At 43.1% G+C, this 134601-nt stretch overlaps 1 protein-coding gene across 2 annotated transcripts; it reads right to left on the bottom strand.

Moving 5' to 3' along the window:
- Positions 1-36818: 36818 nt before the first annotated feature.
- On the bottom strand, positions 36819-102126 carry AUG7 (nuclear matrix protein). Of its 2 annotated transcripts, XM_087395519.1 has the most exons (10): positions 101688-102126; positions 101022-101107; positions 58413-58474; positions 56442-56533; positions 55636-55761; positions 44751-44841; positions 44533-44640; positions 37574-37672; positions 37207-37471; positions 36819-37081 (listed from the first exon to the last, which is right to left on the bottom strand). In XM_087395519.1, the coding sequence occupies exons 1-9, from the start codon at positions 101819-101821 to the stop codon at positions 37238-37240; spliced, it is 1032 nt and encodes a 343-aa protein (XP_087251645.1). In that variant the 5' UTR covers positions 101822-102126; the 3' UTR covers positions 36819-37081; positions 37207-37237. The 2 variants fall into 2 exon arrangements, with proteins under 2 accessions (XP_087251645.1, XP_087251644.1); XM_087395518.1 differs by lacking the exon at positions 36819-37081 and having other exon boundaries at positions 37151-37471.
- Between the last annotated feature and the right edge of the window lie 32475 nt (positions 102127-134601).

Here is a 134601-nt window from a genome sequence, read left to right as displayed (position 1 = left end):
AGAAGATACGCCAACAGCACACGACTACGTCTTCTCCAAACGATCGACTCCGCGACGTGCCATAGCGCCCAACAACCTCCGATCACCTTCAACGAAATCGAGATTGAGAGCGCAATCGTGCGTCGCCCCGAGCTCCCTGCTGCAAACTTCATTTTTTGTAAGGCTTCCTTGGAAAAGCCACGTGGCAGATAGGACCCGTGGTTCAGTTTAGCTAACTCCTGCATGGTTTAGTGGTCTTCGGTTAGCAGAGTGCCAGGTGGCAGATAAGACTTAACTCTGGTAAGGTCAAACATAGCTATGGTTAAGTTATGTGGTTAGTTAAAAGTTCCACCTAAGCACACAGCTTCTTGCTAAGCACAGTGTGAGTGCAGCATATGAATGCCTATGCCACATCATCAAGGCCCCCTCTTCTTCATAAAACATTCAAGAAGCCATAACTTGCAATCCAGGAAGAATTTGCACACGCTCCAAAAAGGAAAAGTGATCGTCTTTTCAAGCTCTACGCGCTTGTCAGATCAGAATCATTGTATGCAATTAGACATTGCCAATATTGAAAGAAATCAATTGGTAAGACCTTTGCAACAATTGGAAAAGCAAAGCATGAATGCAAACATCGATGTAAAAAGCAAGCCAAAAGCACAAGTGCATGAGATGACCATAGCAGAAAGCATGGCATCCACACACAAAGCATCAAGGCACATGGAAGAACAAAGCATCATGCATGAAGCTACACCAAGCAAAGAAGCAAATGCCATCGTCATCAAGCACTATTTAGTAAAACATCAGTGAAATGCTACCATTGCGGAAGGATGGGTCACTATCAAAGTGACTGCAGATTGAAGAACAAACCAAAGTGTCACCATTGCAAGAAGCTGGGACACAAGGAAGAAGATTGCAGATTGAAGCACCAACAAGTCAACTACGTGGAGTCATCATCAAGCCATGAGCCAAAAGGTGGCATCAATGGAATGTATTGAGAAACCAAAACCCTTGCCAACCTTGCCTATATGTTTGTAATCAAACCTGACCACCTGAGAGTAGCTATGAAAGCACCCAGGGGAGGTATTGACATGTAAAAGCCACACTTGACCACCTTAAGTAGCAATGCATGCACTAAGGGGAGGTGATGGATTTGTAACTCACATCTGACCACCTTGCAGTAGCCAAACGATCATGGCACCAAGGGGAGGTGTTGAGATATGGTGCCATGAGCACATAGATTAAAGGGCTAAGGTATGGTATAGGAAAGAATTAAAGTAGCCACCCTAGGATGTGGACTACATGATGTGGAGATGTGGATTGGGGATATCCACAAGGAGAGATGTGGATGAGAGGATCCCACATGGTTTGACTATTCTAAAGGCTCTCTCTATATAAGAAGCCTATCATGTATTGTTAAGAACATATATTGCAAGAGATATAGATTTTCAATCTCCCTCTTATGTCTTATTTAGTGTGCTTTGAGCCTCCTTAGTTCTTCTACTAATCTTGAGTGTACTAGGTTTAGCATGATCTTACATTCTTTTGACACTCCTTGATATGTGCATATCGGGGGCACTGTAAAGCTACATGTGCCTCTGTCTCAACTCACTGCAAGTCATAGAGAGTACAAACTCTCGCATGCCTGGGCTGATGGACAGAGGGACCGAGAGAGAGAGAGAGAGAGAGAGAGAGAGAGAGAGAGAGGAAACAAGGAAAGAGGGGGGGAGAGAGAGAGAGAGAGACAGAGACAGAGACAAAGATAGAAATAGAGAGAGACAGAGAGACAGAGATAGAGAGATAGAGAGAGGGGGGAAGGGAGGGAGGGAAGGAGGGAGAGAGAGAGAGAGAGAGAGAGAGAGAGAGAGAGAGAGAGAGAGTGAGTGAGTGAGTGAGTGGGTGGGTGGGGGAGGGTGTTGCACAAGATAGAGAGAGAGAGAGAGAGCAAGAGAGAGAGAGAGAGAGAGAGAGAGAGAGAGAGAGAGAGGGAGAGAGAGAGGGGGGGGAGAGAGAGAGAGAGAGAGAGAGAGAAGAGAGGAAAAATTACAATTGAAAGCGATTTGGGGGTTTGGGAATTGTCCAAACCCCCAAATCACATTTTGTTGTACACACACACAGAGACAGACAGAGAGAGAGACAGAGAGAGAGAGAGAGAGAGTTTTAATTATGTGTGTGTGTGTGTGTGTGTGTGAGAGAGAGAGAGAGAGAGACATAGAGGGGGGGAGAGAGAGAGAGAGAGAGAGAGAGAGCATGTGCATGATGTTGTGCCTACATGTAATATGTGTGTCCACGAAGAGAGAGAGAGCGAGAGAGAGAGAGAGAGAAAGTCAAGTGCATGATTGTCTACATGCATGCATGTACACACACCTGTTATGTGTTTTTTTTATTAAAAAGCATATTGGGATTCTTGTTGGAGAGAGAGAGAGAGTTTTAATTTTGTGTGTGTGTGTGTGTGTGTGTGTGTATGAGAGAGAGAGAGAGAGAGAGAGAGAGAGAGAGAGTTTTAATTCTCTGTGTGTGCATGCATGCATGCATGCCTCTGTGTGTGTGTGTGTGTGTGTGTGTGTGTGTGTGTGTGTGTGTGAGAGAGAGAGAGAGAGAGAGAGCATGTGCATGATGTTGTGCATGCATGTACATGGAGCTAGTATATGTGTGTACATACACACACACACACACACGCACAGACATAGAGTGCAAGTGCATGATTGTCTGCATGCATCAATGATGGTGTGCATGCATGCATGTATGATCGTGTGGATGCATGTACACACACCTATTATGTGTATTTTTTATTAAAAAACATATTTGGATTCTTTTATGAACTTAAAAAGTTCATCAAAGAAGAGAAGTCTGCAAGAAGAAACTTCACAATATGAAGGAGAGAATAGTGTGAGCAAGAAAGGAGAGAATAGTGAGAGCGAAAGCCCGTAGATCTTTTACTTTTTGAGTTTCTTGAGAAATGCAACTCCCAAGAGGATTTCCATCTCTTTTATGAGATTTGGAACAAAGACAGAGATTATGATGGCTTGTTGGAAATTCATAAACACTTTCTAGAAAAACAGCTGGCAAAGTTTCAAAAGATCACAAGCGAGGGGAAAACAATTATATCATATAAATCCTATGTGCATGTTAAGGACCTTATTCTGGACAACAAACTTAGGATCTCTGTAAATAGAAGGTTTGATATTCTTCCCCAATGCTATAAAGCAATTTGCAAAATTCATCCTAGAAGATGTAGACTTTTGGAGGAGTTCCTCGATTTTGTTGTGTTTCTTAATCTTTGCTATGAACCTGATGAGGAGAGTCTAGACAATCCTAAACCTGATGAGGAATTGTGTATTGAACAAAAAGAGATCAACATCGAAGAGGCTCATGAATTAAAAGAGAAATATATAAACCGGACATGGATGATGACACCTTCATTAAGGCTCAAACAGAACTGAATATTCAAATAAAGGTCAAAGAGCTGAAGAAATCAACAAATGTCTTAGAAAGGAGCATCGATCTTTGGACCAATAAACTTTTGGAGGAGGAGAATATGAAGGTATGCTAGCACTTTTACTTTTGTGTTTGTCTTAGATCCTTTTAACTATGACCATGGACATACTTCTGATTACTTATTGTTTGATATTGTAGTCATCCATTGAAGATGACAACTTTCTTAGAAGGTCCATGGGGAGCAGAGAAAGAGGCCTAGGACAATTGTCTTCTCTTGCCCACTATATGAAGAAGTTGTCGTCTTCAAAAATCTTGATTTATCATAGATAGTTGAGCAAAGATGGAGAAGCCTGTGTGTACTACTTTAGATTTTTGTCAAAGTTTCTTGGTGGGTACCAGGTCAATTGGTGAAAGGATAAAGTCATTCTCATTGGAAAGCTATTTGCCTTAGACATTTTTGGGTATTGTCCAGGCCAACAGTGCTCAAGGCTTGGGTATTTTCTCTCACACCGCTTATTCTTTAGCACATGGAGTAAGAAGTCCTTGACTTTTAGACAATTATGGAAAGAAAAATCTTTTTTTGTTCAAAGAGCCACTTGTAGGTGCTGATACTAAACAAATAGAAGGAGTGCATGTTGATGTCAAAGAAGTAGAAAAGTAAATCGAATTATATTGTATTTTCAAATGTTACAAAGGAGATGAGTCAACACAGACTTTGTAGAAAATTTCATGGAAAATATTACACAATCTCAATTTGGATGCCCTCTCAATTTCACTTGATTGCAATTCACATTGTTCATGTTCTCTATAAAGTTTCAAACTCTCTCAATCCACTTTTGCTCCTAAAAAATCTTTGACTGCCTCCACTCTGCATGTTTCTATGTAGCTCTTGAGTTGTCTAGGATTTGCCTTCTTCTTCTCTTTTGTGCCATATTGAATGCCAATTTAACATGTGATAATGCAACTTTTTTCTTGATTTGCAACCTTTTAAGTATACCTCCAAAGAACCACTCTTGGGGGGGTCACTCATCATATGTAACCCTACCACATGAGTTCAACAAAAGGACATTTTTAATATCTAAATTTTACAAAAGTTAATTTACATAAGGGAGTATTTAAAACAAATTTGGAAAAATTTTATAGATTTGTATAGAAAAAGGGTACATTTTATTAATGAAAAGTTTATAGATTAGGGATTTTAGAAATAGGCCTTAAACGGACGTGATATAGAGGGTTTATACATAGTGACCCCCCCAAGGAACCACTAAAATACTTCCTTGAGACTTTTGCCCTGTGTGCTCCCCCAAAATGTTATGTACGTCAAAAAATGCATTTCTTGTGGTGTAATGAGACTTTTCCATTCCTTGTGTTGACCATATTGCAAGGCATCCACACTTTTTAATGAAATATGAAAGGTGGTTATAGAGAATATGCTGCAATCATAGAGAAGATTTACTTTTTTTATGTGGAAAGAAAGAAATTGCTATGTCTTACAAATCAAATTAGCTTAGCTGACCATGTAGTGTGTTATGTGGCAACTTGTCCAAGCTTGCTTCATTGATTTTCCAAAGGTTTTAAGCTCCACTTCCAATGCACGGTGATCGCGCATTTCTTTTTGTCACAAAGCGTGAAAAGCTTATCCAAAGATTTTCACACTTCTTTGACATTTCTAGAAAGACCATCTGCCTCATCATCTTTGACTATGTTATGCACATGCCACTAGAGGCCGTATATCACCCTTGAAACATACCGTGATCATCTACCAAGCTTCCCTTCTCTTTGTGGTTCTGATAAAAACCTTCTTGCTTTGACTCCACCAATCGATCGCTTAATTCGAACATATTTTCCATTGGATGACTTCTTGAGATCTGTTATGATGTGAACAAGATATCTTCTCCATGAAGATCCATCTCTGATAGTACTTTTTCTAATGCAACAATTGCTTTTTTTCTATGCTTTTCTGGTCATAACTCTCAAGCAAACCCAATGTACAAGAAAGACAACTTTTTGATGATTCTACATGTGCATTGCACAAATGAATATCAAGGATCGCTTTGAAATTTGGATCTATCTTATCCCTATTCAACAATATTCTCCACCATTTAGAATCCATCACATGGGATGGCTCCTTGTAGTAAAGGCATGGGGATTTTGAATTACCTCATTTGCTTATGTTGAACATGCACTTGAAGGTTTTTAGGTCCCTAGCCATATGCCAATCAACTTGAAAGTCTCCCTTGCCTTCGACATAAAGTTGGCATCCTTAAACCTGGTTTTTAATAATAATTGTAGGTATTTCTGTATGATGAACACCCAAAATAGAGTTTGGTGGTCCTCTATCTTTACTTGCGATTAAAAAAACAACCTCTATTTAAGTTCACATCAACTTATTATAATCAAGATTAAAGCTCAACATAAATAAAAAATCGTGCTTACCTCAAATGCACCTAACCACCATATGTGCTTCTCTAATTGTACACTGAAACTCTTTGGGTCTACTTTTATTATTGATGTATCACTTAGTGCCCTATTCATAAGTTTGATAGTCACCCTTTCAATCTTCCTCTCCTTAACAATTTCACATTCATCAAGCTTAAGAACAAATATGAGCCGTCCCTGACACTCTTCAAATGAGATCCCATAGAATTCAACCATTCGTCTTTGTAATTGCTCAAGATCAACAAAAATGTTATTCCATGGATTATACATAGTGGTACTGTGACATGAAGTTGGGGGTAATAAACTTCACACACCTCTTCACTTCCTACTGCTTCTGAATTGAGTGACAAAGATATTTATCATTGAAAAAGGGACATTAAAAAGAAGCTTTTATGCCAAGATACCACACCATACTTTCCTCCCTTAGATGAGAATGAAGATGGTAACATCCCAAGTGATGTTGTATTCAAGCATAGGGAGAAGGAAAGGATTAGTAGAGGCCATAACTTGAGCAAGCTGGTCTGCACCAAAGAGAAGAGCGATACATTGTTGAAAGAAGATCTTACGGCTCAATATGAAATGAAGTGATATATATCGAGGAGTTTGAAGGGGCTGATTGGGTCGGATGGGTAGGTTCCAAGGAAACATTACACCTCCTTCATAGATACCTTTACAGTTAGCTCAAAACACTCTAGAAATTGTTATTAAACACAGAGGCCTATAACTTTCAATAGAGACAAGACATCAAAGATTCAAACACATATAGAGATGTGCCTTGAGATGGGCTTCGCGCTGATATATGTTTCATAAGAAACAAAGAAGCAGCCAGAAAGTTATGGGCAGTTTACTCGACGGGAGTAGAAAATGTCATGAAAATAGACTATCAGACATAGAGACTCATAACTTTTTACAGTAGCATCTGATTCAAGGTCTAATCACATAGAAACATGCATTAAAGCATTAAAGAGACTTTAGCATTGATATAAGTTTCATCAGAAACAAAGAAGCAGCCAGAAAGTTATGGGTGGTTTACTCGACAGGAGTAAAAACTATCATGAAAATAGATTGTCAGACACAAGGACTCGTAACTATTTACAATTGTATCAAATTCAAGGTATAAAAACATAGAAACATGCAGCTTGTAGAGAGCTTCATGCTGATATAAGTTTCATGAAAATCGAACTACCGAGTAGAAAGTTATGAGCAAAATACTAATAAGGGGTCAAACTGTTATAAAAACTGCCCTCCACCCATGCTAATTTCTCCTGAGCAAGATGCTCCCTTAAGACTCCACCTTCATCAACGATCCACCACTCATAGATTTTGCATAGAAGATATAGAGTAACTTCCTTAGTGGCTTGAGAAATGGATGGACCATGTGTGTGCAATGAGCGGCTGAATAAAAAGAACTTTTAAGGCTTTGAAAGAAAGAAAAGGGAAGAGAGACTCAAGAGAGGGAATACGAAGTGATCTTCATTGTCAATAGAGAGGCTCCACTCCAATGCAACTCAAAATACTATAAACACAAGGGAGAAGAAGAGGTTTCATATGTACAAGAGGGAGCGGAAGCTCCAAGACTACTCATAGAGAAAGAATGAACTAGAGAAAGATGGACTCAAGAGTCTACATAAGAGAATATCTACAAGAGGGAGAGAAGGCTCATGGAACAGGCTTGAGGAGACTAGAGCTATAGCAACATGAGGCCTAATGGTGGGAAGAGATATTGAACAAGGGAGAGGAGGGCTCATTTTATAGAGATTTGGTCACCCTCCTTCACCCATTTATAATTGCTGCCTGTAGGTTTCTTTTGCCATTAATCACATAAGCCCATATGTCACCATCCATGTCCTTTTTGGCTACTCTTGCCATGTGTCCCATCAAAAAATGCTCAAGACTCTTAAAATATTGAGAAAGTCAAGAGTCTCCCCACATGGAGCCCATAGGGACCCTCTCTTTTCCATATGTCCACATCCTCCTTATTCCACATAGGAATTCTAGAAGGATTCCTCTTAACTCCACACTCCACATGCCTTCCACACGCTTGGCATGTGGCCTCTCTTATATTATTGGAACACATGGACATGAGCCCACCTCTTTATATGACTCACTCTTCCTATTTTTCAAAAACCCCATAATATCCCATACACAAATAACTCTCACCCCATACCAAGGTATTTATAATTCATACCTATGGTATTTACCAATGATCCATTCCATTCATCCTCTCAATCCCATACAATATCTTAGAAAATAGAAATAAGTGAGAGCTGCTGCGCTATCACTTGATACTCAAACTTATCAAACATAGAAGAAAACAATACCAATGCCAAATACAAAATACCAATTTTTGGCATCACATCTTTCCCCCCCCACTAGATCCTCTCTAGTGACAGAGAGGGTCTGCTAGCCCTCAAGGTGATCGATCATAGAAGAATTTAAGGCGATACTCATTGGTGCATCCAGGTCAGGGTAAAAAATAAGGAGGGAACAAGATTATGACAGTGTAGGTCAATGGGTGAATCTTTCCCCATATAGAGTTATAAATATTAGCCCGGCCACCACTTTGAGGGCGAATTTATCAAATTTGAGGCTCTAAAAATTACCCACCTTTATTTTTGGGCTAACTTATCAAATTTAAAGCTCTAAATATTAGCCCAACTAACTTGGGAAAGCCTCTAAATTAGCCCTTGGGCTAAAATTCGCCCCTAATTTTTTCCCTAGGATCGGGTATCACCATGCCATCAACATTCTCAAGCTGATAGGTTCCATTGGTGACATTCATATACATCCTTATGGAGGCGTGGCCAAAAGAAACCACTCTACTTCTGTTGCGAAGATAACCCTCGAGGAAACATGCCTTCTTTCACATATTGCTGAACATCTTGCAGTTTTGGTCATCTAGTGTCTACCAAAGAAACCACTCCTCGGTCTTGTACTACAATGGCTTGAGTAGCAAATTCATCTGCCCTTTGATTTTATTTTCTCTTTATATGAACAAACTTGCAAAAAACAAACTAACTATATAGTGCCATAGCCTTTTGATTAAGCTCCTTCAAATGAGGACTTCTTGTCTTGTAATGCCCTTGCATTTGCTTTATAATAAGCAAAGAATCTCCTCTTACTTCCAATTCTTTAACTTCACTTTGAAGACACCCCTCCAAACCAAGAATCAAAGCATTATACTTAGCTGCATTGTTAGTTGTGATACCTGGAAGCTTTTGTCCTCTTGCCCACACCTCTTGACGTTTAGAATTCATCAAGACTATCCCCCGACTCCTTGTTGGCATGAAGGACTAAAAGCCCCATCAAAATACAAGACAAAAGCTATTGATGGTCTCTCCCTTTCATCATTAATGTCCTCCTTATATTTCTTTTCTTCTCTTAGATCCTGCCATCCTATGAGCAAATCTGCCATAGTGGACCTAGTGGTATTTTCAGGACAAAAGAGAAAGAGAACTCTTGAAGCTCTGAGAACTATTTTGCAAATCTCCCCCCAGGATTAGGCTTGCAAACTAGATATGCTAATATAGACTAAGAGATAAGGAATAAAAATGGTCGAGGTAATAAATAAGAGAAAAATTTTCTCACTCAAAACACCAACGAGAGAGCTTGCTGCACCATTTCTTCATACCTTGTTTCCACCTCTCTAAGCTGTCAGTTGGCATAATAGATGGGTTGCATTCTTCCTGCCTCTCCTTTTTGTAGCAATATAGCACCAACTGAATGCAAAGATACACTTGGATTTACATAAAATTCTTGAGACCACCAATCAGGGGGCCTCAATATTGGGCCCTTACTCATGGCCTCCTTAAGTTGATGAAAATATTCTTGTTGCCCCACACCCCATTGGAAAGAAACTCCTTTTCTTGTCAACAAGTTCATGGGATGCACTATCTCTATGAAATCATCACAAAAGCATTGATAATACTTGCTCTTTCCTAGAATTCCACGAACACCAGTGACACTCTCAGGACTTGTTTGGCAATGCCATGATTGCTTGAACCTTGTTAGGATCCATTTGCAGGCCTTTTTTAGACACAATATGCCCCAACAAGACTACTTTTGTTTGAGCCAAATGACACTTGCTAGGATTTAAACACCCTTTTGCTTCATCAATCCTAGCTAAGGCCATCTTTAACTTCTCCATGTGATCTATGCACCGAGAATAAATGCAAAAATCATCCAAAAACACCCTTATGAACTTTCCCAAGTAAGGCTCAAGGACTTGACTCATGAACCTTTGAAATGTAGCTGGTGCATTGGTCAACCTAAAACGCATGACTCTATAAGCAAAAACTCCCCAAGGTGTGACTAATGATGTCTTCTTTTGATCTTCCTCCTGAATGCGAATTTGAAAGTACCCAAAATACTCATCACATATAGAATACCTCTCATGCCCTGCAACTTGGTCTAGTATTTCATCTTGGAATGGTAAAGGAAAATGATCCCTCTTAGTGCATGCATTCAAAGGATGAAAGTCCACACAAACCCGCCACTTATTTCCTTTCTTTGGTGTGACAACCACAGGAAATATCCATTCTGAATCATCAATAGGAAAGATAAATCCTGCCTCAAGTAGTTGTGTTACCTCTTTCTTTAGTGGCTCAGCTTGGATCACCCCCAATCGCCTTAAGCGTTCCACAACTGGCTTGCTTTTTGGCTTCAAATCAATCTTGTGCTCTAGAAGAGAGACTGATCAAACCTGTGAATAGGTTGTTGCAAAGAGACATGGAAAATCATCTAACATATCCAAGTACTGGAGCTTCTCACTACCGGATAGAGAATCACCAAGAAGCTCTTCATTGCATTTGCATCATTTAGTGTGCTCCACATCCTCCACATGAAGTGTCTCTACGGGATCTTCTTGTACCACCACCTTGTTCCCTCCTAACTCATCCCGATTAGCACCAAGACAAAGACAAAAGGCCACTCCTTCCATCTCACACTCTAAGCTAGGCTCCTCGGAGCTACACCCTGTCTCTTCTTCTTCATCGGTTAAGTAAGAGCTCAAACTCTCTGATGTTGAAGACTCCTCCTTGACAACTTCCTCTTTGTGACTTCTGATGTTGTAGTGCACCTTCTTACCATTTCCCTACAAAATCAATTCTCCAGTATCCCACTTTTGAACAGCCTTCACCTTGCATAGCCAAGGCCTTCCCAAAATCAATGAATAGGCATGTGCAAAGTAGTCAGCACAGAAATTCCACATGCATCTACTTCTAGATTCTCCACAACTCCCAAGGTCTTAACCCTAGTTTTGTCAGCCAATTTGATGCGATAAGGAGCGGTAGTACTAGAGTATTCTAAATCAGCATCTATCATGGTCTTCTCACTCATGACATTAATTGATGCACCTCCATCAATGTACACATTAGAAATCACTTGACCATCAATGATCACATCAACCATAGGTACATCATCACCAACATCTATATCTACCTTTTTAACAACAGGAATGGCACTTTTCTTCTTTTTCTTCTTTGACACTCTTGTGCTTGCTAGCTTTCCACATTCCTTCCATAGTTTTGGAGACAAAGCAAGTAATTGACCCAAGGTGATATGAGCTTCCTTTTCTTTAAGGTCGGACAACAAGTCACAGCTTCCAATGCCTTTTCCTAAAGGAAAGTTTGACTGGCTAATTCTCCTTCTAGATGCCTTCTTTTTCTTACTACGGTCTTCCTCTTCCTGATGTTCCTCATCTACTTCTTCCTTGCTTTCTTCTTCTTCTTTTGCTTTACCATGCCCCTGTTTAGCCATCATTACCTCTCTTTCCTCATCCCCTGAAGAAGCTTCTAACAAGGATACTTGTTTTTCTCGGGGCGATAGTGACCTTTTTCATTACATTCATATCAAGTGACCCCACTCTTATCTCGAGGCCTATCTTCACTCTTTGGTGCTCTAGGTTATCGTGCATTAACCAAATGCAATTTCAAATCAACAAACTCTACCATCAATTTGAGATATTATGATCTAACTCAGAGGACTTTGGTACCTGAGGAGTGCCCATTACCTCCACCTTAGAAGTTGAAGCTGTTGCAGACACAAAAGAGGATTCGATCTTTAGAGAAGATTCTTTCTTGGTTGCAATGCGAAGTGCCTCCATGTATGTTATTGGATCTTTACTCATTACTTTTGGGCGAAGACGAGGCTCCAAAGCCATAACAAATTTGCTCATCTTTAAGTGCTCCATCCGTAAGAGACTTTGAGGGACCGATGATGCAGATGCCATAGCTTGCAAAATTGCCCTTTCATACTTTGTCCATAAAGTTTCATATCGGATTACCAATGTAGAGACCATGTCACCCTCTCCTTGATAGAACTGGTCCAATTGCAACATCAAAGCATTTGGTGACTCCACTGCCCCAAATCTCTGCTTCATTTCAACCCCACCACTTGGTCCCAGTCCTCCTTGGTAGAGTTCGGCAAGGCCTCATGCTAACTCAATGCTACACCTTCAAGAAAATCAAGCAAAATCTCTGCCCAAATCCTTCATGGACCATCCAAAAAGTAGGGATCCTCGAACAAAATCCCAAAGATTAGACTCGGGGTCTTCCCCTTGGGTCCCTCGAAACACTAGAATTTTCACCATGATGAAACACAAAAAGAAAACACCAAGATCCAACTAAGATCCAAAACAAGATCCCACAGAGCCTTAGTATACCAAGACCAACTTATTATGCATAACCACTTGTTGAAAACCCTCCACAATGTGATCCTCAAAAAAATCTTCAAAAATAGGTAACCAACTAGCACCATGAAAACATTGTGTATACATGCATTCAAGAATCACCCTTCTCACGATTGGAGAGCGATTGGAAGTGCACATAATAGCTTCAAGATATTGTATTCTTCATCATTTGCATAGCAAAAGAAGTTGAAAGCATTGAGAATCACCACTCCACTGTTATAGTAGAAAACTACCCAAAGACTCAACTCTTCTTCACACCAAGCTGCTAGTGCATGAAATAATCCCCAATCTATCATTGTGCCTACTGCTGGTGTTGTCAATTCACCAACATATTTAAGATTGCAAACATAAAGGATATGATCATAATGACCATGCAAATAGCTTGAGCATCACCTTCACAATCTTCAAGTTCTCTTAAACGGGCTGCAATCTCTTCTAACGGAGTTCTTCCAGGCATCTTCTTTATCACATCAAAAAACACATGCCTATACTAGGCATAACATGAATCAAGTACACTCGAGACCATTTAGTAAGGTGGGATGAATCCAATACCAAACTTACCCGGCGACTCCACCAAAAAGATGACATGAAGTTGGGGGTAATAAACTTCATGCACCTCTTCACTTCCTACTGCTTTTGAACTTAGTGACAAAGATATTTATCATTGAGAAAGGGACATTCAAAAGAAGATTTTATGCCAAGATACCACACCATACTTTCCTCCCTTAGATGAGAATGAAGATGGTAACATCACAAGTGATGTTATACTCAAGCATAGGGAGAAGGAAAGGATCAGTAGAGGCCATAATCTCAGCAAGCCGGTCTGTGCCAAAGAGAAGAGTGATACGTTGTTGAAAGAAGATCTTATAGCTTAACATGACCTGAACTAATATATATCAAGGAGTTTAAAGGGGCTGATTGGGTCAGATGAATAGGTTCTAAGGAAACATTGCACCTCCTTCATAGATACCTTTACAACTAGCTCAAAACACTCTACAAATTGTTATAAGACACAAACGCCTATAACTTTCAATAGAGACATAATATCAAATATTCAAACACATATAAAGATGTGCCTTGAGATGGCTTCACGTTGATATACATTTCATAAGAAACAAAGAAGCGGCTAGAAAGTTATGGGCTGTTTACTCGATGGGGGTAAAAACTATCATGAAGATAGACTATCAGACATAGAGACTCATGACTTTTTACAATAGTATTTGATTCAAGGTCTAATCACATACAAACATATCTTGAAGAAAGCTTCGCGTTGATATAAGTTTCATCAGAAACAAAGAAGCAGCTAGAAAGTTATGGGCGGTTTACTCGACGGGGGTAAAAACTATCATGAAAACAGACTATCAGACACAGAGACTCGTAAATTTTTACAATGGTATTGAATTTAAGGTTTATTTATATAAAAACATGCGTCTTGGAGAGAGCTTCGTGATGATATAAGTTTCATCAAAATTGGACTATTGAGTAGAAAGTTATGAGCAAAACACTATTAGAGGGTCAAACTGTTATAAAAACTGACCTCCACCCATGCTAATTTTGCCTGAGCAAGATGCTCTGTCAAGACTCCACCTTTATCAACGATCCACCACTCATAGATTTTGCGTAGAAGAGAGTAAGTAACTTCCTTGTGGCTTGAGAAATGGATGGATGATGTGTGTGCAATGAGCGGCCGAATAGATTGAACTTTTAAGGCTTTGAAAGAAAGAAAAGGGAAGAGAGACTCAAGAGAGGGAATACGAAGTGATCTTCATTGTCAATAGAGTGGCTCCACTCCAATGCAACTCTAAATAATACAAATATAAGGGATAAGAAGAGGTTTCATACATACAAGAGGGAGTGGAAGCTCCAAGACTACTCATAGAGAGAGAATGAACTAGAGAGAGATGGACTCAAGAGTCTACATAAGAGAATATCTACAAGAGGGAGAGAAGGCTCATGGAAGAGGCTTGAGGAGACTAGAGCTATAGAACCATCAGCCCTAATGGTGGAATAGATATTGAACAAGGAGAGGAGGGCTCCTTTTATAGAGATTTTGTCACCCTCCTTCACCCATTTACAATTACTGCCTGTAGATTCCTTTCCCCATCAAACACATAAGCCCGTATGTCACCATCCATGTCCTTTTTGGCTACTCTTGCCATGTGTCCCATCGAAAGATGCTCAAGACTCTCAAAATATTGAGAAAGTCAAGAGTCTCCCCACATGGAGCCCATAGGGACCCTCTCTTTTCTATATGTCCACATCCTCCTTATTCCACATAGGAATTCTAGAAGGATTCCTCTTGACTCCACACTCCTCCACATGCCTTCCACATGCTTGGCATGTGGCCTCTCTTATATTATTGGAACACATGGACATGAGCCCACCTCTTTATATGACTCACTCTTCCTATTTTTTAAAAAACTCATAATATATCATACACAAATAACTCTCACCCCATACTAAGGTATTTATAATTCATACCTATGGTATTTACAATGATCCATTCCACTCATCCTCTCAATCCCATACAATATCTTAGAAAATAGAAATAAGTGAGAGCCGCTGGGCTATCACTTGATACTCAAACTCTTATCAAACATAGAAGAAAACAATACCAATGCCAAATACAAAATATCAATTTTTGGCATCACAGCACCCTTACTACCTTCAAAAGCATCCTTAACATGCAACCAATTTCCAATAAATTCATTTACCTATGTTGATTAAGCAAGGCTCTCAAATTCCACACTTCTACGGGATTTGGAAGGACACGTTTGATCCTCTAATCCTTAAAAGTTGATGGTACTACCTTGAAAATGGAAGAATAACCATTCCTAATGACTCCAGTGACACTCTCATCAAGTGCCTCCTGAATTAACTTTACATCAACTTTTTTGCTTTCAACGAATTGTTGCACCACATTGTGTTTAATTGTTTTGAACTTTTTTTCCTCAATCATCTCTTTCACAATACTACTTGAAAATAGACCTTTCATGTGTCTCACAAGAAGAGCATTTGGATCAGCATTCTCTTTCTAGGGCTCCAAAATTTTCCTACAAGCACCATGCAAAAATGAGAGCTTTGCTAAATGAAGACTTAACATAGTCACATTCCTATGACTAAAAAAATCTTACCTTGCTAAAAGAAGAATTAACATAGACACGTCCCTTTGCCTTTAAAAATCTTACCTTGCTTTTTGGACTTGCCTTTTGCACCCGCCATTTCCTGGTTTCAATTCCCCAAGGTTGTGAAGTTTTCTTTTGATAAGCCTATCTCCCATTGAGGCTACTTTTGACCTTGCCTTACGTAATTTCCCTTTTATCTTCGAATGTTCTTTGATTTCATTTTGCAAATTGCTCTTTCAATCTACAACTTTCAGCTATATGTTGCATTTTTGTGTTCACCTCTTGCTCGTATAAATACTTATACATGTGTGCACCTTGAGACTGAGTTGTGATATATCCATGCATACCTTTTGTCTTGTCACCCACAAACTTTAGCAATGTTGTTGGATTTGAGAATGGCAAAGTAGAGTTTTAAAGTATACAATTTGGATAAATCTTCCCATCACACCATAAGTCGATATGTTGTAAACCTTCCTTTCTCATGTTTTCTCTTTGCACAACACCTATGTATTGTCGCTTTGGTAGAGGCGCATATTCTTCCACTAAATCAATATGAAGATGGTGCTTCCGTCTCTTGTTAGCTTGTTCCAAAGTGTTGTTGCTTTGTGCTTCCATTCTGAGAGTATAGTTTCTCCATCTCTTTGCAATTTCATTATGTTTTCTTAAATTAAGGAGTTGATGATGGTGGTAATCTTGAGAAAATTTGAAAAACAATGCTATGGCAAGAATAGTTATGGTTTTCTAATAGAGAAGCTAAATGAATCACAAAGGTGGCTACAAAATGATCGAGAGAAAAGACGTGGCTTGTAGGATCATTGAATGCAAAAGTTGGTGGGATATAAGCATGGAATATAGAGGAGTATCTTTATTCTTCTATCCTCTGACATGTTTACAGCACTTTTGAATCTTTTATTGAGTATTTTATTATTTCCTCATATTTGAGACGCACATAAAATGAAGAAATTGTGAATTTCCCTCAAGGCCCCAAAATGAGCTCCTTTTTTTCCTAATGTAGTGCATGATGAGATCCAGGCAATGGGTGCGGGTAGTGCTGAGGTATCTGAATAGAATTAAGTTGGGAACGAGCTGATTGCTACAAAAACTTGGTGGAATTTTCTTTGAAACAACTTTTCTACTCTATGCTTATCTTCAACCATTAACATCATGACATGTGGATATCAATGCTCCTAGTAAGAACTCTCCTAAGAAGATGATTATAATGACCCAAGGTGGTTGCAATGCCTATGTTTTGATATCAACAATGATGTTGACATCATCACTCTCTATTTTCCCTTTGAAGCATGGTGTAATGCCAACCTAGAGTGGCCATCCTTGAGTCTAGTATGTGGGTAGAGGTGGGATTTTGCCATCATTGGATGCTATGGTGGCATTTTTATGAATTTGGATATAGCATGCTCAAACTGGATTTTGATCATGTGTAAATGGTTTCATGTGAAGCTCTGTGTCATCTTCTTGAGAATGTGCCATTACAAGTGTGTATGATTTCATGTTCAATGTATGTCATCTTCTTGAGCATGTGTAGATGGTTCATGTGACATCCCTGCATAAACTCTCGTCCAATCTTGTCTTCACATTAATACACCTAAGTTATAGTTCCATGAGGTTAATAGGTGTCTTGCTCATGGAGGAATCCAATAGTTTCTAGTAGTTGAGAATTTTTGGTGTCATCCTTGTGAATTAGGCTAGCGCATGCTTGAACTAAAGTTTGAGTATGTGCAAGTTAGATGGTTTTACCTACCAAGTCTCCATTGTCTTCTCATGCAAATCTTATGAGGTCTCTAATAGCAACACTATTTGGTTCAGTAGAAGTTGTATTTGAAAGCTTCTCTGGAATGCTTGTTGTGGGCTCTTTGGAATATTTGTTGTTTGACTCTCAATTGTTGGTCCCTACAAGTTTATATCATTCCAAATAGGTCCAATGGAATTCAATGACTGAGCTGACCTACAGATAATCTCATGCTATTCAAAATACCTCCAGCATTACAATGCTTCCATGACCTTGAAAAGGCTCCTGGAATCATTAACAAAGATCCCAATGTTTTTATCCTGCCTTCACATGAACCCTCATTAACAAAGCATCATCAACAATTGTGACCACATTTGAAGCCTCTTTGCCCGATTTCAATTGCACAAGCTTGTATCAATGAATCGTACATCACTACAAACAATCCATCTATGGGGGTTAAAGGTCACTGTGCCTTTACCCTGGTTATGTACAATACTCAAACACATATATAAATGAATGAAAAAGAAGATTAGGGTGTTCTGCACCCACCAAAACTTGTGTGGCTCTCTGTTTCTCACTCTCCCTCTTCTATTCTTGCTTTTGTTGAGAGCAGTCTCAACTGGTATCAGAGCCCACGTGATCTAGTTGAGCGTGCATGAATGCCTGGAAGCTCAGCAACTCTATGGGAGGAAGGAGAAGCTCCATGGGAAGCTTTGTGGGTGACTTTACTTGCATCCGAGTGTGCAGAGACCTTGGAGGAACCTTTGGAAAAGTCACTTTGGTTCTGCGAAGTGGTTTTGAGATCCTGTTAAGTGTTTTCAAAGAAAAAGTCGTTTTTCAAGCTTTTCCCTGTTTCGTTCGATGACAGAGACTCCGTATTGACTTGTAGAGGCAACTATTGCTTGGTTTTGTGTCCATTTCACTTCAGGAGCTTGGAAACACCTTCATTATTGAATTTGGGATCATTTCATTGGATTTCTGACTCACTGTGTCAGTTCTTACGTTTTTCTACCCGGGTGTTGGAACTCAAGTTTGGAGTAACCATTTGCAGATTTGTCAATTCCGGTGGACTCAGGAGGTCCTAAAACTTCTATGTTGCTCATCATTTACACTCCCGTGGAGTTTACAAATAGTTCTGTATCTAAAAACATTTTTCAGTCCGTGTGTTGGACCCAATGATTGAGACCACGGTTTCCAAAACTGTCTGTCCCATTGCCTTCGAGATGCCTAAAAATCCCTACCTGTCAGTTCTTGCATGATTTGGTGGAGTATTTTCAGAGTTATAGATCTTTGTGTATTGGATTTCGTGCTTGAAACTACACCATAATTAAGGTGTTTTGTAGGGTAAAATGTTTAGGCAAGCAGCCACAGTTTAGGTGAGCGAACCCAGGCAAGCAAGTACTGTTTAGGCAAGCGATCACACTCTATGCAAACGCAGGCAGTGAAAGGCCTCTCCCCACCATGGGGGCCTTACTCTCCATGCAACAAGCTATAGAATCTCCACCTCCTACCATGTCTGTGTGCTCCTTTCTCTCCTAGGTGGGCTTGAATGAGCTATGGAGTTTGTGAACCCTATGTCACACAATCAATAAGCTTTTGGAACATGTCTTTCGGATAGGACATAGTTGCATCACTATGTTGCCTCCACCCAAGTGATGATCCTCGCCTCTAAATATACTCTTGATCCACCAAGCTACATGAAATCCAGTAAGAAGGGAGCATAGAGGAAGGAAACTACCTTCGGGTAGAGAGGTCCCCAGTGATGAGCTCTTCCATAAAAGAGCTCCCATGAAGCCCATCATCATCACTGGCTACAGCAACCCTGATTCCTTAGAATCCAGCCTCCGTCCTCTACTGTTTCTAGCACTCCATCAAAGCTCCTCACACAGGAGCGCACGGCTGGGAGGCAACGCCATCTATTGTATCAGTTTTATAGTAATCAAATTTTTAATTCTCCATACTATCTACTTTTCTCTCTTGCATACGAGATCCTGTTATCTGTTGAGCACAGACATATTATTTTCTTACAAATTTGGCTACAGAGAAGCCTGGTAAAGACAACAACAAGAAGTACAGGAGCACATTAGGTGCTTGGAACAATAGCTGAAGGGAGGCAAAGAGTCAATAGAGGTGCTTTAGTCCATGGTAGCGACTCTTGGCATTTAGAAGACTAAAAAGGATAGCCTTTTCAAATGTTTTGCAATCTACAAAATGTATCAATCATTGAAAAAGATGGAATCATAGACTAGATATGAAATGATAGTGAGTAGACCAAAGTAGTGTTAAAGGGGCTATAGGAAATATTAAAATCCAAAAAAAAAACCCAATATTTAGATACAACAAAGAGAAACTCTAAGCAAGATGAAACAAATTCATATTAAAGGTATACATACTAGGAATTAGATCTACAATACCATGCCGCTGTGCATGAGCTTGTTAATGCTATTGGTATTTTGGAGAGGCAAGTTGCCCTTAGTTCTAAGCTAGAGGTAGGCAGTATAGTTAGAGATTCTCAAAGGAATTAAAATATTTTAGAAAAATCTAGAGGAGTCTAATGGAGCCATTCAAAAAAGCAAGTAGAGAATGGAGATGTTGAAGGAAAATATCTACACCTTGGATGATTTTTCCAAGCTAATTTTTTTAAGATGCTAAACTTTTATATTAGCGTCGAAAGTTTGTATGCCCTAATAAAAATAGATATTTGAAAGATTCACCAGGATTTGAAACTTTTATAAAAAAAATTTAAAAGTTTTGTCAGGATTTGTCTTTTACTTCAAATTTCAAAAGAAAATATATAAAATTATACTACATCCTATAGATATTGTGAAACTAAAAAAATGAGCGTGACAAACTTTCACCAAGATTTTATATTAATATATAAGTATAGCTTTGATAAAAACATCCATGATTTACACCCTCAAGTTGAGGAATAAAATGATCAAAACATAGCTTTCCAATCATGGAAATGCTGGTAGTGATCTTCATAGCAACATACATAAGATCTAAAAGTTTTTGTCTTCCAATGCGATAGGGTGAAAACTACATGATGTCATGAGCACCTTATAAATATATTCCCAAGCCAATGGCCCCACTATTTTTACCTTATGCACTTGTATTGATTTGATGCATTCATAAAGGTAACATTAGTACCAGATGCTAAACCAATACGGCAGCTAAGGTATAGAATGAGTACTAATTATGCCAAGCAAGTGAAAGCTAAGTTGGATCAACTCCTTAGTGCTAAATTTATGTTTTCCATTGATCGTCATGTCTAGCTATTTCCTATTATGGTTGTGCATATGAAAAATGGCAAACTCTGATTCTATGTGGACTATAGGAAGTTGAATGCCCATACAGTTCATGATCTGTTTCGTATACCCTTTGCGGATGGTTTTTTGGATCAAGTTGAAGGACATGAAATGTAATCATATACAGATGGTTATAGTTGGTATAACCAATTTACAGCAGACAGTGACTCTAGAAGATCAATCAAAAACTACCTTTCTTACAGAATGGGGTGCCTATGTGACCAAAGTAATGCCTTTTGGATTAAGAAATTCCCCATCGACTCTTCAAAATTTTATGGCTGAAACTTTTTGAGATTACCTCACTGAGCTCGTTGCTATTTATTTAGATAATTTTTGTGTGTAGTCCTGAGATATTGAACATCTAGGATACCCAGAGAAGGTCTTTCTGAGATGTAGACAAGCTGGCAATTCTCAGATAACCCAATTGGGATGTTGTCTTCCATGTTCATGTCGATGCTTTTGGTTATGCTTTAGGTATTATTCTGGCTCAATCAGATGGTCGATTGGACTATCCAGTCTATTATGCTAGCAGATTACTGACACCTACCAAGTCACATTATAGCACCATAGAGCGAGAAGATATTTAGTGTTCAAAAACTAAGGCACTATTTACTCAGTCATCACTTTGTGCTTTATGTGGATCGTCAAGCATTACTTTACCTTATCAACAATAAGACTATCATGATTCAAGGATTGCTTGTTTGTTGGATGCTTTTGCTATAACAATTCAACTTTAAAATTGTTCACAAGCCAGAGCCATGTAGGGGCTGACTGTTTGTCTAGGTTACCCCTAGCACCCGAGGAAACACAAGGAGTTGATATGGAATTACCAAATGCTGAATTGCTTGCAATTGATTATTGTGAGCATGAATATGTTGATTTGGTGGTTTACTTATCTAAACACATTTCTTGAAATTATGCCTCAAGATAAACGTAGACAACTAGCTTTAAAGGCTTGGAAATACAATTTGATTGGCAAATAACTATATCTTCAATGTGCATATGGAGTTCTGTGATGTTCGGTTTTACCACATGATCAACCTATTGTGTTGTAGGAGGCTAATTCTAGTCCATCAAGAGGAGATTTCCAAGGGGAGTTGACTACCAAAAAAGTGTAACGAGCAAGTTTATGGTGGGAAACTTTATTTAAAGATAGTCAGACCAAGTGTATGCAATGTCATGTTTGTCAATGAACTGGGTGGCTATTGGCTAATCAATCTATGCCCTTTTAGCCTACAAGGTCGTGGGAAGATTTTTAGTGCTAGGATTTGGATTCTGTTGGTCATTTTTAGAATAAATACATCATGGTTACCACTGATTATGCTACTAAGTGGGCAGAAGCTAAGGCACTCTAAGACAACTTGGCTGAGAGTATAGCTAAGTTAATATTTAAAAATATTATATGCAGGTATAGATGCCTTTGCAACTTGTCAATGATCAAGGGACACATTTCCTCAATGATGTGATGCAATTACTTAAAATTGAATTCAAAATTATGCATATAGTCTCCACTACTCACTATGCTTTAGACTATTTTAGCAATTTCGAGACAATTCCAAGTCCTAATGTTATAGAAAATTCACTATTACTTTCATGCCATGCTTGAACTTGAGTTCAAGCTTTGCCTATAGTTTTCAAGTGTTCCATGCTCAAACTTAAGTTCAAGCACTAGCATATACTTTTCAAGTATTCCATGCTCAAACTTAAGTTCAAGCACTAGCGTATACATTTCAAAAAAGAGGATAAAGAGAGAGGGAGAGAGATGATCAAATTCATCCCAAAATCAAAGAATTGTCCCACAATTACTAAAACAATCTTGAGCCTCATGGTAATGGTGAAGCCGAGTCAACTAATAAGACTTGAAACACATCCTCACTAAGATAGTATAGTCCACTAAGGGTGAATGGGATACAAAGCTACACTCTACTTTATGGGCTTCCTGCACTACTTACAAGGTGACTCCCAATCTTACACCCTTTTGTATGGCCTTCGGATTAGAAGCATTTTTTCCCTTAGAGTTACAATTTTGATTCTTTGGATTGCTACCGAGCATCACCTAGGTGAGACCAAGGCAATCAAGGGGTGATTGCATCAGCTAAGCCACTTAGATGAGTTACACCTCTGAGCTGCTTGGTGACATATGGTAATACGGTGCAGACGAAAGGCTTGGCATGATTGACATATTGTTCCTAAGAATTTGAAGAATGACATGCTTCTGTTACTCTATACCACTAAGTTGGTCCCTATCAAAACCAATTTTAAGTTGAGGTGGAATGGACCCTACCAACTAGTGGAAGTATTTGACAATGGGATAGTAGAGCTCGCAGATTTGGAAGGTAAAGTGTTCTCCGAGTTGTACAATGGAAGCAAAGTAAAGACATACTAAACTTAGAAAGAAAAGTAAGATATTTAGACAAACAAAACTCGAAAATAGATAACTCGATTGGAAATGACTTGGTAAATTTCTCAGAAGACCACATGCTAGCTGGTTGTTTGATCATGGTGGTGCAAATGCATTGTGTTTTACCATGTGGCAGGATTAAAATTGAAAGCTTATTAATGCAAAGTCATCATGCTAAAGCAAGGGAGGCTCATAAACCACTGATTGGATAGGAGCCATAGTTGTAGATTTGCATCAACTACATTTGGTGAAGAACTCTATTGTTCAATCTCATTTGCAACTTTAGTATACCGTGTCATCATCATCTTCATTGTCTTCAACAACTCTATCTTTGCCCATCGCTCTCCACTTTCCATCGTCTTTTCTGAGTCCTCTATCTTTCATGCACCAATCTACTCTTGTCACCTAGCCTTTTCATCAGCCATCTTTCTTCTCTACCACTGCCATCTACGTCATCTTTGTCATCATGGAGGGAACAAGGTGCTCAACCCAACAAAAGAAAAAAAGGATCTCTAGTGTATCACGCCCACATCCAATTGAATACTTCTCTAGAAATGTCCTTACAAGAATCCTAGAAGCCAATCATCTTCTAAAGCTTGCGTAGCTACTGTGGAAGGAGGCATATGATGAGTAGCTTGTGCAAGAGATCCTTGACTCCTACGATGAGGATGATCACAGCCTCATCATCAATGAGACCCACGTCAAAATTACCTCCGACATGTTGAAGAGGGCCTTTCAATTGAAGTAACTCACCACTTCTGCAAAGTTAGTAGATGCCAAGAAGTGTGATTCTTACTTTGAAGATGGAAGCTACTCCTCTTCACAGGGGCACTTGATTAACAAGACCATCGATGAGAGTCTACAGACCACCTATAGGTTCCTACCCAAGTTCATCGGATTAAAGAACAGTGCTGAGGGAACAACAGTAAGGGGGTCACCTCCGAGGGACAACATCAGGAATACCCAGAGGGGAAAAAAGACAAGGGCACCTCCGAGGACCAAGAAATGATTATATATTTATGTGAAATGAGAGTATAGTCACTCCTACAAATACAACTTATTAACATTCAGATTTTGGATCTAATGGTTATTTGATTGTGCATAAGAACATGTTAGAAGAGAAATTTCAATGAAGTGAATTCTAGTGTAATCAAATTAAATATTTTGAGGTGATAAAGGAGATGAATCCAACTTTTCTAGGCAATATGTAACACTTACCAATTTCAACATGTGCTCATAAACATATATCGTATTTTTCTATGAATTTTTGAGTTTAATGCCATGTATTCTGATAAACTATGTTTATACATTTTTCTTTTACTAGACCAAAATGATGAATCTTGAAAAAAATTGGGACTTAGGATATTCCCACTTTCCTAATACGATCTTAGATGCAAAATAAGTATGTAATTGTTGCAAAGGACTATGCTACCAAGTGGGCAAAGTCCAAAGCACAAAGGGACAACTCAACTGAGAGCACCACCAATCTCATCTACAATAATTTCATCTAAAAATTGATCCCTCCCTCATTGTTTCCCTCTAGGAGGATTATCATGGGTCCAAAAGATAATTTGGATTTAGTGATAATCTAGACTTGGTTTATTTAATTGTATCAACATAGAGTTGCCTCAAGTAGATGTGAGGCTTTTTTTTCCCCAAAGTTCATTTATGTGAACACCATCAGTTCACTAGGTGACTCTCAGGAGTGCTTCCTCGAGGCCTCAAAAAGTCCTTATGAAATCAAGAACCACTCTAGAAAGGGCAAGAGCTTGTGGTAGATCTCTTTCTTGAGAGAAATGGACTATGAGATGTTGTTGAAGGTACCAGGGTGTGAGAGAGAGAGTAACAGAGAGTTTAAGGAGGATGGAGGCAGAGATCCATGGTTTAGAGAGAGAGAGTACATGAGATAGAAGCAATGGCAAGTCAATCTTTATTCATGATATGAGCCTCTTATATAGGCAAGAAATTACAAAGCACCAAACTCCTCAAATCTCTCAATCAATACCTACATTCTCTCAATCACTCACCACGCTCCTTGATTTACTCAAATCACACCTACTAGAATCCTTACCCACTCCAGCACACCTACTCTCACACACTCCTAGCATAGGACTCCTAGCCCTTAGGCACACACCCATACATCAATTTGACTCTACATACCCCCCCACAAATGACCTCATCCCTCGGAGATAGTATATGGGATGCTCCAAGTCATTGCCCCAACCAATACTCACTCCTAGGACTCTTGGTTTCTTATGTATCTTGGGGTTTTCTTGGTAAATTGACTATGGTATAGACCTAGGACCTAGACATCTTAAAAACACTCAAAACCCAATACAATCATTTTAGGAGGACTTCTATGGCAGAGTACCATTATTTGACACACACAAAATATTCCTAATTTGAATATATGGGAAAAACTCCCCCCTTGATGGAAGTCCTTTTGCGTCTTCATTTCCATGCCACCATGGTGTCAGTTCCATATATGTAAAATGAAATATTCGATGATGATGATGTCGATCGTGCCCATGTCAATGTAGACTCTTTGCCATTGTTGCCATAAAGTCCATGTTTGGTACCATAGTGCTTCGTTCCACAATGTATCACCATTTTCAAGAGCGGAGAATCTGTGATTCTAGCCATGTAGAGCTCAAGAAATTGAGCAACTTTGCTTTCTGTACCTCATTCAATTTCTTAATAGATAAAGAGTTTTGAGGCTTGGAAAGTTTGATGATGTGACAGTTATGTTTCTATGTAGAACCTATGCTTAAGAGGCACTGTGCTTAGCAAGAGATATATGTGTTCACATGTAGTAGAATAGCTATGCTTGTAGAGACTTGTGTGCCACGTGGCTACTACTGATGTGATAGATGTGTTCCTATGCAAAGGAAATTGTGCTTCACTGGAGCTTATTGTGTGCTAGGTGTCAGCAATTTGGAGGGTCTATAAACCTTATGATAAAACAAGGGAAAAAAAACTAATTAAAACTAGACGACGATGATAGTGACGACGGAATGTGAAGATCTGCAGTGGCAAGACAAAGCCCACAAAAGCTATCACGACAGAGTAGATTCAACATAGAGAGGATTTACTTCTAGCAGCAACCAAAGAGGCAACTTCAGCAACACGATCAATGATCCTTCTCTGTAGCCTTCAACAAGAGTCGGCAGCAATGACGTTCTGAAGTAGTGCACATACGATGACCTTCTTAGTTGTTCTTCAGCATTGGATCATTTAATAGTCAGCAGCTTTGTGGACCTTGAACAGCCCCATAGCAGCAAGCCTCAAAAGGCAACGTTGATTGTAGGAAATGATCCTTGAATCAAGCTCTTGAAGGCGATAGCGAGTAGATATTTACATAGCAAGAGCAGTAAATCAGAAGCAGAGAGTTGTCATGGAGTAGAGGTAGCATGGATGCAAGCTGAGAGTGTGGAGAGGTAGAAGAGGAGCAGGAAAGAACACAAATCTGATACCGCATAAAGGTACCAGGGTGAGAGAGAGAGTAACGGAGAGTTCAAGGAGGATGGAGGCGGAGATCCATGGTTTAGGGAGGGAGAGAGAGTACACGAGATAGAAGCAATGGCAAGTCTATCTTTATTCATGATATGAGCCTCTTATATAGGCAAGAAATTACAAAGCACCAAACTCCTCAAATCTCTCAATCAATCCCTACATTCTCTTAATCACTCACCACACTCCTTGATTTACTCAAATCACACCTACTAGAATCCTTACCCACTCTAGCACACCTACTCTCACACACTCCTAGCATAGGACTCCTCTTTCCCTCTCTTCTCCTCCTCTCTTTCATTCTCTCTTTTCCTCTCTTTCCTTCTCTCTTTTCCTCCTCTCTTTCCTTCTCTCCTTGCCTCTCTTTTCCTCTCTTTCATTCTCTCCTTTCCTCTTCTTTTCCCTCTTTTTTCATTCTTTCTTTTCCTCTCTTTTTCTCTCTTTTCTTCTCTCTTCCCCTCGTCTCTTTCCTTCTCACTTTTCCTCCTCTCTTTTCTCTCTTTTCCTCACTTTCATTCTCTCCTTTCCTCTTCTTTTCCTCTCTCTCTTTTCCTCTCTTACATCCTCTCTTCCTCTCTTTTCCCCTCTCTTTTCCTCTCTTTCACTCCTCTCTTTTCCTTCTCTTTCCTTCTCTCTTTTCTTCCTCTGTTTCATCCTCTTCTCTCTTTTCCACTCTTTTCCTCTCTCTTTTCCTTTCTCTTTTCCTCTCTTTTCCTTTTACTCTTTCATCCTCTCTTCCTCTCTTTCATCCTCCTCTCTTTTTCTCTCTTTTCCTCTCTTTCCTTCTTTCTTTTCCTCTCTTTCCTTCTTTCTTTTCCTCTCTTTCCTTCTCTCCTTTCCTCTTTTCCTCTCTTTTCTTCTCTTTTCTTCTCTTTTCCTCTTTTCCTCTCTTTTCTTCTCTCTTTTCCTTCTCTCCTTTCCTCTCTTTCCTTTAAGCCTTCAATTTCACTTTTCCTCTTCTTTTCCCCTCTCTTCTTTTCTCTCTTTTCCTCTCTTTCATCCTCTCTTTTCCCCTCTCTTTTCCTCTCTTTCATTCTCTCTTTTCGCCTCTCTTTTTCCTCTTTGTCATCTCTCTTCTTCTTCTTATCCTCCACTTCATTTTTTTTTTGCTCCTTAGCCATATTTGGTTCTTTTTTTTCAAATAGATTCTAAATGGAACGCTCTCACCCACAAGCATCTTCCCAAAACCCCAACCCAATTCCCCACATTGGAGTGATTCAAGACATCCAAACTCTGCTACCACATGTAGCAGATAAGATTGCACACAATTCAGACTGGGTGAAGTATAACATCAGAGTGTGTGCACTTGGGTGGGGTCCTAGACTAATCGCACATGGAGTAGTGAAGACTAAGAAAGGCACAAAACAACCTACTACGGGATCTCTGTAGGCTTTGGAGAGACCACTACGACCGACTATATAGCAAGGATGACACTATAAATGACATAATGGATTGTGTAGAGGTCTTCATGGATTGCAAATACGTAATTCATGAAGAGTATCATTATATATTAGAAGAAGTGGAAGATGAGGTCCGAGTGACCCATCTAGCAATGAGGAGGAGGAAAGTACCTCGAATAGTAATGCAGAGTAGTAAACCTCCTCCTCTATTTTGGCATTTTTGGAGAATGCCTCTTTTGGAGACAGATTTTGCTTAACAATACTATTTTCGCGATATTTTTTGTATATGAGAAATCTTGTTTAACAATACTATTTTTTGTGATATTTTCTATATATGAAAACTCTCTTGGATTCCACTTGTCTTAAGTAAATAATTGTCCTTTCATAATTCCCTTTTCATAATTGTCCTAAGTAAATAATTGTTTTTTCATAGTTTTATTAAATTGAATTTGAGTTTGAAGTAATAAATTATCTTTTAAGTAAATTGTCTTTTCGCTTCTTACCCGCTCTTGTGTTTGTTTTTGTCTTTGTGTTTGTGTCTACATTTTTCCAATCCCCCCAAATTAGACAAGGCATCATGTGGCATGTTCAGAGAGTACAAAACCCCCGTAGGAGGAGACGTCATGATCTGCACTCCCCATAGGACTTTGATTCGCTTCAGCCAACTCCTCAGGGTCCTACCCCTACAACTACCCCTGGGACGAGTCCTCTCAGGCCTAGCACTGTGACTACCCTTCGGGGAACTCCTTTCCTCTAGTAGCCCATGGCTTTCTAAGGAATCCTGACAAGTTTGACGCATCCATGAGCGATGCAGATGCAACGAGATACTTCTCTCTGCTATCCTAGAGGACCTCATCTATTCCCTCTCCTACACCCATCAAGGGTAGATCAGGGCCATCGATGGCTAGACCTACTCGATAGTGGTTCCATGTAGCCCCTTTAATCGAGGGGTCATCACATGGGCGTACCCATCGTAAGTCCAGGAAGAGTAGGAAGGGTTGAGGCTAATGTGGTGACTCGAGGAATGTAGATGAGTCAGCACGCTCACATCCTTACAGGTCTCCACTTGGTCATGAGACCCAATACCAGTCAGGTCCCTTGCTCTCTCCACTCATAGGCAGAGGCACTCCAGAGCCCACTTCCTCTGTTACTCCTTGCTTCGTAAGCGCTCGTAGTACCACCCCTTGCTCTAGCTCTGCTACTGCCACTCCCAGTCCCCTGTCCCCGCCCTCGCCTGAGGACCTGTACTATGACCTCACTAGGGGTAAAGAGATCATAGAAAATAAAAAGGGCAAAGAAGTGCTAGCCACCATGAGGCAATTGCTGAGCCACCATTTCAAGAGAGGCATAACAATTGACTAGCGGCACCAGGATGACGAAAATAAGAAGGCAGTCATCGAGGAATTGAAAAGACAATACCCTAACCCCTCTAATTGGGAGTTCGATGACAATTACATGCGAGAGCATATGTGTGCTATTTTGAAGCATCGCAGGTCAATCTTGCGAGATGCCATCGCGGCAAAGAAGCCTAAACCCAACTGGGCAGATAAAGCTGACTGGAAGTTTTTTTGAAGGAGTATAGAGACAACCCCAAAAAGTTTGACAATCAAAGGATGGTTGCAAGGAGACAGCTAGACACTCTAGGTGCTTCGCACCTTAGCAGTGGTGGAACGGGTGCGTTCGAGGCATGGGTGGTAAGTCTACTTCTCATTTAATTTGTTGTTCTATTTGTTTTATTACATATTTCATGCACGTTATCTAACTCTCATAATTTGGGTCCAACAGCAATCTGCGATTGGTCTCCTTCCCACAAACGAAGAGACGAGATGCACATTCCGCATAAGCGAGGCTGTGGTTTATTGAGATGGAGGCGTAGGGAGTGGTAGTAGTCGATTGGGCTGCGGTGGTTGCTCGCTCGGTATAAGTCTACTCCAACTTGTATTCTGAAGAAAATGCTTCCAACAACATCTCTCTTGGAGAAAAGGACATTGAGACTGACATATTAATACACACTTAGTAAGTGCAAAGCAAGTCATAGATTTCGAGACACAAGTGACCTATGTGGCCTCATCTGAAAACAAGAAGCCGTTGAGTCTTTTCAAAGACATTTATAGTGAGGAGTTAAACTTTCATTCACTTTATCTTGGGTCTCCAAGGACAGTGGCCAATACAAAACTAACATATCTGGACATAGTCAAATGGGAAATAATGCATAAATCATTGAAATTTGCACATAATATTACAATTTTATTTTTCAAATCCATTATAATACATCAAGTAATGCAATCTATTTAAGTTCGTTTTAAGAAAAAATATGTTACAAATCAAACAACTGTACACAAAAGATGTGAAAACAAATACAAACATTGAGCAAATATTGAGATCTAGAATTTTGTATAGGGATTTTGAAAGCCTTTGAACATTGCCAGATTACAAGGAGAAGCTTCACAAGGAGGCCTTTCCTATGATGCACCAACTCGGGCCACCTACATTCTTCATTACTTTTTCATGTGTGGAACACTTGTGGGATCCGTTAGTGAATTCTTTGAAACAACTTATAATCCAAACACAAACACACAAACAAATGAAGGCATAAGACAATTAATAAGAGGAAACCCTACATTGTGTGCAAGGTATTACATCCACAAATTACGAAACATGTTATCCCTACTCTTGAAAAACAAAACAATAATTGGGAATGTCGTGGATTATATTTTTGTCACAGAGTTCTAAAATAGAGGAAGCCAACTTAAACATGGAATTTTGTGGATACAAAACGCACCAATATATAATGCCAACAACAAACCAAATAATCACATTCATAGATCAACATATAACTTGTGCAAAAATTTATTAAATGATAACATGAAAGAAATACAAACACATAAGCATATGAAAACATGCACAAAAAAACAAAACAAAGTTGGTTGATTCCATTACCCTAAACCAGCACTGCAGCAAACAATGATACTTACTCCTTCAGAAGGTGGTGAAAGATCTATGTATCAACAACTATACAAAATAATCCATCAAGCACTTCACAACTTACACTGTGGCTCAGACATAACCTATGTGGAATGGCTACATCAAATACGTAAGGACATGCAATCATATATACTTTCGATACAATCAAACATTACAAAACCAACTTTATTCCTCAACGTGACCCTAAGGATAGTTACACACACTCGTTTTCTAGGTTAATTATCTTCCTTTGGCAATCCAACATGGACATTCAATTTATTATAGACCCATATGCTGCAACATCGTATTGTATATCATATATTACAAAGATGGATAACATGCTAACAAAAAAATGGCAAGAAACAATGAAATCATGCATACAAGATAATAACCCAACGTAGGAAAGATAATGAAAAATTGGTAATGCATTCTTACATGCTCAATAAATGAGTGCACAACTAGCTTTATTTACCACTCTATCCTTACCATTGCAAAAAATACCAATGAGAAGCAAAAATAGCATTTATTTTAAAATGTATAGACAAACTACTTACACTAGACAATAACTCTACCAATATTTCATGTCACACTATAATTGACAAATACGTTAATAGACAAGGGATGGAAAGTATACATGCACTAAACTCATTCATAAAGTGCACTCATACAACCGCTCAAATAGATTACATAAACACCATGTGCTTCCGTTCAGTACCCAAATACCACACATTGCTTCACCCCTACTACACAAATTCACAAATTAATAATCACAACAAGGAAGTTCTTTATTTATCCATGGGAAGAAAGCACATATTGAAGGCAAGAGATCATTTTTCTGAGACAATATACAACTAGGGCAAGCTTATAGATGAACACTTATGGCCAGCATAGAACAATAGAAATAAAGGAAGGAATGCTTGTAGAATTGTGTTTTGAAAACATAAACCAACAAGATGGCCTTGTCAAAAGAGCAGATGGAATTTTCATGACAACATCAAATCACATGGGCAAAGAAATTGTTTGGATGTTATTCCCTATGACAAATACCAGAATGCAAACTAGAAATAATAACAACAATGCTTTTAAACCTCATATAGACAAAGATTGGACACCAATCTCTTTAGAATTACAAAATACATCCAAATAGGGCCATCAAAAACAAACATTCTAACACAGGAACAATTCCCATCCAACCAGCAGTACTAAGAACCATCCATAGAGCGCAAGGACTAACATTAGAAAAACTTGCCTTCTCTCTAGAAGGAATATGTGTACACAGCCTAGCATATACGGCCTTGTCATGTGTCAAAAATATAGATAACTCATACTTGCTGGAACCCCTTCAAAAATTTCCATGTAGATAAAGATGTAAGAAACGAGATGGCATGACTCAATGAAAAAGCACCATGGCAAACATTAGCACAAATAAATTTCAAAAATAAGGATACACACACATTACTTATCAAGTCTCACTAAACACAAGATCCCTCCCTAAATATATATTTGACATTAAACACACTTCCCATCTAATGGAATCAGATATTATATGCTTGCAAGAAACAAGAACCAAAAGTCCAAATTAATACACACCATAAAAGTTTAACAAAATAGACAACTACTCTCATTCAGGAACATGCACCCTTGTCACAAGAACATTAACTATACACAATATCAATAATACACTCACCAAGGGATTCAAATCACAAGCATAGGCATAATTACAAAACAACGAATGTACATAGTTTTCAACATATACCGACCACCATCATTAAGATATAATATGTTCATAGCATACCTTCAAAACATAATCACACAAAAGAATGCAACCAAGTCCTCACTCTTATTGCTAGGTGACTTCAACATACATGTGTAAAAATACACCACAATCAACCAATCCTCAAATTATGATGAATTTTTTCAATCTAAAACTACAATTAAACCTCCAACAACTACATATGGCTCTCAACTAGAGCACATATGGACAAACATTTCGAGCACTATCACCCAAGCTGGGGTGTCCTTTGCTTATTGGACTGATCATTCAATTACTTTACATTTACACTTAATAAGGCACATATAACAAATAAAATAACAAACATCAAAACACTTAATAAGCCACATATAACAAAACACCAAACCTAAAAACATTACAAGAAAATCCCGTAAGGCGAGGCCTTTTCGGGATCCCCACCTTGTTTCCTTGAGCATCATCTTGACTTGTTTGCGAATCTCTTTTATTTGCTCCAGTGATCATCGGCGTTGTGCAGCCTTCGGATATTTAGATAATAGTTGATTGATTTTTTCTCATATTCAGACATCCATTACAATTGTTGAAGCAACTGTGTGATGTGGATAACTCCATGCTAGAGGCTTACCCGTGTATCGGCAAGAGTGTCTACCTATGAGAACACTGTGTGAGAGTTGCTACTGAGGGGCTTACACTAAACCAAGTCATGTGAGAACATGTGTATGCCAAAGATCAAGCCTGAAAGACAAATATGACAACTGTGTGTCGAGAGTCGCGCCAAGAGGCTGTACAAGGTTGATGTATGTGTGCAGGAACCAATGCTAAAAGGTAGTCAATAATGTGTGACTTTACATGGGTGGCATATGCGCGTGTAACAAGAATACAAAAATCCTAAATCCAAGAGGAATATGTCTACCAAGTGTCACACTAAAGTACTGAACTGCCGAATGCCAAGAGACTGAGCGGGTGTCAGATGTATGAATGTGTATACCGATGATAGAATTGAATGGACTCACACCGATGGGAACTAATAGGGTCATATGGCAATGGCTTACTTGGCTTGGTGGAGTTAAATCTCCTCTAAGGATGTGTTAGTCTATAGCGAGACTACAAGGCGGAGCATCAGATGTAGCAAAATGAGTTTTATTTTATTCATTATATGTGCTAGGTGTACTGCAATGGATCACGAGGTGGTTTCGATGATTTCTGACCTGTGCATAAATCAAACTAAAGATCTGAGGTGCTCATCATGTGAGCACAATCTTCCAATCATTTTTTCTTTTTATAGCTCCTACCTGGATCAAAAGTTATGGCTCTCGGAAGAATGTCCAAACTTTGATCACGAGAGGGCAAAATGATGATGTGGCATGTGGTGATATGGTAGTGGGTGGTCACATGCTATTACAAAAAATGTGCCAATGTGGCGCTATGCGCTTAGATGGCACTATTGACTGGGCATGCTGACCGTATTGCTGACATGATACTATGTATTCACAAGCAAATGCTAGGTGTGCCTATGGAGTGGCAAGTGTGCCTGCTGGCTGGCACTCTGCCACGTGACATGCTGATGTGTCAGTGCTAATGTGGCATTGATTATGTGGAGGTTATCATGTGTCATGCCCACGTGGCACAAGGGATGATGTGGAACCTATCTAGCCATGCTCACATGGCACTGTGGATGAGGCTACCAAGCCTTAGCTTAACTTGGGGATGTGGTAGATGGAACGTGACACAGAGAATAAGGGGCTCCAAAATCTCCTTAGATTTTGACAGGATTCCATCGACTTGATTTTCGTGCCGGAGTCACGCGTATGGGATAGGCGCCGTTGGTACTGGTTGCTTGTGGTGCGTGTGCTAGCCAAGATACTGTGTGGTCATTGCAGCATGCTAGTAGGTATGTTAGAGAACGTCGTGGAGGCGATCGTTGGAGCCTTGTTGAGCTTGCATGTGCGTGGTCTTCTGCAGGTGCAAGAGTTTGTAGAAGTCGAAGTTATGCCGCTCCGTGATCCCATGAAGTCGTGTCGATGAAGGAGGCGCTACTGGAGCATCTCATTGCTACGTTTGCGCTAAGTGTCGATGGCGTTTGGAGGGAGCACTATTGTGGTTGCAAAGTTGTGGAAGTCGCGTGTGTGTGCTAAGATCATTACAAACGTTGGTTGAGCATGGGCCATGTGGGCTGCTTCGTTGCATGGAGAGCCTTTGTTACTCCGTTGCATGGAGTCGTTGAAGATGTGGATGATGGAGAGCCTTTTGTTTGCTTAGGTGCTGCTTGTAGATAGTCGTCGTCGTGTGTAGTTGCCTATTGCCTTGAGGGAGCCGCTATTGGCTAGGAGCTTCGTTGTTTGAGCTTGTGTTCCATTTCTGGAGCATAGGAGCTCGTAGGGTTTAAGGTCGCAGGGCTTTGGAGCCGTGAGGTTGATGCAAAGTGAGCTGAGACGAAGTGGCTTTAGGAGTAGGCACTGATGTAGGAGCCGCTTGTGAGCGGAGAGCTTTGAATCGCGCCGGAGCCTGCTGTAGATGTAGAGCCACTATGAGCTTATCAAGCAGTGCGTGTTGGCTGACTGCCTTTGTTACAAAGCTGTTGGTCGTCAATCTCGCTAGAGCCGGTTGCCTTAGTTGCTTAAATAGCTTGATGTAAAGGTGCGACTGATTGTTTGTCTCTTGAAGATAATCGTGGATGTCGGAGCTGCTTTTGCCTTGCTGTAGACCGAAGATAGTCTCCATGTGTTGGAGCTTATTGTAGAAGTCATGAAGCCCTTTATGAACTATTAGTTCTCTCGGCGCCTAAAGAGAAGAAATTCTCACATACACTCGAAAGACAAGGGGAGTTGCCCTCGCATGGAGATCTATGTCTCTCAATACAACCGTTTCTCTCTCACACAATAGTCATTACTACACTTGAAGAATTGTCTCTTAAAACCTAAAATGGACCTCTCAAGACGAGTCAAGAGACTAAATCTCAAGCTCCAGGAAGCGGATTCCTGAGCTTTTTGAACCAACACGAAGATGAGAAGGGACTGAGCTAGAGCACAAATGAAGATGCTTTATGAAGAGGGGACATGTTGCCTTAACGGAGCAAGGACTTGCGCTCTCACAAAAGAAACAACCTCATAAATCTCTCTTTCAAAGATGGAGGATGCCTCGCACAAGGAGGGCTTATTGCCTTAACAAGATGCAAGGGCTTATAAGCACCATAGGCTCTGATACCATGATAAAGTGGGAAGTGCACACGATATAGCTATCTAAACACTATGATGTATTGAAGATAAACATGAATATATACATGAGAATCCCTTAGGGTTAGGATTAGGGCTAGGATTAGGGTTAGGGTTAAGGTTAGGGTTAGGGTTTGCCCTTAATGCACTTAAGGTATGTTGCAATTTACACTATCTTCAACAAGCCTCTCATGGTATCTGAGCCCTTAGATTGAGTGCTTGATCCAAGGGTGAGGACTATGCACCTCACGTGTGCCCTTGGATGGGAGTGTGATCAATGGGTGGAGAAAAGGCACTTCATAATTGCCATTACTTTCTCCAATAAATCATAAGCCATGTCAATATGGACCATTAGATCAAGGATTAATGCATCTGAACTGACCAAATATATATGATCATCTTTAATACTTGTAAAATCTTCCATTAATTGCACCTTACCACAGCTTTTTAAGTTGAGGATTAGAGGATTTACCATTTCCTTAATTAAACCCTTGCGAGGCCCTTTTTGAGTCTAAAGTTTCCTTAATGTATGGAAGAACCTATTGCTCAACGTAACTGCTTAACATGTGGCAAAACAATATGAAGACGGGTAGTTGAGCATGTGCAGGTATGGCACAAGTGTCTACAACATAGACTAAAAATCAAAATGAAAATCCAATACACTTGTACTATCACTAGAACACGCTTAGATTACAAAAAATCATAGTTGCGGACTTAGAACATGACCTCTCTCTCTCTCTCTCTCTCTCTCACCTTGGCTTGAGGCCACACTCACTAAGAGACAGCAAGACAAAACTCCTTCTAGCCATGACTAATCCTTACAAGACATAATAGTGCACGGAAAAGCCTTAGGTACTCAATTCGCAAGATCAAGCCTGGAACTAGAATATGGAATAAGCCCATTCCAACTCAAAATCTACATGTAAGTACCTAGACTTTGACTCAGACTGAGGAGGTCGAGCTGTACCGCCTTCTTAAACTGAACCTAGGAATCCACTAACCCATCCAGCCTTGATTTTAGCTGGTACCCACCTTATTTTCCTCTCACCCCAAAGATTTTGATGGCCAGCATTGTAACGGGAGACATCCCAAAGCATTCCATAGCATGTTTTATTTCCTCCTACCACATACCAAATTCCACTATAAGCATTTAGAATGCAATATGCACATGGCCAACAAATAGAAATGCATGACATCTTATCATCCTTGATATATTTGTATACTGTGCTTGGGCAAAAACACTACCTATTAAGGGATTGGCTTTGTGAACAAGCATTTATAACTTCCTCAAATGATCATCAGTCGACAGTCCACTTAGCTCCCGTGTTCGTGAGGCGGAAATGATATTGAGATCGTGGTTTAGAAGAACTAAGGCATCCTCACACTCTGAAATAAGCTTAGAGACAGAATTGGTATCACCAGGTGCTGAAAGGGCATCATCAGTAGTCAGATCTGATCCACCTGCAACAGCTGCATAGGCATCCCTCAGGTTTCTAAGACTCCGGAGCAACTGCAAACCAAGATCCTTTGTTAGACCAAAAGAAGTAAGATTTTACACAAAACAACACAAAAACCACAAATATTAATTCAAATCATCAATGCACCAGCAGACCTTTAGTAGAAGCTTATATGACTCAAGTAGACGATTTGCTGCTGGTCCCAACCCATGTAGCTGTGGCAGCTCCATCATATGAGTCCAAGGGCAGATCTCCTAACATTTCATCCAAGAAGTTGTGTTTAGACATTCAATAACAACAACATGCCCAAGCAGAAATTTTATTGATTATCTACAACTTGAGGCCCACAGAATTTTCTTGCCAAATTTCAAACGTATTGCCATTTTACAACTACAGTTGTAAAAAGACTCTTTCATACCTTTAGCATGCTCTCACTGTAAAAACCTCCAGAGACGTTTATAAAAGGGGAAGGTAGTTTGGAAATTGCAGTGCAAAAGATAGAAATAAGCTCTAGGCCTTTGTACAATCAGACCGACAACAATTGCCTACCATAAGATGCTCGTATGGCAAGTAGGCATACAACAATACCATTAGATCCTCATGCTTGTATTCATTCTATAGAAATTTGTGTCCCATACAAGGTTGATATAATGGAAGCTCTTTGTGAAGTAAATATTTTCAGCTGCTCTAAAACCTAAGAATAAGGCCATCTTTTCTCAGCCAGATATTAGGTATTTGAAGACGGACCTCTAGGTTAGATTAATCACCTCATTCAAGAGATCTTAGTTTGGAGCAAGTAAAATATCACCCTAAGACATGCCACATGGCACTACCATGTCAATCAACTTCCGACTGTATACATGCCACTATTGCAATACATATTGGATCTTCTAGTGCTTTCATGCATGCAAGGAGCATGCTATGCTAGGCTCCACAAAGCACATTGTTGGATGGAAAATGCACAACGACAGCATTGTTTTTAAGGATGGAGAGCCTTGATGCCAAGTGTAAGCACAGATGACTTACATGTAAGACAGCTTGGACCTGTGCAAACAAGCTTCAGACAAACAAGAAAATATATACTCACACCTCTATGATGCAGGGGAGCAACTACATATGCAGGACGTCCTTGCCTGGAAAATACAAGTCATGAATCCGTATGCAAAACACTCGAAGGACTAGTCTATGGCGTCGCACAGGCATCGTGATTTCATAGCTAAGGCCAGGAGGTACTTCATGAAAATTAATCATAGCACAGCCATTAGACATGGGCATAATGAGTCTCTGTCTATGTCTGGTGACTCTGATACATAGAGGGCAGCACTATGAGAAATGGAAGCAAGGTGCACAATGGTGGAGGAGAAACAATTCGTTGAACTGCTGCATTGAGAATAAGAGGCTGAAATAAAGGGACTAAGGGTATAAAACCCTAAAACCTAGGGTGTAACTCTACCTTGGGTTAAGACCGTTACAAACAAGTAACTCAACCACTAATTGTGGTGAAGGACAAAAACATTCATGAGGAAAAAAGTGCCCCTAACATTAGTACTTACCTAACAGTGATCACTACCTAAATATTTCCAACCTTGCACTGATAATGTAGGATGTACAAGGTGATCTCAATCACCCGATGGGAAGTTTAAAGCTTTGTGGAAACCCTCAAACTTTGCTCCAGTTAGTGCCTTGGTGAAAAGATTGGCCACATTCTTATGCACAGGGCAAAAAATCAGGCTGATCTTGTGAGAATGGGAGAGAGAGCAACAGCAAAAAATCAGGCTGATCTTGTGAGAATGGGAGAGAGAGCAACAGTGAGAGCAAGAAGCAGGAGAGAGTGAGAGCTGAAAGCTTAGTTGCAAATAGATGAGTGTGTTACAACTGAACTGAGTGATGGGTTGTCTAAGTGACAAAATGTGAGAATGGAAGAGAGAGCAACAGTGAGAGCAAGAAGCAGGAGAGAGTAAGAGCTGAAAGCTTAGTTGCAAATAGATGAGTGTGTTACAACTGAACTGAGTGATGGGTTTTGTCTAAGTGACAAAACCGTATCACTTCACTAACCATAGTTAGTGAACTAACTATAGTTAGGGGGAAAAACCTCTAAGTGAGGGAAAAGTGCCCCTAGCCTACTTATTACATTACATTGGTCACGACTCACTGCTAAATTATAGCAATAATTCTAACACCCCCCTGCAGTGCCAATGTCATGTACAAGGAAAATATCAATCACCAAAAGGAGATAAGTTCAGGGCACTGCGAAATGCCTCAAACTTTTCACGTGGAAGTGCTTTGGTGAAAATGTCTGCAACATTGTCATGTGTTGACACATAGATCATGCTGATCTCTCCTGCATGCAACTTCTCTCTGACGTAGTGATAGTGAACCTCAATGTGCTTCGTGCGAGCATGAAACACAGGATTCTTTGCCACTGCAATAGCAACTCTGACTATCAGTGAGAATTGGAGAAGGACCCTCCAATGAAAGATGAAGATCAGCAAATAAACGACGCAGCCAAACACATTCAACTGTCGCTGTAAAAGCTGCCCTGTACTCAGCTTCACATGAAGAGGTAGCCACTGTAGATTGTTTCTTGCTCAACCAAGAAATACAAGCTTTCCCCAGAAAGAAACAACTGCCACTTGTGGACTGCCTAGTGTCATAATCTCCAGCCCATAGACATGCATCTCCAAGTCACTCCCCCTGGGAAACATCAAGCCAAACAACTTGGTACCTTGCAAATAACGGAAGATGCGTTTTACAGCCTGCCAATGCATAGTCTTTGGGCTGTGCATATATCTGCTTACCTAAGAAACTGCAAACTGAATATCAGGTCGTGTATTGCAGAGATAAATAAGGCATCCAACAGCCTGACTGTAGGGTGTGACATCAAATGATTCACCTGCTTCATGCATTGTAAGCTTCAGCCCCGGCTCCATGGGAGTAGCTATGGGCTTACAATCGTGCATGTTGAATCTGTCCAAGAGTTTTTGCACATACTTGGATTGAGACATACCGATGCCACTTTGCTCTTGAGTGAACTGGATCCCCAAATAAAAGTGTAGCAGCCCCAAATCTAACATGTCAAAAGTGGTCTGCAATTCAGCTTTAAAATCTGCAATATTATCTTCATTTGACCCTGTGAGCAGTAAGTCATCTACATAAAGAATGATGACTAAAATATCCCCCCCATCCTTCTTGATGTAGAGGGTACTTTTAGTTGGACTGTTGTGCAGCCCCTTGCTGGTCAGAAAGGCATGAATCTTTGCATACCATGCACGTGGGGCCTGTTTCAGCCCATACAAAGCTTTATTTAGCTTGCATACCTGAAGTGCATTTCCTGAAATTTCAAAGCCTAGAGGTTGTTTGACACAAACCTCTTCCAACAAGTCTCCATTAAGGAAGGCTGTTTTTATGTCCAACTGATGAACATTCCACTGAAAATTTGCAGCCATTGCTATGACTGACCGGATGGTTGTCATTCTGGATGTAGGAGCAAAAGTCTCCTCGTAGTCTATGCCCTTTTTCTAAACATACCCTTTTGCGACCAGCCTTGCCTTGTACCTGTCAATAATGCCATCAGGCTTTCTTTTAACTTTGAAAACCCACCATGTACCTATGGCATGTTTACCTAGTGGCAAATCGACAACTTCCCATGTCTGATTTTTCTGAATGGACTGCAACTCATCGTGCATGGCATTCATCCAATGCACATTATTCTGTGCCTCTTCAAATGTCTCAGGTTCCTCCTCATCAAGAAGAGTACCTGCATAAGCTGATTCAACTGAAAGAGCACCTCCCCCATGTCTTACTGCACTCCGAGTTCTGCCAGGTAATGGAGCATCAATTTTACTCTCCCTGAGAGTCTGTAACAGCCAATTCGGGACTGTTTTTACTTCATGTATATCCGCAATTTCTTGCTGAACAACCTCTTCCACGGCTTGTGGAGGTGGTATGACATCCTGTGGCTGAATCGGAGCATCTGGAGGTATTTGAAAATTCTGATTTTGATCAGATATATCAGCAGGGGAACCCAAGGCAATGGGTAGTAACCCCTCAAAGACATCACCGGAAGAAGAAGGCATATCAAACTCAGCTTGAGTGTGAGCTGAATTCTCTAAAAATATTACATCTCTACTGACAATGATCTTGCGTGTGACAGGATTGTAGAGACGGTAGCCCTTGCTCTCTACACTTTACCCAACAAAAATGCATTTGATTGCCTTATCAAACAACTTATGCCGAAACTCAACAGACACATGAGCATAAGCAAGGCATCCAAAGACACGGAAATGATCCACAGAAGGCTTTCTTCCTTGCCAAACTTCATAGGGAGTCTTGGTCTTCAAAGCTTTTGTGGGTGCCCGATTCAAAACATAATTGGCACACATGAGACCTTCAAGCCAAATTTTGTGAGGCAATTTTTTGCTTTTCAGCATACATCTATCCATCTCCATAAGAGTACGATTTTTTCTCTCAGCTTTCCCATTTTGTTGAGGAGTTAGCCTCACTGTAAGCTGATGTACAATGCCCTTGTCTTTCAAAAAAGCATCAAAATCTGCAGACAAGTACTCCCCTCCTCTATCTGTGCGTAATGTCTGTATCTTGAGTCCAGATTCATTCTAAACCATGGCTGCAAAGTGTTTGAAGACCATAAACACTTCTGATTTGCGTTTCAGCCCATAAACCCAAGTGTAGTTGGAGTAGTCATCTATAAAAGTGACAAAGTAAAGATGACCACCCAATGATAGAGTCCTCATGGGACCACAGACATCACTATGGATAAGCTGTAATTTTCGAACAGCTTTAACTGATCCATCCTTCTTAAAAGGAGATCTATGCATTTTACCAAGAATGCAACCTTCACAGGCATGTGGAGGAGGTGTTTCAAGAGGAGGCAATGCATCAACCATGGCATGTTTTTGAAGCGTCATCAAGCTGCCATAATGCATATGGCCATATCTCGCGTGCCATGACTCCGCATTCTGCATAGCCGCAGTAGGAGTGGAAACTGCAAGAGCATGTGCTGGTCTTTTCTCATACATGTTAAGCTGAAAAAGACCACGCAACAGAGTGCCAGACAATCTCAAGGCATAGAGTCATGCTCTCTATCATGGACTGCACACTTGTCATCTTCAAAAATGACCTGAAATCCAGCTCTGTTAAGAGCGGACACTGAAAGTAGATTTTCTGTGATACCAGGCACATACAAGACATCAGAAATTCTGAATGTTGAGCCATCAATGGCTGTAAGTTCAACTTCTCCTGTACCACGAACTGAATAGGAGGAGTTGTTGGCACATGTGACCTTTTATCACCCTCATGGCAGGCATCATAGAGAAAGGACACGCCCAATGTGGCCAAAAGGCAAAGAGAATCTTAACGACCAGTCTCCGCTTATCAAACTAGTGGTTGACATGTAATTTGGCATGTGGACAACATCCAATAAGATCCTTAGACCCAACATTCTCAGTCCTCTCCCTCCCCCGCACATCAAACAAGTCTTGAGGCAAGCCACAATAACTCAACAAAGAGTAGACATAGCACATATCATTGCATTCTTTCCCTTGACATCCAAGCAAGCTTTACAGCTAGCCCATACTGACAAGAATGACTACCACATGTGGGCCATTCACTTGCTTGAAGAGACCTATTTAAGCTTAGACAATCTATCTACAGGATGCTAGCACATCCTCACCCCGGTCTCCGTAGGCACCGGGTCGAGTCTAGCTTGTCAGAAATATTGTACCTATCCTATGTTATACAGCATTACACAGAGGATATATGTGTACTGTGTTGCTTTCAGTCTTGACCATATCGTGTTGACAAGTTGTTCTCTATTAAATGTTACTAACCTTCTTTTTTTCATTCTTCCACAAAGCGCAAGACCTTTACACACACGATATATGTTTTCTTTGTGTCGCTTTGACCACGTTGTGTGTTTTTTGTGTGAAAGACTAGCTTGTTCTTTGATACATGTTACTGACCTTCTTCTTTATTTTCTTCACCCCCAAAGCACTTCTAGTAGCAGGTGGCCACATAAGCAGCAATGCGTTAAGCAAGGATGCCCACCTGTCTAATAGATTATAGTATTTGTCTGTACACAATGGCATGAAAATCCAAATTGCTAGCTACATAGGAACATCAAACAATGGAGAACATGGTAATTCCACAAGAAGTGTCAATCCCATGCTGATTTATGGAAGGCAGCAATACCTTTAGGAAGACATCTACCTTTTCAAAAGGCACTTAACATGCAAAGGAGGACCAGTGCTCATAACCTTGACATGGAAGCAAGCAAAAAATGGAAGGAAAATTCAAGGGAAGATAACATCTGAGACAAGCAATATAGACAATGAACAACATACACCTCTGGTGTGTTGTTCAATCAGATTGTTGGGGAAAAGCACACATACAAGCTTTAACACCCAAATCACTGAAGTCTTTTTGAGCAACCATGCTAGAATGTGGGTACGTACATATATGAGGTCCTAAAATACGAGATAAAGATCTGCAACATGGCACACAAACTGGCCAGCCTTTGGCCTGCACACACCAATCTAAACTTTTGTTGCTAGCAACCCATAGAGCTGCACCTTGCAACACCCCCATCTTATAGATCCACTAGGGTATCCAATGGGCGTTAATAAAATTATATTCAATTCTGTCTCTCTCTATTTTGTGCCATACATTGTCAAGCATGCATTTATTATCTCATGCATATAAACGTTTACTTTTTGCTAGCTTACTGCAGATGGATTCAGATGTACTGAAGACACCATTTAAGAGAAGGCTACAAACCTTTGCCTGCGTTCTCTTCATAAAAGATATCTACAGGTTTTTAAGGCAATTATTACACTCAGAAACAAAAGATAATGTAGCGGATTTGCTTGGACAAGGAATTGAGGCTGCTGAAGGCGACCACTAAAGAAAGAAAAACTCGTAAATTGGATTAAGTATTGACAAAGTGAAATTCACACTTGCTGAAAAATCTATGAACGTGACATTTAGATCTCCCCTTATAATACCAACTGGATATACAAAGCCTTGGCGGAGGTTTTTTTCTACCACAAACCCTTATCAAAATACTGCCAGATTGAAAGAACTACTTCCCTCACATTACCTTTGTATAGATAGTGTCGAAAGCTTTCACAGTTTCTAAGAAAGTTTCCAAATGCGCTTGCAACTGGGCTTCAGCCACTGTATGATCCTCATTAGGATTGTAGCTTTGCTGTCAGAAGCCCAATCAAATTCATATAGTCTGAGCCAAGCAAGACCAGGCATTGCTTCAAAGAAGAATGACTCTCAGAATCACTCATAATTCAGGGGTCAGTATACAACCTTTGAAGCTAGCTCATTTACAAATTGCTGTAAGCTTGCAAGTTGCTTCATATTTTCAGAGAGCTTGTTTTCCAAATCACCCAGACCTGGCCTACAGAGACAATTTATTCCCGATGTTTTAGATACATCCAATCAGTAAGAGATGGAGAGAAAACCCATCTTAGATTAGAAAACCAAAGAAACAAAGCCAAAATAAAGTCTAAAAATTAAAAACCAAATATTCACCTTAAAAAATGCATGACAAATGATACAGGCATATGTACGAACTTCTGTGTGGGGGAAATATATACATACCCAAGAATGAACCATTCTCAGCCACTCAATTACTCTGCCCACCCACACACTGATGCAAGCATACATACATGTGTATATGTGTGTAATAGACACAAAGCGGGAAAACACTGTTTAACCAATTATGCCTATCAAAAAATGTCTGGAACAATCAATTAGCATTCCTAGTTTTACCTGTCTCACTAGCTTTGAACGTTTCACACACAACCGTACACAAAAAAACAAAGGCGGTGCAAGTGTAGAAGACAGATGTAACTTTGCCAACAAAGCCATCTGGCTTGGCAGCATGCAGATTACTATTACAACTTGAAATTTGAGTGTCACTACCTGCCTCGATTCCACCTCCCCCTTCTTAGCATTCCTGCACTTGAGGACATGCTATTTTGCTTCTTCACCAGTGACTGCATTGGAAACATCTGACACTATTTTGCAGCCACAAAATCCTTATATTATTGTATGCCAAATGCTTTTGCTATAAACTCCTCCTAAATCAAATGATGGCCATTCCTACACAAGCTCATTTTGTAATTGCTGAAATGCTGGAGAAGAAGCACATTGAAGCACAATGATGCAGATATCGACTCTCGAGCACAAATGTGAATGGGTGTTGGGTGTAAGTAAGAGAGGTTACTTTGAGTGAGGCTGGGATATAAATATCATTTTAGGCTTGAGAACAATGGATTCTCAAATCACTACAAGTGGTCACTATACATTTACAGCTGATCAAGAAGGGTAGCTTGTTCAATAAAGTTTTGGCAAGGTGGAGTTTGACAAAATGTTAGAACAACAGAAAATCTGCTAAGTTGGATACTATTCATTGTGTATCATATTTGCAGGCTTTGGCAGGTAACACGTTCCGTGTGGGAATATGATTTTGGTTTCTCTAGGAGATAGGTCACATGCAGGTAGTGGTTGCTAGGCAGACGGCACACCTTTGGTACAACCTCGTTGCTGAGTAGGCAGGGGTCGGGAATCCATGCTTGGAATGGGAAGTATCCCTGGAACTTCGAGAGGGATGGTATAGGTGTGACTGCCATAATGTTTGTTGTGTTGTGATGCCAGTTCTCCTTGTTAGAATTATTATTATATTCTAGCAGTGACCAATGTAATGTAATAAGTAGGTTAGGGGCACTTTTCCCTCCTTAGAGGTTTTTCCCCCTAACCCAATTAGTTCACTTACTATGGTTAGTGAAGGATAAAGTTTTGTCACTTAGACAAAACCTTTCCCTTTTGTTGTATTCACTCACTTCATCTATTCCAATCTGACGTTCAGCTCTCTTGCTCTCTCACTCTCTCTTTGTCTAACATTTGGTATCAGAGCCTGCTCCTAGCTTCCGGCCTAGCTCCTGGCTCCCACCTCCCAGCCCATTACACCCAGCCCGAGCTGCACTTCACTCACCTTAATTATCTCCGTACAATCTGTACAGACGATTCCATACAGCCATAGTTGACTGTTCCGTACAGTGGAATCCGTCGTACATCCAGCGCCAATCTGCTCATCCGTACATTCTTCGTGCAGCCTGTCTGTACAAGTGCTGTCGTCTGTACACTGCAGTACAGCGCCATACATCCGTACAGCAGTCTCCATCCATACACTGCAATCTCCATCCGAACGTGCGTTGTCTTTTGAACAGTGCTGCTAGGTACCGGTACCTGTGCCGTACCTTCGTCGTACAATAGCCGTACCGTACCGGTAGTACCAGCTCAATGCCGTACGTATCTACAACAACTTCAGCACCATACAAATCTGCAGTCCGTACAGCTATTCGCTGTCCATACCTGTTTCGTACATGTGATGCCGTACAACGTACGGTCATCCCTACAGGCTCGAGGTGCACGTGCCCGTACAGCCGTACCAGATCGTACAGCCATGCATTGCGTCAGCAACCGTACAACTGTACGTTGTTGTCCGTACAATCCCAACTCATTTGGTGGATTCTATTGGTAGCACGAACTCCTCTGACGTACAGGTGCAGGTCCAATTAGCAGGTGTTTTTCTTTGCATTGAGCCATTGTTTGGCTGTGTATTCAAGGAGTTCTGTGGGCAATTGTGACCATATTTGGAGAAATTTGGGCCTTTTTGGTAAAGTTTGGGGCTTTTTGTGAATTTGCCCCAATTTTAGCTCAATATCTCCCAAAAATTTGGGGCTTTTGGTTTTGCACTACAATTTACTGCATAATCGGGGCTTTCAATTAATTTGCCCTCTTTTGGATGCAATTTCCCTCAAGAAATTGGGGCTTTTGCAAGTGGGTTGCAATTTTGCAGTGAAAAAGCAATTTGGGAGTTTGCAGGCAATTTTCGACTCATTTTGAGTAGCATTGCAGACATTGGCAAGTTTTATAGGTATTTTTGAGTGACATTGGAGAGCATTTGCAAGATAATTGAAGTTCATTCTGAGCCTTTGACAGGCTGTGACAGTATTTGTCACTGTGGGCAAATTTTTCTTTGCAGATTTTACTTGTGCATTTTAGATCCCAGGAAGGGATTTCACTTAGTCAGTCTGCTGTATTTTTTTGATATTATCTAGTATAAATGGCTCAGAACAACTCCAATGAGGTGTTCGGGGTTCTCACACAGGAGGATAAGTTGGATGGCACCAACTACTCCTTGTGGAGTTTTATGGTTCGCAACATCTTGGTTGGCAGACATCTTTGGGATTATGTCAATGGAGATGAAGCAAGACCACATACAACGACTACACCTGTCACTCCTACAGCTCGAAGCAGGGATAGAGGTACAAATGCAGCACAGGTGGTTGGAGCAGCCGCTCCAGGAGCTCCCACAGCAGAGCAGAAAAGATGGGACTCTAGAAAGAAAGAAAGAAAGAAAGTCGATTAACGTCCACTGGAGACCAAAAGGTCTATGGGACAGCAAGAAACCCTCTAGTACATCTGCTTTAGGAGGGCACATGGCAGCTCCCAAGGAGTGCAAAAAGCAACCCCAATTATTTAGAGTACCTACATGATATTCTGGAGAGTAAACAGCCATACATCAATTTAAGACTGAGAGTCTTTTGGTTTTGATTTAAAATTTCTGATTAGTGCTACCCCTTCACGGTAAACTGCCCATTTTCCATCCTTTTTGGCAGCCCTGACTTTAGCTAATTCAGTTGCCTTAATCTTGAGTTGATTTTGTGTAAGCTCCTCTGCTATCCATACTTTGGTGCCCTTCAGCTTGTAAGATTGTCGAAGAAGCTTGATCCGCATATCTTATGACTTCAGTGTAAGGATTGCATGACCTCTATAGTGCAAAATAGAAGCTGGCCTGGAGTCGTCATCAACCTGCTCATCATCATTCACCCATTCGATGTTGGGAAAACTTGATTTGATCTTTGTCAATATTTCACTATATGTATCCTCCTCTTTGTACCAATCTTTTGGGAGCCCCCTATTCTAATCTTCAGCGCATTATCACATCTAGCTTCGTGTTCTTTAATCTCTACTTGGATATTAGACTTACTTGCTTTGTTGTCAACTTCCACAAACACTTCCTTCCTCGCAGTTTGTACTTCAGTGTGAACAAGATCTTTGACTGTAGAGACTAGCTACAGGGTAGGGGGGGAATCCTTACAAGATTTTACAGCCTCATCAATTACTGCCTGCTTAACAGGCCCTTCCAAGATGTGAAGTCGGGCCTTTACTTCTGAGAGCTCCAATCGTAGCTCTCTCACTGCCTGCTGCAGATAAAAAATATGATCATGTTGCCCGAGGATGGGCTGTTTTGAGCCTTCTTGTTGGTGATTCCGTGCATATGGAGAGGGTGTCATGGCTGCAACTGTAGAGTACCGAGTCTTGATGGATGTTGAAGGAGTTGAGGGGGTTGAGGGGGACTTGGAGGAGAGGGTAGGCCAATCCATAGTTGGTTGTATGATGAACCCCCCGGGTTGGGTTGGGGGTTTAGCCCAACTCGAGGTTAGAGAGTGTGAAGAGGAGGAAGGTAAGTTGGGCCATGCTTTGCTAGCCATATCTCCTATTACCCCCTGGCTGAGCTAACCCCCTAGTTGGGCTGGGGGTTCAGCCCGGGAAGGAGAGACTACGGGAAGGAGGGAGGGGGGCGGAGAGGCCGCGAGAGGGGGGCGAAGAGGCTACCGGGGGGCGGGCAGAGAGGCTACCGGAGGGGGAGCAGAGAGGAGAAAGAGGGGCTACGGGAGAAGGGGCGGAGAGGCTACAGGACGGGGGGTGAAGAGGCTACGGGAGGGGCAGAGAGGCTACAGGAGGGGCGGTGAGAGATGCACAAGCTCTTTCAATAATTTCTCTTTCTATCAAGAGGTTCATTATACCTCATATTCGGTCATGCAAGACATCTATGGCAGCTTGGGAGATACTAGAGAGTATGTTTGCAGCAAGAAATGATGCCAGGGTTTCCTTTCTGAAGCGAGAACTTTCCCATACACATATGAAGGAGGGAGATTCCATGAATTCTCACCTCACAAAGCTTCAAGACCTTAGGGAACAATTGCTGAATATTGATGAATTCAGAGATATCACCACCACTCTGAATGCTGAGTCCTATCTTGGTTTCCACACCTCGCTGAATTTGTCATTGAGGGGGGGCAACAATCCTCTCTCCTTTCATGAGTTGGTAGGACTTCTCTTGCAGGAGGAACAAACTCGCAAAAATATAGCAAGCCGGGCTGGCGAGCATGCTATGCTCTCCAAGTTCAAGCCCAAGGGTAAAGGGCAGCAAAAGCCACATGCCAATCAGCCCACACATCAGCATAAAGCTGATTCTGGACAACCTTCTTATAAGGCAAAGGGTGATACAAATAAGCAGAAAAAGAAGGGCATCTGTCATTATTGCAAAAAGCCAGGTCACTATCTGGGAGAGTGCAAGAAGCGCATAGCCAAAGAGAAGAAAAGGGATTCCGGTATGGCTGTGTCAGATGCATCAGTTCCACATTCTCATGATGGAGGAGATGTTGCAGCCAACTTGGTTAAAGAGCACTATGCCTTTCTGTCTTGCACTTCAGATTTTTCAGTGGGTAGTTCTGATATTACAGCCACTAAAGATGATCACCCATATGCTTTCTTGACTTGCAGTTATGATCCTTTAAAAGATGAATGCTCCTTTAGTGTTGATGAGACACTTCATACTTGGTATTTTGACAGTGGTGCTTCAAAGCACATCACTTCCAAGAAGAGTCTGTTTGTAACTCTGCATTCTTTACACACCAAGAAGAAGGTAACTTACGCGAATAATTCTTCTTATTCAGTGTGTGGAGTGGGGGACATTATTCTCACATCCACTACTGGCACAGATTTCAGAATTTCAAATGTACTCTATGTGCCACGGATAAAGAATTTGCTTTCAATGTCCTCACTCAATAGAGGAGGATTTCAGGTTGTTTTTTATGATGACAAGTGTGCACTCAGAGACAAAGAAAATGACTATGCTTTGATGTTGTCTGGCACTTTGTATCGGGGTCTTTTTCAGCTTGATCTATATGAAAAAAGATCCCATCTTGCATTATCAGTTAGCACTCCCACTGCTGCGATGCAGAATGCGAAGTTATGGCATGCTAGGTATGGGCACATGAACTATGGCAGCTTAATAACACTTCAGAGGCATGATATGGTTGATGCATTGCCTCCCTTGGAGTTGCCGCCTCCTCATGCATGTGAAGGCTGCATTCTTGGAAAAATGCATAGACTTCCATTCAAAAAGGATGGTGCAATGAAAGCTACACGGAAATTACAGTTTATTCACAGTGATGTCTGTAGTCCCATGAGGACACCTGCTTTTGGGGGTTATCTCTATTTTGTTACATTCATAGATGACTTTACCAACTACACTTGGGTCTATGGTCTCAAGGCAAAACCAGAAGTGTTTATGCATTTCAAACACTTTGTGGCTATGGTTGAGAATGAGATAGGACTCAAGGTGCAGACACTTCGAACAGATCGAGGGGGGGAGTATATGTCTCATGAATTTGAGACATTTTTGAAAGAAAAAGGCATCATGCATCAGCTTACACTGAGGCTTACACCTCAACAGAATGGCAAAGCTGAGCCGAAGAATCACACCACCATGGAAATGGATAGATGCATGCTCACAAGTAAGAAGTTGCCTCATAGGTTTTGGTTGGAAGGCCTCATGTGTGCCAACTATATTTTAAATCGGACTCCTACAAAGGCTTTGAAGACAATCACTCCCTATGAAGCATGGCATGGGAGAAAGCCTTCCATGGACCATTTCAGAGTTTTTGGTTGTGTTGCATATGCCCACGTGCCTGTGGAGTTCAAACAAAAGTTGTCAGATAAGGCACTCAAATGCATTTTTGTGGGATATAGTTCACAAAGCAAAGGCTATCGTCTCGACAATCCTGCTACACGCAAGATTTTTGTTAGTAGAGATGTTATATTCTCTTAAAATTTTGTACATACACATGCTGAATTTCAGATTCCAACCTCTTCATATGATGTGTTTAAGGGGATGTTTCCTATAGCATTTGGTTCCCCCGCTGAAACTCAGAATTTACAGCAACCTCCGCCAAATCCACATGTACAGATTCAGCCCCCATCTGAATTAGTACAACCTCAGGGTGTGGATGAAGTTGTCAGGCAAGAAATTCAAGAGATACACGCAACCAAAACAGTCCCGCATTGGTTGCTTCAGATTCTTAGGAAGAGTAAGCTTGAGGCTCCATTGCCTGGCAGAACTCATAGTGCAGTAAGGCACATGGGGGGGGCTCTTTCAATTGAATCAGCTTATGCACGTACTCTTCTTGATGAGGAGGAGCCTGAGACATTTGAAGAAGCAAAGGATAATGTGCAATGGATGAATGCCATGCACGATGAATTGCAGTCCATTCATAAAAATCAGACTTGGGATGTCGTGGATTTGCCACCAGGTAAGAATGCCATAGGTACACGTTGGGTTTTCAAAGTCAAAAGAAAGCCAGATGGGTCCATTGATCGGTACAAGGCAAGGCTGGTTGCAAAAGGATATGCTCAAAAAAAGGGCATAGATTATGAGGAGACTTTTGCTCCTACATCCAGAATGACCACCATCAGGACAGTTATAGCAATGGCTGCAAATTTTGAATGGAATGTTCATCAGTTGGACATTAAAACAGCTTTCCTTAATGGAGACTTGTTGGAAGAGGTTTATGTCAAACAACCTCTGGGCTTTGAAATTTCAAAAAATGCACATCAAGTATGCAAGCTGAATAAAGCTTTGTATGGGCTGAAACAAGCCCCACGTGCATGGTATGCCAAAATTGATGCCTTTCTAACCAACAAGGGGCTGCACAATAGTCCAACTGAGAGCACCCTCTACATCAAGAAGGATGGGGGGGATATTTTGGTCATCATTCTTTATGTAGATGACATGCTGCTCACCGGATCAAATGAGGAAGTAATTGCAGATTTCAAAGTCCAATTGAAAGCTACATTTGATATGTCAAACTTGGGCTTGTTACATTTCTTTTCCAGTTTATTCAAGAGAAACATGGCATTGTTATGTCTCAGTCCAAGTATGTTCAAAAGCTCTTGGATAGATTCAACATGCATTATTGCAAGCCTATGTCCACTCCCATGGAGCCGGGGCTGAAGCTTACAATGCATGATGCAGGTGATTTATTTGATGTCACACTCTATAGCCAGGCTGTTGGATGCCTCATTTATCTCTGCAATACACGACCTGATATTCAGTTTTCAGTTTCTCAGGTGAGCAGGTATATGCACAGCCCAAGGATTATGCATTGGCAAGCTGTAAAACGCATCTTCCGTTACTTGCAAGGTACAAGGTCTTTTGGCTTGATGTTTCCCAGGGGGGTGACTTGCAGATGCATGCTTATAGTGACTCAGATTGGGCTGGAGACTATGATACTAGGCAGTCCACCAGTGGGAATTGTTTCTTTCTAGGACATGCTTGCATTTCTTGGTTGAGCAAGAAACAATCTACAGTGGCTACCTCCTCATGTGAAGCTGAGTACAGGGCAGCTTTCACAGGGACAGTTGAATGTGTTTGGCTCCGTCGTTTGTTTCTTTCTAGGACATGCTTGCATTTCTTGGTTGAGCAAGAAACAATCTACAGTGGCTACCTCCTCATGTGAAGCTGAGTACAGGGCAGCTTTCACAGGGACAGTTGAATGTGTTTGGCTCCGTCGTTTGTTTGCTGATCTTCATCTTTCATTGGAGGGTCCTTCTCTAATTCTCACTGATAGTCAGAGTGCTATAGCAGTGGCAAAGAATCATGTGTTTCATGCTCGCACAAAGCACATTGAGGTTCACTATCACTATGTCAGAGAGAAGTTCCAAGCACGAGAGATCAGTATGATCTATGTGTCAACACATGACAAGTTGCAGACATCTTCACCAAAGCACTTCCACGTGAAAAGTTCGAGGCATTTCGAAGTGCCCTGAACTTATCTCCTTTTGGTGATTGATATTTCCTTGTACATGACATTGGCACTGCAAGGGGGTGTTAGAATTATTATTATATTCTAGCAGTGACCAATGTAATGTAATAAGTAGGCTAGGGGCACTTTTCTCTCCTTAGAGGTTTTTCCCCCTAACCACAGTTAGTTCACTAACTATGGTTAGTGAAGGATAAGGTTTTGTCACTTAGACAAAACCTTTCCCTCTTGTTGTATTCAGTCACTTCATCTATTGCAATCTGACGTTCAGCTCTCTTACTCTCTCACTCTCTCTTTGTCTAACACTCCTATGGGGAAACAAGTTGAAGTATCAGGATATGTGCTGCCCATAGGGTGAGAGACTATAGGTAGTGGCAATCCTGGACAGTGGAGAAAGCTTATGTATGCTTTCTTTCTCTACTTTGAGCAAATGGATGGCTAATTGGGCACTAGTGACAGCTGTGGGGAACTGAGTGGCTGAGTGGGCTGCTAGTAACAGTTCTAGGCTGAGAATAGAGATGGATACTTATTGCCAGGTTTAGTGGAAGCAAAGAACAATAGAGGTATGTGGATGCCTAATGGGAAATGTAAGAAAGAATGCATCCCTTATGTAACCTGGAATTCAGGGCCTCTCACTTAATTAAAGAAATAACTAAAGGGGCGCCAAGGTTTGGGGCCAATCTGTGTCTTGCACTCTAGCTCCCCATCTACTAGTTGTACTTTTGCTGAATTGTTAATATAACAAGGTTGGCTGGTTATTTGTTAGTTCTACTACCCTTTAATTTATTGAAGGCCGGTTTCATGGTTTCGTCGCCAAGACATCACCAACTTCCTCAAGGGGGTGAGTTCGTGGTTGCTTTGGTGAGGAGACATCACCATCTTCTTTAAGGAGGTGAGTTTGTGGTTGTCTCTGGTGTGAGTATTGATTGCTGTCAGCTGTTGTATCATGTGATTTGGTCGACTCCTGCTCCTCTCTAATCTGTCGTAATAGAGTCTCCCTCTGTCGGCGCATCTCAAGAAGATAAAGCCCAATGCAGACCTGGTCATGAAAGTGGATCAATCACGAGAGTGGGCTAAAACCGCTCCCCTCCTGGTAGAGGCAGTGGTATCATCCCTGGATGTCATACTAGGCTGGGGAGACACAAAGAAAATGATCCTCTGCCTCAATCACTCCCAACGTGCATAACATACAAATCCGTTGCTGTGTGGGTATACATGTTGCTCTCCTTGCCTCACTCCTCAACTGATGAGCTAAAACCCGCATCTGTCCAATGGCGATCTTCAGTGCATGTGAGACTTCTCTGTCCTCAAGATATCGGGTACTCTCAAGAAGCGGTCGCGATAAAACTGGGTTTTGGTGGGAAGCTCTTGATCCCTCCCTAGTCCGAGATGTATGGAGATGGAGGAGATTTAACCGTATGATACGATTAATCTCATCTCGTGGGATCAACTCAAGAGATGCGCCCATGCTGTACTGAAGTGGGGAGAGCTTGTCCATCAGAATGCCGTGCCTGGCAAACCATATGGTACACGTGCATACCATTTGTCTGCTCCGCTCTCTGCGTGTCGTTTGGATGACTCTAGTGCCAACCTTGGTAGTCTCCATTGAGGTAAATCCCAAACCCTATGGATGAATGTCACTGCTTGGACGATGGCATCAACCTGGAGAGGTGTCATGGCGAACTCCGCCTGTACTATCTCATGTGGGACCGAGGACTTACTCCAAATCATCCAGACCTCATTGTCACTTGTAGCCGCTCAAATCTCCTCCACTCTGTCTTCGGGAGATTGCTCCCCTAGAAGGGCGCTGCATACATGGCCGTCGGCCGCACTAACGTGTCAAAAAGCGTCGGTGGATCTTGAAAGTGTGCCTAGAAGCACTGTCTCTCTAGCCGGTCCAAAGCACTCTGTTCCCGAGTGAGTCGTGCCTGGGCTGTGTGGGTCATCACGAAAATGGGTCTTGTGAAGACTGCTCCCAAGTATGTGTAGGACTGCAATATCTCGACAGGTTCACCACCGTAGGTGAAGCTGAGTCGACCGAGTACAGCGCGCGAGGTTTTTTTTTTTTTTAAGAAGGCCAAGGAGGCATTCACAAAGACAGTAGTACACAGACAATGCAACAACATACAGAAATATCACTTTTCAAAGCACCACTCACTCACCAAACTCCCCAACTACTTCAAGGTGCTTTTAAACATGAACAAAAGGGAGCAAGCATTCAAAAGGAGCATTACACTGGAAAACTGGACTGAATCTGAACATCCGCTGGGAATAATCTGCACTCATCTGAAAATATCTGAGCCTGTCTCTCTGCCAATGCATCCAGAAGTAGAATATCTTTTGCTACCTGGTCATCGACACTGCCAAGCACAATAATTTAGGTGCTTGCTCAATGTAGTATCCAAAATGAAATGCAGAAAATCGAGCAGCTGAATGTAAACATGCAATATAACTATTAAGTGAAAGTGGACTCAAGTAGGTATGTGACAGTGAAATGACATGCAGGAATATGAAAACAATTACAAGGTTTTCCTATGCAGGGGTAAATAAGCTTTTCTTAAGTCATTACTCTTATGTGGGGTATGTAAGCTTTTCTGAAGTCATTACTCTTATGTGGAATATCATAACCTTCAGTGTTGGTCCAACAAGGCTCCAGAGCATCTTAGTCTCATCTTTTCCTCAGCCTTAGGTTTGATGCGCTGAAACACTATATACTTACTGTGATGTGTAGGCAGATGGTCATATATCATAGTCTGATTCCTATATGCTTCCAGGCAGTAAAGGCAAGTAGAGCTCTATGACCATGTTCCCCATTCCGCATTCATTTTTCATATAACATTGATGCACATACTAAATTTATATCTTTACAACAAACCCTACACAAATTACAATCCATGTTAACACACTGCACACAAAATCTTAGGAGCGAGAAATTGCTGGTATTGAGTTAATAAAATAAACTGTCTTTATACTGTCTACATGTAACACATAAACCACAGATGAGAAACTACAAGAAGGAAGAATATGATCTCATCCTCACCTCCATTCAGGGTTGTCTGCAAAACAGCTTGCTTCTACTAGATCCACAACAAGACGAAGCATTTCAGCACGGCTTTCATAACTGCCTCTTCCCTGAAAGAGAGAATTTTCTTAACACTAATTTGAACTAAATGGCAAGGCAAAGCAATGGCACATTTCATTACAAATAGATTTTGTAGATTATAACAACTTCTTACTGTTGTTTCAGAGTCACAATACGTTTTCTTGCAAAGGAATCACACAGTAAGTTACAAGCAAATTTAAGAGTTACAACACACCATTAAAGCTATTTATTATAAGGAAAACGCGTGCTGTAGGTGGTAATTTTTAAGATGTTTGACCTAGCTTGTCTGTACTCCTCCAAAGCCACTCCCTTGCTCATGAGGAAGTACTGGAGGTTCCATAAAGTCTATGAGGATATCTTCTCCTAACAAACTTTCCCTTTCAAATAGTCTTTTTCTTAACCAACTAACATGAAACATTAGACCCATTCTACATCCTTCTGGTAGTAAGCGAGCTCAAGCAACAAGCATCAAGATCTTAGCGGACTACTGTCCCACATGTCAACTATAACCCACCGCCTGCAGAGGACTAGTCCTCTGCAACAATATGCTGACCGTTCAATTGCACACGGTCATCAATTTACAGATATGCTTCCGCTTCAAGACCACTATCAAGGACATTGTCAATGGCTCGTTTGCCTTAGCTAGTGTCACTCTCCTGAAGGTCTTCAAACTGAAGCATCCAGCTATAGGTGTCAGCTGATCTAGGTGGTAAGAAAAGGGTACCTCTATTGTCCTTTCTGAGTTCCCAATCCGGGAAGGCAAGAACTAATGTTTTGCTGTTTTGAAGCTTTTCTACCAATCTCGGGACTGTTTTGGAGCTTCTGGAAACTTCTCCTTGCTGTTTTGAATCTGTCTCAGGCATCATTGGAGGAACCTACTCCAATTCTCTTTAAGCTAGTGCTATTGTAATGGCACGGAATCCTATGTTTCATGCTCATATGAAACACATTAAATTTCATTATCATTATGTCAGGGAGCGGCTACATGCACAGGACATCAGCTTGGTCTTCTGCACTACACAACAGAATGTGGCAGATCTCTTCACTAAAGCATTACCTCATCCAAAGTTTGAGGCTTTTTGCAAAGCTTTGAGCTTATATCCGTTTGGTGATTGATGTTTGCCTTGTACATTGTGACATTGTCATATTTATATTTCCTAAGGCAGTGGCCAATGTTATGTAACAAGGGGCTAGGTTCACTTTTTTCATTTATTAAGGTTTTTTACCCCTAACCGCAATTAGAGGTTGAGTTTGTGGGTGAGTTAGTCACCACACATCTTTCAACCTGGTTAGGGTCATTCTAGGGTTTCATCTCTATGACTACCCTAGCTTTGTCAGCTTGCTTCAGCTCCATTCTCTTGCGTTCTCTCGGTTCCATTTCCAACAATGACAGCTCTTAATTAATTTTTTCCTTCTGATTGAAGCCTTCATTGGCCCTTTTTCCTACATTTGCTGATGCATCTTCATCGATTTTTTTAATACTGGTTCTCTGCTGACATTTTTGCATTTGTGCCATATGTGGACCTTGACCGTGTAGAAAATTGCATAAGGCACATTCCTGCCTATACTTCGAGACTTACTCAAGGGTGGTGTTGTACTAGCTCTTTTGAACTTATTTGTGACGAGTACAAAGCAATTCATACAATCACAAAGCAAGTCCTTTGGTGCTACTGCATAACCATTTCTAGAAAACTTTCTGCATAACCATTAGCCTTTATGTATAAATCACAAATATTAATATGTCTTCCAAATAATGCCAAACAACCAACTTTAAAAACCATGCTAATCTTTTATTCATATGGGACCAACACTAGTTCATGTACAAATTCATATTTGTGTGAGTTTCTACATACATGTGTGTTCTTGCAGGAAATCCAATAAAGCTCAACAAAGGAAAAGCAAACTTACTTGGATAGCCTCTATATCGATTGTAGGAGTCAAGCCTAAAAATTTTGCAATTTCTGCTAAATCTGTCATTGAAGCAAGATTGAATACAACAAGAGATAACATAAACAAGTTAACACAATCTTGCTAATGCCAATGACGTCTATTCAATTTCAAATGACACGAAGTAAAAATAGCAAGCTGGACCACATACATACACATACCAAGATTGACTTCTTGTGGCATAACCTTTCAAAACAAGGTTCAGCACTTGGAGCATGTAATACGATAGTGCTTAATTGTGCATGTTGTTACACAAGAGTCCCCAAAAATGTTTCTAGAAACATGTCTGGTGGTTTCAAATAGAAACGTTTCAAAAATCTCAGACTTGCATTCTAGAGATTTTATGATCCATATCTCATCAATGATGTACTCTCTCTCTCTCTCTCTCTCTCTCTCTCTACATCTCACGGCAGAACTTATTAAGTGGACCAACGAACACACGCAAAGGCACATACTAATGGCATTGAACCAAGCATTGGTATATGGCTTCCCGATAGAATGGCAAGAGAACTGGATCAAACCAATTTACAAGGGGGGTGACCGCGATCAATTATCAAACTATAGAACCATTATGGTATGTTCCACTCTAGCCAAGCTATATAGTACAATAGTAGAGGCAAAGTTGAGTATTTGGGCAGAAAAGGAAAAGAAGAGGGCAGTGGGACAAGCGGGTTTCAGGCCCAAACACTCTACGGTGGATCACCTAGTCACCCTCCGAGTTTTGATGCAGGAAAGCCGCCTCAAGGGGATACCACTCTTTTGTTGTTTTATTGACTTTAAAAAGGCATTTGATACACTGCCCAGAGACGTGCTATGGGAGAGAATGCAATGCATAGAAGTGCCCGAGGAGATAAGGTTCACTGTCTTTAGACTTTATGAGAAAGTAAAAGCCAGCTGAAATGTAAGGATGGGATGTCACAAGAATTCTACAGTAATATGGGGGTCAAACAAGGATGCCCGCTCTCACCCACCTTGTTTGGTTTGTGCATTGATAGACTTGAGGAATTGGTGCACAAAGAAGCATGTAAAAGAGAATTGTCCAGTCTTAACCTAGCAGGTTTTGGGATTTGGTTGCTTCTTTATGCAGATGATGTGGTTGTTTTCACTGATAGTGAGAGCAAGAAGCAACAAATGATGGATATACTCGGCATATTCTGTTCGGAAAGTGGGCTGGCTGTTAATGTTACCAAAACTAAACTCATGACAGTCAAAACTATACAGCCAAGCAACCCCCCCTCAATCTCATACATGGGTCAACCAGTTGATACAGTGCACTCATTCAAATACCTAGGCATTCAAATTCCAGCCAATAATAAATGGAGCAGCTGTGTGCAACGGAGACTTGATGCAGGATGGGGAAAGTATTACCAATTTGAAAATGACTGCAGTAATAGCAATACAAGAAGATGGCATGTACGAAACATGATTTTTGGAGCATATGTGATACAGACAGTGCTCTAAGGAGTAGAGGTGTGGGGTGGGAGTGTAAACTACTCGGTGCTTTCTATCAATTCAGACAACGGATTTTGCAGAGGCATTTGAATGAGATGATTGCGAGTTGCCAAACACATATACTTGAACTTAAGAGTTTGCAATTAAGCTGGAATTAAGACTTATACAGCTTAAACACAAAGTGACATCATTGGAAAAATGCAATATGATTGAGGGGCCAAGACGGCCCCCCCCCCTTATTCAGGCTCACTTTATTCTTGAAAATGGAGATACAAGACCAAGGTGCAATGCACCTTCCAAACTGATGAACTCAGTGAAAACCTAGGACCTAGATACAAGACTCAAGAGCATATGTACAAGGTAGACAACAAAAAGGAGGACTCCAAGCTCAGGTTTCAACTCTTGGCTTGCCCAATCCACAAGGAAGAAGCCTGCAACAATCACCACTTACATCCAACATTAGAGACAAGCACTAGTTTCTAGAAAGATAGTAGAAACAACATGAAATAGTGCTGTAAATGAGATAAACTTGACAATACAGGCTCCCTTCGTGACTTGACCCTTTTGTAGATGAAGTCCTTGATGCCTCTGAAGCTACCTTGGGTGAGGAGAGTGTGGAAATGGGGCTGGAATGAGAACAGCTTAGAAAAACAACCCGTAGGCTAGAGAGAGAAAGCTTTTTATGGAGTGATAGCTGTAGAGAGAGAGTGCCAATGCTGATCCCAAGGGAGGAGATGTAAGAGAGGAGCTGCTGCTGTTCCAGAGGTGCACAGAAAGGCAGATTTCTGCAAGGAAAATGGGCTGGAACAGTAGAGAGAGAAATTCTGTAGTAGAGAGAGAAAGACTGCAGCAGGAGAGAGAAAGGGGCTGTGGCTGCTCCAGGCTAGGTGAAGGAGGATGCTGCTGCTGTTCCAGAAGAGCTGAGAGGGGGCAGATTTCTGGAGAGGAGGGGCTGGAACTGTAGAGAGAGAATGTGCTGTTGTAGAGAGAGAAAGTGCTGCTGAGGTGAGAGAATGGCCTGAGGAGAAGCTGGCCTCCTCAGGCTGCACCCAAGGAGCTGGAGAGGTTCTGCTGCATCATCCAAAAGGAGGGAGAAGAAAAGTGACGAAATTTTCATGTGTGGAATGAAGGGGAGAGGCCTTCTTTTATAGGCTCAGCCCCCCCCCCTAGGCCTAGAGTGGAAGGTGGACACTTGTCCCAGATTTTTGGTGGGCTGCAGTCCCAAAGAGGACAGCCCACAACCTGCCCCAAATCTACAAGATTTAGGGCCAAACACTTGGCCTGCATGCCCTGCCACTTGCCATGCATGCTGCCACATGTGTGGGACAGGTGGACTGACCTGCCAGCTCAGATTCCATGTGGCAGTCTGCCACGTGTCAGCTGCCACATCACTCCCAAAAACCCTAAAATTTCAAAGTTGTCAGAATTTAATTCTGATCGCACCCACGGGTTCCTAACAGCTTAGACTATCTATTGACGTACTCTAAGGTCATAACTGAGCCGTACTGAGCTCATTTGTTTGTCGTCTTATCTTGTATCTCCATTACTCTTGGCATGCTGCCAAGCCCACACCCAAAGCTCAGGGAACATTCTCTTGAATGGTTCCTAGGTCGGTATGCAATCTGTGCATTTGATTGGTGCCATGTTTGGGTACTCAGGTGGGGTGTGGTTTCTAGATGTCCCTCTCAAAGAGAGGCCATCACTCTTGTGGGTCACTAATGCCCATAACCCCAAGCAAGGGGGTCCACCCTCAAATGCTAGACCTAGTCCCCATTGTCCGTAACTAAACAGTAGGAAAACATTTCATTTCTTAATAAGCATACTATTGAAAAACGAAAAGAAATAGTACCAAGCAAGTGGATACATGTTGAAGCAGGATGACAGGGAGTATATCATCCTCGAAATGGAATGATTTGGAAAAAATGCAGAAATCTTTTATTAGGAGACACCTTGGCATCAAGGCTACTACACCCTACTCTCTGCTACTTCTAGAGACAGGATGCTTACCCATAGAGTTACATGCTTTAAAGAAGGTACTCAAATACATTACAAAGGTCAAAGGCATGGATGCTGAAAGGCTGCCAAAGAGGGCATGGGGAGAAAGTCAAAAGCCCCAAAAGACAAACAAGAGCAAGATTTTGGCATCTGGATGGGCACTAGATCTGAGAAATTGGTTCAGGAAGTACTTGAACTACTCACCAGAGGAGGTAGATGAAGATGCTTTTCATCGTGACCTGCTGAATGCACTACACAGGAAATGGCAAACAGCTAAAAATAGAGATAAGTTCGAGTACTACTGCACATTTACCAACCCCCAATATTGGCCCACTTATACGGCAGAGGAGTCAGCCACGCATAAGTACATTTGCACACCTATGGCAATGCATAAGCGGAGGGCTTTGGCTTCACTTCGCACCCGATCACACTAGCTGCAAATTGAAATAGGAGGATGGAAAGACATGCCAAGAGAGAGCAGAATATGCCAATTATGTGACCAAGGTATGCCAGAAACAGAAGAACACATGGTAATGATATGCCCTTACTATGCACACATTAGGAAAAAGTTCAGCTCTCTTCTTGAGGGACATAACAGACTGGCTGATTTGCTACATAAGGCGTCACCCTCAGCTTTAGGAACATTTGTATCTAAGCTTTTCAAGCACAGAAACTCACCTAGACATAAAGGTAGTTTCTCTTATTACCCTCCCCTTTGAGGGAGGAGTCTTTATGTATGTAAGGTTTTGTATTGTTTCAGGTCCCATAGGCCGATTTTTTTTTTTTTCCATGAAAACGACTTCTATTAAGTAAGAACAAAAACCCGCGAGAGCAAGCTCAAAGCGGAATACATCATGAAATCATGAGGATAAATTAAAAAAACCCCTCAGAGTGAGGTGGAAAGAAGCCAAGGCTGAGGCTGAAAGTGCCATCTCAACCCTGTAGTAGATTCAGAGAAGAAAGGAGAATCCTTCCATTCCCTGAAGAAAGAAGCCCTCCTAGCTGAGGCTGCACGGGAGTCCCCCTGCATACCCGTCCATACGGCCATCAGAGTGTGTACGATGTCTGTCCAGATACTAGCCAATGTGTGCGAGGGATGAACCTGAGTACCCTCCATAGCCTCTGTGCATCTGGCTCTCCAGATATGCCAGGCTGCTATGCTCGCTAGAATCTCCCAAGAAGTATCCACAGAGGCATGTACAACTGTAAAAGGACGGTGTGGTACCACATCCAATGAACAGAACTCAACCCGATGACGTCGAACCGAAATGGCCCGAGAGGAGTCAACTCCCTCATAGAAAACCTGAGGTCCTGTAAGAGAAAGCCAAGCCACCGAGCCCCAAGTCATAAAAAATGGGGAATGGGCAAAGTGACTGAAGATCCTGGCTATCCCCGTCCAAATCAATCTCGCCTGTCTGCAATCCCATAAGCAATGCTGAATAGACTCTGAAGCAGAAAGGCAACGAGGGCAAGTAGGGTCGGCTCCGAATCTGGACCTCCAAAGGTTCACTGCAATCCCTCCATGGATAGAAAGCCAAAAGAAGATAGTGATCTTTCTATTCCTGTGGGATTTCCAGAGCCTCCTCCAGAAGTACCTCTGCTAATCCGCAGTATACCAAAAGTCTCCCAATGAGGAACTCTGGAGGGTCTCCAACCTCTACTACTGAGCTGAAATCTCCTGGCATTACTGACCGTGTAACGAAAGAAGGGGATGCTCTTCTCTCGATGCCCCGCGTCAATCCACTCCCACTCTCCGGGGTCCCACTGTAAATACCTAATGGGAACTCCTCCATAGAGCCAGAGCCTCCAAGACCCGGTGGAGAGTAGCTGGGGGTCAGGGTCTAAGAACCACTCTGAATCTGATCCCTGCATCAAAAGACCTACAACCCTGATAAGCTGAAAAGCAGACTCAAGCAAGATGTCCTCTGTGGACCTCTGTACCAGAGGGCTTCTTGGGCCTTTTCTTCTTCCTGGGGCAATCCCTGGCAAAGTGTCCCGAGGTCCTCCAAATCCTGCACTGGTCCTGCCTGCCTGAAATCTCCACTCTTTGGCGAAAAAAGGAACCATCCGGGCGCTGGATCATAACGTGATCCGTCTTGAGGTTAGAATCCTTGCAAAGGACCCTAACTCTAGGAACCCCATCAGCCTTGGTTGCCTCTGCTGCAGTCAATGGCAACCCAGGGAGGGGTGGGATCTCAGCAACTGCACCAAAATGCTCCCCAATAACAGAAAGAAGTCGATGGTAAACCTAGGGAAGCCCGGGGAACCTGATGAAGAGCGAGAAGATTTTCTTATCCACCTCTACTGGGTCGAAACCAATGTGAAAGGCTTCAAAGAAGATCTTCATGTGTCCCAGGTGTAAAGACTCAGCCTTAAGCACAGTGCTCGCAGCCTCTGGAGTGCCAAAAACAACCTGGAAAAAACCTCGTCCCAGAAGACGGACATCTAACAATCGAGGAGTGAGGTCTGGGGGGAGAGCCGCAAGCATCCAGTCTCTAGCTTGGGATCTGGAGGGGTGAGACCCGAAGATGCGTGCTAGCAACGTGGTAGAGCATTCAATCTCTACATCCTTCTTGAGCTGCTGCAACTCGTCTTTAGAGAAAGTGATAGTTTTCACGGCCGGTGGAGGTGGAGTAGGATTGGCTGACGGGGTATCCATCGCCAATCGGGGTGAGGAGGCCGACTCTAACAAATTAAAGGCTCCTTCCGTTCCAGAAAAGCTGCGGGAGAAAAGGGGGCAGAAGGAAGGGAAAGGAGGCAAGGAGGAAGCAGGGGGGAAGGGGAGGGAAGGAGGAGAGGGGTTGAAAGGGGAAAGGAGCAAGCTGAGAGGGAGGGAGGGGGCGCTGGAGGGGAGGGCTGAGAGGGAGTGGAGAAGAAGGAGAAGGAGAGGGAGAGGGAGAGGAAGGAGAGAAGGGAAGGGGAGGAGAAGGGGGGGGGGGGGAGGGGAGCAGGCTGAGAGGTAGGGGGAGGGCTGAGAGGAAGAGAGGGGGCGGGAGAGCAGGCAGGGAGGGGGCGGAACAGCAGGGAGGGGGCGGAACAGCAGGGGGGAGGCGAAGGGCAAGCAGGGGGAGGGGGCGGAACAGGGGGAGGGGGCGGAAAGGCAGGGGGAGGGGGCGGAACAGCAGGGGGGGAGGGGGCGGAAGCAGGGAGAGGGGGCGGAACAGCAGGGGGGAGGGGGCGGAAGCAGGGGGAGGGGGCGGAAAGGCAGGGGGAGGGGACGAGGGACAGGCAGGGGGAGGGGGCGGAGCAGCAGGAAGGGGGAGGGGGCGGAGCAGCAGGGAGGGGGCGAGGGACAGGCTGAGGGGAGAGAGGGAGGGACGGGCTGAGGGAGGGGGAGCAGCAGGGGAACGGGGAGGAGCAGCAGCTCATTCAAAGTGTTTGAATTGAGGCCTCCATGTTTCTCTCGGTCAAGACCTACTTGACAAAAACGCCTCATAAAAATCTAGGGCTGAGGCTGAAATTGCCACCTCAAACTTGTAGTGACCTCCGAGAAGAAGGGACAACCTATGAAACGGGCTGTAACATGGAACGGACCTAGGCCGATTTTTGGTCTTCACAGGACAATAATATATTCTTCTTCTTCTTTTTTTCTTCTCTCTCTCTAAGAAATGAAGAGCAATGGCAAACAACAGATAATCCAAGAAGTTTTACAGCAATGTAGTATTGCAGCTCCTGCACCACAGCTTGTGACTAAGGTACAAGAAATTGTCACTACTCGGCTCAAATCTATGGGACAAGAAATTACAGCAACAATGCATAACAAGATTGGCAAATGTGATGTCTATGGAGAAATACAAGAGCAGGGAATCATAGCAAGAAACAAGATCTTACGCATTGGGGGATTACAAGACAGTTGCACTAATTGTTTTGATGAGGAAGGTGGATACATTGAGGAAGAGAAGTCTACCCAACTCAAGAAGGCAATACCACAATCGAATGGGATGAGAAGGAAATAGGCCTTATAACCCCAAAAAGGGAATCAAGTACAAGTCTACTTCAAAGAAAATATTTCAACAACCAAGATTCTCAAACAAGCAAACAAGCTGAAGGGCACTCGAGTTTGGATATCTAAAGAGCTCACTCTGACTCAGCTCAAACAAAGAGCAAACGAACTTACCAAAGTGAAGGAAGCACGCAAAGAGGGCAAATGGGCAGTTTATCGAGATGAGCAGGCACTCATTCGAGACTTCAAACCTACTCTCAGTCTTAAACTGATGTTATTCACACCGATTTCAGGGTAGTATTTGGAATGTAATAGTTATGCTATATTAATTTCGAGCTGAGATGTGCACTGCTCGAATCTCTGGTCTAACCAGATGTTGCAAGTCATTTTGACATTTTACACTTTGTCCCATAGGCTCGTGAGGCTCCCGAGGACTCTCTCTCTCTCTCTCTCTCTCTCTCTCTCTCTGCATTCTGCATTGGTGTAAATGCTCGTTTAGTAGCTCCACCCTCACAACTCACTTGTGTCGGGATTTTCACAGTCTCATAGACCCATCGGTCTTCCACGCCTTTCTATTCCGTACACTGCTGATGTCAGCACCATGCAGATCCATCCTAGCTCCGGGTACCTTCCATGTTCTTTGATGTGAGGTGCTGCCCATGTGGCAGCCCCCTCTCTTCTTTTCCTCTTGGGCACATCCTGCCCTAGGTCTCCCTCCCCCATGCTCTCCTCATTTGGGGGCTTACAGATGGGGAGGTGACCATTCCAACACCCCCTCTCACCGACACATCTCGGCCCAATGCCAACACGTCGATGAAGATGCTCCAGTAAGTCCTTGGTCGTAGTCCTCTGAAACTTTTCGGTGTCAAAATCTTTTCTTGGCTTTTCATCCAGTGGCTCCTACTCCACCAGGTCCGGTTCCGCTTCTGCACACCATCCTGGTACACAGGTCCATCTCTGGTAGCACCTCTTGGCACCACCTCCTTCAGTCACGTTCCTGCCTTCGAACTCGAGCAATCCAGCCATCACGATCTTCCAGTCGTCCCCCTCATAATGAGTGAACAACCTGGAGTCTTCCGGGCACCATGCTCTGAGGGTCTGTTTCAACCCGTCCTTCTTTTGGCAAGGTTTGCAACAAAAGTACATCTCCAGATAACCTGGACCGCGAACTTTAAACGCACCTGAGTCACCCTCCTTCTCGCAAGGGCACAATCCTCCAGTCGTGGAAGTCGATTCCCAAGAGCTTCTGAATAAGATCATCCTTCAGCAAGGTCCCTGCCTTCAGGCTCCCACACCTGTGAGCCTCCTCCTTGGGCTCTGATACCATGTTACAAAATACCCAACAGAGGGTACACACAGCGGAAGACTTATAGTAATGCCCAGGAGCTCACACCGTGTGCGTGTGGGGTGTGGAATCACAAACTTCTTTACTTATGTGCTCAATAGATGTGCAAACTCATCAATAGACAATGAACCAGCCAGATATAGAAGACACCAAAACTCATATATTTCCGTCCAAAACTATGGACACAATACAAAAGAGATAGATCCAGAGTCCCACCAATGGTGTGGTCCTCTGATCCTACCACAAGGTCCTTCTCCTATCAGCTGGCTATCTCTAGACTCGAGCCCTCGTGCTCCACCTCGAGCGTAAGTATACTTTCCGTCCAAAGATCTCAGCACCTTGCTGCCCTAGTAGACAGCCTAGGCTCAGCCCCAAGTGAGCTCAGTATGCAGCAACTCTGGCCCTGCTTTGCCTCCTGGATGTAGGCCCAAAGATCAGGCTTCTGCTGCTCCTGCTGCTCCTCTGTTTGCTGACTTGCTGGATGCTGAAATGAGGCCAAGAGCCTCTCCTTATATAGGCCCTAAGGCCTGCTGAGAAAACCGACCAGCCAGCCTCATACTGGCCGACCAGTCTGCTGCTGGTCCAGCCCTTTAAGGGCTCACAAAACTAGGCCTTTATGGCCCACACTTTTAGGGCTTTTGGCACTCCAATCTAGGCAAGGGCCCAGACTATATATAAGGCATGCCACTGCCCACTGGCATTTGCTGCTCCACCAGGCCCCATACAGCCCCGTACACCTGCGCTCCTGACCTGCCATGTCAGCGCCTTTCTGTCCTGCTGGTTCTGCCCTCTGCCAGGCTCTTCTCCAGCGCCGTACAATTCCGTACACTGCTGATGTCAGTGCCATGCAGATCCATCCTAGCTCCGGGTACCTTCCATGTTCTTTGATGTGAGGTGCTGCCCATGTGGCAGCCCCCTCTCTTCTTTTCCTCTTGGGCACATCCTGCCCTAGTCTCCCTCCCCCACGCTCTCCTCATTTGGGGGCTTACAGATGGGGAGGTGACCATTCCAACAGCGACACGTCACAGACTTCTATACATTTGAGTCAGCCCCAAGACACAGTGGAGTAGTGGAGGAGGAGGAGCTAGCCGATATGACAGCAGTCTGGATGAGCAGCCGGCAATGTACTACCGAGAGAGGGGCGCAGAGGCCACATGTGCAACAAAGAGCCCCCAGAATACACTCTATTGAGGTCTGACCTATCACAGCTTTCCTCAAGGGAGACCAACAGAGACAAGGGGTCACCCTAGACATAGCCCAGAGAGTCCAAAGAAAGAGGAGACCGCGTCCCCCAACACAGCGCGAGACAACTCAACAAATGCAGATACGAGACATCTTCACAGCCCACCAGAGAGCCATCACTGTACCATGCTTCGGTTTTGTCCCAGCGCTTGGATAGATTGATTCATTGATATGGCCCACTCTGCAGTTGTAGTTGACTTTTTTTTCTATGATTATAATTCTGTTAGCATAGATTAGTACTCAGCAAGGGTCCTAGCATACCCTTTGCTTCAGCCCACTAAGGCTTGTATGAGTTCACTTTTCTATGTACTTTGTCCCATAGGCCCGTGAGACCTCCTGTGGACGTTAATCTCTCTCTCTCTCTCTCTCTCTCTCTCTCTCTCTCTCTATCTCATCGACTCCGCATTGTTGAGGGAGTACCCAAGGAGAGGCAGATTTGTACCTTGTGTGAATCTACACGAGATCAAGTCAGAGGAGCATTTCATCTTCGAGTGCCCAATGTACTATGAAATACCAGGCCGCTACTATTGTCTCTTTAGAGATAGCTTCGAACTATTGTCTCTTTACAAAATATTACAAGACCTCCCACTTCCTTTCCTATCCAAATCAGAGATGCTTAGATGCCTTCATCCATGAGACAGTTAGGCATCGAGGGAGCCTACTCAAACTACAAAGACGAGGACAAGGGACGCGAGCAAACCCACCTTAGAGCATGATCATAGAGTTCTTCCAACCAAATCGCACAAATCATTGTTCAACGGGTAGTCGGCTAGGTAGAGATCCGACACGACACACCTGACAAAGGGAGGAAGCACAGATCATGCTTGGAGATATCCCTTCCATGTTTAGGCCTGTGACGCAACCTATAGGAGCTACCATGGCCCTTGTCAAATGCAGAGCTGTAGCCACGAGGCCACACCGGACCACACACACAGATAGCTGCCAGCGCTCTATCTCTGAACTTATACCACCACAGCCCCGCCAACCATTGGGTCCTTCATGACCTCCCTCGCATTGTGAAAATCGGGCCAAAAGAAAAGAACCCCCAAGTATGTAGAGGATGCAACAATCTCTACCAGTAATCCATCCAGTGTGAAGTGCTCTCTGTGCGTGGCTTCCTGTGATGTATTGAAGATCATGACCTTGGTTTTAGGAAGGTTGACCTTCAAGTCGTGTCCTGCAGAGTGTATCCAAGTGGTGCTGGGGGCCCTTTGATGAGGACGAGAGTAAGACCAATTCATGTATGTATAGGAGGATCTGGATCAAGGATCTGGTGAGGGAGCAACCGGCCTTCCCTAGGGTCCTAATGGAATTTATCAGAACCCTTCTTGAGACTCGCATAAAGTGCCATTACTGCTCAGATGATCTCTTGATCATGCCCCAGCTCCTGGAAACATTTGACGAGGTGAGCTCTCAGCACTGTGTCAAAAGCTTTGTAGAAATCCACGAAACAGCAATAAACCCTCTGTCTCCATGCTCTCGCCTCCTCAGTGACACCTTTGAGTGTGAGTATGTGATCTAGGGTCCCATGATCCAGTCCAGAAGCATGCATGCCCCTTGGCTCTTGAGTCCCTGAAGCTCTGTAAACCCGCTAACCTCTGTGTCGAGCACTGATAGATCTTGGACTTGACATGCCTGTCCCTCTGCTTTTGAGTCCCTGAAGCTCTGTAAATCGGCCAACCTCTGTGTCGAGCACTGATGCATAGATCTTGGACTTGACATGTCCAATCATAATGGTCCTGTAGTTTTTTGGGCTCATGGGTTCCCTGTCTTGTGAATGGGAGTGATAGTGTTAAGGGTCCAAGTGTGAGGGAAACTGGTGCAAACTGGATGCGAGTTGGCGAGGTGTCAATCCTGAGAAGTGACCATGACTGTGTGTGTTGCTATGGTGGCGTAAAACCTGTGATGGAGCGCTGGCGATTGTCGGCATGTGTGGTTTACTGTGGTCTCCTGGCTATGGCCCTGTGGCGAACAATCGCCATTGTCACTCGTGTGGGTTTTGTCTCTGGTCTGGTAAGCACGGAGAGAAGGTCCCCTAATATGATCTGTGTCTCAGTTCGCTGGTGAGTCTGTCGTATCTTTGGCTCAGGTCCTCGTGTCCGCCATCTTCATAAGTCTTGTTGGTTGGGGCTATCTTGTTGGAAAAACTCAGTGATCATGCTTTGAGAGGAGTCTGGATGTATGCCTTGATCTTGCCTACGTGCTCGGAGCAACGACTCCCTATGTTGAACAACCTCATGATTGAAGGCTGCCAAGTATCTCTGCTCTACGTAGGACTAGGGACTGGATAGGGGTTCGAAAGCATCCCTGAAGAGGCAATGATAGCGACCTTTGATCTCATAGTACATGGGGCATCGGAAAGCGAAATGCTCCTTTGACTCAATCTCCTGATGATCATATAGGGTGCCAATGTGACCCTCTCTGGTTATACGTTCTGCTCGACCACTGAGAGAGAGAGAGAGAGAGAGAGAGAGAGAGAGAGAGAGTATATTAAACGTCCACGGGAGACCAAAAAGTGTATGGGACAATAGAAAAACCATCTAATAGGAGCGCACATGGCAACTCCCAAGGAGTGCATAAAGCAACTACCAAGAAGGGGACATACATACATACAACATAGATAATTACATACATATACATATAGATAGATAGATAGATAGATAGATAGATAGAGAGAGAGAGAGAGAGAGAGAGAGAGATTAACTCCTGTTGGGCTGAGACAAAGTACAATCAGAGTGTGGGTTGAGGCAAAGGGTTCGCTAAGGCCGTTGCTGAGTGTTATGCTAATAATCTAAACAACTCACACTCAAAACTAGTGCTCAAATACATGTCTAGGTGACATGGATGATGGGGGCTCTCTAGTGGGATGCGAAGATGTTTGTATTTGTGTCTATCGAGTCGTCTCTTGCTGTGGCGGGGGGCATGATCTTTGTGATCTGTATATCCTATTGGACATATGAAGAGTTGATACCTTGGCTTGGATGGTCTACTTTGAGGAGGGTTGAAATGGGCTGAACCTGCATTCTACATGCTGTGGTCACCCTCTACATCGTGAGAGAAAGAAAGAAAGAAAATTAAGTCTTCGGAAGACTAATGGGTCTATGAGACTATATGAAACCTGATACAACAAGCTGAAAGGGTGGAGCTACTGAAATGATCATCATCACCCATGCTAGATGCTAAATGTTACGTAGTCATAAAAAGCATCAATACTACACTGTCCTAACATCAGCATCATCTATATCATCATCATCATCATCATCATCATGTCAAATCAAATCCAATGTCAACGAAAGGTCCCTAGGAAGTTTGTGGACCCGTAACTTTGGTATAAGAGCCATTAAGTATGCCCAAATATATGATGATACGACGGGGAAATTCAGAGTTAGAACTTCAAAGCAAACAGGTTTTCTTCCAAAGTTCAATAAACTTCCCAATTTGAAAAGGAAGGGGCACTTTAAGAAGGAGGTTCCTCAGGTACCACCTAAGAAACCTCAAACACAAAATTATCCTCTCTTGAAGAAAGAGGATTATGAAAGGGCCAGGCAAGAAAATCTTTGCTTCAAATGTTTGGGCAAAGACCATGCTACTTGGAACTGCCCTAAAAATAAACCAGCGGGAGCTAAAGCCCCAAATAGACCTCCACAAAAACAAGTGCATGCGGTGCAAGTGTTGCTGCTTAATGGTCTGAAAAGTACACTGAGGTAGAGGTCTGTCATGAGGATAGCACCCACATGTGATGTCTATCATCGACAATGTGACAGCCCACCTTTGGTCCTCATGCTTTAACGAGGATGCATGGAAAAATTAAGGGGCAAAGAGTAAGAGTGATGGTCGATGATAGTGCAACAGAACTACTCATTAGTTAAGAAATTAAAATTGCATGAGAGTCCTAATGTCCATAAATATGTAGTCTTTTTGGCAAAGGACAGTGATAAAAAAGTTTGGGACACCATGATACATGGTGTAGAGGTGGATATTCAAGGTTATCAGAATGCCTTGGATTTCCAAATCATGCATCTCGACCGAACAGACGTAGTACTTGGTTGAGAATGACTGTATAGTCTTGGGCATAGCTTACAATGGAGTTATCTTAATAACTCCATTATGTTTCGAAAAGAGGGTAGAGTCTTCCAGATTCAAGGAGAGCATGATGTGCCTAACTCTCCTCTTATTTGTTCGATGGAATTGGAACAACTACCACACCAAGAAGAATGCGAGATATATCTCTGTGAACTTACTTTTATTGGTGATTTTACGTCTTTTGCATCGGAAAGAAGTAATGTAGTTTTTGATAATGTTAAAAAGCATAAATCTTATTTCAATGATTTAATGTTTGAATTTAAAGATGTTTTTCCATATGATTTACCTAATGGTTTACCCCCTGAGAGAGAAGTAGATCATAAAATAGATTTAATTCCTAGATCTACCCTTGTTTGTAAACCCCCATATAGGCTAAGTCAAACGGACGAACGTGAGGTTGAAAGACAACTAACGGAATATCTTAGGAAGGGCCAAATCCAACCAAGTAGCTCACCTTGGTCTCCACCAATTTTACTCGTAAAGAAAAAGAATGGTACTATGTGTTTATGCATAGATTACCGAGCACTAAATAAAATCACCATAAAAAATAAGTATCCTATGCCTCGCATTGATTAGCTCTATGATCAATTACAAGGGGCAGAATACTTTACTAAAATTGATTTAAGATCAGGATATCACCAAGTATGAATTAGGGAAGAGAATGTCCCTAAGACATCATTTCGTACTAGGTATGGGCATTATCAATTTAAAGTAATGCCATTTAGATTAACAAATGCTCCAGCAACTTTCATGACACTTATGAATAGTGTCTTAAGGCCATATCTAGGGAAATTTGTAGTAGTACTTTTAGATGATATCCTTATTTATAGTAAAACCAGAAAAAAGCATTTGGAACATTTGCGAAAAGTGTTCCAACTGCTTAGAGATAATTCACTCTTTGCTAAAGAATCCAAATGTGAATTCTTTGCAAAAGAAGTGAAATACTTGGGACATATAATATCCCAAGAAGGGATTCATATGGACCATGACAAAGTAAGGGCCATATTGGAATGGCCACATCCTACAAATCTAGAAGAATTACATATATTCTTAGGTTTGTCAGGATTCTATAGGACATTCATACAGGATTACACTAGGATTGCTGTTCCGATGACGGACCAACTTAAGGGGAAGGGATATCCCAAGAAGGGATTCATATGGACCATGACAAAGTAAGGGCCATATTGGAATGGCCACATCCTACAAATCTAGAAGAATTACATATATTCTTAGGTTTGTCAGGATTCTATAGGACATTCATACAGGATTACACTAGGATTGCTGTTCCGATGACGGACCAACTTAAGGGGAAGGGAAGCACCTTCATATGGGATGAACCTCAAAAGAGAAGTTTTGAAAAATTAAAGGTAGCTATAGCGGCAGATCCTGTCTTAAAAGTAGTGGATCCCAATGAACCATTCGTGGTTGAGACAGATGCCAATGATTTTGCTGTTGGGGCGGTACTTATACAAAAAGTTCGACCAGTGGCTTTTGAAAGCAAAAAGCAAAATTTGAAATTATCTTTGATCAGGAGAGCATTAAGTGAATTTGTAATCAGCCAGAGCTTGAAGGTGGTTGGGTTTATGTAACATTTTGATATACAATTGACATATAGGAAAGGGAAGCCGAATGCCAATTGTTAATATAGCAGACTCTCTTAGCCGAATGCCAATTGTTAATGAATTGAGTTTTACTCAATTTCAGAATAATTTCCTAGAGTCCTTAAAGGGGAAATGTGAGTTTGATCCTCACGTCTCTGAAATATGGAAAGCAATTAGAAATAGGGATCCAACTAATCGAGAGGCTTTCACTGAGGAGTCGCATGGAAATGGCGACACACCACAAGTTGGTGATTAAAGACTTAAGTGAAAAAATTATACTATTGAGGATGGCTACCTGCTCTACAAGGGTAGAGTATGAGTCCAAATTCTTTTTGAATGTCATGATAGTCCGAGTCCTAGACACCCGAGAATTCAGAAGACATATGTGCTTCTGAAATACAATTCTTTTGGCCTGGTAAGGACGTCCAAGATTATGTATTGAAGTGCCAAAAATGCCACATCAATAAGGCTGAACGCCTTAAGGAAGGAGATCTCCTACACCCATTGGAGATTCATCTCGCAAATGGGAAAGCATCTCCATGGATTTCATTGTGGGATTACCTAGGACACAAAGGGGGCACAACTCAATGTGGGTAATTGTGCATCAGTTGACCAAGATGGCTCATTTTATTCCTATCAGTGAAGATGTTAAAACTCCATAATTAGCTAGGCTATTTGTGGAGCATATCTATAGACTGTCTGTAATGAAGGGGAGAAAGAGGCCAAGTTAGAGGCCCTTTAGGTGGAAAATATGGAGGGACTATATAAGTCTCCATCCACCCACTACTATGTACTTTTTGATGTGACATCTAATCCTATCTACTCTCCCTTCCTCCTTCTTGCCTACACTCACTCACTCTCTCTCCCTCTTCCCTACTCCCTCTCAATCTGTCCCTCTCTTCCTACCTCATTCTCTCTCTCCTACCCTTCGTCTCCCTCTTCCCCTCTCTCCTCCTCCTTCTGCTCCTCTATCCCCCTTTCTCCAAATCTGTCCCTACCCCCGTCTCTACATTGGTATCAGATGGCACCTTCGCTTCCCCTTCATCCTTCATTCCAAATCCCAATACTATGCCACCACCAACCGATAACACTCAGACAGGGCTGTAACAACGACCGACTTATGTGCAATAAAAGACTTGTGTGCTAAACTAGCAAACGAGTATCGCACACGCCAGTCGCACAACCTATAGCCTAGAGTAAGAACTTCAGAATTGAGCGCACAAGGTGTGGTTGTGTAATGCTAGGCATGCAATTGACAAATCACGCCAGCAAGTTTCGACACCAACATCACCAAGGGCTTCAGAATCATCAAGCTGTGGCAGGAGATAGCATTTGCCAAGCCACTCTACAACTAGGTCTCCCGAAAACATCAAAATACACGCTTTCGTGAGCTCAAAAAGGGCTTCTTGTTCCCAAGATAGTACGCGACTGCTCGACACATCAATCGTGAGCAGCCCGTCTGTTCAAGAGCTTCTCTGCAAGGGTGTACCCAACGGTCTCGATCTGCAGCCCATCCTTGCTCAGGCCCTCAACCCGTCAGCCGTAACTTGCCACGCATGAGTTTACCCAACGGTCTCGATCTGCAGCCCATCCGTCACTCAGGCCCTCAACCTGTCAGCCGCCATAGCCTGCCATCCCTTCCCGTCGCCGTGCTTGCAACCCGTTGCCATCCTGGCGCCCACGCCGCGCCCATTGACGCCGCCCTTTCGTCGACGCTGTGCCGCTGGAGACCTTAGCAATTGCTAATGTTCAGCTAGTTGGGGTTTAGGTTGGGCTAGGTTAGTTACTTGTTAGGTTAGTTTAGGTTTGGTTAGGTCTAGCTAGTTAGTGGGTTGAGTTACTTTGTTTAGGTTTCGTTAGTTTGGTCTGGTTAGGTTGGGTCAAACTAACTAGGATTGAGTACCTCATGGATTGGTTAGGTTAGACTAACCAACAGTCCTAACTGCCTTAGGAGTCTTAGGTTATTGCTGTACTAACTGTCCTAGGTGACTTAGGGACCCCCCTCCCCCTTCAAAAAAAAAAAAAAAAACAGTTCACTTTCAGCCTCTTTTTAGGGGCCTTTCAGAGCCCATTTGGAGCCATTTTGGCTTCGTTTTGAAGCTTCTTCGACAACCTTTCTTATGAGCCTCTCCATCGACATTTTCGTGTTTTCCACACACTACCTCAGGGGTTCATTACAGTAGGGTTTTCTCCTTGCCTACATTCGAGCTCTCTCTCCAGGGCTAGTCACCATGGCACCGAAGCGTGTTCCTCGTGATATATCGCATGACTCTGATGAGGCTGCTCAATATGAGCAAGTGCCTACCACAATGGTTGCATCCACTGGTGGTGCAGAGGTTCCTTCCACTCAGCCTCTCTCTCCTGCATCCCAGGAAGTGCAGACAGCGCAAACGTAGTTTCAGGATGCCCTTTCCTCTATGCTCCAGGGTGTTTTCCACCAGATAGGACGAGAGTTCCGCCAGCAGCTTACCATAGCCATGATGCAGGATACGGCTCTTGTCCACATTGGTCAGCAGATCACATCTGCCATTGTTCTGCAGGATAAGGGTAAGCAGCCCGCACCCTAGCACAGGGACCATTTAGACAGTCAAGATGTTTTGTCTGCCCCACGCAGGGGTTTTATGGCAGATGCCCGTCGTGCCTATGAGCATCAGTCTTCTGGACCATTGCATGTACCCTAGCTTGGGGATTATCTAGACATAGATGATGCATTTTTTGTGTCACAGAGCACCTTCTTACAAAATGTCAGGCCCTCTTTTGGCTCTCAGCTTTCTGCATCTATGCAGGTTGAGCCGTCTCTTTTGGGCCGACCCATTGGTGTGTATCCGGCTAGTGCTCCTTTCACTGCACCAAAGAGTATGCCTGGAGTTGGCTTGGGTTTATATGGCAGCCCACAGCCCCAGGAGAGAGGTCAATCTTCTTCTCAACCCTTTGATATGCCATCATTCCGGAGAGATGCATTTGGCACAAAGACCCAACCCGGAGTTCATGCACCTATCGCTCCGCCAGCGAGCACATGTAGCCAGACGCAACAAGTGCATCAGATGGCAGCAGCTTCTACGCAGCAAAGGGTTGGTGGTGGGCAGCAAGCCACTTTTGATGACATGTTGGTAGATTCTTTGCATTCATACAGGGCCCAACCTGAGGCCATCAAACTTGAGATGCCCTTCTCCAATTATGTGAACCTCAAGTGTGATGATGCCCGCACTTCTGGAGGCTACACACACAATAATTATGCAGCTAAGGATATGAAGGACAAACTCACAATGCATAAGTTTAAAGGGGACACTCGCACTCCCAATGAGTTGGAGGAGTGGCTCACGAAGCTGGAAGGCTATCTCCGCTTCTACCCCAAGACTGAGGAGAAGCGCATCATTTTTGCAGATATGCATAGGCAAGACTATGCCCACACATGGTGGCGATACATGAGGGATTCGCCTCAGAAACCAACCACTTGGAGGGGTTTCAAAGAATTGATGGTCACTACATTTGTATCTCCACTTGTATTGGATCAATAATTGGCTTAATTTTATGCCTTGACACAGACCGGTACGGTCCAAGAGTACTTGCAACGTTTTTGGAGGCTTTCCCTGTTTGTGCAAGACGTATCTGAAAAAGGAAAGCTGCTGCGTTTCATCCATGGGTTAAGTTCTTCTCTCGCTGCAGATGTGAAGGCACATAACCCTCAAACAATTGAGAGGGCAGCTCAGCTTGCAGAAGTATTCAAGCGTAAATATGCTGGCAAGCACAGAAATGCCATGGGCAGCTCGCATGCTATGGGGTATGACACTGAGTCGAAGCCTAAGTTTGCTGAGTGGACTGACAAGAAATCTGCAGCAACACCATTTCCTCACTTTCCTACTGTCTCGAGTAGTAAGATGCCATATGCCAGGCCTTACAGGTATCCTGATGCCAAGCCGGGAGGCAAGCCTACTGCTGGAAATGAGCAGACTGAGATAAAACAGCATACACGGGCAATAATGGACAGTAGAAAGAAAGCCAACTTATGTTTTAAATGTGGCAAGAAATGGACTCCTGAGCACAGGAATGTGTGCAAGATGCGCAACAGTGGTACTGCCAAGCTCAGCATGATCATTGACCTCTCAAATGACGAGGATTAGTTTGATGCCCCAGGTTCTTTGGATACGTCTCAGGATGAGATGGCAAATACACATGATGCAGATGAGACTCCTGACACTAGAGCCACGAAGGGCACTGACTTTCCTTTTGATCTTGGTGGTGCTACTGCGCATGACACTCATGCTTCGCATTCGTATGAGCTTCTGCCCACTGGTGGCATGAGAGGCCGTAGGCCAACACTCTTTTCTGTGGAGCATCACGATGTGATACGTTTTTATGCACGTGAAGATGCAGGTGGTAATGCTCTTGTGAATGAGGATGAGGTTTATTGGGATGCCGAGCCAACACTTTATACTATTTCCATGCATGCCCTGATGGGTGCCAAAAGTGCTGATACTATCAGATTAACAGGGATGATTAATGGCAAGATTGTGCATGTATTGGTGGACAGCGGTAGCACCCACAGTTTTGTTAATTGCAAGACCTTACAGAGGGTTGGACTGATTGCTATTGAGATAGACCATGGGCTGAGAGTAGAAGTGGCTAATGGACAGCATATGATCAGTAGATCTTGTTGCCAAGATGCAAGGATTAAGTTCTCTGATGACTATACATTTGCAGGTGACCTCTTGTCACTTGACATGGGCCCAATAGATGTTGTCTTGGGCTGTGATTGGTTGCAATCACTGGGCAAAATCAGCATGGATTTCAATGCCTTAACACTCAGCTTTGTCCACAGGGATGGATCAGTTACATTGCATGGTATTGCAGCTCCTAAATTGCAGGTCATTTCAGCAAGGCAGTTGGCCAGAGAGCTCAAGAGAGCCAACGCCATATATGCATTAAATGTGTCAGTAACTAAAGAGGGTGGCACTCCCCGTGTTGATGATTGTGATATGCATAGATTGCTCTTAGAGTTTGCAGATGTGTTTGCTGGTTTGCCATCACAGTTGCCTCCGAGAAGAGATGTAGATCATGCCATAGTCTTGGAACCTAGCAGTAAGCCAATCAATAAGGCCCCATACCGACTCTCTAAGGTAGAACGGGAGGAAGTGGCGACTCAAGTGAGGGACTTACTTCAGAAGAGTTTCATCACTCATAGCACTTCTCCTTTTGCATCCCCTATGCTCCTAGTAAAGAAGAAGGATGGTTCTTACCGTATGTGCATTGACTACACAGACTTGAATAAAATCACCATCAAGAACAGGTTTCCAATCCCCAGGATAGATGACCTGTTGGATGAACTCAAGGGTGCTCAGTTTTTCACTAAGATTGATATGAGGTCCGGCTATCATCAGATTAGAATGAAAGCTGGGGATGAGCACAAGACAGCCTTTCGCACAGAGAGGGGACTGTATGAGTTCAAGGTGATGCCTTTTGGATTGACCAACGCACCAGCTACCTTCCACGCACTCATGAACAAGATTTTACAGCCTCTCCTTTTCAAATATGTATATACCTAGATGAATCCAGGAACATTCCCAAACTCATCCTTTTAAAAACACAACATAGTGCAGTTTCAATCTCATGATAGTCACTCACAAGGTTGAAAACCATAAACTCCATCATGCATAGCAGAGACTAGCTACTATGACATCCCCACTGACGTCATCAGCGCCCAACAGTGGGTGTAGACCATAGTATAAAAATATGCTCTCACACATACAAATCCACACACCCACACATACTTGAGCATCCATTTATACAAAGTCTTCGTACTGAGTTTCTGTCGGCACTCCAGAGGTGAAGGGCTGACTCAGCCATGATGAAGGCTAGCACTAAAGGAGAAGGCTAATCAAAAGGTAGTCCAAAATCTCTTCATTCAAGCTACAACTGCTTGTGAAGTCTAAACATTTTCATTTAAGTCTCTCCCCAACGAGCATCTAAATCTAAATGTAGCTGATAGGGCAACGCACCATTTAAGATAGAAAGAATTATCACAATACCAGCAGGCCGCAACTTGGACGAAAACTTCACAAGGTGAAATTTGCATGTCCGCTAATACGGCAGAAGCATATACCTAGATGAATCCAGGAACATTCCCAAACTCATCCTCTAAAAACACAACATAGTGCAGTTTCAATCTCATGATAGTCACTCACAAGGTTGAAAACCATAAACTCCATCATGCATAGCAGGGACTAGCTACTATGGCATCCCCACTGACATCATCAGCGCCCAACAGTGGGTGTAGACCATAGTATAAAAATATGCTCTCACACATACAAATCCACACACCCACACATACTCATTTTCAAATATGTGCTGGTATTTTTTTCTGACATCCTCATTTACAGCAAGGATAAGCACGAGCACACCAGACATGTCAAGCAAGTGCTGGAAATTTTGAGGTTGCATCAGCTTTATGCTAAAGCCAGCAAATTCACTTTTATGGCACAAGAGGTTGAGTATCTTGGTCACATTGTGAGCTGTAAGGGACTGAAGGGGGAAGAAGAGCAAGAGTGAGAGAGTGAGAGAGAGAGAAGACTCCAGGTGTGTGGGTGTGAAGTGATGAGCTACACCACAAACTCATTAGTTTTATTAGGATTAGGTTTTTCCCTATGACTGTCTGAAGACAGTCATAGGTGTCCTATCTTTAATAAAGGGGTGGCAATGTGCCTTTACCCCAACAACCTCCCACCTAAAGGCCAATGTGCCTAAAGGGGAGAAAAGAATAAAAATTACAGCAATATACAGTTACTGTATACAAGACCATAAAATAAGAATGGTCTTATCCTAATCCCATGATGTGGCGGCAATGTGCAAACCGCTCTGTAGGCAAGCTCTTAGTGAGCAAATCTGCAGGATTATCATCAGTGTGCACTTTCACAAGCTCGAGTCGCTTGTCTTCCAGTACCTCCCTAATGAAATGATATTTCACATCTATGTGCTTGGTCTTCTGATGAAAGACCGGATTCTTTGCCAACATGATAGCACTCTGACTATCACAATGCAAAACTGGCATATCTCCTGTAATGCCCAAGTCTCCCACTAGCCGAGTAAGCCATATTGCTTCCTTGCAAGCCTCAGTGGCTGCAACATATTCAGCTTCAGTAGTTGACAGTGCAACGCATTTCTGCAATCGAGACACCCATGATATAGCACCTCCTGCAAATGTGAAAATATAACCGGTAGTAGACTTTCGGTTATCTGCATTCCCTGCATAGTCTGAATCTGTAAAACCATGCACCAATGCATCCTACCTACCATAGCATATGCACAAGTCTTTGGTACCCTTGAGATACCTCAAGACACCTTTCACTGCTTCCCAGTGCCGCTTGCCTGGATTTGCCATATACCTGCTGATGACTCCCACCGCAAAAGCAATATCCGGACGAGTGGCAACCATGGCATACATCAAAGAACCAACTGCAGATGCATACGGAACCTTGGCCATTTCAGCCTTATCATCATCTGACCTCGGGCTGTCCTTACTGCTGAGTTTTAAATGTGGAGGCAACGGGGTACTAATAGACTTCCCCCCCTCCATTTTAAAGCGCTGCAGTACTTTGTCAATGTACTCTTTCTCTGACAGAAACAAAAGTCCCTTGGACCTGTCACGAGTAATCTGCATGCCAAGAATATGATTTGCATCACCCAAGTCTTTCATGTCAAAAGACTTATGTAGTTGTTTCTTCAAAGCACTAATCTCATGCTGAGATTCACTGGCAATAAGCATGTCATCCACATATAGAATGAGTAGCATCAAACTGCCATCCTTTGCCCGTTTGGTGTACAAGCAATGATCGGTCTCACACCTATGATACCCTTGGGACTGCATGAAGGCATCAAACTTCTTGTACCATTCTCTTGGCGCCTGCTTGAGTCCATACAAGCTCCTCTTGAGCTTACACACAAGCTGCTCTTTCCCTTTAACAGCATATCCCTCTGGCTGACTCATATAGATCTCATCATGGAGATCTCTGTGAAGAAAGGCTGTCTTCACATCCATCTGACATAAATCCATGTCGTCATGAGCAACAAGAGCTAACACTGCTCTCAAAGTAGTCATCTTGACTACAGGGGAAAAGATCTCATCAAAGTCAATGCCCTTCTCCTGCTTAAATCCCTTGGCAACCAATCTGGCCTTATACCTAGGTAAAGCATTTGAATCCACTTTGACTTTGTAAACCCACTTGCATGGCAAAACCTTTCTGCCTGCAGGTAGCTGCACCAAGTCCCATGTATCATTCTGAAGTAGGGAGTCCATTTCTGACTGCATGGCTTTCTCCCACTTCTTTTTCTCCGTTCTTCCCATAGCTTCCTTGAAGCTGGAAAGCTCACCACAATCTGTCAGCATGATAAAATCAGCCACATTATTGGCTCCTGGAACAAACCTGGCAGGAGGCCGTTGTGCACGGGTGCTCCTCCTAACAAAATGTTCCGGATTAGGCTGCTGTCCAGCCTGTTCTTCATGCATGACAGGTGGCTGTACCACTATATCTGGCTGTTCTACAGCCCCATCTGCTGGCACATCCAGTGGTGCATCATTGGCAAAATTATCTGGCTGATTTTCAGCCTGTATACCCTCTTGAACAGGGTGATCTGCAGCAGCCTGCTGCTGCATATAAATGGGCATTCTTTGCTGTCCAACGTCATCATAAATAACCCTCCTGTATTCCACAGGTTGGACGGGTTCCTTGTGTACACTATCCTCTTTAAAGATGACATCATTGCTGCGTATAATCTTCCGTTTAACGGGATCCCATAACCTGTACCCCATTTCACCTTCGTCACCATAACCCATAAAGATGCATCTGATAGACTTTGGATCCAGTTTGGTGCGCAGTTCTTTGCGTATATGAGCAAAGCACTCGCAGCCAAATACACGTAAGTGCTTATATGAAGGTGGCTTGCCAGACCACACCTCCTCTGGCACTTTCAACTCCAAAGCCTTGTTTGGCGACCTGTTAATAATGTGAACTGCTGTTTGCACGGCTTCTGCCCAAAAGCCATGGGGTAATGCAGCATAAGACAACATACATCGAACCTTCTCCTGAATAGTTCGATTCATACGCTCACTTGCACCCTTTTGAGATGCATTATGAGGGGCTGTGAGTTCCTGTTTGATGCCCTTAGCTTGGCAAAACTGCACAAAAGCATGTGACACATACTCACCCCCATTATCGGATCTTAGGCATTTCAGCCTACGACCTGTCCGATTCTCAACCTGAGCGACAAACTTCTTGAAAACATCTAAAGCATCGCCCTTATGCTTCAAGAAATAGACCCACACTTTGCGTGTGGCATCATCAATGAAAGTAATAAAATATTTTGCACCCCCTAGTGATAACTGTGGCATCTCACACAAATCAGTGTGCACTAGATCAAGTGGTGCTCTATTCTGGGGAGTTCTCCTCTTATGAGGAGTCACAGAATGCTTGCCAAATATACAATGATCACAAGTAGGCAAATCTGAAAAAGAAAGAGGCGGCAGATAACCCAAACGTGACAGTTCTTGCATTCCTTTAACAGACATTTGTCCCAACCGGCTATGCCACAATGAAACCTTTGGCAGCTCGGTTATGGCAACAACATGATTACCCACACTGGAAACATAAAGAGGGTACAAGGTATCACTCTTAAAACCCTCAGCCACTACAGTCTGGCCATCAGTAATCACCCATTTGGAATCCCCAAATGTGGTGTGGTAACCACTGTCATCCAATAAGCCAGTGCTAATCAGATTTTTCTTGATTTGCGGCACATGGCGGACACCATCAAGCATGAATATGCGTCCATCAGGAAATACTATCTGTATACTGCCAATCCCTGCAATCTGACATGCATAGTTGTTCCCAAGATGAACAACTCCATGAGTACCTGTGTAGGAAGTAAACCACTCCCTATGAGGAGTAACATGAAAAGAGGCACCTGAATCCAAGAGCCAAGTGTGCATGTCGTGACCATCAATAACCAAGGCATGTGCTATTACAGCAGCAGAAGAGCATAAAACATCATGTATGTCACTGTCACTGTCCTCTGCTGCAACATTCACTGCATCCAAATCATCTGCCTTGGCCTTGCCTTTGCCTTTGCTTGCATTTCCTGCATCCTTTGTTTCAGCCTTCTTGGCTTTCTGATCCCGTATGAACTTGAAGCACTTAGACTTCACATGTCCCTTCTTGCCACAACAAAAGCATTCAATATCCTTTTTACCACGGGACTGACTTCGGGATTTGGACTTACTAGCAGATCTCCCCTTCTGCTGAGTCCTGCCTCTATCCTGTACCTGCAAAGCATTTGAAGACTTGCTGCCCGCATTATTCTTCCTGCTCATCTCCTCCATAAGGAGACAGCTCTCTACATCAGCATATATAAGAGTGACATTTGAATTAGACAGGGTGGTCTTGAAAGTGTCCCAACTCTCAGGGAGGGTACACAACAGGAAAGTAGCCTTAAACTCCTCATCAAGATTCAACCCCTGTGCAATCAGCTGTGTAAAGATGGCATTGAACTCACTCAAGTGTGAGGTCATAGTTGTACCTTCCTTCATGCGAAGATCAACCAGCTTCTTCAGCCAATAAACCTTACTGGCTGAGCTCTTTTGGGCATACAATTCTTCTAGTCTTTGCCATAGACCATAAGAGGTCTTTTCAGCCTGAACATTGAACACAAGAGTGTCTGAAATAGTGAGCATGATAGCTGCCCTTGCGGACAAATCAAGCTCTTCCCAGTCATCAGCTGCCATGTCAGAGGGCTTAACACCCTTCACCCTTATGGGCTTAGCAATCTTCTTTAACAGAAGTACATTCAAGCACTGTTCTGCCCATAATGCATAGTTGTGTGCTCCTTCCAGTTTCTTTATGTTCAGAATTGAAGAATCACTTCCCCCTGATGCCATATCAGATAAGGAAAGTACCTGACTCCCTGGAAGTAAAAAAAAACTGAATAAAAATTCTGATTTCTCAGAAAAAACCTGCTCTATTCAAGAGCCAGAAGCACTCTCAATGGTGCTGTTTTTACTGTCAGGAAAATCTGCAGCAAAACAGTAAATGACCCTGCAAATACTGTACCTTCTGACACACTGTACCGTGCTCAAAGAGGCATAAAAACAGTAATTTCAGACTGCTGCAGTTGCTCAACAAGTGCTTAACAGTGCATCATCATCTGACAAAGCACAAACACTGCTGTAAACCCTGATGTACTGACTGTACTGATCACTTCTCCCACCTCAGATGAGGTATTGCACTGAGTTAATATGCATAAACCACTTGGCAAACACCCAAAAAAAAATGACACTTCAGCCTGTCACACAGCCTGCAACAGAAAATGGGATAAATCCCAAGCAATCACCCTTATACCAAGGGGAGAAAATGCATCTGAAGATCTCTGTCGGTAACCCAAGTGCTATCAAACAAAGTCTGGGCAAAAGCCCCTTGATCTGACACCTGAATCAAGTGGAGAACACCTCAACACTGAGGTAGCATGCAATATGAAAATCTCTCTGACAAAATCATCCACCAGTGTAATGCATATACTGCCCTGTGTAGAAATGACATACACAGATCCCAACGTACAAACACTCAATGAGGGACCTTTTGAGCACTGTCAACGATGGACAGTTAGGGACCGAGTAAACTCGATGCGCCCTGGCCAAGCGTGGCTCAACTGAGGTTCTCTGAGTGTTGCACAAGAAATGTGACCTGCAAGAAAATGTCACCTCGACACTGCGGAAATCAAGACAAATGTGTGCTCTCTGGCACCACACTGCCTCAAGGCATACAATGCATCACCTTCCGGACAAAAGCCCTATAATCTGCTCACCTGTGAACTGAGATTCAAACCCAGTAAAAGCATATGTCCTCTTGCAAAATCAAGGCATTACCTTCCCAGAACAAAATAGCTGTGCAATCAACCACACACTGTGGTTCTCTTCACCTCAAGCACGAGATGAATGAAAGTACTTGCTGTACTGTCAAGATAACACAGTTTTGTGAACTGAAAAATGACCCTGAATCAAGAGGAATGAAGAGCAGAATGCGCTTTCACCTCTCTTTCTTCCCCAAACAAAGAAAATGTACCTCCCTGCTGCAAAAAAAAATAGGAAGCAGCTCCCTGTACCTGCGCTGTGGAGATCCGTACAGATGTACGGCTCCTGTACGGAATCCCGGAAGAAGAAAAAACAGAAAATGTCGAAAGGTGTGGCGGCGGCGTCCGTACAGTTGTACGGCAGTCCGTACGGTGTGGTCTGTGCGACGCCTCGAAACAACTAGCAGCAGCTGCTATGCAGCTGCTGGCTGCTGGCGTAATGCGGCGGTGCTGTGCTGCAGCTAGCAGCTGCTATGCAAAAAGGCCCGCACCCGCCCGCGCCCGCTAGATGACCGCGCCCGCGCCCGCTCGATGACCGCGCCCGCACCCGCTCTGCTCCCGTGTGCTCGCCACAGCCCGCGACCGCGCCCACGACAATCCCGTGCCCACGCGCCCTGATCAGATCCGTACGAAGTCCGTCCGTACGGCTGTACGGACGTCGTACGTCTGTACGGACGTCGTACGTCCGTACGGCACTGTGTTACTGCGTTGTACGGAGGGGGATGGGTAGGCTGGTCAGGGGTAGAAGGCTCTGATACCAGTTGTAAGGGACTGAAGGGGGAAGAAGAGCAAGAGTGAGAGAGTGAGAGAGAGAGAAGACTCCAGGTGTGTGGGTGTAAAGTGATGAGCCACACCACAAACTCATTAGTTTTATTAGGATTAGGTTTTTCCCTATGACTGTCTGAAGACAGTCATAGGTGTCCTATCTTTAATAAAGGGGTGGCAATGTGCCTTTACCCCAACAGTGAGCAAGGATGGCATTCGAGTGGATCCTGCAAAGGTGAAATGCATTGTGGATTGGCTGCAGCCATGCAACCCTACTCAGTTGAGGAGATTTCTGGGTCTTGCTTCCTTCTACAGGCACTTTATTCGCAAGTTTGCCAAGCGAGCAACCCCTCTGACAGACCTTTTGAAGAAGGATGCTTTTATGTGGTCTACAAATGCACAGCGCAGCTTTGAAGACCTGAAATTCACCCTCACTCATGCTCCTGTGTTGGTATGCCCTGATTTTTAATGTACTTTCATTGTGGAGGCAGATGCCAGTGGCAAAGGATTAGGGGCTGTGCTAAGACAGGAACACGGGGTAATTACTTTTGAAAGCAGGAAATTGGATGCCAAGGAACTAGATTATCATGTGTATGATCAGGAAATGTTGGCTATCCTCCATGTTTTCGAAAAATGGCACCACTACCTGTACGGTAGCAAAATCAAGGTTAAGACAGATCATAGGACACTCAGGTAGTTCCTTACGCAGCCCAACTTGTCAATGAAGCAGAAGAGGTGGCTGGCTAAGGTTCAGTCTTATGATTTTGACATCGAGTACAGGAAGGGAAAACAAAACGTGGTTGCAGATGCCTTATCCCGTATGTGGGCTTGCAGTTTGTCTGCCATTTCTACCATCTACCAGGAGTGGATTCATGGTATTCAGGAAGAATGCATGCAGGATTCTAAGGCAGCTTCCATATTTGTGGAGTTATAGAGGCCATCGAGCCAGGGGCATGCTGAATTTAAGCTGCATAATGGGCTGTTGTGGTGCAAGGACAGAATTTATTTGGTGCCAGATTCAAAGTACCGATTGCTGGTCTTACAGGAAATGCACTCATCTCCTATGGCAGGACATGCGGGTATTACTAAGACATATGAAAAGGTTAAACAGAGCTTTATCTGGGATGGCTTGTGGCGGGATGTAGTTAAATTTGTCAGTGAATGTTTGCCCTGCCAGCAAAATAAAGTGGACAGCCGATTACCCGTGGGTAGAGCTCTTGCAGCCATTACCTATTCCAGAGGGCAAATGGACTCACATTGCTATGGATTTCATCACAGGATTGCCTTCCATAGAGCGCGGATGGGATAGCATTTTTGTGGTGGTTGACAGAATCACAAAGCAGGCCCATTTCATACCCACTAAGACCCGTTATTCAGCATCACAGGTTGCTTGGCAATTCATCGAGCATGTTTTTAAGCATCATGGTTTCCCTCGGGAGATTGTCAACGACAGAGATGCAAATTTTATGGGTCACTTTTGCCAGGAATTATTTACAGCGGTGGGTACTTCTCTTACACCTAGCACTGCTTAGCACCCTGAGACAGATGGACAGTCAAAAAGGGTGAACAAATGGCTGAGGAGTATTTGAGGCATTTCTGTCATGACACACTTGGGATAAGTGGTAGGCACTTGCTGAATTTTGTTACAACATCTCTATTAGCATGAGCCCGTTCGACGCTATGTATGGATGCACAGTGGGTATGCCATCTTTAGTTGCAGACATGGCTGTGAAAAATCAGCAAGCAAGAAATGACTTGGAGAGTATGGATGCCCTTCTGCAATTGGTTAAAAAGAATATGCAGGATGCCCAAGCCAAGCAAAAGAAGTATGCAGATGAACACAGGAGGTATCTGTCTTTTAAAGAAGGGGATTATGTGCACTTACGCCTCCATAAGAACCGTTATCCCTCGCTGAAGGGTAACACCAACGCGAAGCTTGCTCACAGGTATTACGGTCCCTACAGGATCATCCGCAAAGTCGGCGAGGTGGCATATGAGTTGGAGCTACCCATGACCTCCAGGATTCATAATGTTTTCCATGTGTCCTTGCTGAAGCCACATGTCGGACAGCATGTCCAAGTCCTTCCTGAGCTACCACCTATGGATGAGGAGGGCCACATACTCTATGTTCCGGAGCGCATCATGGGTTTCAAGGATCACGTACTCCGAAACAAAGTCTACACCAAGTATCTTATCAAGTGGCAGGAACTCCTTGAGGATGAGAACTCATGGCAACTAGAGAGCATTGTCCAGGACAATCCCTATCTCCTACCAGGCTGATTATTATTTGCTGTTTGCTGCACCGATTTAACAGCCCACATATGAAATTTTGAGGGCAAAATTCTATGGGAAGGGATGGCTGTAATGAAGGGGAAAAAGAGACAGGTGGAAAATATGGAGGGACTACATAAGTCTCCATCCACCCACTACTATGTACTTTTTGATGTGACATCTAATCCTATCTACTCTCCCTTCCTCCTTCCTGCCTACGCTCACTCACTCTCTCTCCCTCTTCCCTGCTCCCTCTCAATCTCTCCCTCTCTTCCTACCTCATTCTCTCTCTCCTACCCTTCCGCTCCCTCTTCCCCTCTCTCTCTCCCCCTTCTGCTCCTCTACCCTTTCTCCAAATCTGTCCCTACCCCCTTCTCTACACTGTCAGTGTTGGAGAATAGGAGGGAATGAATCACTCAAACCTCCACCCAAGATCTCTCCCACTCTTCTCTACACTCAACTCAGATAACTGATCACAGATGCAATAAACACTCACTCAGAGATAACTTAAACGGAGAGAGAGAAAGAGTATATTCATCCACCGGAAGGTGGGCAGAAACTGAAACAAAACTCAGGGAAGTGCTGAGGAAAACTGATGGAACTCTCTCTGTCAAACTGAACCGAGTGCACAGCACAGCCTAGGAAGGAGGCTTTCTGTCCTGCACTGGATGCTGGAATGACTGAAGGAGTGGGCCTTTTATAGGCACTTCCCAGGCCCTTTAGGTTGGCCGACCAGCAGGGTCGGTACCCTGTCTGGTGGCCGACCAGATTGCCCTGGAAATCCGACCAAGGTTGGCCCTGGTCGGTGGCCCTGGTTGGGCCGACTGGGCCTGCCACAGGCCCCTATAAAAGGGTGCCTTGTGCAGCCAGTCCATGGGGCTGTAGACGCCTCCAAGGGAGGCACAAGGCCCCCCCTATTTCTCTGCTGTTGCAGGCAGCAACCAGCCCGTGTGCTGGTTGCCTATGATGTCAGCCTGGGTCTCTCTCTTTCCCAGCCCTCCTACCTCTCACTGCCCCTTGTCCCTCAAATCGGGGGCTCACAGGTGGGTACAGTGAGTTTCTAACACCCCCCCTCAATGTCACAACTGTGGGCCAATCCCCATCCGTTTGATGAGGTGCTCCATCTGTTCTCGAGGGAGTGCCTTCGTGAAGAGGTCGGACAAATTATCGGCGGTCGGGCAGTAGATAAGCTCGATCAAGTCGTCGATGATGAGCTCACGAACAAAGTGGTAATGAACTTCGATGTGCTTGGTCCGCGCATGGTACACTGGATTCTTGGCAATGGCTATGCAACTCTGATTGTCGCACATCAGCACTGTTGCGTCCTCCTGACACACGTCCATGTCCTCCAGAATCCACCTCAACCACAGTGTCTCACAAGCTGCTGTACACGCGGCTCTGTACTCTGCCTCTGTAGATGAAAGGGCCACTATGGGTTGCTTCTTACTCAGCCAACAGATGGCACCAGATGCAAGTAAGAAACAATACCATGTTGTCGATCTTCTGGTGTCAGCATCACCCACCCAATCAATGCCACAGAACCCGCCTAGTTCGATGCCTTTGGTGTGGGTGATCCCATAGGTGCAAGTACCCTTTAGATACCTCAGCACTCGTAAACCTGCATCCCAATGACTCTTCCTGGGAAAAGCAGAGAACTGGCATAATAGCCCAACTGCATAACAAATATCAGGTCGAGTATTGGTAAGGTAAAGCAAACTTCCTACCAATCGTCGGTACAATGGAGTATCAACCGGGTGAGAGACACTTAGCTTGAGCCCGACCTCCATGGGAGTTAATGTTGTCCTGCAATCCTCCATCTGAAATCTCTTCAGAAGTTCTCTACAATATTTCTCCTGTGAAATGAAGATCCTGTGTTTGGCCTGCTTTACTTCAATCCCAAGGAAGTAATGTAATAACCCAAGGTCAGTCATCTCAAACTCAGACATGAGTAGCTCCTTGACCTGTGAAATCTTCTTGACATGATCACCTGTCAAGATAAGATCATCAACATAGAGGATGAGTACCAGTCGCAATCCCTTCTCAATGAACAAGTAAAGGTTTGCCTCAGAAGGACTCCGACGTAGCCCTATCTTTTGAAAGAATACATCAATCCTTTGGTACCAAGCTCCGGGGGCCTGTTTCAGCCCATATAACGCCTTCTTCAACTTGCAGACCTTTAATGGGGACCCTGGATCTTGAAAGCCCGATGGCTGCTCCACGTATACCTCCTCCTCCAGGGTTCCATTAAGGAATGCGGACTTCACATCCAGTTGAAAAATAGGCCACTGGAATTGGGCAGCAAGAGCAATCACTGTCCGGATAGTAACCATGCGGGCTGTGGGAGCAAAAGTTTCATCAAAATCCAAGCCTTCAGTTTAAGCAAAAACCTTTGACTACTAACCTTGCTTTATACTTATCCAAGCTGCCATCTGATTTGTATTTAAGTTTGTATACCCACTTAGTGCCGATGACTTTCCGTCGCGGGGGTCTGGCCACTAAGTCCCAGGTATTGTTCTTCAGGAAAGCATCCATCTCTGCCTTCATGGCAGCCTGCCATTCTGGATTGTCCTTCGCCTCCTCGAAGGTCCTTGGCTCGTCGAGCTGAGCCACCAACGCAAAATTCATGGATGGGGTCTTTTGAAGACGTTGAGACCGCCGCAATCTGGAACTACTACTCTCAGGTAATTCGGTGACCCGAGACTCTTCCAATGTCCGTAGGTACCATTGGGGTAACTTTTTCTGCTTCTCTGTGGGAGGAGGAACTAGAACTTCTTCCGGAACATCCTGCTCTTCCTGAGTATCTTGTGGAACATCAACTTCTGATTTGGCCACCTCTTGGATGGTCAACCTGGGGCGGGGTGGGTTCGGGGGTTGAACAATCTCATCCTCCTCAATTTGCGGCTCCTCCTAGGGTTTAGGTGCCTTTTCCTCGAAGACAACATCCCGACTGATAAGGATTTGCTTCTTTACTGGGTCGAAGAGTCGATAGGCCTTGGATTCTTCGCTATACCCAACAAAGGTACATTTTTTGCTCCGGGAATTAAGCTGTCTTCCTTGTGCACATGCACCCATGCGTTAGAACCAAAAATGCGAAGATGAGTAATAGAGGGCTTCTTACCATAAAATGCCTCATGTGGAGTCTTGTCCTTGACGGCCTTCGTCTTGGTCCTGTTGAGAATGTGTACGGCTGTATTGATAGCTTCACTCCAATAGGCTTTAGAAAGGTTCCTCCCTCGGAGCATAGCAAGCCCTGTCTCTGTGGTGGTTCTATGCTTCCTCTCGGCTACCCCGTTTTGCTGAGAAGTATGTGCGGTGGTGAGTTGTCGCTTGATCCCATGCTTGCGACAAAATGTGTTGAACTCATTTGAGGTGAATTCTCCCCCCCTGTCTGTGCGGAATGTCTTGACATCCTCCCCTGTCTCCTTTTCAACTCTGGCCTTCCAATCCTTGAACTTCTCGAAAGCCTGAGACTTTTTAGCCAAACAATATACCCAGGTCATTCTACTGAAATCATCCACAAAGAGAAGTGAGTACCTGGATCCTGCCCACGATGCTGTAGACATTGGACCACAAATGTCGGCGTGAACCAACTCAAGTGGTTTGCTGGCCCGAAACGAGGCCTCTTGTGGGAACTTATCCCTGTGCTGCTTGCCTTCTAGACAAGCCCTACAAACATCATCCTTGCCTGTAATTGGTGGAAGTCCATCCACCATCTTCGACTTTGACATTTCAGCCAAGATTCCATAGCTAACATGACCGAAGCGCTCATGCCAAAGTTTGGACTTTCCGTTGTCTTCATGAACCAACATTGCACTGAGATGGTACAATCCATTCTCTTCAACGCCTTGAGTCACCATCTATCCATTTGCTTTGGATGTCACGGTGACCTTGCCATCTTGAAAGAGAACTGCCATGTTGTTTTTGTCCATCTGACTTACAGACAGTAAATTCTTGCAAAGGTTGGGTACATAAAGTACTCCAGAGATATCCTTCTCCTCACCCGCCGTTGTAATGAAAGGAATGCTACCGATACCCTTCACAGGACACGTCCGGCTATCCCCGACAAAAACTTTCGAATCCGGGTGTATACTTTACATGGTTTTGAACCAAGTCCTTCTGTTGGACATGTGCTAGGAAGCACCGCTGTCAACATACCAACCCTCTTTACCTTCACTGACTGCATATGCTGAACAATGTTCACTGATTAAAAATAACTGTCCAATCGTCACATTGGCAAAATCATTCTTAGGCTCTTCTTTGTTCTTGGCTTCTCTCTTCCGCTTCTGATATGCTTTCTTCTTTCGGCATTCTTTGGCGGAGTGGCCAAGCTTTTCACAATAATAGCACTTCATTTTCTTCTTACGGTCAGCGTCCTCTCACTTCTTGGAATCCTTTGGCTTGCCTTTTCCAAGCTTGTCTTTGGCCACTTATGCCTTCTCGTCAGTTTGCGTAAAGAGTTTCTCTTGAGTCTCCACCTGAAGCAGGAGTGGGCCAAGCTCCTCAAAGGTGATTGGCTTAGTCCGTTGACCCGCAGTGACCGTAGTCACAAAACTTTTGAAACTCCGTGGCAACTTGTGGAGTGTGAGCAACGCCAATTGACTCGTGTCCACCTTCTGACCAACCGCTGCGAGCTGGTCCCGCACGACTTTCACCTTTGTCAGATGATCATGCACACTATCACCCTCATTCATATCAAGATTATAAAGCTGATGCTGAAGAGTAATGATACGGGCCGTAGTATCGGTTTCATACAGCTCCTTCAGTATGGCCCACGCCTCTGAAGACGTCTCTGCCAACTGGATATGAGGAATCACAGCATCTGCTGTCGTGCCAATAAGAATTGCTAAGGCTTGAGCATCCCTCTCCTCCCATGCATAGAGTTCATCCGCATCTACTTCAACTAGAACTTCACCTCTTTTGTCCACAATGTCCTCTGGCTTCTCCTCGGTCCCAATCACAATCTTCCACACCTTCCGTGCCAACAGATGGCTTCGGATCTTGACTTTCCAAATTGGATAGTTCGTGCCATCAAGCTTTCCAGCTTCACCAAAATTGGGAATAAATGAAGAAGGAAGATGACTGGAGAAGGAGGAAGGACAAGCAATGGGTGTAGAGGCTTCTGAACGCTGATCCATCTTGATGAATAGCAAACTGAAAAAAAACTGAAGCAAAAAAGATGTACTGACCTCCCGTGCTAGGCTGAGCTGAAAACAGAACGCCTTACTACCAAGGGACTCCTTCCTTCAGAGAGTGCTTTGATCAAGAAGAGTTGAGAGCCTATGGCTCTGATACCATGTTGGAGAATAGGAGGGAATGAATCACTCAAACCTCCACCCAAGATCTCTCCCACTCTTCTCTACACTCAACTCAGATAACTGATCACAGATGCAATAAACACTCACTCAAAGATAACTTAAACGGAGAGAGAGAAAGAGTATATTCATCCACCGGAAGGTGGGCAGAAACTGGCTCCAAGGGAGCAACACAAAACTCAGGGAAGTGCTGAGGAAAACTGATGGAACTCTCTCTGTCAAACTGAACCAAGCTCTGAGTGCACAGCACAGCCTAGGAAGGAGGCTTTCTGTCCTGCACTGGATGCTGGAATGACTGAAGGAGTGGGCCTTTTATAGGCACTGCCCAGGCCCTTTAGGTTGGCCGAACAGCAGGGTTGGTACCCTGTCTGGTGGCCGACCAGATTGCCCTGGAAATCCGACCAGGGTTGGCCCTGGTTGGGCCAACTGGGCCTGCCACAGGCCCCTATAAAAGGGTGCCTTGTGCAGCCAGTCCATGAGGCTGTAGACGCCTCCAAGGGAGGCACAAGGCCCCCCCTATTTCTCTGCTGTTGCAGGCAGCAACCAGCCCGTGTGCTGGTTGCCTATGATGTCAGCCTGGGTCTCTCTCTTCCCCAGCCCTCCTACCTCTCACTGCCCCTTGTCCCCTCAAATCGGGGGCTCACAGGTGGGTACAGTGAGTTTCTAACAGTCAGGGCTACCAGCCGGTATTGTTAGTGACCGGGATAGCAAATTTAACAACCATTTTTGGAGGGCTATGTTTAAGAGGTTAGAAAGTTCAGTGAATACGAGCACCGTGGATCATCCACAGAGTGATGGTCAAACTGAAATGATCAATCAGATCATTGAGGATATGCTTCGAGCATATGTAAGTAAACGGAAAACTAATTGAGAACAGTACCTGCCCAATTAGAATTTGCATATAACAGTGCCAAACACTCAGCTACGGGTTTTAGTCCATTCATGATGAGGTATGGATTTCAACCAAGAGCCCCAATGACAGTGGGACTCGAAAAAGAGAAGGTTCAAGTGGCCAAAGACTTTCTTGAAGATATGAATCAAACGCTTAAGTTAGCTAAAGATAGCATAAGAATAGCTCAGGATAGAGCACGAAGTTATGCAAACCCCCAACATAGAAAGTTGGAGTTTGAAGTAAATGAGAAAGTCTACCTTAAGGTACCTGAATCTTCAGAATCTCTAAAGACAGGTAAATGTCCGAAGTTGTCTCCTAGGTATTGTGGACCATTCACAATACTTAAGAGGATTGGAGAACTTGCTTACAAATTAGCCTTACCTGAGGGATGTAGAGTACATCCAGTTTTTCATGTTAGTAGGCTAAAAAGAAAGTTAGGAGATGATGATAATCTCGTTGGAAATGAAGTCCTAGTTGAACTCATTGAACCTGCATCTTTACCACATGAACCAAAAAGAATTTTAGATAGACAAGAAAAAAGAACGCGACACACTATATGGCAAGAATGTCTGGTTAAGTGGAAAGATAGATTTGAAGAGAGTTCAAAATGGAAATAGATAAGCAGTCTCCAGAGGAGGTTTCCCAATTTTGTTTTCGAGGACGTAATCCATTCTTAAGAGGAAGGGACTGTTACGTCAGCTATAATCCCGGAATCGTCTGGTGTGATTATGGTGAGGAGGGAAACCAAGAGGGGTGGATGTAAATAAGTGTGGCTAGGCATAAGTGGAGCCTAGCATTAGAGAGGGATGCCAAGAAGAGGTAAAGACTAAGGTCCCCTAGAAGGACACTTGGCATCTAGAAGTCCACATGGGATGCAGTGGGCTACGAGGGAGGATTCTAGAGGGAGCTAAGAAAAAAGGAAGTTTTGGGTATAGATCACCTCACGACTAAGGACGGGCTCTAGAGAGAATCCGTGGTTGGGAGGACTAGTAGAGAGGAAGCCCTCGAAGTTTGTGGACTTGTAACACCAACATAGGCCCTATATTCATCCATGGCTTTGGCATTAAGGGCAATCAAAGATGCTGGTATGCATGTACATGGTTTAAGAGTTTGGGACTCCACATGGATAGATTATCCCCCTTCAGTAGAGTATTAACGCCCCCTCTGTCCCGCTCAAATATCACAACATAAACCAAGTTATCCGAGAGGATCTCTTACAGCTACACACATTCAAGACATTATATATACCTAGAGAATCCAGGAACATTCCCAAACTCATCCTCTAAAAACACAACATAGTGTAGTTTCAATCTCACAATAGTCACTCATAAGATTGAAAACCATAAAACTCCATCACGCATAGCATGGCTAGCTACTATGACATCCCCACTGACGTCATCAGTACAGTATTGAAGCCCCCTCCGTCCCGCTCATAGATCACGACATAAACCAAGTTATCCGAGAGGATCTCTTAAAGCTATACACATTCAAGACATTATATATACCTAGATGAATCCACGAACATTCCCAAACTCATCCTCTAAAAACACAACATAGTGCAGTTTCAATCTCACAATAGTCACTCATAAGATTGAAAACCACAAACTCCATCACACATAGCAGGGCTAGCTACTATGACATCCCCACTGACGTCATCAGCGCCCCAACAGTGGGTGTATACCATAGTATAAAAATATGCTCTCACACATACAATCCACACACCCACACATACTTGAGCATCCATTTATACAAAGTTTTTATACTGAGTTTCTGTCGGCACTCTGGAGGTGAAGGACAAACTCAGCCATGACGAAGGCTAGCACTAAAGGAGAAGGCTAATCAAAATGTACTCCAAAATTTCTTCATTCGAGCTACAACTGCTTGTGAAGTCTAAATGATTTCATTTTAGTCTCTCCCAAAGGAGCATCTAAATCTAGCTGATAGGGCAACGCACCATTTAAGATAGAAAGAATTTTCGCTATGCTAGCAGGCCGCAACTTGGACGAAAACTTCACAAGGTGAAATTTGCATGTCTGCTAATACGGCAGAAGCATATACCTAGATGAATCCAGGAACATTCCCAAACTCATCCTCTAAAAACACAACATAGTGCAGTTTCAATCTCATGATAGTCACTCATAAGATTGAAAACCATAAACTCCATCACGCTTAGCAGGGACTGCTACTATGACATCACCACTGACGTCATCAGCGCCTAACAATGGGTGTAGACCATAATATAAAAATATGCTCTCACACATACAAATCCACACACCCACACATACTTGAGCATCCATTTATACAAAGTCTTCATACTGAGTTTTTGTCGGCACTCCGGAGGTGAAGGGCAAACTCAGCCATGACGAAGGCTAGCAATTCAAGACATTGTTGGCACCCAACGGACCTAGTTAGCACAAAGCTTTGCCTCTACAAGGACACTACTTGCGGATTGCAATGGACGGGCTTCATTGACCCACCAGGATATATACGGATCCAAAGCCCCTGCGCTTGAGGACAGGTAGTTATGTGTCTCATCACACCGACTTTGCATTGACAGTGGATGAACTGAGGGCATACCCAGAAAGGGTCGCATCTGTACTTTATGTGATTGACAGGAGATCGAGTCGAAGAAGCACTTCGCTTTCATATGCCCTGTATACTATGAAATCCGAGGTCACCATCACTGTCTCTTCCAGAATGGTTTGAGACCCCTATCAATTTATTGTCCTATCCAAATCAGAGATGCCTAGCAACTTTTATTCATGACGCCATCCACCATAGGGACATTTACTCATGACATAGGCGAGATCAAGGTGTACACCCAAACTTCACTCAGAGCATGATCACTAAGTTTTTCAAGTCCAACAACACGGACCAACAGGCCCCAAGGAGACGGCGGATTTGAGGACCAAAGCTAGAGACACAGCAAACTCGCCAGCGGGTTGAGGCACAGATCAGACTTAGGGATCTTCCCTCCATGCTCACCAAACTAGAGGCATGGCCAACAGGGGTGACCGTAGCACTTGTATGGCGCAGGGCCATAGCTAGGAGACCACAATGGACCACACATGCCGACCGTCGCCAGCGCTCTATCATAGGCTTTATGCCACCGTAGCCTCATACACTGCCAGGCTTGATCTTATGCTTGACCCCTCCACCAGCTTCCTCCCTTTTTGTACTCTTTGTCAAAATCATAGCTTGGACAAACTCCAACCCCTTTTCTCCTTTGGACACAAAGTAGTCTGAGACAAAAAGCAGTTAAGGGTATGGTGACCGGTTTTTACCCTGAAGTGGCTGCCATAGATATATAGCATTTATTATTGCTAACGCCTCCTTGTCGTCATTAGTGGCAAATGTTAACTTCTTAATATCCAATTTCTTGCTCTCATAAGCAGTGACTCCATGCTCTTTCTAATGTACAACATCAATGCCCCTTCATTAGCATAAGCCTCAATGATAAAACGTTTAGAAAAAACTGGATATTGCAAAATATGAGTGGACATCAATACCATCTTTAGGTCCTCAAAAGCAAGTTGTGCTGCAGTAGACCATGTATAGGAATTCTTCCTCCATAAATCTGTCGAAACTGAAGCTGTTCTAGCCTAATGCTTTATAAACCTTCTGAAGAAACCAATCAACCCCAAAAAAAAACCTCAGTTGGATAGTGCTTGTAGGATGAGGCCACTCCATCATTGCCCTCACCTTGGCTGGTTGGCTGGATCCACACTTATGCACTAATGATGTACCCCATATAGTCCACTTTATCAACACAATTGGATGCTTTAGCAAAGACCATGCGAGCTCTAAAGGTTTCCAACACATGCCTAGGATGCACCAAGCTCCTTTTTTCGTCTTGCTGGATCAATCACCAAAGAAAACCCAGGTGATGGAAACATACAATGCAGTAAAATCTGATTCATAAGAAACTGAAAGGTAGTTGGTGCATTAGTAAAGCCCAAAGGGCATCAACAAATATTCATGAAGACACCTTTCAGCCCTAAATGCTGTCTTGTGTTGATCACAATGATTCGATGATCACCAACCTAACATCTACCTTTGAAAAATACCTTGCTCCCTTTAACTCACTTAAACAATCATCCAACCTTGGAATTGGGAACCGGTTCTTAACGGTAATCTTATTAGCATCCCTATAATCAGTGCACAATTTAAAAGATCCACCGTCTTTTTGACAAGTAAAATGAGAGAAGCAAAAGGCGATTGATTATGCCTTATGAATGCTTGTCCAATAATCCTTGTATTGACCTTGTCAGTTGTTTTCGCTACCTTCGATATTTCTATATGGGCCATTATTCACTGGCTTTGATCAGAATTGAATGATCCACTTCCCTTCTTGATGGAAGTTCATTAGACAAGTCTGCAAACACATCTGCAGATTCAGAAAGGAGAGAATGCATGTCGACATCATCCACATGAATAGGGTTCTTCTTGTCTAAAGAGCTCTTGTGTCCACATTAAAAAATATACAACCCTACATCGTTCTTTAACTCCCTTGAGAACATTTTGGAACCACTGTAGGAACCTTGACTCCATCGAATTGAACTCGCTTGCCCTTATGGCAGACTTCATGTATATTGTTCAAAGTTTCACCAAGTGAGATGAGCCACTTATAACCCAAATAATATCAATTGGCACCATATCCTATACATACAGCTCATCATCAAAATTGTACGCATCAAAAAGCTGGACCTTGGCCAATTGACAGCATTTAGAGCTGGTGGTGAATTCCCCATTGCCAACCTCAATCTTGAGCCTATGCTCCATCTCCGTAGTGGGAAATCTCACACAAGGTGTGATCTCGTGGTTATCCATTGTGTTCAGCAGCTTGGGCTTAGCCTCGCAAGCAAAGGCCCATTCAGAGTTACTGTAACACTTCTAGAGCTCCCCTTGCCCATTGGTAAGCCTTTTTCCCCTGTATTCCTTCAAACTCACTTTCAACCTCATTTCCCCTTGTTTCCCCTGCAAGTTCGCTAGTCTCTTCGTCTCATCTCTAAGCTTCCCTATAACTCCCTTTGGCTTCTTCAAGCTTCCCTCAAACGTCGTAAGCCTTCTTAAGTATCCCCCTTGTTTCCAGCCCTTTTCCCCGCGTCCTTCTTCAAAGGAGAAGCTACTTGGCAATACCTCCCTACATAGAGCCACCTACCTTGAAAGCATCATTTCTGAGTTTGCAAGCACTATCTTCCATGAAAATTATGCCAATAACAAGGATTGAAAAACTATCTGCTCTAGAAGACTCGCATTAGCACCTAAACTACCACACTAAGTCCTTATCTGCAAATTTCAAACTTGGCAGAAAAGACTTGCAAAAATGATGCAACGTTTTGTGTCAAAAGTAAATGGGATAAATCGTCATAATCAATGCTAGCCAGGAAGCTTCTTCCTCCCTATCACCGTATCCAAAAGCTTCTTCGTCCCTCAAAATGGTCAGTCCCATGGCATGTCCCACATAAAACACATCTACTGATACAAACCATTCACATAAATGTTCATGAGACTACAAATTGACCATCTTTTTAAAAGAGGAAAGAAAGAGCAAATAAAAACGCACAAACCCTAGGCAAACTCCTGTTCAGTAATAGATTTAAAGCTGGCAAACAAACAACAGTGTATTGAAGCTGATTCACCCTAAAATAGCAAACCAAAACCTGTGTGGACCTCTTAATTGAACCTTCCCTGTAAACTTTCAAACAAAAATACACAGAAGACAATAGCGAAAACAAAGCTATTTCTCCTTGAAAAAAAGATGAGAGGAAAAGTACATTGGATCCGGGAAGCCTCTTCATCTCTATCAATGCCATCGCCATTCAAACTCTGCTGTGCAAAAGGTGACTTCTCTCCGAGGAGCCTGCAACAAAAAGTTAGGATCGAGTGAGGGTGGAGTGTATCATCACTGAAAATAGACACTTTAAGGTTCATTTTGCACAAGTTCATATTATGAAGGACTGCATCTATACAGAAAAAGACCATCTGAGAAATGTTAGTCCAGCTAGTAGCCAGTAAATGTTCGATTTGGTGTCCCTCATGTAAAAAATAGTGTCGCACATTCCAAGGACACAAGCATTTAATTTCGTCGGTGTTTGACTAAATGGAACTACATAAACTCTGTAGTTCACCTTTCATGTATCAATCTCATTCCAGCCCACTTGCTCGCTCGATCCCTTCAATGCACAACCCCTGTGATGAAAATCTGGTACTGTCTCTAGATAGATGGGGGGAAGAGCAAGTTCGTCGCACGTAAGTGAACGTACGAACTTGAACTGCCTATAAATAGCGAATTGGACAGTTCTGAGGACGACAAACGTAAGACTGGATCACTCGGCAAGGCATCAAGTTAAGCAGGTTCTAAATCTTGGCTTGGAAGGACAGAACGAGGAATGGATCGTTGATGCAGTAAACGCATTTCCAGAAAAGGTGTAGAAAAGGACCTGAAAAACAGCCATTCGAGAAGGGCGTAGCGCTCGAGACCAGCGTAGAGAAGAGACTGAGCAGGCACATTGGCTCTTGGATAGTTAAGAGCAACCAATTTCTGCTGAATTTCTTCCATTTGCTTGGTTGCCATGAAGTGCAAGCCTTATGGAAGCAGATCTCTCTTTCAATTAGCCCTCTCTCTCAAAGTTAGCAATGAACTTCAAACATTTCTCTCGTTTTAACTTGGTAATGCAAGCATCCCCTTCCTCCAGAATAGTGGAGGATGTATTAGCCGGAGTATTTATAGCGTCAAGGCCAGAGTCCACTTCCCGGAGTATTTATAGCCTCAACCCTGCGTGTTGCGAATAGGCGGTTTGGGCGTTCACCCACCTGAGCTGGCTTCGCGTGCCCGATTCCCAACAAACCCCTACTCCGTGACCATCCTAGGCCACAAGAACACAGCCAATAGCGAGGCGAGTGCCTTTAATATGTTGGCGGACCAGCGGCGGCGACCGCTCAAGCGGTTTGGGCATTCACCCCACCTGAGCTATGTGGCTACCCGCGTCAGATTCCCTCAGGCAGACCCCTGCTGCCTGTGTAGCATAGGCCACAAGCGGTCGGATAAAGCGGCCAGTAAAGAGGCAAGGTGCCTTTAAAAATGTAAGCATGCACCTCCAATAGGGAGGCAAGTACCACCTTAGGGGCTTATGTCATAAAGGGGAAAAGGGGGGGAATAAGGATGGCTATTTTGGATGTTTTTCACATGGAAAGACATATTTTGGATGCTTTTCCCTTGGTGAGGGAAAATGAGACATGCGATATAGGAAATGTCACATCCTTGGTTCTCAAGAGTGTGAGAAATAGCACCTTGAGGTCTAGAGCATGGAGTGCTATTTCCCATGGTCCCACCCTATTTCCCAACGTATTTCCCCTCTATCACGTCCTGCCAAGGGTAGTCAATCTTTTTTGGAGTGTTTATGCAAATGAAGAATCTTGAGATTGTTGCCCATGGTTGACTGCTTCCAAGCTAGAGCAGCCACTTGCTACACAACACGTCATTTTTTTCTTTCATAGTGGATAGCCCTAGGCCGCCATTCACCTTTGGGGCTATCATTAGCTCCCACTTCATTGAGTGCCACCTCTCTTCCCAAATGAAATTCGCAATTAATCTGTGAATTGTCCTTAAATTTGCTTTGGAAAAGGGAATAACCGAAAGAACATAGACTAAGGAGGACTCAAGCATATGCTTAGCAATAGTGATCCAGGCAGCAAGAGAAAGGGTTTTCCCCGCCCACCTATCAAACTTATCTTTTATTCTCCACATTGCCTAGTCAAATTTGTCTTTCAGGGAGACACCTATCCTGATCAGGCACCCAAGGTATCGTAGAACTTGCCCTTTCGGGATCCACTTAAACTCAAAGTTAGCTATCCATGGGGGTTCCTCATCCCAACTAAGCCAGAGAGCTGTCATCTTGTCCTTGTTGACTTTGGAGTCAGATAGTGTGGCAAACTCGTCCATAATTGCCAAAAATCTGTTAATGTTCTCCTCTGTTTTTGCCAGAAAAGTGGTATTGTCATCAGCAAAAAATTGTGAGCAGAACATCGTCCCACTAGGCATCTTTAAGCCCTTTAGGCTTCCATTATTGAGTTGTCTGTTGATTTGCACTAGAATAGGCTCAGTGACTATGGCAAACAGCAATGGGGCTAGTGGGTAGCCTTGCCTTATCGACCTTTTCAATTCAAATTGCTAATAGTGGTAGCCATTTATTAACACCGTTGCCCATGCATTTGTAAACAACATGTTTACTAGCCTGCAAAATCCATTGCCAAACCCCAATGTACCTAAGTAGCTCAAGACAAAGTCCCAGCTTACACAGTCATAGGCCTTCTCAAGGTCTAAGTTTAGCATGACTATTTTTTCATTGCTTGCCAAGGCATAGCCCACTACTAGCATCACGTTCAGCACTGCTTCGTGGATGTTTCTGCCAGTGAGAAACCCAAATTGAAGCGAGTGTATTAGCCCTGAAAGTAGGAATTTGATTCTATTAGCCAAAAGTTTGGCTATCACTTTATAGACCGTATTGAGCATAAACAATGGCCTCCATTGTCCAGGAAGTAGCCTGTTGTGAGACTTCAGGATCAGCTTTATGACACCCATGTTTAGTTCTCTGGGCATCACGCCCTTGATCCTGCACCAATTTGTGAGCTTAACCATCTCTGTTTTGCATGTGTCCCAGTATACTTGGAAGAACTTTGTGGGAATCCCATCGGGGCTAGGGGCTTCCTCCTTGGCCATTTGCATGATCATGAATTTAATCTCTCCTTTAGAGAATGGTCTCTATAACATAGCAACTTCAAAATCTTGCAACTTGTGAGGCATATCAGCCAAGAAGGCCCTTGTTCTACTTTCGAAGTCAATTGGCTTGTTGGGACTTGAGCCTAAGACCTTTGCCAAGTGATTAGCAAACACTCTTGCAATATCCTCTTCTTTGGTGACCACCTTGCCTTCCTCGTCGGCAATCATGGTTATAGCTTCTCTCTGTCGCTTTTCCTTTACTGCTTTGAAGAAGAAAGTTGATGGCCTATCTCCCTCCTCAAGCCATCTAAGTCTAGACTGTATTCGAGCAGCTTCGAGTCTTCAGTGTTCTTGCTCTATTAGGAACAAGTCCGTTGAGTTGAGCATGGAAAAAGAATGAGGATCCTTAGGACTTTCCTGGAGTGCCTATAGCAAAGCCTCCCTTGCCTTGCTGGCATTGTGCTCTAAATGTCTTTGGATATTTGCTCTATTCCTGCCAGCTTCCTTTGCAATCAATACAATAGCTCTGATACATCTATTCCACACTTGAATAGGATGTGTAGATGATCCAACAGCTTCTGTCCAAGCCAAACGTACCTGCTCATCGAAGTGCTTATGTCCCATAGCCAAGTTCCACTTGAAGGGCACCGGGCCCTTAGACAAAGCTTTTGCATGTAGCAGATCAAAAGACACCAAGATTGGGATGTGAACGAGTCCGTGAGAACCTGGCCATGAACTCTAGGTTTTATCCACACCAAGCACCCTGCTGTGAAAAGTAGATCCTATTGAGATGAGCTACCCTCCATGTGCTTCTACCTGCTTGCTTGTTGCTCCACGTAGTTGAAGCTTTAGCACCTTCGTGAGATTGGTCTCGGGCACTGAAGACTGAGTTCCAATCCCCGAGCAGCAAAGACCGTTTCCCCTCTACCAAAGTTCTTAGCCTTCCCCATAAGGCTGCTCTCTCAGTATAGAGCAGTTTGGGGCATAGATTGAAATGGCCTTCTAGGAAAGATAGCTCCACCGCTATATATTCCCCCCCTGGAGCATTTTTGACAGTCACCACCAAGAGTTTTTCACTGATAATGAGGGCAGTCCCCCCCTTCCTACCTGGGGGTAGTTGCCAATGCACCTGTAACTTCAAATGCAGATTTCGTCAAGATTTATATCTCTTGTCTTGAGTTCCTGTAGAGCCAACACTTTCGGCTTATGAGTGTTGAGTATCCTCCTCACCACTTGTTGTTTCCAGAGAGCACATTGACCTCTTATGTTCCATGAGATGCAGGCTAGATGTGGCCTTCTGGCCTATGCTTCATCCCGCGTCATAATCTTCATCATGGTCCATTTCTTCCGCCAGTGGAGCATAGATATTGATAAAGGCTCCACCTCTCCATGCTCGACTCTTATCTGAGGGATTCGACTCTTTTGGGTTTGGAATCACCTTGGGGACCTTCATGCATGGCTTTCCGCTTGAGCTTCCTTTTCTGTGCCACCTCTGTGAACTTTCTGTGAGTCTCAGCCTTGCCTTCAAGGTTCGCTTCAAGAGCTTTGTCTTGTTGAGGTGTTTCACCCTAGGACTTCTCTACCATTTGAGCACTTGGCACCCACGTGAGTGCATGCAGCACTTGTGCTTGCCCCGTGTCCTCAACCATAGGGCCTTCCACTGTCTCTTCTTCCTTCTCCTTCGGTGGAGGTGCGGGTTCGTTCTTCTCATGGCCACCATGTTCTGGGCATTCTCACGCTCCACCCATTAGGGAGTTCAAGCTCCAGGGCGTCAGGTATTTTCCTTCTCATGTCCCACAAGGTTCGCTTCAAGAGCTTTGTCTTGTTGAGGTGTTTCACCCTAGGACTTCTCCACCATTTGAGCACTTGGCACCCACGTGAGTGCATGCAGCACTTGTGCTTGCCCCGTGTCCTCAACCATAGGGCCTTCCACTGTCTCTTCTTCCTTCTCCTTCGGTGGAGGTGCGGGTTCGTTCTTCTCATGGCCACCACGTTCTGGGCATTCTCATGCTCCACCCATTAGGGAGTTCAAGCTCCAGGGCGTCAGGTATTTTCCTTCTCATGTCCCACAAGAGGCAAGCTTTGGGAGAAGCTCATTTAGGTTACACAGGAGGCACGTAGAGTACCTTGCCGAGGGAAGACACCACTGAAATGAGCTGAGGGATTAGGAGTTTGTTGAGTCTGGGGAAGTGAACCCACATCGGGAATTTGTGCTGCAAGACCTCTTTAGGGGTAAATGATGCACTCTAGGGGATGGCGTATACCAGGTTACCTCTATAACCAACTGAGCTTGAAATGAGCCATTCTCGCTCACTTGCAGACTGCACTGTGGCTTGAAAGAAGCCTCTTCTAACGTACCTGAAGTCAGCCAAAGAGGCATTACCTTGATACAAAAAACTGAACCACCTTGGGAACTCGTCCTCTGAGGGGTTGCGTCCAAGAAAGAGCAGGAAGACACCGCAATCGAGGAGTTTGCTATATTCACAGCATAGACTATCGGGCTGGATATCAACTTGAATGTGCACCACTTTACGCGAGGGTCCTTCACCATTCTGAAATCCTTCTCACTTTCTAATGTTGATTTGTTGTAGGTCCTGTTCAAGACATGCGAGCTCAACCGCATCAAGATCTGTGGAGCCTGACTTGATAGTGTCAGCAAACGTGCATGTCTCTTCACTAACACCGTCATTTCCTTCACCTACTTTTTGGAGCTTTTTGGCAGAGACATTGACTGGGGACTAGGATCTCTAAGTCTCGGGGGGACTCCTCTTGTCAGGCATGGTTAAGCAAATGGCAGAGCTCGCTAGAGCTCCTCAGTTCCTCACTGACATTTTCAACACATTGGATAGTGCCTTTTATATGTTTGTGAATTGGGTTCCCATCTTTGGGAATTTGGCCCCTTGCCCTACCCCCCAAGCTATATTTAAAATATTATCCCCCCTCACACACACATGGCCAGTTATGAAGCACATAGGGTAACCTTTTAGCACTAATCCATGGCAAAAATGGCCTTCATGAACACGAAATCCAAATTTGAAGCTATCGTGGTCATTAGGTAGCAACAAGGAGCTAATTTTCATTTTTAAACGTTCAAAAAAATTTATGGAACATAGAAAACTTTGAGAGCTACTGCTTAGGTCAGTACTAAGGCAGTGTTCGTCCAAAAAAATGGTGAAAGGAGAGCTTGACACATCATGTTTTCTATGAGGGATACTGAGGGCCTTATGTCATGGAAAGGAAATACGGTAAGAAATAGCTATTTTTGTTATGCTATGCAAATGTTAGAGTTTGCAATTAAGATTCGCCAATCCGAACTGCTTGCCAGGCTAGTGCAAATATGGAAAGACAAATTGAAGGCTGTTAGTGGGGGGACTAAGGTCTCTTCATGGTGATGCATCCCTTGGCAGATCAATCTGGTTGACTGACTAGCCATTAGTCACAAGCCCAGCCCTCCTCAAGAGTTTCCCACGGCTTGTTGCTAGAATGTTCAGGAAAGGCATTCAGACCTTTATCCAAATCTGGGATCCTAGAGGGATGAAGTGGTTAGATACCGAGATCATTACACAGAGATACAGGCTAACGGTGAGAGAAGGTGAGGTATCACACTGCAACTGAGCAGGATCAAAGGAGATTGGCCCACTAGTCAAGCCTTTTAAGAGGAAGTGGGGTTCAGAGGGTTTGAATGGAGCCAAGGGAAACCATTCTCTAGAGTATGCTTAAGTGATTTTAAGGACAGTTCCTCTCTTGAGGCCCCTCTGTCTGCCAATAGACAGTGGAGGTTCCATGCCCCAAGTGACAAACTACCGATATGGGTTGCATCGCTTAATAGGGTGTGGAAGGCCATGCCATCATATAAAATGAATTTCCTGCTGTGGCGGGTATTGGTAGGCAAAATGCCAGTGAGGTCAAGAATTGCCAAATGGAACCCAAATGTAAGTCCTACTTGTCTGTTCTGCAAGGAGGCCAAGAAGACTCACATGCATCTATTTTGGGACTACTTCTTTGGCAGGGATGTATGGAAACAGATCAGACTCAGCCTGATAAGAGCTCACGTTCCCTTCAAACTGAACTAGAAAATGGCACTGCTAGGAGAGATGTAGGATGACTGACCCCATGTATGAGGTCTAGCAGGTGATAGAGGACATGTGATAACGTGGAGGTAGAGAAACAATCTTGCCTTCCACAGACCACACTTGGGGAGACTAGTGACTACAGCCATTATAGAGGACACGAGAAAAGCAATGCAGTTTTTTGGGAAAAAGAATGATGCTTGTAATCTTGTAGGAAAGATTTGGAACTGAGGGTTCCTACCTCCTCTTCTGGAGGACGCTTCGAGGTACTTCTTTTTCTACCCTTTTCCTACCTTTTTACTTTAATACAACGACTCTTACCACCCAAAAAAAATAAACGTGTTGAAAATGTCCCATCTATTAGCACAGTAGTTTTGCAATCCACTCGAATGGCCCATTTGATGTCTCGACTTAACGGATTTCCAATCTTCTCTCACATGTTAGATGCTTATTGGATGCATTGTTTTTTTTTTGTTTTAAAGAATTATTTGGTTTTTTCCCTTGAGAACTTGAAGATAGTGACCCCTTTTTATTTTTCCTGAGATTTGAGAAAGTAAATGTTTTTTAAGATTTAGCATAAATACATGTACAAAAGATAAAGAAGATACCCCAAGGTGTTCCTACAAGGACATGGTAGGTCATGTTAATTTTAGCATGGTTGAGTGTATAGAGGAAGAAAAATGGACTTTGGAATGTAATTTAAGGTGGCATTGTAGGTGCAGATTGAGGTTATAAAGAGGAATTTGGAACATAACCTAAGGAGGCATTGTAGGTTGGGTAAAGTTCAATGGGTTCTTACTATAGAGGGATTGACTATGGATATGTAAATCACTTTAATGACAATCCACATCTTAGTCTACATGGCCGATGATAGTTGTGAGCTAGAGTATCCTCCATGGCTTACGATAAATAAGGGACATTGCATTCTAGCCCTTACAAAAGAAGGGACATTGCATTCTAGCCCTTATAAAGAAGGGACATTATATTCTAGCCCTAGTAGTTATGAGCATAAATTGTTTTTATTCATTCTACATTCAGCTCATATGTGCTTCATATTTTTTCTTTAAGCCCTACAAGCAGTCCTCTAACCATGCTAAGCATTCATCATAATAACTCTGGTATACTTCCATTGCATCAACTTGAGTGGATTTTCATTTTGTCTTGATGAGAAGATTGCCTTGCTTGATGGAGCTGCTCCATCTCTTTAGGCTCAGTTTAGGCCAGGCAATGCAAGAATAGAGACTCCAAAATGAGAGCTCACCAAAATCAAGAGAACTTCCTAATATTCTATCTAAACTTAGATCTCTTAAGTGACACAAATTTGTACTTCTTTTCTCTTTTCAAACTCATCTTTGCGTTTGAGCATCTAACTCTTCTTCACTCATCACTATTCCCTACACCCATGACCTTTGCCATCATGATATCATAGGCATGAGAATTGACATGTCTCAAGATTATGAAATAGAAGTTTAAAGTAAATGGCACTCTCTAAAAGGAATTCTCAATAATAGACTACAATGTTTACAAAAGGCCTCAATTCTTCTAATTAAGGAATTTACAGTAGGATTGCCAATGGAATTCACATCAAGATGGTGAATCAATGAATTCAGACTATCTCCTTAATAGAATCTACACACCAAGCACATTCACAAAATATTGGAAAAGTTTCTCATCTAATCCATTTTTGAGTATTGACTACACTTATGAATAGGATCAAAAAACCATTTCAATGTAAGTGGGGAACCTTGCCTAAATAGGTTTGACTACCTCTATAGTTTGCCTAGCCCTAGTACTCTTCAAATCTCCCTAGCACCTTGAATCTCTTGCAAATTAAATAGTTGATGTTCATAATTGACTCGACTCAACAATTAGAGCATGAAAAATCCATAGGACATGCATTTGAGGACTTACTTGTAGTTACAAACCACACTAATTGTGCTTGTCTCAATGTCTTCTCTCAAAATCATATCATGCACGCCACACACATTCAAAGAAAGAGAATCACAAAGCAAAATAGAGAGGACAATTTGTTCACAACACAACATAAACAATAGAAACATTGCAAATGGAAAATTTAAAAGAAAATTCAACTTACCATTGTATTATATAGAAAAAGTGAGAAAGTATTTGGATGTGTTTATTATGTCCATGTGCCTAGTGAGGTAAGGAACTCATAAGGAAGGAATTGGAACCAAGAGCAATGAAGTATTTGTTCCTTAGATATCCCACAAAAAGAAAAGGGTATAAGTGCTATATCCTAGCACAAGGCGAGTGTATTAGAGCAACAATGTCAAGTTTAGTGAGTATGAGTCATGGTGTTAGCCCAAAGCAATTGTGGTTGAAGATGCATACATGCCAAAGATGACAAGGCTGAATTACCTTCAAGTAAGGTTATGTCAAACCCATCTCAGCATGAGGAAATTATGGATAGTGTTAACCGTTGGAGTGGACGGTTCAAGGTGAATAAGCATGTGGATAAAGGGAAGAAAAAGATGATTGCATAGAGGAATAAAGTGGAGATGAAGAAATTGACTTACATCATGTTACATCTCAGGATACTATGCATGCAACAAAATATGTGCCACCATATTGCAAGATGTGTCAATGTTTAGAAAGATGGTTGGCAACTTGTTATATTTGATGATTACAAGGCATGACTTGAATTCTGTAGTTGGAGTTGTGAGTCAATTTGTGCACCGTCCTTCATAACTCATCTAGATGCTATGAGGAGAATACTAAGGCATGTGAAAGCCACACTCAACTTTGGGATGTTTTATGCCAAAGGTGGAGAGATATGCTTGCATGGTTACAGTGATGCCGATTGGGCAGGCATCATCACTGATAGGAGATCTACCAGTGGGTATGTTGTTTCACTTGGTAGTGGTATGGTGAGTTGGAGTAGTAAAAGGAAACCTACCATGGCTTTATCAAGTATAGAAGCTGAATATCCTAGAGCAGCCATTGCAGCTTGTGAGGAGACATGGCTGAGATTATTTCTTGATGATTTGGGAGTATGCATCGGTAGTAGTGTTGTGATCTTTTGTGACAATGTGAATAGCATCATGCTAGCAAATAATCTAATACACCATGCAAGAAACTAAGCATATAGAGGCCCACTATCACTTCATATGGAGAGAAAATGATAAGTGGTGAAATAGATTTGGTCTATGTGAAGACCAAAGAGCAAGTGGTAGATATTTTTACCCAAGCATTAGCTAAAGATAAGTTTGAGTATTCCAGATAAGCTTTAGGCTTGTATGATGTGCAAGCTCATTTGGAGTTTGAGGGTGAGATTGTTGATGTATAGGCATGTACATGTATAGAGTTTGAGTTGAGTTGTATAGTGGACCATGGTATGGTTTGGTGGTCCTAATGGATTTAAGTAATCTAGCTACATAGAAGTGTGTGTAAGTATATTTGAGTGAGAGAAGAATGTAATGGTAAAGGGGCATCTCGTAATTAGAAGCAATTTTCATGAGCACCTTTGGCATAAAGGTATTATGTGTTGACCACTGTGATAGTTGAAAGGCACATGATGTCCTAGGCATCCTCAATCTATTAGGATAATGTGCATAAAAAACCCATGTCCTTCTTTGTTATCATCTGATTCTTTTACTTTTACATCCAAATGATCATTTGCACAATCATTGTGTTACAACATCTTTTATATGATGAGACTTTCCTAGAGACTCCTCAAGAACATCTAGTGTCAGTGTTAGCTGTTCCATATCTTTTTGTACTTCAAAATAGGAGTTATTCTCTTGCTCTATACTAATCTAAAGTTTAGAGCTAGTTTGAGGTTCCTTTCATGGCCTACTTGAAGCACTAGTGGATACCTTGAAATACAGAAGCCTCTTTTGAAGCACCTCTTAAATTTTAATAGAGAAGTCACTACTATTAGGCCATGCATCAGGGGCCATTTCAAACTTATTCTTAATTGCCTAGTATTCATGAGGTAAGGCCAACGATTCATGAGGTATGCTGCACTAAAAAATGTCACCCATAACAAGATGAGGTTGACAAGCTAGTTCTAGGATCCTATGTGGTCTCTGTAACATCAACCATAATTCTGGAACCATGTGTTGTGATTGTGGTTAGCCGGGAAACCAGACGGTTTGACGGTGCTTGCATACTAGAGGCCTAGAGGGTTTGGGTCTAGGGGTCACGCCTAAGCCTAGACATTAGTTAAGAGGTGCAAAGGGGAGCCCATGAGAGGGCTAGAAGGGTAAGGTCCCTTGTGGAACACATGGCACCAAGGGAGGAGGCCACTTTGCAAGCATTGGGCTAGGGGGAGGTTTCCAAGAGAGATCTCATGGTGATGAAAAAATAAACAAGACTTATGGGGTGGGGATCATTGGAAAACCGTGGCTAGGAGGAATTAGGAGAGAAGGCCTCTATGGAATGAGCAGGTGTATCATTGGTATCAGAGCCTAAATCAATGATGAATAGAAGGAACTTCAAGGAAGGATTCAAAAAACTGAAGCTGCGAATCGTTGGAGAAAAAAAAAAGCTTGAGCACTGCCCGAAATCACCAGTAGAGTGCCGTTTTAACACAGCCGACTGCTGCTGGGAGTTAGAGTGCCTTGCCTTCAATGAGTCAGCGACTCCAAAGTCTCCAATCTTTATGTCTGACGATTCGCGAGCTGCTACAAATTGACGATGGCAGGTGGCAATAGGACATTAATCCGAGCTTGCATCATTTCTTGCACAACGGGAGCGTGTAGGAGCCGTGCGGGCGTCAACTCTATTGTAGAGTCATGCGGGTGTCAGTGCTGCTGCAGTGGCACAGCGGCCAACCTACAGTCAGAGGTGATGCTAAAGGGGCGGCGTAGGGGCTTACGGAATGATGAATCGCATTGAATTTCTTTATGGTGAATCACATGAATTCCTTCATGGTTGAGACAACTTCTTGGAAGGAGGATTCGACGACTTCATCCGTTCGTCGACCTGCAGGCTGCACAGACAGACAAAGCTTAAGGCTTTGTAAAAGCCAAGATTTCCAAGACCTTAGTAAAATCCACTTCATCAATACTTTTTCTACCCCTCTTCTTCCAGAGGTTTTAAAACTCTTTTTACCCCTTGTTCTTTCCAATCTTCCTAACCTCGCCATTTTCAAAGAAGAAGTATGCATTTTTTAAAGTGACAACTCCAGAAAGAGACGAAATGATTAGGGAGGCCAAGGTAAGGGCTAGAAAAGGAAAAGCAATAGTTGGAGAGAAAACACATGAGGAGGTACAAATTAAAACTCAAGAGGATAACGTGGAAATGGAGGACATAGACTACGGTAATTATGGAATTTCGTATACAGAATTCACTAAACTTGAAACTCGAATGCAAAATATAGAAACACAGCTAGGAATTATCAGTGATACATTGAAAACCCTAGCTGAAGCCATAGCTAAGATAGCCGATTCTCAATTGGTAACTATTACTAAAAAATCACCGATTCCTCCTAGTCAAGTTGAGAGATCCACCTCTTGACTTAGAGAAATCTCTAATATCCTTAAGGAATTGAAACCGCCATTTTTCAATGGGGAAGAAAAGGAGCGTAATAAAGATGTGATTAATACATTCTTGCAAAAGTGGCAAGACTTCCATCGACTCAGGAATACTCCTCCTAAAAATCAAGTTGTGGAAGCACGTCTTTCCCTTGGAAATAAAGCCTAGAAATGGTGGATGAGCCTCAACGAAAATGATAGAATTCCTACGTATTGGACTGAGTTTGAACAAGCCTTCCTAAAAGAGTTTTTACTGGAAAATGAATTAGAAAGAGCGTGGGAGGCTTGGGACAATTGCACTATGCGTAAAAACACTCTAGTCTAAGTACATAGCAAACTATAGGGAGGCAGTCCTTAAGTTGAAGGGAATTGATGAATTCCAAAAGATAAGGGGTTTCGTGAGAGGTCTCAAAGACACTTATAAGGTTAAGGTCAAAAGAAATTCTCCTAAAACCTTTGAGGAAGCCATTAAGTATGCCCAAATATATGATGATACGACGAGGAAACTCAAAGTTGGAACTTCAGAGCAAATAGGTTTTGTTCCAAAGTTCAACAAATTTCCCAATTTGAAAAGGAAGGGGAACTTTAAGGAGGTTCCTCAGGCACCACCTAAGAAACCTCAAACACAAAATTATCCTCTCTTGAAGAAAGAGGATTATGAAAGGGCTAGGCAAGAAAATCTTTGCTTCAAATGTTTGGGCAAAGACCATGCTGCTTGGAACTCCCTTAAAAATAAACCAGCAGGAGCTAAAGCCCCAAATAGACCTCCACAAAAACAAGTACATGTAGTGAAGTGTTGCCGCTTAATGGTACTAAAAAGTACATTGAGGTAGAGGTCTATCATGAGGATAGCACACATGTGCTGTCTATCATCGGCAATGTGGTAGCCCACCTTTGGTCCTCATGATTTAATGAGGATGCATGGAAAAATTAAAGGGCAAAGAGAGTGATGGTTGAGGATTATGCAACACATAATTTTTTGAACTACTCGTCACTTAAAAAATTAAAATTTCCTGAGAGTCCCAGTAACCATAAATATGTGGTCTTTTTGGCAAAGAGCAGTGATGAAAAAGTTTTGGGACACCATGATACATGGTGTAGAGGTGGATATTCAAGACTATCAAGATGTCTTGCATTTCCAAATCATGCATCTCGATTGAACAGATGTAGTGCTTGGTCGAGAATGGCTGTATAGCCTTGGGCATAGCTTACAGTGAAGTTATCTTAATAACTCCATTATGTTTGAAAAAGAGGGTAGAGTCTTTTAGATTCAAGGAGAACATGATGTGCCTAACTCTCCTCTTATTTGTTCGATGGGATTGGAATGACTACTACACCAAGAAGAATGTGAGGTATATCTCTGTGCACTTGAGGGTAGAGTCTTTTAGATTTAAGGAGAACATGATGTGCCTAACTCTCCTCTTATTTGTTCGATGGGATTGGAACGACTACTACACCAAGAAGAATGTAAGGTATATCTCTGTGCACTTACTTTTATTGGTGATTTTTATGTCTTCTGCCTCAAGAATGATTTCCTAGAGTCCTTAAAGGGAAAATGTGAGTTTGACCCTCACTTATATGAAATATGGAAAGCAATTAGAAATAGGGATCCAACTAATCGAGAGGCTTTCATTGAGGAGTTGCATGGAAATGGTGACACACCACAGGTTGGTGATAAAGGACTCAAGTGGAAAAAATATACTATTGAAGATGGCTACCTACTCTACAAGGGTAGAGTATGTGTCCCAGATAATAATGATATTAGGCGCCAAATGAATGTCATGATAGTCCGAGTGCTAGACACCTGGGAATTCAGAAGACATGTGCTTTTGAAAAGACAATTCTTTTGACATGGAATAGGTAAGGACATCCAAGACTATGTATTGAAGTGCCAAAAATGCTAGTTCAATGAGGCTGAATACCTTAAGGTGGGAGGTCTCCTACACCCATTGGAGATTCCATCTGACACATGGGAAAGCATCTCCATGGATTTCATTGTGGGATTACCTAGGACATAGAGGGGGCACAACTCTGTGTGGGTAATTATGGATTGGTTGACCAAGATGGCTGATTTTATTCCTGTTAATGAAGATGTTAAAACTCCAGATTAGCCAGGCTATTTGGCTACGAGAGCTGGTATTGTTGGTGACCGAGATAGAAAATTTAACATGCATTTTTGGAGGGCTGTGTTTAAGAGGTTAGAAACTTCGTTGAATATGAGCACCGCAGATCATCCACAGAGTGATGGTCAAACTGAAAGGGTCAATCAGATCATTGAGGATATGCTTCGAGCATACATAGTAAATGGAAAACTAATTGGGAACAATATTTTCCCATATTAGAATTTGCATATAATATCGCCAAACATTCAGCTACAGGTTTTAGTCTATTCATGATGATGTATGGATTTTAACCAAGAGCCCCAATGACAACGGGGCTCCAAAAAGAGAAGGTTCAAGTGGCCAAAGACTTTCTTGAAGATATGATACAAACGCTTAAGTTAGCTAAAGATAGCATAAGAAGAGCTCGAGATAGAGCACGAAGTTATGTAATCCCCCACTGTAGAAAGTTGGAGTTTGAAGTAAATGAGAAAGTCTACCTTAAGGTACCTAAATCTTTAGAATCTCTAAAGACAGGTAAATGTTCGAAGTTGTCTCCTAGGTATTGTGAACCATTCACAATACTTAAGAGGACTGGAGAACTTTCTTACAAATTAGCCTTACCTGAGGGATGTAGAGTACATCTAGTTTTTCATGTTAGTAGGCTAAAAAGAAAGTTAGGAAATGATGATAATCTTATTGGAAATGAAGTCCTATTTGAACTCATTGAACCTACATCTTTACCACATGCAGCAAGCAAAAAAGGGATCGGAGTCAAGCAGGAAGAAGCATAGACTAGAGTAGCTTATGCATTCAAGGTTTGATGATCTTTGTGATACTACTTAATGTAAATAAAGAATACCATTTTCAAATAATTTTCTCTTCCCATTTACAAAACATTGTTTCCTTTTCTACGTTAAGTAAAATTGAGTATTATTTCCTTTTGCATGTTCTATTAAGATTTGATGTTTATTATTTCATTTTGCTTTTGTATACATTGAGAGTGCATGTAAGTAAATTAATAGATTGCAAATACATTGAAAATAAATTTAAGATTACACATGCAAAGACAATTCTTAAAAAGACATTTTATTATATTGATGCTCGTATGCAGAGTACAAGGTAGATGCCCATAGGCAGAGTATAAGATAGATGCCCATAGGAAGAGTACAAGGTGGAGCATACAAAGGTGCCCTTGGGCTTCCTAAGATGTACAATAAATTGCATGTCTGCAGCGGTCACCGTGACCCTTTTCCTATGGATGGTAGCCAGCTGGGTGTCATCCATGAGGTCTACTAAATAGGCCTTAGATGCATGCTGCAGCATAAGCAAGGCATCTTTAGAAATACGCTAGGGAGCCTCCACAACTCCGCGCCTATAAAATCGGGACATTGGCCTAAGGTTGAGGTCCTGCATGACCTCGCGTACCACCCTTGTGAAGCTGGCCATCGAGATGAGTAGATTAATGGACTGCTGAAACTTTCTTATCTCTAGTAGTGCCACTGTCACTGGCTTGAATCTGTACCACCTTACTGGAGGAGAACCTCTTTGCCCTCGATGTGGAGGGCTTCTTTGACCTACACTTGCAACTCAAGCACCTCTCCTCTATTGGCATGGACCGTGATTGTCTGTTCTTCTCTTGTTCCTCTGCTCTATCCTTTGTTGTTCCTCTTCCACATGATGCTCCTCCTCTGTGCTCTTCGAGTCATCTGTCTCTATCAGAGGATCTTCTTGTGCGTTCCTCTGTCCCTCCTCTTGTGCCTTCCTCTATCTCTCTTGCCCCCTGTCATTGGCAGTTTCTACCTTCGACGCGGATCATCAAGGGGAGAGGGGGGGTGGCTATCACTCTCTGTCTCTACGTTTGGAGGTGGGTCTGGCTGTGTAGTCTCCGTGGTGCCTTGATCTTGGGCCTAGCCATGGGGGATGGAGAGAGTGTGCAAGAGCAAGGGTGAGGGTGCAAGAGATAGGGTGGAAATCTTAGGGGCAAGTGGGAGGTGGTGTGGGAGTGGAGAGCTCTTTAAACAATGAAATGAAAATGAGGGCGCATTCTCTTATATAGGGACAAAAACCCTAAACTTTTAAAAATACTTGTTTCAATAAAAACCCTTAAAAAAGTAAAATTAGTGCAACCTTGAGCTAAATACTTATAATTAACATCCCATAACACAAAATTTCTCATTTATACTGCAATTCACATCCATTATACGTTGGCTTTACTGCAAATTACATAACTAAAATTACAAATAAATTCTAAAACTTGTGCATGGGAATCCACATTGGAAGAGTCTACACCATCATTTTCATCATTGTCAAACTAACTCTTTTCAAATTTTGACCATTGACCACCTCACTTTCATCAAGCTTTAGTACAATCTTTAGAGTACCATTGCATTCTTCCATAGGCATATCATAAAACTTCACCATGGCTTGCAGAACTCTTCGAACATCCATCACAAAGTTATTATTGACTGTCAATTCCAATTCTTTAGTCTCTCTAGCCTTTGTTTTAAAAGTAAGTGTACTACATACATACTCCCTCTGCACTAGTTGCATTGAAATGCTCCACAACTTTGTTCATTGGCTCAGATGTTATCTCTGATTTTAGACTTTTGAATTTTGGATGTTGTAAAATAGAATCCAACATTTTTTTTGTAAACACTTCACCCATAGCACCATAGTGTTCATCATGGATAGACATGAGTTCTGAAACACTCCTACAAGCTCTCACTCGACGCTTCCAGTGACCACTTTTCTTGGATATTTCATCCATTGGATGCAATTTCCTCTTACGTAGTGTTGGACCCATTGGAGTATCCTTCATGAATGATAATGTTTTCTCTAACTTCTTGATCTCATCCTTCAGAGTTGTGTTTTGCATCTGTAAGTGAATTGCATTTATAGTGCTCTCTCCCAATTGAGCATCTAATGTTTGAACTTTTGCTTGTAATTCTTGAATTTTCTTCTCTATGCCATCATATGCAAACATTTGAGCACTTCTAGCTTGCATAGATGATACCAAATGTTGATTCCAAGCTTCCAACATTGCGATCCTTTTGTCTCTTTCATTAAGCGAAGATTGCTCACTACATCGGGTTACCATGCATGTCCTGTTTGTGGTCCTTCGCTAGTTGCCTCACGAGCAGACGCATTGAATAAGGTCATCTATGAGAATCACCATCAATTTCTCCCACCTGATCATCCTAGATATGTTGCCCCTTGGAATAAAGTTCTCCCACAATCACTCACCGCGGGAGATTGGATGAGAATTTGGGATGGTTCCACGACGACTCCACTGCTTGGCATGAGTCGGTAACTATTGTGTGCTTATTAGCTGGAAAGAAAGATTGCTCGCTAACACTTTATTTTGTTTAGATACTCCATCTTTTATCGTTTACCATATTGGTATCAATCACCTGCTTAATCCCATGCATATCTTCAAGAATGTGGCATCTACCATTTGGGAGCATTTGAATGGGACACGAGATTCCATAGGCATAAGGGAGGATCTATGTACCACAGGGAGGATGCATGAAGCTTGGCCACAAGAGAGACCAAATGGGTGTGTTTTTTTACCTCGTGCATTGTGGAGGTTATCAAAGCTAGAGATGGCGGCGGTGAAGTGCGCTATTACTACAATTCGTACTCCCATTGGATGCATAAGGTGTTTGAAGGGAGCCTTTACAAAGAGCAAGAAAAGAGGTGTAGAGCAATTATATGGCTTGAAATCTCATGATTGGCACAAGATGCTCCAAGTAAGTATTTTATGTGCGTAATATCTTTTTCCTTTCAAATTTGTGAGTGAATAATTATAAGCAACTAATCAACCACCTCCTCGTGGTAACCAGAAAGAATTTTAGATAGACAATAAAATATAATGTGACACACAATATGGCAAGAATGTCTGGTTAAGTGGAAACATAGACGTGAAGAGAGTTCAACATATAAAAGGGTAAGCAATCTCCAGAGGAGGTTTCCCAATTTTGTTTTTGAGGACGTAAACCATTCTTAAGGGGAAGGGAATGTTACGTCAATCATAATTTTGGAACCATGTGCTGTGATTGTGGTTAGGTGAGAAACCAATGGGCTCCCCCTTCTACATCACATTTCCATGCTGAATATGTTAATATGGCCTCCATTGACTTAATTTTGGATGCATCATATATCGGAACACAAACTGACCACCATGAAAAAAATGCCAAAGCTGCAATAGTTTTGACTGACCCACCCATGCCTCTTTTCCTTAACACAAGTAATCGAGAACTCTTTTATGAAAAATGGTGGTGGATGAGTCTTAAAGGGTTGAAACAAATGAGGAATAGTTTCTTGTTAGCTCCTCTCAATGTCTACAACATTGTCTCATCTATATGGCCCACCATAAAAAACCCTAGTTGTACAAGTTAGAAACCCTCCATTTGTAGCAAAAATAAGGACCAAAATGTGAACAAGTGTCTATATTTTATCTTGGAAGTTGGAACCATACTTGTCTACTTGTAACACTCATGGAAGTTACTTGTCTCTCTATTTGATGGTGTTCTTCATGAACTTGTTGTGGCCTCAATGTCATATTTGTTTAGTGCTCCTTGCATAAGACCATCTTCACACGTGTGGCAATTATTGCATCACTTAACAATAACTTAGAGAATAGTTATTGCCTTTTGCTACTCCATGTGGTGTTAGAAAGATCACCATACATGTGCATGCCTTAGTCAACACAATTTGCAAACTTAGTGACAACGAAGCAGTAATGAGATTTATAGCATTCTTCTCCTATTATAAGGAGAAGTCTCCATGTGTTGATTCCCATGTCCATGGGCATTCCTATGCAGCTATAGGAAGCTTCTTGATACAATTTAATGACTTTGGCATAGATTTTAGCCTCGGTACTACTAGCCGGAAAAGAAATCAAGACAAGAGGCTAGAGGATAGGTATGGAGACACTCGAAGGACATAGAGGAATAGGGAACATGAGGGGAGGAGGGTTAACATGGATGGGGAAAAGGGATTAAGAGGGGAGGGAAAGAAGAGGGAGACTATGGCATAAGGGGAGAGGGAGAGGGGAAAGAGGAGTATGTACATGGGTGGAGGAGGAATGTAGAGATGGAGACATCAAGGGAAGAGGGTCATGCTTTATTTGAAAGAAAGGATGAGGGGGAAATATCAAAGTACTAGCTAGGTGGCTTTTTAAGGAATAGCCCCCTCCTTTTATAGCCAAGAGAGAGGGTCTCTCCCAATAAATGCATCCTCCCACATGCATGGTGTGTGTGGAAGAGTCTCCCATGTGGGCTAGGTGGTTACACACTCTCAATTGTGTGCGATAATGCTTGGCCACATTTTTCCACATATATCAACTCCCATATCCCAAGTCTATGATACTCCCTCGATCTCTTCCCAATTTTATAATACGTATAAACATCTAGGAGGACAAGTGGAGGGTTGGCACAAGGCATCTTGCCACCTCATCCTACTTTCCCCATTATTTAACTTGCACTCTTGGACCTTCTATACCTCCCCCACATGGGCCTATCCTATATGGAGGGAATAACCCAATATAATATCCATATCCACCTATTTTATATTACTCCTACCATGGACTTTGAGCCATATCTCACTAAATGTAGGCATGGGACCGCCTAGGTCGAGGGGTGGCACATGGAGAAGCCATGCCACCTTAGCATTTTATAATATTACTACCATGGATTATGTACAACACACCTTATGGGTCCTCTTACATGGAAGGGTGGCACATGGTCATGCCCTGCCACCTCAACCCTGGGCCCTATGCACTCCATATTTTATTATACTATTGCCACACATACAAGCACACACTCATATTTATGCCTTTTTACTTTGGTCAAATTTATCCATAACAGTTCCCCCCCCCCAAGCAAGGAATGCACAGCATTTCCATGCCTGGGACCATCACGCACAAAGAAGGGCTTGAGATAATGCTTGTTGATCACCTTCTTGCCATATGGCTCATGCAACTCTTGAACTTGTACAGACCCATTGCTATGTTCCTTGATGACTTTGTATGGACCGGTCCACATTGGCAAAAACTTCTTATCCATTTGGTGACATCCCCCTCAGCAAAGTGTCTTTCCCATCCCTCGTGAATCTTAGCATCCAAGTGGGCCTTTTGTCGATTCTTTTGGATCTCTGTTTGGTGTAGTGCAAGGCATCGGGTTTCATCTAACTTCCCAAGTTGTACCAATCTAGCCTCTACATGTTCATCTTCTATCATCCTCTGTTCTTGTGCCAATCTCAAGGCCAGAATCTCTATCTCTAGTAGTAAAACTGCCTCAGTACCATACACCAACTCAAAAGGAGTGCGACCTGTAGATGTTTTATGAGTGATGTTGTAAGCCCACATGGCTTCAGTGACATTCTGATCCCACTGGCTCCTGTTCCCTCTAGCCATTTTTCCCATGGTTTTACAAAGGAGGCCATTGATCCACTATGTTTGACCCATGGATGTTGGATAATAGATGCTAGAAGTGTGATGATCAATACCCATGCGATCCATGAGCAATTCCACTGCTTCATTTAAGAATGTACTCCCATGGTCAAATACTATTTCCATGGGTGTCCCAAACCTTATGCAGATACGTTCAAATATGAAATTTGAAGCTGCCTTACCATTTGCAGTGGGGAGGGTGATAGCTTCAGCCCACTTAGTGACATACTGAGTGGCTACCAAAAGATACTTCTTTTTGCGGGTAGTCATGGGCAAGGGCCCAACAAAATCTATTCCCCACTTCTGAAACGGATGGATGGACATCACTGGGTGATGTTGCCTAGGATGCAAATCCTTCCTACCAAAGAATTGGCATGGTTCATAGGTTTTGCAATACAAAGTGACATCCTTGAACAAGGTCGGCCAATAGTATCTAGCATGTAAAATCTTCTTAGCTGTATAGTCACTGGCATAATGGCCTCCACAAAATCCATCATGATAATGCTTTAATACCTTAGGCACTTCATCTGCATCAATGGTCCGGCAACTTTTTGCAAACCATTTGGCATCCTTCTACATGGTTGGCCACCATAAACCTGCCTGCAAAACTTTCTTTGCGGTGACTTTGCCCACAAAATGGCCACCCGAAACCCTGCAATGGGCTTCCATTAGCACTGCCTCATGAGGTGGAACACACCATAGCATCGCCTCTATCAGGTGTCACTGGTACAACTGGCCTAGGGCTACTTCAAAGGATAGGCTCCGCAATGCCAAGCATTTCCCCTAGTCTCTATTCATGTACTTGGGCATGATGCCAGTAGATAGGAACCAGAGCATCTCATCATACCATGACCATGATCCTAGAACAACTTTGGCCTCTACTATGATCGGATTTGCTCGAAAGATTGCCGCTAGCTCCACATTAGGAAACTCGTCCTCTACTCCCGTTGGCAATTCTCTAGATTCCAATCGAGATAGGTAATCTGCCACTGCATGCTACGAGCCTGACCGATGAATCACATCAAAATCATATTCCTGCAATAGCAACACCCATCATGCCAATCGACCCATAAGACTTTGTTGTTTTACCAAATACAATAATGCGGAATGATCAACATGGAATACAAAAGGTTGGCCCAACAAATAATGCTAGAATTTCTTGACGGAATAGATCATGCCCAGTCCTTCTCGCTCCATGATCGAGTAATTATTTTGGTTATTGAGAGCTGCCAGCTTGCGTAGTAGATTGGACAATACCATTTATCTGCATCTTCCTGCATCAAGACAATCCCAATAGCTCTATCTGAGGCATCCACAAACACATGAAAATTCTTCTCCCAATCCGGAGACGGAAGCACCGGTGCTCTCGAAAGGTGAATCTTGAGTTTCCAGTACGCTTAGTCACACTCTGCAGTCCACACAAATGCCTTCAGTTCCACATGAGCTAATGCATTCAAGGGAATTGCCATTGGGCCAGGAACCATAGATGTCTGCCATACCATTGAATTTGGCCCAAAAACTGTAAGCATTCCTTAGGTGTTGTTGGTGCCGGGGCTTGCATAATTACCACCACTTTTTCTGGATCCACCACAATTCCTTCCATCAAGATCACATGCCCTAGGAGTCAGTCTCACTATAGACTGTGACATGCATTTCATAGGATTCAGGCTAAAGGAGACTTCCCTGCATCGTTGGAAACACTTCTGCAAATGCTCCAGGTGCTCAGTGAATGTTCCAAACACACTGAGGTCATCCAAAAAAATCTATATGAAATCTGCCAAATAAGAGGTGAAAATCTCCTGCATTGCTCGCTGAAAAGTCGAGGGAGCATCCCACAATCCAAACCACATGACTGTGTAGACATAGACCCCCCATGATGTGATGAACATTGTAATGAGCTGGTCTTCTGGAGCCATTTAGATTTGGTTGTACCCGCTATATCCATCCAAGAAAGAGTACACCTCATGCCCCACCACTGTGTCCAGCATAGAATCCATGTATAGTAAGGGAAATGGATCAGGTACTGTGGCCACATTCAACTTGCGGTAGTCGACACAAATCCACAATTTCTTATTTTTCTTTGGCATAATGACAATCAGGGAAATCCACTCTGGATTCTCAATCAGTGCAATGAATCCCATGTGCAACAGATGCTCCAGTACTTCATGCACTTGCTTGGCCATGTGTGGATTCATATGATACCTCTGTATCTTTGTCAGCGTCACATCTGGCTTGAGGTTAACCCGATGCTGGATAAAATTCAGATCCAAACCCTTCATATCTGCATAATCCCAAGCGAACACATCAAAAAAATCCCACAAGAGGGCAATCAATTCACTACGAAATTTAGCCGTCAACAATGTGCTGATTTTGACTGGTTTAGATGCTCCATCCTCTCCTAGATAAACTGTATCCAAAACATCTTCTTGAACTCATGTGACTTGGCTCATCTGTTCTTCGAATTCTCTCTCATGCTGTAGGAGATCTCATAGATCCAAATCCACTACTACTTACTAGGGCTCAGTCGCCTCCTCCGGAACTTTGTTGGCCACACCCGCTAGAAGACTTTGATGCATGTAACTTTCCATAATGCCTTCCACATCGATGGTGAAGATAGGAACTAAGTTTGGATTTGCTTTGAGAAAGGCTTCCTCCTCATCATCCTCCAATCTGTCTACGATGTTCACCGTCTTGGCCAACACAGGTCGTACCGCATCTGCCAAAGGTGCCGCCACTCCCATTGTGACCCACACTTTCTTATTTCCTCTCCACACTAAAATGTCGTTCTGCTCCCAATTTTGCTTGACTTTTGCTTGCCACAACCAAGGCCTACCCAAGAGGATGCTATACTCTGGTGTTGCGACTTCCATGTTGTGCACCAGGAAGGACAGGGTGCAGGGGATCGGATCGCATCTGATGGAGTTCATCTTGAAACCCACGGATGTGCCTCCTTACCATAGCAATCTCCTCTAGCGTGAGTGCAAATACGTGCAAACCTCCATGTGAATTGCCTTCGCAATGACGGTAAGGAGCGGATGACATGAGCGCACCCCAAAACACTTTGCCAAAAAGCAATCAATCGCCAGATCGTGAATTCCTTGCATGATGGGGTAAGAATGTGCATCGATCACCAATGTGTAGCATCACAAATATGCACAGACGCTATGAAAAACAAAGATAAATGACACACGCAACATCAATGAGAACGGAAACAGATAATGCAATAGAGATAGAAACCAAAGATCACTGTATTCCAGAGCAATAGCTCGCACAACAACTATGTACAGAACAACATTGGAATACTAGTAATAGCATGCACACAGAACTGTCTAACGGTTAGGAAAGTGGCCGTTGAAGACTCAACCACTTGGAGATTTGAACCACCAAGCCTTGCAACGACTAACCTACCCTCGCACACCCCTCTTCGTCAATGCTGCTAATCCACATGGTTATGCAATAATCGGACATGATGTACATCTTTTCATTCTTAACCATGGATGGTGCAAAATGTTAAAATACTTATCCCATATGTATACGTGTCCTATGGTGATGAAACTTTGAACAGACCTTTGGATGAATATTCACTTTGTTCTTGAAAATTTTCCTAAGGCTTTGACATAATTTGTATGGTGCAACATGCACTTTCTCTCATTTTTTACCATGGATGGTGCATTACTACTAAAAATTGTGCATTGGTATGGTTATATGATACTTTTATGTGTTTGAGGTCAAGAAACTTTAAAAACACATTCAAATAAGAAATTTTCTTATACACTACAAGTTTTCATAAGGATGGGACATCATTTGTATGGTGAGACAAGCACATTTCTCCTTTTCTAACAATAGATTGTGCACAATTGTCAAGAAATTAGGAATTGGCATGTGTATAACATGCACGCATTTATTGCATGGTCATTGGACCTTACAAATATATTAAATAAGTAAGGACCTTATACTTTTAAATTTTCACAAGTATTGGACATAACTTGTATGGTTGTACATGTACATTTTCTCTTTTTTGAGCATGCATGATGCAGAAGTGCTTGTGCATGGTGATGGTTATACCATAGGTGTGTGTGTGTCTCTAATTCTCATTAAACTTTTAAGATATATTTCAATAGGTGATTAATTTATACTTATAAAATTTTAATAATGTTCGAACATCATTTATATGGTGGGACATGCCTATTTAATCATTTTTAACAACACATTGTACACAATTGTTAAGAAAATGTGAATTGCATGCTTACACCATACATGTATGTTGAAAAGACCTGTTAATGATGAGTGGGGAAAATCTTTTGGCGAGCTTTTTAATGTGAGCTTTTTTACCATTTCCTTTGTTTTTGCGAGCTTTTTTTAGAAATCCATACATGTTTTTGTTATAAGAAAGATGGGGAGGTTAGAAAGAGGGGGAGAGAATATAGGATATGTTCATTTTCATAGCATGTGGGAGGGGTGGAAGAGTGTATACTATGCACAAGGGGGGGGAGGATATGAGTGGCAGTAGGAGGCAAAAAATTATGGAAGATATGTCCATATTCAAAGTAGAAGGGAGGAACTATGGGAGATATGTACATTTTAAAAGTGTATAATTTGACAGATTTGACCTCATATTTGGATTCGTCGTCGAATTCCGGTCATTTTGAGTACCAACATGACCATATTCTGATAAAAATTGGAAAAATGGTGTTTTTGTCATTTTGGCCAGTTTGGGGCCTGTTTTGAGTCTGCGCTAGACTCAAAACAGGCCCCAAACAGGCCAAAATGACAAAAACACCATTTTTCCAATTTTTATCAGAATATGGTCATGTTGGTACTCAAAATGACCGGAATTCGACAACGAATCCAAATATGAGGTCAAATCTGTCAAATTATACACTTTTAAAATAAACAAATTTCCCACATGCTCTCCCTTCCCCTTTACATTTAGTAGATGAACATAACTTTCACATTCCTCATCCTCTCTCTCCTCCTTGCACTCCTTTTTGCATACCTTATAAGTTCTCCCTCTACGTTCTCCACTATGATAATGAATATATGTTCCAACTCCCCTCCCCTCCCTTCTCCATGCCACCTTACCCATGCGCCCGTCCCTCCCCCTTTCCTTTATCTCCCCCCCCCCCCCTCTCTCCTCTTAACTGCAACCACAACCCAAACTTTCAACCCACCCCACTCCATGACCCCCCCCCCTCTCTCTCTCTCAAGTGAATGAAAAGCTCGCAATATTCATGAAAATTGAAAAAAAGCTCATCACAAAAAGCTCACAAAAAAATCACACCCTGAGTGAGTAAGGTCATTATACTTGGAAAGTATTATAAGAATAGTTAATCCTCTGTATGGCGGTACATCCACATTTTCTCAAAATATTATGCATAGTGCGTAAGTGCCAAAATATTATGCATCGGGGTGCTTGTATGATAAGTCTATGTTTTTAATGCCATAAAAGTTTGTAGAGACTTTTTAATGAAAATGAATTTATACTTGCAAAATTTAATAAGGTTCTAAAACTTTTTATATGGTGGGACATGCATTCTTTCTCATTTTTTACCATCATGGATGGTGCAGAACTACTTAAAAACTATGTGTCGTTATGTTTATACCATAGATATATGTGTCTAATAGTCATGAAAATTTGAAATACCTTTTTGTGAATAATTCCCTTATACCCACAGAGTTTCATATAGATGGGACATCATACATATGGTTGGATATGCACATTTTCTTATTTTTAAGTAAAAAATTGTGTATCAAGATCGGACATCATATGTATGGTGGTATTTGCACATTTTCGAGTAAAATATTGTGTATTGGGATGCCTATGTTATAGGTCTATGTGTCCAATGGTAATCTTTGTCGAGACCTTCGAATGAGTGATAAATGTATACTTGAAAATTTTGATAAGGTTTGGACATCAGTTTTATGTGGGACATGTAGGTTTTCTTATTTTTTATCTCGATGGTGCATAAGGGTTGGAAAATTGTGTATCGACATGCTTATACAATAGGTATATGTTTTTGATGGTCAAGAAGCTTTGCAGTGACATGTATCGTATAGGCATGCCAATTTGACAATTGTGTACAATGTGATGTCTAAAATGAGAAAATATGCATGTCCCACTATAAAAATGATGATTAACCTTATTGAACTTTGCACATATAAAATCATTACTCATTCAAATATATCTACAAAGTTTTGTGACCATTAGATAGACACATACACATGTCGTATAACTGTCCTAATGTACAATTTTTTTACACTTGTCATGCATGCTTGAAAATGATAAAACATCATTCTCTTGTTAAAGCTTAGTGACTTTAGCAAGCAATCAATCAATCTCCCCTTACAACTAAAGTCTCTTGGTAGCACTATGATGGTTTTGAGACATGTACTTCGAACTCGGCTTACAATGTAGCAATGCATTGCTAGTGCTATTTCTTTACTACATTGGTCTTGCAACTTCTCATGGCTCTCAATTAGTGAGGCAAAGGTGACCTTTAGAGTGTTACACCCCATGTCCAACGATGTGTCAACCCATTTTATGAATACCTGATATATTCCTAGATCTAAATTTATTGGAAATGGAAAAAAGAGTGTCTTTTTTGATAGCATAAGGTAAGGCTATTGTTGTGAGTTCCATGTCATGAATGTTCTCGGTGAATACATTGAGTGTTAATAGGTAGTGCATCAAAATCAGTTTGTTGACATGACTGCATGATCACCCACAATAAGGCCTTAAACTTCAATAGCTCCTATGTCCTTTGTGGCAAAATTTGGATGTGGAACACCACAGTTATGTCCATTAGTATATGTGAATACCATGTTCTAGAGGTGCCAATGTAGAAGCAAGTTTCATGAAAATCTCTCTTGTATGTGTGCCTTTGCCTGATAGTGTATCATAGCCACTATTCAAGCAATGCAAATCTTTTTAGTGTTTCAAGAAGCATCTCCAAGTCGTAGTTTTCTTCCTCCACCTACCTTAGGCAAAAGGAATTGCCATTTTAGCTACATATCTTACTCTCCTAGAAGCTAGAGCAACCATCATGCCTTTTGGCAACATCAAAGCCAAAAGGTGTTGCTTAGCTTGAGATATCCAAAAGCCTTCAGGATCCTCCTAGCAGGTTGGTGGACCTATCTAATCAAGTCATGATACTGAAGGAAGAAGCTGCCTCTCATGAGAAAGAAAGCTTGTGAAAATCTACTATCACACACAATTTGCTTTGTGATTATTGAACCATTTAGAACAATATCTAGGTTCTCCCTACCACTAGTCATGATCTTATTCAATTCAAATGTGGAAGTTTGAGGCCTTGGAGTTTATTGTCTTATTGGACACCTCATTAAATCATTATCTTTAGATGCACTTGCATGCCAGTGTTGTATCATATCTCCCCAAATCAATTTAGCAATTACAATAGATGTGTGCCATCTTCATTCCAACACATCCATGAGCAGGGAAAGAAGTCAAAATAGGTGCACCATTTTTGTGAGCAAAGAACTAAAGGCTTCAAAAACAATCATATCAAAAGTGTCCCACAATTGCGAGCAACACCTAAGCCACAATAGAAATGGATGGACTCAAAATTAATGTACATGGTGGGCATAGCATGGGAGAACTATCTAGCCAAACTATCTTGTCTTTGTCCCAAGGAGGGTCATGATTCAAAGAGGACGAATAGGGATTTCATATGGGGGATGGTGGCCTAGCTCACGGTGGGAGGCCATGCCTTTGCAATTGACGTTGTCACACCGGCTTATAGGATACATGGACAGTAGGTTTCTTGAATTGAGATCCATGATGCAGTTCAACCCGCCCGTTCATGCCCAGCACCTCTCCCAGAGGATGGTGTTTGGGAGGCTATCTCCAACATCACTGCTTGGAACATCTGGGTGGCCCAGTGTAGCAAGGTAATGGGAGGCCATACAATTTCTCCGATGCTACCCTAGTAGCCATTTGGTAGTATGTCATCTTCACCTTGTACACCATTTGGGAGCATGGTACTCTAGGCTACCCTAGTAGCCATTTGGTAGGATATCATCTTCACCTTGCATTCCATTTGGGAGCGTGGTACTCCATGCTTGAGAGCAACTATCGATAGGCAGGAGTGCTTCTACTCCTGAAGACACATCTCGCAATGCCCCTCCTGCCCCATCTGTCTCAGCCAGCTACCAACTGGAAGCCCCTTGTGTGCCACCATCCAAAGGAAGTAGGAGATCTTCCTCGGATGCCAACTAGCCCAAAGAGTCTTCTAGAAAGTGCGAAGAAAGAGCAAGGATATCCCCTAGGCATACCACCAATGTGCCTGTGTGGGTAGCCCATGCTGGAGAGCCCCAAGAGCACACCGACCTATGCATGCACTATAAGAAAAGAAGGGGGTAGGGTTCTCTGAGGTCTTCGACGGTGGCCAAAGCCACTCCCCTAGGTCCCACTCCACTCTGACAAGGAACGGCCCTCCCATATCCAGAGTCTCCAATCTTGGTCCTGCATAATCAGGGGGTCTATATACCAAGTCTTCCCTTGCAGCCCTACAATGCGAAGGCGCTGCCAGGGAAGCTAGGGGTCGATCATGGCCTCTCTGATCTGTAGGCGACTGTCATCAGTGATGGAGAAGAAATGTACCGAAGAATCCGAGAAGAGGCCTGCCACCACCAAAGGAATGCCTCGTGGAGTGAACTGTCCTAGCCACCTCTCATCTCCCAGGAAGAGCTGTTTGGTGCCTATAGGAATCCTCCAACCTTTAGGGATGGCAGCATCAATCTCCGCTCGCCGAGCCTGGATCCCACGTGCTATACCTATTGCTGCTGCTAGCTCACCTGGGCTCATCCGACTGTAGACGTCCCTTCAAACCCGAAACGAGCGCGCGGGCCCATGCGCCCAGAGCGCCCAAGGGATATGGGATCTCTCTCCAAGCTGATGACCTGTATCATCTGTCACCTGGCTACTCTAGATCAAGGGCTGTCTGTCTGTCTCCTCTTGGTAGCTAGGGGGAACCTGGGAAAGGCTGTGTCGCAACTTCTTCCAGACCAAAATGAGGCTACGGAGGAAGGGGGAATGGGGCTGAATCAAAGGAGCTGAAGTGAAGATCCATCGAATAGAAGGCTGCCAAACACCCCCTCTCTGGGGAGTACACCCACTGAGACCATGCTGTAGCAAGAGCTTCCACATCTGTCCTCCTGGGGTCAGACTGTGGATGACTAGCTTGCCAAGAAGTGCCTGACTCTGCAGCTCTGGATCTATGATGCCGAGGCCACCCTCTGCCTGGGGGAGAATGACCTTCTGCCAGGCGACCCTAGCTCTGGTGGTGCCGGAACCATCTAAGCCAGACTGTAGGAAGTTTTGTACCAGTCTCCTTAGCTGGGCTACACAAGACCTCGAAAAACACCAAGAGGCCACATACCAAGCAGTGGCAAGAAGGACCTATTGACCACAAGGGCCCTGCCTGCCAAGGAAAGCCGAGCCGTGCTCCAGAAAGCAAGCTTCCGTTGTATGGAGGCTAGGACCGGCAAGAACTACTGAGCCGGTGTGATGTCTAGGCCTACCTGGAATCCCAGGTAACATGTCGTCTGTCCTCTAGGGATCCAGCGAAACCCCAGGAAAATACCCCACTGTGAGCTGGTGGCTCTCGGATCTGTAAGAAAACCGACTGACTTATGCCAGTTGATTTTCGCCCCAGCCGCAAGGCAAAAAATCTCTAGGGATAGTCTCACTCGCTCCAGTGACTCGACATCATCCTGCACATATAGGGCTGTGTCATCTGCATACTTGGAGTCCAGCAGCCCGGCATCCTCTCAAATAGGGAGACGCATCCCGCGAAGACCAGTGGTATGAGATCGAAGGAAGTGTGTCATGGCCTCCGCAAAAAATAGGAAGAGGTAAGGCGCTAATGGACAGCCCTAACGCACCGAGCGCTCGAGTGTGAATCTCTCCCCCATCCTGCCGCTAATGATAACCCGACTGGAGGCCGATCTATAAAGGCTAGCAAAACCTCTGATCCACTCGTCTGGGAAACCGAACCGAGCGAGTGTACCTTCTAAGAAGGACCAGTCTACCCTGTCATACGCCTTCTCAAAGTCGAGAAGGAGTATGGCAAGGTGCTGGCCACTGTGCTGGGCCCATTCCGTCGCGTCTGAGAAAGTGAAGATGTTGTCCAAGATGCTGCGATCTTGGACAAAACCAATCTAGGTGTCATGAATCAAGTCATGTAGCAGGGGGCGGATGCGACTTCTAATCATCTTGGCGAGGATTTTGTAGGCGGTCGGGAGGAGGGTGATTGGGCGCCACTGTCTGATCTCCTGGCGGTCCCCCCCTTTGGGGATGAGGCAAGGGGATGAGGCAAATCAGGCCTGTCGCAAGGCTCTCTGGCATCTGCCCACTGGAGAAGATGTGCTGGAAGGCTGCGAGCAAGGGTCGGTGGATCTGCTCCCAAAAGGTGGTGAAGAAAGCTCTAGAGAGGCCATGCTCACCTGGGCATTTCTGCCCATCAATAGCACTCACCACATCCTGCATCTCCACAACAGTGAAAGGTGCGAGAACGGTGTCACTCATGCTGGGTTGCATGAGTCTCGGTGAAGATCTCCACACCTCCTCCCTGCAAATGCGGCCACGAGGGTCTGGGGGCTCCTGCTAGAATAATGATCTGTAGAAGTTTGTCACCAAGTTCCGGACCTCATCTGGATCTGTCCTGACACTACCATCCTGCGTCTTAAGAGAACGGAGCTGCTCCCCTGCTGACCTCTGTCCATGAGTCCTGAAGAACTCTCTGCACATCCTGTCACCTTTCCTAGCCCAGAAGGACTTGGAAGCATGAAATGAAAACTCTGAGCGATGCTGGGTAATCTCCTCTAGCATGGCTCAGGCCCAAACCTCCTACTGTCTGAGCTCCTCAGAGCCTGGAGAAGACTACTGCATCCTCTGAATCGAGGTGAGATCACGTTTGAGACCCCTCTCCCATGCCCAACATCGCTGTCTGACCTGAATCGCCTCTTGCTGGCAAATGTGGCTAGACTCAGCAAGCGCTTGAGCTACCTGTGCTGCCATATCCTTGGTGGGGTCCCACTCCTGCTCCCAAAGGTCCACTATCCTGCTGTGAACTGCTACTCTGGTGTAGATGGAGTCTGGGATCCGGCATGAACGTGGAGGTGAGGATTGAGAGGCCGAGTCCAGGACTAGGATGACTGGGGCATGGTCTGAAAGTGTCGTCCCTGGAACCACTCCTGACTCTCCTCCTTTGCCAAGTGCCCAATCATCAACATAGAAACAGTCCAGCTGCTCTAGGAGTCTACCTCCCTCCCTCCTGTAGCCCCAAGAGAAGTCCAGACTCCTAAGCCATCTGCAAAAGGATGGCTCCCTCCAGCTGTCCCAATCTGTCTGCTCTACTTGAGCTATACGGAGGAACTCTGGGCCCCTTCCCTGCTGATCCTCTAAGGTCTCAAGGTTGTTGAAGTCCCCTCCTACAATCCAAGAGTCCATCTCTTGCAACAGGTCTATCAAGGATCTCCCAAAAACAGATCTACGTCTGAGATCAGTCGGTGCGTAGATATTGAGGATACCGATGCGGGATCCCTCAATATGCAGGCCCACCCAAAGCGCATGTCCTGGGATCAAAGTGCCAAAACCAAACACATGCTGAACTAGAGAAGCGTCGATGGAGGTGCAGACACCCCCGCTTCTCCCCTACTCACCAATTGAAGGTTCCCAGTAGGTGTGGGAGCATCCTGTGAGGACCTTCCCACAAATACTGGTCTGTGACGCCGAAAGCTTGTGTTCCTATAGTAGGAGCACATCTACCTTTCCCACCAAAGCTGGCTCGAGCTCCTGTCTGAGCACCATCTTCCTGGGGCCACGGGTGCCTGATGAGTGGAACCCGTTAATGTTCCAAGAGATAATGCATAAACTCATGAGGAGGGAAGGTGGGCCACAAACAGTTGTCTACTTGCGATCGAAGTCGAAGTGGTCGGAGGATGTCCTGTGTGGAGACGAAGGTGCTTCTGTGAAGGTTTCGAAGGAGAGGTTAGATCATCGGACCCATCCTCTAAAACCTTCAGCAGAGGGGAAAGGCCCTTCATCCCGTGGTGGTAAGCTCTCTCTAACCAGCTCGATGCCTCTTTCAAGGAAATGCTGTAGAAGCCTGCAACCTCTGAAGTCCTCCAAGGGTGAAGCCCTTCTATGTAGGCCCACTCCAGCGGTGGCCTAATAATGACCAGGAGTCGAAAACATTTGGCACTGTGGTGCCAACGCAGACGAACATCACCCTCCTGCCACTGCTACTGAAGAAGCTCCGCTGCTCTGCTACCAATCCAATCTGCTCCTGGGTCTAGTCACGTATCATCTCCCAAACATTTTCATTCGTCCATTGCTCACTCCCTTCACTGGAGATAGTGAAGGAATAGCTAGGACCATCGTGCGGAGCCAGAATGGACACCTTACCCTCCGCCCCCTTGCGGAGGAAGAAGATGCTGATGTCTAGGCATGCAGGAAAGGAGCCAATACCCACTGCATCCAAGTAGTCCCAAG

The sequence above is a fragment of the Dipteris shenzhenensis genome, chromosome 24, assembly GCF_047967505.1.
Source record: "Dipteris shenzhenensis isolate YYH24624 ecotype China chromosome 24, Dip_SZ_1.0, whole genome shotgun sequence".
Lineage (NCBI taxonomy): Eukaryota > Viridiplantae > Streptophyta > Polypodiopsida > Gleicheniales > Dipteridaceae > Dipteris > Dipteris shenzhenensis.
Note: the sequence above shows the minus strand (reverse complement) of the source record. Positions and strands in the feature narration are given on the sequence as shown.

What these genes read in the sequence shown, in the direction of transcription:
- AUG7 (XM_087395519.1), bottom strand. Translation starts at nt 101,821, where the DNA reads ATGGCAACCAAGCAAATGGAAGAAATTCAGCAGAAATTGGTTGCTCTT. An exon ending in TCGATATAGAGGCTATCCAA is followed by an intron (nt 56,534 to 58,412) that starts GTAAGTTTGCTT and finishes TCTCTCTTTCAG; the next exon opens with GGAAGAGGCAGTTATGAAAG. An exon ending in CATATAAGCTTCTACTAAAG is followed by an intron (nt 37,472 to 37,573) that starts GTCTGCTGGTGC and finishes CTTGGTTTGCAG; the next exon opens with TTGCTCCGGAGTCTTAGAAA.